At 37.0% G+C, this 124,924-nt stretch overlaps 1 protein-coding gene across 6 annotated transcripts; it reads left to right on the plus strand.

The window, feature by feature from the left end:
* Positions 1-718: 718 nt before the first annotated feature.
* On the plus strand, positions 719-120,434 carry MEIOB (meiosis specific with OB-fold). Of its 6 annotated transcripts, none has more exons than XM_072599597.1 (14): positions 719-872; positions 70,100-70,176; positions 72,656-72,713; positions 74,445-74,576; positions 82,246-82,318; positions 85,567-85,762; positions 102,137-102,237; positions 103,957-104,009; positions 104,106-104,201; positions 111,523-111,624; positions 113,535-113,688; positions 116,203-116,392; positions 117,154-117,240; positions 120,005-120,434. In XM_072599597.1, exons 1-14 carry the CDS (start codon positions 821-823, stop codon positions 120,134-120,136), a joined length of 1,503 nt encoding a protein of 500 aa, XP_072455698.1. In that variant the 5' UTR covers positions 719-820; the 3' UTR covers positions 120,137-120,434. The 6 variants fall into 6 exon arrangements, with proteins under 6 accessions (XP_072455698.1, XP_072455731.1, XP_072455706.1 ...); XM_072599605.1 differs by lacking the exon at positions 719-872 and adding an exon at positions 65,103-65,266; XM_072599615.1 differs by lacking the exon at positions 719-872 and adding an exon at positions 65,150-65,605.
* Positions 120,435-124,924: the final 4,490 nt, after the last annotated feature.

Raw genomic sequence — 124,924 nt, forward strand, 5'->3', positions numbered from 1 at the left:
ATAAGGTCCTTGAGGAAAGTGGACTTAATCAATCAATAAACATTTAAGTGCCTGCAATGATGTGCCAGGCACTGTGTTGTGTCAAGATTACAAAAAAAGACAAAAGACAGTCCCTGCCTTCAAAGACCTTATAATCTAATGGGGGGAGACAACATGCAAACAAATACATACAAAACACACTATATACGGGATAAGCAGAAAATAACTAATAGAGGGAAGGCGCTAGAGTTAAGAGGGATTAGGGAGAGCTTCCTGTAGAAGGTGGGATTTTAGTTGGGATTTAAGGGAAGCCAGGGAGTCAGCAGCCAGGATTAGGGAGAGTGTTGTTCCAGGTGCAGGGGACAGTCAGAGAGAATGCCTGAAATGAAGGGATGGAGTCCCTTGTTCTTGGACCAATCAAGTGGCCAGTGTCCTTTGCTCGTGAGGCAATATGCAGGCATAACATAAAACCAAGCAGCTTCTTCTTCCTCCTGACCCTAGAATCCTTTTCTCATTTTGCAGAGTCCCCACCAAGTTCACTTCAGCGTGTGGCATCACAATGGACAAATTGTTGTTTTGGTGGGATGGGCTGGTTCTGATGACAAGTCAATCCACTATGAGGCTGGATCAAGCAGATTGCTTATCTTTTGGTTTCTGTGACTGACCCCTGTTGTTTATGGGACCTCTGATGACTCTTCTGACCTGTCAAAGCTCACAAGCTCGTAACTCGGTAATTTCGAGCTCTGGATATCCATTCACCTGAGATCAGAGAAGAATAAACACAAAAGGAATGTGTCATATGTAACCAGAAAGGGAGAGAAAGGCTGTGGCCACACTTCCCATGTTTAGGGCTCGCAGCAATCTTCTTCAGTCAAAAACTACCAGGGAAAAAGGTAAGAATTATTCCACCCAAAACTTGGGTGTGCACTGTCAGTTTCAGCTCCTCAGTCAACCAGAAAATTCATCACCCCATAGCACTTTCCCTTCAGGCCCTCATGACTGGAAGAAGTCTCATCAAGTTTTCATGTATTGTATTAAAGCTAGACAGGGAATATTGCACATATTCAGTATAACCTACCAGAAGGGGAAAATCCCAAGCACCCTCTAAGGACTGGTTCCTTGTAAACCAATTCTTCTGATATATCAGATATCATTGTATCTTCCATATTTTAACAGTGGCCTTTGGGTAATTTAGGGAAATACCAGATGGGTGAGTACAATGAATGCTGGTAAGTCAGTAGAGCTGATGCTCCTGGATATTAAAGAGTTCAGAAGCTCTATTAACTGGGCCAAAGGAAGAAACTTCAACTATGTGAGATGATAACCTAATATTTCCTGTGGATCTAAACATTGGTCTGCCAAGAGGGATTTACCTTCCCCTTTGATTCAGGAATAAGTCAACCTGAGAAGTAGCTGTGTGGGAGAAGACTTGAAAAAAAATTCTAATAATTTATGTTTATGCACTTTCTTTACAACAACTCTGTGAGGTAAATTGTGCAAATATTATTATTCTCATTTAAAGGTGAAGAAACTGTGGTTCCTTGAGTTCCCTCTCCCTAGGATATGCTCCTCTTTCCCTTCCCTCTCTTATCCCACTCTTGCCTTCCCTCCTTTCCCTCTCCTTTGAATTTTTACAGAATTATTTTGGAATCCAGCTTCCTTATTTCTGAAGACACGGAGCAGGGCTCAGTGGCTTACTGTGACCACTTTGGAACTGAGTTCTGATAGCTCCCCTAGAGGCTGTGACAACACCCAACTAGTCCTTTCAAGAGTTGTAAGTGATTCATTTGCACTTGATCCAGTTCAGCCCTCACCCAAAGAGATACCTTTTTTGGGCAATACTATCCAGTCAGTTAAGTCACTAACTCCTAGTGGTAAGCCCTGACCAATCAGGCAGGGGGCAATGAGAATAGGGGATAGGGAGAGGCCCAGGTAGAATTCTTCTGTTGGCCAAGTTGAATGTAATACATGTTGATTAGTTTGCAAACCCATCATTTTATCTGCCCAATATATCTTCCTGTGAGGATGAGTCAAACATCCTAAAGTAACGTTTCTGGTTCTGAGTATCAAGAGGGACATTGGCAAGCTGAGGCAGGTCCAGAGCAGAGCAAAGAGGCAGATAAAGGGACTTGAAACTATACAATTATTGAATGAAGGAAATGAAGATGTTCAGGGAAGACTTTGTGGGTTTGGGGAGGAGAGGACAGTGTGTGATAGCTATATTCAAATATCCCAAGGACTGTCATATTGAAGAGATAGTAGATTTATTCTTCTTGGCTTTGGAGGGCAAAACTAGGACTAATGGGTGCAAGTTATAGGGAGAAGATTTTGGTTAAATATAAGTGAGATCCCAGTCCTGAGAAGCATTTGTTGAGTGTTTTCCCTACTGTGGTGCCCCACTGGAGGCTGGGTGAGTCTGCTTCCAGGTTTATACCATGGAAGGAGTCAGCTCTCTACTTGAGAGCATTTTCAGGTATTCTCCAATTGTTTTTGGTCCAGTTATTGGTAAAAGATGGGACTTTTGGTTGAAGTACATCAAAAAAACTCCAAAGAAGAAACTTTTTTTTTCTTTACTGTAAATCAATTCTGAGTGATGTAAGGATAACTCTCTGAATGCTAAGTTCTTCTCAAATCTTGAGATGATGTAATTCTACTAATTCTACTACTTCATTTTCCCTATGGCCAGTAGTAGTCTCGTTCTAGATATTTAGCAAGTGTTTATGTTTCTGTACCTCTATTTGCAAAATGGAAAAAATGATTCTGGTCACTAAGGGTCTTTGAAAAGACCTTCAGATGAAGGAGTGCTTTCAAAGTACAAAGCCTCACTCTACCTTGCTTTTTTACATGAGGTCATTGCCAGAAGCTAGGAGCCAAAAAAAAAAAAAAAAATGACGCAAGCATTTAAAAAGGGTGTTTCCAAGCCTCAACTTTTGAGGGTCTAGAAAATCCTTTGGTTTGAACTAAGATCAAAACAAACCCTTGGTGGCCAGTGGTTTGAAAGATTTGAAGGACAGTCATGTAAATAAAAGGAAATGGAAAGGTTTAAATGATGCCTTAGGCAGTTTTATGGAGCTGGAGTGGCATGAAGCATGCTTGAATGCCTGCAAGGATGTAACTACCTCCTCCACCTAGTTTTCAAAAGCTGTAGCAAAATGCCGCTTTTTAATCCATTCTTTTTTTTTTTTTTTTTTGGTATATCCTCAAACAACCAAAAAAACTATGTAATTAGATTGGAAACAGAGGATAGGGTTAGAGATGAGTGTCACTATAATTTAGCTTGAACGGATGCCTATCCGTTTAAACATTAAGTGGGGGAAATAGCAGGATCAAAAATATTTTCCTAGTAAGTACAAGGTTTCCTGTGAATCATCAAATCATTCCTCCCCAGTTGCCGCCCCCCCTCATTGAAACCAACTCTAGGATCAATCTTTGAGTTATTCCCTTGAAAGCAATAGAATCTGGGTATGTTCCAACTTTGTGCATTTTTTAACAGGTAACCCCCAAGTTCAAGAGAGTTCCCAAAAGATTGAGAGTTCGTGAGGTTTGAGTCTTCCCAGTTTGAGGCCAACATTTAGGCTTTCTTTAGTGTCAAAGGATCATTCCCTGAAAGTGTTTTTTTAGAGTCTATATTGCAGGATTTTAAAGGCATATTTTACTCATGAAGGCAGGTGCAGTCTGTTCCATTTTCATTCTTGCTGGATCATTTCCTCTTAGTACTCAGCAAAACTCTCTCCTGAATGTGTACCAGATGGAGTTCTGCTTTTACTAAGTTCTTAGGAAAAACATTGCATTAAGAAAGAACAACTGTATTTTCTTCCTTTTACCTGAGTTTCCTTGAATCTCCCTAGAGGAGCTTATCCCCTGACAAAGTAAAAACCATCTTGGATTTTTTTTTTTTTTAGAATTTTCTACTTTCAGATTCAGAGGGAGAAAAAGGAGAAGGAATTATAAAGGAAATTTGGAGAGTGTTAAAAATTGTGAGAAGGGTCAGAAGTTTGCAAGTTAGGGAGAAGAAATGTGTGAGAACTTGGAAAAAGTTGAAAGAAGAGAACTGGAGAAAGAGAGGAAAAAAAACTTGAGGTAAAGAAGCTAAAGGTAGACCCAAGCTAAAAGGAAGAAAAGGTGATGAACTGTAAGAGGAAGGGGACTTGAGGAGAAAGATCCAAGGAAAAGGAGGAGAAAGTGGGGAAGGAAATTGTTAGAACAAAGGACAAGTGAGGCATAAACTTGGTGAGCAGAGCAACAGCTCTGGAGCTGAAGATCCTAACAGGTCTTTTATCATAGTAGTGTCCCAGAGGACTACCTCAAGAACTAATGGGAAGAAGGATAAAAGATTGAGGATCTCACATTTAAGATATATGCAGAGGCAGAAACTTTTCAGTGACTTATAGTATAGTGGCAGCTAGGTGGCACAGTGGATAGACTACTGGGTCTGAAGTAAGGAAGACTATCTTCCTGAGTTCAAACCTAGCCTCAGACACTTACTAGCTGTGTGACCCTGGGCAAGTCATTTAACCCTGTTTCTCTCAGTTTTCTCATCTGTAACATGAACTGGAGAAGGAAATGGCAAACAGCTCTAGTATTTCTGCCAAGAAAACCCCAAATGAGGTCACGAAGAGTAGGACACAACTGAACAATAACAAACAGTAGGGTGAGTAATGCTTGTTTTTCTGACACAAGCAAGTGTTACCTATGGCCCCAGGCCCCCCCTCTCCCAGGACTCTGGGCTCACACATATTATATTCAATCTTGGGGGACCTGAATCAAAAGAGTCAGTGTCTCTCTTTGGCTCTTGCCCCCATACAGGAAACTCTGGGGAAATCTTTTGAATAAAGTTTAGGCACAGCTCATGTTTAGATTTCTCTGAGAGTGGGTAATGGGGTCCACAACTCTCACGTAGGTTCCCAGTATACAATATGGTTATTGTGCTTAGGAAAGCCTTTATTTTATCCACCATGGAAAAGTGTAAGATAAAAATGACTCATAGGAGCCTATGATCAAATACAGAAACATAAAGCACCTACAAATCCACTAAACTCATTAGATTCCTCCTGCAAGGTAAGGATACTTTGGTGATTTGATGAACAAACTATTCCCCCTCACATCAAAACTATACTAAACAATAGCCCAAATTAGTAAGATCCTTTGTGCCTCCCTGTCATGGCTTCAATTCTTCAGCTGTAGGATAATTGTCCCAGTGAGGATGCTCTTACTTTTCCAAGAATCAAGCTCTTAATGCAAAGTCTCTCTAAGAATTCAGTACTCAAATTTTCAAACTTAGTACAACCATAAAAACTTCAGTACTTCTTGGAGTGCTGCTGAGTCCATGGGAGCTAGGGAATTTAACCTCTCAGCTCTGGACCCACAAATGTGCAGACTAGGTTCAATCCTGGAGGTGCTTAGCCCTCTAAAGAGAGGAGTTAGACACTTTCTCTAACTCTCTGGCTATTCAAACCCACAACCTAAAGCCCCAGGGAAAATTATTTAAAGCTTAGGTTTGGATCATCTCTCCCCCGAAGAGGGAATTAGAAAGGTACTCAAGAGATAATGAAAATCAGATCTAGGACAGCTATTTATTTCCTCTACAAAAAAAGAAATGTGTAACATAAGAGATTCAGAAGCTCACAATGATAAAAGATTAAAAACAAGCATCAATTATAACACAAATGCCACTATACTTTCCAAAGAGGTAGAGATTTAAACATCAGAACATGAAGCAGTTTGTGAGATTGCTGAACGTATATCTTTTACATCTCACCTTCAGCCCAGCAAATAGCTCTGCTATATCTTCTGATAAGTCAGGTCAGGTGTTGCCAGAGGTCATTGTAAGAGTGTCAGTAGCCTCCCCACACTGTTAAACTCAAAATCCCTATGTCACCCTGTCAGAATAAGTCCAACAGTAATAGCCAAAAGCCCATTTCCTTCTGGGGGAAAGGTAAATATTAATCAGTTAACAATCCCCAGGAGTTTTCCTCTCTCCTCTTTCCACTAGCATGAATCAGAACCAGTGTCCAGGCTCAGGCTCCTACCTCTCTCCCCCTAATGCCTGGTCCTGCTCAACCTAGAGAACCCTTTAAAAATATTAGAGACTTTACTGGTAGACCTGACCTGTTTCCACTATCCCATCTGGCTGCCCTTTTTTATTATAAATATATGTCCTCAATAAAGTGGGTTTGTTCTACTGTCTTGTTGCATGTTCCATGTCTTCTTTTAATGAGCTACTGGTATCCTGAAGTTACCAAACTGGTATTGAGATAATCATCTTCCCTAAGAACACAGCTTCTGAACACTCCTGCCACCAGACAGCTCCACCTAAAGGAACTAGAAACTCTGGAGTCCAGGGCTAGAAATGTGCATCTCAAGGTTACTATACTATAGTCTACACTACTATACTACAAGATTACTATATTACAGTCACCTACACTCAAGAAAACAAACCAAAACAATCTGAGGCAGCCAAAAAACTCAGCTCAAGCTCACCTAGATACAGCTTTTTTTTTTTTTTTTGCTTGCAGGAACTCTGCTGCTAGGAAAGGAGAAGGTCACTGGCCTCTTTCTCTGTTCCTTCAGAGAAAGGGTCAAATATTCCTAATTCAGAGAGAGAAAGAAGGAGAGGGAAAGGGAGAGGGAAAGTAAAAGGGAAAGGGAGAAAGAAAGGAGAGAAAGAGAGGGGGGGAGAGGAAGAGGAAGAGAGAGACAGAGGGGGAGGGAGGAGAGACAGAGACAGACAGAGAGAATGAGAAACAGAGTGCAGGGTCATTCTCCTTTAAAGGTGGAGTCAGTGCCTTTTCCTGTGAGGTGACCAATAAGGGGATTGCTCGCAAAGTAGCAAACTTGTGATATTATCCCCAGAAGTTGTCAGGGAAACTCCAGAAAACACCCAAGGGATGAACCCCATACAGACTCATCCCCATGAATGTTCCATGGAGTATAACCCCTGTTACATTAGGAATTTAGGAATTAAAGAACTCTCAGTCTCTCAGGAATTCTAGAAATCAGGAAATTTCAATCTTTTGGGAGTTCTCTTGAGCTTGGGGCTATCTATAAAGTAAACTACAAAGTTGGAAATACCTATTTTCAGGATCACTAATTTATGTTCAGAAAAAGAAACTGAAAGGCAGAAGATAGGAACTCAAGATCTAGAACCTCACCTTTTCAGAAAACCTGGGTAAGCACAGGCAGCTTGCCATATTTTTCCTACAAGTCACCATTTTCTGTTTTTGGAGGGCAGAGGACAGGGAAAGGTGAAGTCCCTTTCCCTCTCCTTGTTGCACTTAGTTCTAGAAATCCAAGGGAGAGAAAGCAATCATGGGAAGAGAAAAGCAAAGTGGAGAGAGTGTAGTTTCTTCCACAAGAGTAGAAGGAAGGAAGGAAGGGAAGGAAATAAGCATCTGTTAAGGATCTACTATGGGCCAGGAACTGTACTAAACATTTTATAAATATCTCATTTGATCCTTACGACAACCCTGTGAGGTAGGTGCCATTATTATCCCCATTTTACAGTTGAGGAAACTGAAGCAAAGTGACTTGCATAGGGTCATACAGCTACTAAAACATGTCTGGGGTCAAATGTGAACTCAGGTCTTCCTGATTCCAGGACCAGCACTTTATCCACTGCACCACTTAGTTACCTCTAAAAGACAAATCTAAAAGACACATCCCAAATTTTGAAGTGTAGTATTCTGGCTATAACTTTAGAAAATAAGTGTGCATCTCACAATTGAATCTTTGACAACATGGATTACTAATCTAAAATCAACCTACATCAAAGCGCAGTCTCCTTCCAAGAAGATAAGTTTAAAAAGCTCAAAGAATGACTCTTCACTCTCTATCAGGTTATCAGGGAGGATGAAGTATTCCTTAAAAAAAATAGAAGAATAGAAGCACTATACATCCAAATTAATTTAGGGTAGTGTCATCATTTTTGAATTACATTGATGTGGTCCAACCATGAATAGCGAATACTCTTTTTTATTTTTCTTCCTTTATAAAAGAAAAGTATTATTTTAAAGACATAAAGTGTTTTATAATTATACTTATATCTTAAGTGTCTTGGAGGGTTGGTCCTCAAACATTTTATGTATTTTAGACATATGTAAAACAAATAATTTTAAACAGGATTTTTCTTACTATCATTTCCCCTGCTTTGTGTTATTTCTCTATAAAATGTGGATGATTTTTGTGGATATAATTTTGTATCCTGTTACTTTGCCAAAGCAATTAATCAACTTAATTAGTTTTTTCACTAATTCTCTTGGGTTTTCTAAGTAAACTATGATGCAAATAGGAATAATTTTGTATTTCTTTGCTGACACTAATGACTTTAATTACCTTTCCCTTGTCTTAATGAAAGTCTTTTCTGAAGAACTGAAAGCATCAACTAAAATATCTTTGCTTTATCCCCATATTTGTTGGGGAAAACTAATAGCATTTTTTCCATTGCAGATGCTAGCTTTTATAGCTTTAGAGATATATTTTTAAAGGTTTTATTGGCACCTTTTGTTTTTATATCATAGTCATTTCTGTTTGTACATCACCAGGAATAATCACCTGTCAGGTATGCTGTAGAGAGTCTTCTTATTCAGGTTTGAACCAGCCTAAAGGAACTCTGAGGTCTCTCCAGACCCTGAGAGCATGTGATTCCATAATGCTGGAGCAGTCAAATCCAGACCTCCAGTATAGCATGAGTTCAGGCAAGATCTTTCCTAGTTCATAAATCCCAGGTCTAGTCCTGGTCTTGTGACTCTGTATGGAGCTGCTTTCATTTAACCAGTGAGCAGGGGGTGATGATAGGTTTTGATTTCTAAAAGAAAAGCTTTCCCTTAAGACTTGTCCATCTACACATACAAGTTAAAGACAGGTTTTTAAAGCTTTCCATGGGGTACTCCATATTAAAAGCCTCTAAGTATAAAATAGTGAATACTATAAAATAGTGAATAATTGGTTACTATTATGTAATAGTTACGGTAATCATCAGTATACTTTATGTTCACTAAATAATTACACAATAGGATGTTATTGTCACTGCTAATGCCAGTGAGTATTTACACAGCAATTTATGCAGTGCTGCGAGAAATGTGCTTTGTAAAATCTTAAAGCACTATATAAATTGATGTTTTTATATTAGATTTTAATCAAGGAAGGGAAATGAGAAGTCATTTACTGAAGGGGTCAGGAGGACAAAACTGAGGTGGGTAAAAGAGAACAGAAAGCAAATTCAGTAGTGGAAGGCTGGAAAGGAGTTGCTGAAAAGAGGGAGAAGACGGCAGCACCCCAACTTGGTAGCCATTCATCTGGAAAACATGGTGTAGAGCCCTCAGTTACTGAGGAGCAGTTTGCTATAGGAAGTGTGGTGTAGTGGAAAGAGCACTGCTTTAGAATCAGCAGACATCTGATTCAGAAACAACTTATGTCACTTGTCTTGAGAAAGGCATTTGTCTTCTCCAAGCTTCCATTTCCTCATCTGTAAAATGGAGATAATGACACTTATAATACCTGTTGTGGTAGTCTATGTGTACTTTGCTCTCTTCTCTTCTCCCTCAATACTGTTCCACTTGGTGATCTCATTAGCTTCCTTGGTTTCAATGATCATTTCTGGAGATGACTCAGATCTACCTGCCCAACCTTAACCTCTCTCCCAACCTCTAGTCTCCTTTCCAACTACCTATTGTACATCTCCAACCAGATAGACATCTTTAACTTAGTATGTCCAAAATTGAACTCATTATCCCCTCTCTACAAAACCTCTCCCCTTCCAGACTTCCCTATTACTCTCAAGGTAGCCCCATCTTCCTGGTCACCTAGGATCAAAACCTAGGTGCCATCAACTCCTCAATCTGTTGCCAAGATCTGTTGATTTTATCTTCATAACACATCTTCCATATGCACCCTTTTCCCCTATGACATTGCCACCATCCTGCTGTAAGTCCTCACCATCTCACACCTGGATTATTACAATAGCTCTCTGGTTGGTCTCTCTGCCTCAAGTCTCTCCCTACTCCAATCTATTCTTTTCTCCATTGTCAAGTTGATCATCTTAAAACACAAGTTTGACCATATCAGCCCCTTATTCAGTGAAACTCCATTAGTTCCTGATTACCTCTGGGATCAAATTTAAAATCCTGTTTGACTTTTAAAGCTCCTTACAGCTTGATCCTTTTTGGTGTTTCTAGTCTTCTTACATTTTACTACCCTCCATATACTCTGTGATCCAGTGACACTGACCACCTTGCTGTTTCTTGAATAAGGCATTCTAGTTCCCCTCTCTAGGGATTACGTATATGAACACGTCTGTCTAAATGTGGCAGATGTGAAGAGATATTTCACTCCTCTCCAAGGTAGACATTAATTCCTAACAAGAGGGGAGCAACAGATCCTAACAGGATCATAATGCTGGCTGCTCTGCTCTCCTCAAAAAGAGGACATAAGACTAAAATTAAATCTATCCCCCCCCCATCCCCACATTTATTAGTTTAAGAGAAATTAGCTTTGGAGTTCACACTTTTCATGGTCACTATCCCTTAGGGAAGGGGTACCCCAATCTATATCCAAAAGCTTGACTTTTTTTCCACCAAAAACCTGTTAAGCAGGAACCATCACAACAGTGAATACCAAATAAACTCATTTATCCAAGCTGACAGCAAATAGAAAAGTTACACAGATTATCAGGTATTTGTGTATGTATGTGTATGTATCAGGTTACATACAGAATGAATGAGCCCTCCCCCTGGGTGAGATATCTCAGATCCACCAAGAGGAAATTCCCCCAAATACAACAAGCTTGAAATGAAGACATCCTTGTGTCTTCTACATGCCAACTTCTTCTCAGTCTTTCTCTCCCTCCAGGGACCTTTCCCTGAAGAGAGCCTAGAACTGAACATGCCTTCTCTTGAAGCCAGAATCCAGAAGAAGGTTCTCTAATGATACACTATGTATCATTCTTTCTACTATTTGTGTATTCAAATGCCCAGGCTTGAGCCCCAGATTATACTACCTAGAAGGGTTGTTGTGAGGAAAGCACTTCACTTCAGGAAAAAAGTACAGGATATTTCTATTCCCTGTCCTCTGTCTTAGCACCTGATCATTGGGAAAAGTCACCTAATCCCAGCAAGGAGAATAGGAGCTAAGCTATAAATTATTGCCTTTCTCTTCCTGTGGTGAGGATTTTGCCTTTGTGCCAGTCTCATTATTATGGTTTCCATAAAACATACTTCCTACTCAAACTAGATAATTTCCTTTAATTTGTTATTGTCCATATCAACTCAGCCTCCTTCCCCTAGAAATTCTTCCCAGATTCATATATCACGCTCTCAGCCTGGCCTGGGACTAAGCTGGGAGACTCTGGCTCCCCTAACACCAATAGGCTTCTCCTTTTTCTATACTATGAGGAATTTTCCAGAATTCCAACAAAGGCCTTCACATCTTGTACTTCAAAGTGGGGCCTCTGCTGTGTTTATATTCTCCATTTTCAAATATCTCCTCCAGCAATAGATTCCTTTGTACACGTGGCAAGAGAAATACATCTGTGCATAGTGACTAAAATAATGTAAATTAAAAGGAAGCCAAAGTCTGAGTAGTTATAATGATCAATCTTGGTCCAGGAGAACTGAAAATTAAATATTCCTCGCTTTTTTTGATAGAAAGGCAGGGAACCCTGGATACAGAATGTTGTATACACTGTTAGACATAGTCATAGTGACATTATAACTTAATTATTTTTCTTTATTGTGGGGGAATATTCTATGCAACATGGAGTGGTGTGGGGCAGCTAGATGGAGCAGTGAATAGAGCACTGACCCTGGGGTCAGGAGAACCTGAGTTCAAATCTAGCCTCAGACACTTGACACTTACTAGCTGTGTGACCTTGGGCAAGTCACTTAACTGTAATTGCCTCATCTCCCCCCTCCAAAAAAAAAGATGGAGTGGCATATCTGCAAAAGAGTATGGAATAAGACATCAACAAAACATATAGATAGATCTATGATGTATATGTATGTGTGTATATGTGTGTATGTATAGACATATTATATGCACATGTATATATGTATCATATATACATATATTTTGTACATACATATATCTATATACATAGTCTAGACATACCATGGCTCTTTCCATTATTCTTTGAGTCACTTGCAGTTATGATTCTTCTGCGATCATAGTGTTTTATGATTTGTCTAAAAATCACTAGACAGCATCACCAGGAGAAATTACTATTAATATTGGTGTTTGTGACCGAAAGAAATTTGGAATCATTGAAATTCTCTATGCAATTTCACCAAATATAATCCAGCTTATTCCCCCCTTCCTAGGCAATTCTGAGTCCAGCTCATTATTCATTTGCAGGGCCTGTCCAATATATATGTACTGAAGTACTTTTTAATATTACTTTTCATAAATGTGCATATTTTCAGTGCCCAAAATTCCATTCTTCATGACACATTTATTTAGTGATAAATCGAGTCCCATGTGTTGTAGCAAAGATTCAGAGCTTTGGGTGCATGAAATGCACAATTTTAAACCTGGCTTATGGCACACAAATGGTTTGACTTGACTTGGCTGTGACAATCCTAGAAATCGGAACTGGAAATCTGGGAGTCATCTTCCCACCATCCTATTCCACTTTTCCATTCTTAATATTTTTGTATATGTGGTTCTTCTCTGCCTAGAATGTACTTCCTCATCTCTATCTGTCAAAGCCTACTCATTCTTCAACACTATATCCTTCAAAAGTCTTCCAAGATCTTTCCCAGTCCTCAGCTAGAAGTAATGCTTTCCTCCTTACACCCTGAACTTTGTTTCTACCTTTCTCATGATCCTAATCATAGTCTCTTCTTTGTTAGATAGCAGGAACCTTAAAGACAGGGACTCATAAGCTTACCTCTCTTTGAGCAAATATATCAACAGAGATTCTTTCAAAAAGTAACTATTCAGTAAATGTTTGTTGAATAAACAAATAATGAAGGTCAGGGTGGCAGTCTGTGGCCACTAGATCAGACAGAATTTTTCTCTTTTGAAACTGAATTGAATTCACAGGCTTAGCCTCATCAGCACTGTACTTTATCCAAGTGACCCAACTGACCAGGCCAAGTACAGGTTATAGGGCCATTACCACTAACACACTTTCATTAATAAGATATACTGCCCAATTTGCTACTCCCCACACACATTTAAGCACTATTAATTTTAACAGGAGCACGTGTGTAAAGGGAAAGAAGAACCGGGCCAATCAGTACAAACTGAAAATCAGTTCATAATTTATCATTCAGAATTGTTCATTTCCACAAATGGCTTTAAGATTGATCTCCAGTGTTCGAGTTTCCTAAGAAATAAGACACGCTAGAAAAGCCCAAGTTGTAAACTGTTATCATTAATGTATCTAAAGAAATATGATCTTAGAATTGCTATTGTCTTGAGGCTATCAACAACCTTCTGGAAAAAATGCTCCAAATCGTTAAATAATTAGAGAAATGAAATGTAAAGCTACTCTCAGTTTCCATTTGAGACCCATTGGATTGGTAAAGATTACAAAAAAAGAAAATGACAGTTCTTGGAGGAGGTGTAGGAAGGAAAAGGAACATTAGTGCATTGTTGATATGGGAGTGAATTGGTCCAAACATTCTGGAAAACATTTTGGAACTACATCCCCAAAGTCATTAAACTTTGCATACCTTTTGATTCAGAGATACCACAACTTGCCCTATACCCCAAAGAGATCAAAGAAAGTGGGAAAAGACCTTCATCTGCAAAAGTATTCATGACTGTTCTTTCTGTAGTGACAAAGAACTGGAAATTAAGGGGTGCTCATTAAGAAGGGAATAACTGAGCAAATTATGGTATATAAATGTAATATTATACTATTGTGCCATAAGAAATAACAAAAGAAACAGTTTCTCAGATATCTGGAAAGACCTGTAGGAACTGATGCAAATGAAAAGGAGCAGAACCAGAATGATTTATACAAAAATAGCATTGTAAAGACAAACAACTTTGAAGGATTTCAGAACTCTGATCAATGCAATGAGCATCGATAATCCCAAAGTACTAAATATGAAGCATGTTACCCCATCTCCTGAAAAACTCAAAACGCAGAATAAGACATACATTTTTGGATACAGCCAAATAGCTGAATTTGTTTTGCTCAAGGATGTATGTGTTACAAGGGTCTTCTTTTTCTTTTTCAGTAGGGGTTAGGGAGGAGGTGGGAGGGAGAAAAAATAAAATAAAAAAGTTAAATTAAAAGTTGCATTTTAAAAATTCCTTTTGGCTTAGTAAATTTTTCTTGAGAGAAAGCACTGAATTCCAATCATGAAGCATTTTATTTTAAAAAGATGATTCTTGCTCATGGAGAACTAGCAACATTTAACAGAAATTGTCAAACTAAGAGCAGGGCAGGAATCACCTGCTGACATCTCCCAGAGATCGCATTATTCTCAACGATCAAGGGCCAAGTAAAGAAATAAACTTGGTCTTTCTTTAGGACAGTTCAACTCACCCTCTGTGAGAGATGCAGAACTATTCATAATGCTTTATTGTTTTTCCGTTCTGAGGACCGATTAAGAACAAGAGTCCAAAAATGTCCCTATTTCTACTTAATAGTCCCTTGCAAAAATATAAGGTCATGGAACAGACTATATTGAATTTCACCATGAATTTACATGAATCTTTCTATTCAAAAGAAAGGTAACTTTTCAGATTGCTTAAAATCTAATATTGCGATCTAATATTCAAATAATTGTTGCATTATTCAGTTGTTTTTCAGTCATGTCCAACTCTTCATGATCCTATTTGGGGTTTTCTTAGCAGAAATAGTGGAGTGGTTTGCCATTTCCTTCTCCAGTTCATTTGACAGATGAGGAAACTGAGGCAAACAGGGTTAAGTGACTTGCTCAGAGTCACACAGCTAGGAATTGTCTGAGGCCAGATTTGAACTCACCAAGTTGAATCTTCCTGACTCCAGGCCCAGCACTCTATCGACTATACGACCTAGCTTCCTCCAATATTCAAATAATAGCAGCAAAGCAAAATCCCTTTCCATTATTTGAATGATTTTCAAAGAAGACATAGTCTAAACTGTTCTAAGACACACCATAGTTATCTTAGTATTTGGACTATGAATGGGTGTATCTCATCCAAAGTGAGAATGTGATAAGACCTTAGCCTGAAAGTCCAGGGTCTCACATTCCATCCTAGGCCATTTCCAGTCGTCCTTATGAATATCAGGCCGCTGGACCCAGATGGCTCAGGAGAAGAAAGTGAGGATGGTGACTTGCCCAGCCCTCCCTCACTCAAATCAAAGTCAACTGCAAGTCATGTCATCATCTTGATGTCATGGCCCTCTTTGAGAATGAAGGACAAACACAACAATATACATTTATTCTTTTAAAATATTAATTGAGGGGGGCGGAGCCAAGATGGCGGAGTAGAAAGACGCACATACACATAGCTCCGAACCCACAACCCACAGAACAGCTAGAGGGGACCAACTCACGGTGAATTCTGCACCCAGAGGCCACGGAATATTGGAGCAAGGGAGATTTCTGTTCTGGAGAGACCTGCAAACCTGTCGCGGGGGGTCCTTCACGCTGCGGACTGGGCGCTGGGACTGGGAGCAGAGGGCAGCCCTGCAGCGGCCGCGACACCATGAGGAAAAGATCCGAGCAGGCTATGGGGACGGGATATCCAGCGGCGGCACAAGCCCCTCCACCCACAGGTGACGGGGGTTGGTGAGAGAGTCTCTTTGGCAGGTCGAGAGGGGAGTGGGGTGCCCCCATGGCTCGGGCCCCCCCAAGAGATAGAAGCTGAGAGGTGGCTGCAGACAGGGGCTCCCCAAGTGGGCTGGAGCCTGGATCCATTGTGGAAGGTCTGTGCATAAACCCCCTGAGGGAACTGAGCCTGAGAGCCAGCCCTGCCCCGACCTGACCATCTGAACTTAATTCTCACACTGAATAGCAGCCCTGCCCCCGCCAAAAGCCCTAAGGCGGGAAGCAGCATTTGAATCTCAGTCCCCAAACGCTGGCTGGGAGGACCAGGAGGCGAGGTGGGTGTGAGGAGAATATTCAGAGGTCAAGTCACTGGCTGGGGAGAATGCCCAGAAAAGGGAAAAGAAATAAAACTATTGAAGGGTACTTTCTCGGAGAAAAGACACTTCCTCCCTTCCTTTCTGATGAGGAAGAACAATGCTTACCATCAGGCAAAGACACAGAAATCAAGGATTCTGTGCCCCAGCCCACCCAATGGGCTCAGGCCATGGAAGAGCTCAAAAAGAATTTTGAAAATCAAGTTAGAGAGGTGGAGGAAAAACTGGGAAGAGAAATGAGAGGGATGAAAGAGAAGCATGAAAAGCAGATCAGCTCCCTGCTAAAGGAGAACCAAAAAAATGGTGAAGAAATTAACACCTTGAAAACTAGCCTAACTCAATTGGCAAAAGAGGTTCAAAAAGCCAATGAGGAGAAGAATGCTTTCAAAAGCAGAATTAGCCAAATGGAAAAGGAGATTCAAAAGCTCACTGAAGAAAATAGTTCTTTCAAAACTAGAATGGCACAGATGGACACTAAGGACTTTATGAGAAAGACAGATATCACAGAACATAGCGAGAAGATTCGAAAAATGGAAGATAATGTGAAATATCTTATTGGAAAAACAACTGACCTGGAAAATAGATTCAGGAGAGACAATGTAAAAATTCTGGGACTACCTGAAAACCATGATCAAAAGAAGAGCCTAGATATCATCTTCCATGAAATTATCAAGGAAAACTGCCCTGAGATTCTAGAACCAGAGGGCAAAATAAATATTCAAGGAATCCACAGAACACCGCATGAAAGAGATCCAAAAAGAGAAACTCCTAGGAATATTGTGGCCAAATTCCACAATTCCCAGGTGAAAGAGAAAATATTGCAAGCAGCTAGAAGGAAACAATTCAAATATTGTGGAAATACAATCAGGATAACACAAGATCTAGCACCCTCTACATTAAGGGATCGAAGGGAATGGAATAGGATATTCCAGAAGTCAAAGGAACTAGGACTAAAACCAAGAATCACCTACCCAGCAAAACTGAGTATAATACTTCAGGAGAAAAAATGGTCTTTCAATGAAATAGAGGATTTTCAAATTTTCTTGATGAAAAGACCAGAGCTGAAAAGAAAATTTGACTTTCAAACACAAGAATGAAGAGAACCATGAAAAGGTGAACAACAAAGAGAAGTCATAAGGGACTTACTAAAGTTGAACTGTTTACATTCCTACATGGAAAGACAATATTTGTAACTCTTGAAACATTTCAGTATCTGGGTACTGGGTGGGAGTACACACACACACATGCACACACGCACACATACATAGAGACAGAGTGCACAGAGTGAATTGAAGAGGATGGGATCATATCTTAAAAAAAAAAATGAAATCAAGCAGTGAGAGAGAAATATTGGGAGGAGAAAGGGAGAAATTGAATGGGGCAAATTATCTCTCATAAAAGAGGCAAGCAAAAGACTCATTAGTGGAGAGATAAAGAGGGGAGGTAAGAGAAAAACACGAGGTCTACTCTCATCACATTCCACTAAAGGAAAGAATAAAATGCACACTCATTTTGATAGGAAAACCTATCTCACAATACAGGAGAGTGGGGGACAAGGGCACAAGCAGGGTGGGGGGGAGGATAGAGGGGAGGGCATGGGGAGGAGAATGCAATCCGAGGTCGACACTCATGGGGAGGGAAAGGATCATAAGAGAATAGAAGTAATGGGGGACAGGATAGGATGGAGGGAAATATAGTTAGTCCTATACAACACAACTAGTATGGAAATCATTTGCAAAACCACACAGATTTGGCCTATATTGAATTGCTTGTCTTCCAAAGGGAAGGGGTGGAGAGGGAGGGAGCTAAAGAAGTTGGAACTCAAAGTGTTAGGATCAACTGTAATGTTCTTACCACTAGGAAATAAGAAATACAGGTTAAGGGGTAAAAAGCTATCTGGCCCTACAGAACAAAAGAGAAGACGGAGACAAGGGCAGAGAGGGAGGATAGAAGAGAGAGCAGATTGGTCACAGGGGCAATTAGAATGCTTGGGTTTGGGGGGGGAGGGGATAAAAGGGGAGAAAATTTGTAGCCCAAAATTTTGTGAAAATAAATGTTAAAAGTTAAATAAAAAAATATTAATTGATATACTTTTCATTTCACTGTTACTATGACTTCATAAAGACTTCTGATACACCATTAGAACATTCTGTTATTAATGATTTCCTAATGGCCAAATCTAATGACTTTTCCCTCAGTCCTAGTTCTTTTTGCCCTCTCTGCAGACTTTGGCATTCTCCTTGATGCTCTCTTTTCTCTTGGTTTTTGTTACACGGTTCTTCCCTGGTTCTCTTCCTACCTATCGGACCACTCTTCTTCAGTCTCCTTTGCTGGTGTTTCATCCAGACCATGCCCACCAACCGTAGCTGTCTCACAGAGTTCTGTCCTGTTTCCTCTTTTCATCTCCTAATGCACTATTTCACTTGGTGCTCTTATCAGTTCCCATAGTTTCAATTATCATCTCTGAGTTGATGATTCTCAAATCTACTTATCCAGCCCTAACCTTTCTGCTGAATTCCAGGATTGCATCTCCAAATGTGTACTGAACATTTCTAACTAGATGCTCCACGTACATTTTAAACTCAACATATCAAACACCAAACTAATTCTTTTCCCCTAAAACCTTCCATTTTCCAAAATTCCCTGTTACTGTTGAGGGTATCCACATCCTCCCAATCACCCAGTCTTGCAACCTAGGTTTCATTCTCAACTCTTCACACTCTCTCACCCCTCCATATCCAATTTGTTGCCAAGGCCTGTTGATTTAACCTTGATAATATATCTCCCATGCTCCCCCTTTTCTCTTATAACACTGCCACTATTCTGGTACAGACCCTCAACACTTCATGCTTGGGCTATAGCAATCATCAATTTATAGTCTGCTCTCTCTGCCATGAGTCTCTCCCCACTCCAGTGCATCCTCCACTTGGCCACCAAAATAATCTTCCTAAATTACAGTTATAACCATGTCACCCCTTTCCCTCTATTCAATAAACCCCAGTGGCTTCTTATCATCTCCAAGATCAAGAACTATAGTCTTTTTGGCATTCAAAGCCTTCATAAGCTGCTCCCCACCTACCTTTCCAGTCTTCCTACATCTTCCCCTCCCCCCGCCCCTTTATTCTTCAATTCCAGTGATGTTATGAGACCAGTGACCCTGGCCTTTTTTCTGTACCTCTAAGAAAACACTCCACCTCTCCCCTCTAGACATTTTTATTAACTGTCCCCCATGCCTGGAATGTTCTCCCTCCTCATCTCCATCTCCTGGCTTCCTTCAAGGTGGAGTTAAAATTCCACCTTCTACAGGAAGTCTCTTCTGATTGCCTTTAGTTCTAGCACTCTCATCTGAGACTACTCCCAATTTATACTGACCATTGCTTATTTATTATTTGTTTGTATGTTATTTCTCCCGTTAGACTGTGTGGTCTTCGAAAGCAGGGACTGTCTCTTACCTTTCATTGCATTCCCAGCACTTAACATAGTGCCTGACCCATAGTAGCCACTTACTAAATGTTTATTGACCGACTGATATAAAAAGTGTTATCCAATAAAACAAATCAACATATTTACCATGTCTGAAAATATATGCCATTTCACAACTAAACTCTACCACCGCTTAGCTAATGTTAGCATTGCCAAGTGAATAGCCACTGATTAGATAGAAATCATCCTGGCACAACAGCGAAATAGCCCCACCCATCTTAAGGGATTTTGGTGAAGGGAAGCATAGGAATCTTAAAAGGGGCAGGGTCTCCAGAAACCACAGTAGAGACAGAAAAACTACATCAGCCGTAGAAGTAAAACTCAGAAGCAATATCATGAGATCATCAGATCCAGACTCCAAGATGTAAGCCTTGTGCATGGATCATGAATGAAGCCTGCATGTGTAGAAGACCACCATTTTCCTTTCGGTTTTTTGCTATTGTCAATAGTGGTATTATAAATATTTTCAAATACATTCATTCTTTTGAAGATTGCTGGTATTTTTCATCTCAGGGTTTTTCCATCCATTTCATTGTCACCCCATTCTTGCGGCAGTAAGTCTACTTCCCCATAGGAAAACTTCCCTAACCTCTTGAAGCTTCTAGGCTATGACAGGCAGGAGGATGAGAACATATGTGAAAGAGATAGAGATGATTAGACTTTCCTCTCAGGACTCCATTGAATAAGTGATGTCTAGAAGAATTAACAAAGCTATATTGATACTTTCCTAGAACCCTATCAGCAAGAGGGCTAATGAAATAAGGAAGGAAACATTAAATGCTTACTTTATGCAAAGCATTGTGCTAAGCACTGATAACACAAATAGAAAAGGAACTCACATTCTAACCAGGGAGATAATATTTATGGAAGATTTCAGTTGCAAGTCAAATGGAAAAGTCCCATGGTCTTTAGTAAATGTTTATGCCTCTTCTTTAATGCCATTTTCCACTGATAAATTATCAGTTTCTGGTGTCAAGTCATTTGACAGTACCAAGAATTTCTTTTCTGGGTCTTCAGTAGCTGTGGGTGTAGGGTCTGCAGGGATTGCTTCCCTGGGCAAGAGCTATGGGCTGCAAACATCACTTTCCCAAGGCTTTTGGAGTCAGGGTCCCAGGCTATCTCCATTAGTATCTGAGGGAAGATAGTAGCCAAAGTGGTGGTGGTCTGATTAGCTTCTCCTGGCACATGCTGCCTCCTTTGTCTCCCTCAGGGTGTCTTGCTGCTTCAGTTAGACTGGCTTGCATGCCTTGTATGCGACAGTTGGTTGGTAATTGGTGGGGATGACTGGCCCTTTCTCCACAGGAGTTACTTCCCCAGATGATGTCTGTGAGGGTTGGATTAGAAGAAGAAACAATGGTCTGGGAGGTGCTGTCAATCCCTGGACTCTTGTGTCTATCTGACAGTTGGTGGTAGTTGGCCACCAGTTATGGCTGGTGGTGATGAGGAATGTGGGTCCCCTCTTCACAAGGATTTCTCCCCATGTTGTCTGTGGTGGCTAGGCTAGAAGCGAGTCTGGTGGTTTGAGGGCCGCTGCTATTCCCAAGGCTCTTGAGTTCAGGGTCCTGGACTGTCTCATCAAGATCTGAGAGGAAGTGGTGGTGACAGGAAGTATAATTTTCCCAGCTGGAAAAAGAGACTGAAGGAGCCCATGGAAGGAGAAGCCTCTTAGGACTGAGGAAACCTCAAGAACTTTGGAGCCTAGCATTGGACTCACACATGACCAGCATCCAGGGGTAGATTATAATAAAAATACACAGCTACCCCAAAGTGAATGTAATCACTAGCAGTTGGAGGCTTGTCTGACTCATTCCACTTAAAGAATGACCTCTCCGAACAGAATTTGCTACTACATTTAAACAAGGTTAATTTGTCCTATTCTATACTTCCTCTCTCCTGAGTCATTGCTACCCTGTGAACTGGCATCACTACTTTTAAATCTCGTTTATTAGCTGTCTTCTTTTATAAGAGTTTGTCTCCAGATAAAGATAAGCTAATCTTCATTACACTCTGAGCAAGTGTTTGCTATAAAAGAGTGGACCACGCTATGGTGGGAGAGGGCGAAGGGAAACCCCTGGATAAATAGCTCTAGACCAAGGGTGGGGAACCTGTGACCTCGAGGCCACATGTGGCCTTATAGGTCCTAAAGTGCAGCCCTTTGACTGAATCCAAACTTCATTTGAATGCTTATTAAAGCCCCTTCTTTCTCTCTGGAGACATTGAAATGGGCCTTATTGTTTTATGTCTGTTTATTATTCTCCAGAAATTAAGCCCTACCAGAATGCAGCTCTAATAAGAAAGATAATTGTAGTAAGATTCACTAGGATTTCTTTCAGGGGCTCAGGCATGTCCAGAGAGCATCGTTGTGCTTGGCTTATACAAATTCCCCAAGTGGAGAGGCTGAGGAGTCTGACCCCAGGATAATCATAATGATGTGCAATAGAAGTGCATTTAAGAGATCTGAGCCTGAACAGACGTTCTAAAACTGGTTTGAGTCTATTAATCATGTGGTCAGGAAGAACCTTTTTTGGCTGTGAAGCCAAATCTCAGGGCATCTTCAAAAATGACTGAGTCAGCCTCAGCCTAATCACCTGGCCTCATTCCCTTTAACTGTGCTCTTTGGGAAGCTGGTAACTCCTTCATTCATGGTCTTTGGGGAGAGGCACTCCAATCCCTCAGGATACCCAGGATCCAGGAGGGGCAGATGTAGCCTGCTTGGCTCTGGGAGAAAGGGGCAGAGCATAAACTTGCTGCAGTTAAATCCAAGCAAAGAGTAATCTAATTATCTGATTTCTGGTCCAGACCGTGAAGGCCATCCAAATAATTCAATAAATGTTTGTTGGATTGAATTGAAGGGAGAGTAAACAAATCCTTCCAGAACAATCAGAACTATTCTTCTCAACGAGCACACTCCAAACTGTGGCTTTGCAGCAGATTTGTACAATTTCTTCAAGGCAGATTATATAAACTCCCACATTGCCAGGCACTCAATAGTCATGTACTGCTGTTCCCTTGTAACTTGGGAAAAGGGCAAATTGGTACATAGCCTCACAGACCGATAAACACCTATTTGTATTGAGAGGGTGTGGAGATGATGTCCAGAGCTACGTGCCAATGTGTCCTTTGGCCTTCACCGTTGAACTTTACTCCTCCTCTTCCTCCTACTGTGTTCCTATCCCTGCTTTATGTTTCTGGTATTAGAAGGCTAGAGAATAAGAGCTGTTGAGAAATTAAAGGTAAACTCCCCACCCCACCCCTAAAAAGAAAACAACACCAAGATCTCCAAGAGTTCCAAAAAAAAGTTAGCTTGCCAACTGGGACTGGATTGCAATGTGTGAATTACAGATAAATTATATGCAAATACAATAGAGACTCTCTTGGTTCATACACCTGAATGCGGCCCTGGAGAATTTCATCTTGGAAACCAGTCTCGTCAATTATGAGTATATCAGATAATTAGGCCACTTTTCTCATTTTGGCTATTGAGACCAGTTTGGAGATACCCATCAATATGAGGAAGCATTTCTTAAAACAGAATCAGTTTTAGAAATGTATGCATCCTGCATAGTGATTTCTATGCTGTTTAAAGGTAGAATATTTTGGAAGTTTATTTTTAATTTAAGAAAGTTATTGACATTGTATCCTTTGTACAACAGGATATTGCCAATAATGTTTAGATATCTACCTTGTAATAATACATCTATGCCTGAAGGACTTTGGGTATCTAAGAAAAAGTAATTAGAATATAATTTAATTTTAAGAAGGCAATAGAACCTAATACATTCCAGAAATTGCCAACATAAATCGACTATCCTGTAAATAAAACTCACATTCCACATTATATGAATTGAGACGAGACTAAAATGTCTTGAGTTTAACTTTTGTGTTTGCCAACTATTTTATGTTTATTTTATATTTATCCTGTACATACTTCTACATGTATCAGGAATACCCTTTTCTTCCTTGCATATTTCTTATTCATTGAAAAGAGTAGGAAAATAGATATTCGTGTGAGAAACACTGAGAAAAGCAATCCCTCATTACGTGGGCAAGAACTCAGACTGCTTTGAGAGAATCTGAGAGAAAACAGTCAGGCAGATAAAAGAAATACTGAAGGCAAAGATGGCCAAAGTGTCTTATTTCCCAGCAGCACATTTACATACAACTCTATTGTGTAGTCTTTGGCGGTGAAAACTGAGAAACCCTGATATCCAGAATTTTTTGCAACTGTGGGATAATTATCTCTCATGGATATGACAAAAATGTGGATTTGAGGTTTTCACCCTAAGGTAGAAGGGAATCACTTCACATCAGTAAGTGCTGATTTTAAGCAGGAACCTATCAGGGACCAGAGTAGGTGAGTGGAATTTGCAACCAGAAATAGCAGAAGCAGAGACACAGAAGCTGAATACAAGAGAAACACAGAGGGAGAGTGGCTCAAAGCAAAGCAGAGAAGCAAGAAGAGAACAGCTGATTTGGGGTGATCACAGTCTGTACTGGCTGACTAGAAGAGGCTTATAGATAGATCATAAGGCAGCCTGCAGAACTCCCCAGTGCAGCCCAAACCAGATGTAATTGATAATATTTAAGAAAATAAGTAAAAAATACAATATAACACAGATAATGTTAATTTGTGGTTTTCTAAGTCAGTATGTAGCCTGCAAAATCTGTTTCTATTTGCATTTGACACTAAGCCTTTACAGATACCACTGGGAACAGATTTGATTAGCAAAATTTTTTACTGTAATATCCAGAGTTGACTAGAGAAAAAATCCTATATATTTGAAGAACCAGCCAATGAAAGGAACACTTAAGCAGCTTTGCCTTTTACAGCTATCTAGAACATGAAAGATGAAGACCTCTCCAAAGTGTCTACCTTGCTCTTTACTTCACTGACACTTATAGCTTGATAGGGGAAAACCTTTCAAAATCCAACGAACACAACTAAGTGACTCTTCCATAGCTAAGTAAACTATTTTCGTTGAAAGATCTCAAGCAAGAGAGTAAACTTGAATAGCTCTGCACAGCCCAGGCGTAGGGTCGCTGCTTTCACTAAGAGAACATTGCTTCAGTGGACCAAGAGTAGTCACTGAGAAGTGGCTCCACCCAGCAGATGACACATGGTATGGACAGGTCCTTTGAGAAGGTCAACACCAAGGTTCCCAGTCCAGAGTTTTGAGTTTCCCTACTCTTACGCTCCTGCTAGAATTCTGTAAGTTTGTGCCCACTGTCCCATATGGATATGGTGTAGATTGGTGGGAAAGTGTGACCCAAGTGAATGGGTTGACATGGTTAATATGGTTATTTGCCTTCTGGCTTGGTAACTATTTCATCACTGAGTCAGTGATGCCACCTTAACTGACTAATTTAAGTAGAAAGTACACTAGAGGGGACTCAAAGGCTAGAGTTGTGATTAGTAGACATCTCACTCACAATAGGATTACCTCTAGAATCCTGAGAGTGAGTTGCAACATTGTGTGACCACCATCTCTTGGGAACTACCTTGACCTATTGGAGTGGGTGCAGTTAGTGAATTAATTCTACCCCAAAGGGAAAGGAATTGGAGGGAGGAAGAAGGAGAAGTGTCAGTGCCAGGCCTCATATTATATATGCATGTCTTACTTACCCCCAGTAGAATGTAAGCTCAGTAACAGTAGTCAATGTTGATTTTTGTCTTTCTATCCCTTAATGCCCAGCACAGTGTTTATCACAAAGCTGGTACTTCATAAATGCTTGCTGATTGGGTAATCAAATCTCTGACAAGTAAAGTTATTATCAGGTTTATATTCAGGCATTCTGCATTAATAAGGTCCTAGAAATATTTCTGGGTCATAAAACAATGGTGAGACTGGTGAGAGGACCTTTCAGTTAGACCTCCAGATGTCCTGTCCTGGTATGATGTCAATCCAGATGCCATACTGTCACCAACTAATGCAAGAGAATTCCAGGGCCCTAGTGTTCAGGGGATTTTGTTTGTTTGTTTCTCTTTTGGCAGCAATGATGTTTAAAGGTCAACTGTTGAAGGAGAATATAGCTAGAAAAAACTTAGTCCAATGTTATGTAAAACCTCAAAATAAAACCTAGTGACTAAAGATGGTCTTGAAGGATATTCCTAACACATGACTTCACACAATATGTGAAGCCCTCATCTCTCAGAAAAATAAAAGGAGAATGCACAGGTATGCAAATGGATGAGGTGAAACTACTCCTTTTGAGCAGAAATATTTTTGGTCCCATTAGGCTAGCAGACATTTCAACAAGCATTTATAAAGATCTAACTGTATGTGAAGCACCATGCTACACATTAAGGGAAGTACCCCTATCTATAAGACACTGCCTCTGTCTTTGTGGACACTATGGTTTAGTAGAAGGTGATGTTTACACAGATAACTCTAGTGAGGAATATGCGCTAAGGAATAAAAAGTTCTGTGAGATCTGAGATCTGTTATCAACTGGCAGAGTTAGGAAAGACCTCCTGGAGGAGGTGATGGTTAAGGTAGACTTGGAGAACTGGGTAGGAGGAGTTCAGCAGGCAAAAGAAGGGAAGATGGGGCATGCCTGGCATAGGTACAGGTACAGAGGTAGGTAGGTACTTAGGTACCTATAGATACAGAGTAGGCCTAGGTCCAGACTGAAAAGCAGAGAGCAAATTTTAGTAAGAGGATGGAGAGGAAGTGTTGGAGAAAAGCAGTCAAAAAAGGCAATCCCAGAAACACTAACAGACTTTCCAAAGAGCTTGGAGTTGTTAAGTTAACTAAGAAAAAATATTTATACTACCCAGTGCAGGGAGTTCTATAGAAGCTCTATTCAGCCTCATTCACTCTCGTACCCAGGCAGAACAGCATCTGATGACAACTAGGAAAGTTACTTACATTAGCAACATCTTGAGATGTAACTTCAGGGACAAAACTGCAACTTCGGGCCAATTCTAGGAAGGTTTAGGGTAGTAGTGCAACAGTGGGGTCTACTCACTCACATTCCCTCTTCCCAGTTCATACAAACCTAAAAGCACAGCTGGGGTTTGGGAACCCCTGAATTTCAATACAGCTCAGCTGAACATTTATCAGGCGCCTACTAGATATTGTAGAAATTGCAAAGTTTAGATAAGACAAGTTCCTCCCTCCATGAGAGATAAAAACACATAGAAATAATTATAAAATTAAACATGACACCTACACTAGAGAGGTATAAACATACATGATGTCCAAGGTGGGAAAGGCCATTACTGACTGGCATTTATGTTCTACTTTAAAAGTTAGGTGGAGGAGGGGAAAGAGGATTCTAAACACAAAGATCTGAGCAAAGACTGGGGTATGTATGGGAAATACTAAGTAATCAGCCTGGCTAGAGAACAGAGTTCATAGAAGGGAGGGATATACCCAAAGGGCTATCAAACTGCACATACCTTTTGATCCAGCAATACCACTACTACATCTGCATCCCAAAGAGATTTTTAAAAAATATTGGGGAAGGGGATCAGAGGGCACCTATTTGTGCAAAAATATTTATAACAGCTCTCTTTGTGGTGGCCAAGAATTGGAAATTGCAGAGATGCCCATCAGTTGGGGAATGGCTGGATAAGTTGTGGTATATGATCGTAATGGAATATTACTGTGCTCTAAGAAATGACGAGCAGGATGATTTCAAAAAGACCTGGAAAGAGTTACATGAACTGATACAGACTGAAGTGAGCAGAAGCAAGAGAACATTGTCCATAGTAAAAGCAATATTGTATGATGAACAACTGTGAATAACTTAGCTGTTCTCAGCAGTACAATGATCTAAGACAATCCCAAAAGATTCATGATGAAAAATGCTGACTCAAGACAAGAGCTGATGGCATCTGAATTCAGACCAAAACATAATTATTTTTCACTTTCTTTTTTTTGGTTCGAGTCTTCTTACACAAAATGACTAATATGGAAATATTTTACATGATTCCATATGTATAACTTATATCAGATTGCTTACTGTCTCAGGGAGGAGAGAGAGGAGAAAGGAACAGAATTTGGAACTCAAAACTTTTCAAAAAAGAATGTTAAAAAAAACCACATGTAAATAAAATAAACTTCAAAAGCAAACAAAAAAATCAAATGAGGAGCATGAGATAGGGCTGAATAGAACGGCAAGTTGTGCAGGACCAGATTACTTCATGGACATTAGAAAGCTGTTGAAGAATTTTGATCAGAACAGTGAGCAGACCAGATCTATGCATAATAACAACATTTAATCTAGTGGTGTTGGATGAATTAGAGGTGTCATGTGATTGGGGAAAGTGGGCAGTCTAGAAAGGGGTGTTTTTCTTAGGATGGCTGAAAACATAGGGCCATTATTTTCTAAGATCCACTCAGACACATTTGTAAGGGTGGGCACAAAGCCTTAAAAGGCTTTGCTAGAGCATATACATAATAAAAGCAAGAATGTGGCTAGGGGAGGGAAGATAATGACCTTGTTTCCTGAGCCTAATTTTGTTTTAATGCCTTTCTCTCCGTCTCCCTCTCCCTCATCATTTTCATGGTACAGAAAAAAAAAAAAGTTTGGGAATTGAGAAACATGGAGTCTCCCAAACCCCAGAGCCCTTAGCAGTTTGCTGGAAGAATCCAGTATCCAATACCATAAATATTTATTAAGTGTATAACAAGCACTGTGGTAAGCACGGAAGATACAATAAATAAAAAGAAAGTCCTTGCTCTCAAGGAGTTTACAATCTAATGGGGAGGGGGGAGCAGGAGAGAAAGGAGAGACAACACACAAAATGGGGCAGGAAAGTGGCAGGGGGGATTAGGGAGTACCTGGAATGGGGGCATCTTGTTCCATGGAATTGAAACAAAGCAAGGCAACAGATGCAGAGTAAAAATCCAGCTTCTGCCCTCTATAAAGGAAGCCACTGGGATCTTCCTTCTGACCACCTTCTTTGGGATCACCTTTTGACTTTCCAGTTGGGGAGAGGATCATAAATGAGTGGACAGAGTACAGATTTGTAGGAAAGTGCAATACAGATTTCTGAGAGAAATGTTTTTGTTGCAACTTCTCTTACGATTTGACTTTATTGAAAAGGAAGCTTGGTATAGCAGATAGAAACATTGCTCTGAAGCCAGGAAGACTTTGGTTCAAGTCCTGCTTCTGTGTGACCTTGGACAAGTCATTTACATTTTCAGTGCTCCCAGGAATAGAAAAAGGGACAACTTATATCAATAGAAGTTTTCTTACCTGGGAGTTCAATGAATCAATGAAACCACAGTCTAATCCCTATTCCTATTTATTTCATTAAATACCCCGGTTTTGAACTAACTGCTCCTCTGTCTGACTAAGAAGTGTATATGTACTGATAAGCTGTGGTTTTGCTGTGGATAAGGATATGGAGAGTACCTTGAACTTGGGACAGCCTTGTCTCAGGGATCCACTCTATGAACTGGTGCCTTCTTCCCAGTGGTAAATATTTATTTGCTTTTCCAAAAGCTTTATATAGTTTTTTTGCTTTTTACTCACATTTCCTCCCATGTACCACCCTCCCATGCACACACAATGAATCTTCCCTTGTAACAAAACAAAACAATGAAACCAAACTGACCAAGTGACTCCATCTGGCAACGTTCCATGCCCTCCTTCTCCCATGTCTCTACCAAGAGAAGGGAAGTGTGGTTCATCATCTGTTTATAATCCATTCCTTTGAAAAAGTACCTTGAGTTTTGTTTAGGAAATTACCTTTGTCTTTCTTATCAACTTCTCTGATCATTCATTTGAATTGTCTCTTTGTGCTCAGTTATGATTGGACTCATCACAACTATAGTTTGCTGTACACATGACAAGTTTTCTGAAAATTTTTTGACCCTAAATAACTTTCTTTTTTTAAGTGATACTTGGGGTTTTGGTACCATGTGCCCCTGCGTGTCATACATAAATAATGCCTCTAATATAACCTTTCAAGTCTGTCTTTAATATAATCATAATCATACCTATTTTGAATGAAGTAAATCTATCTACCAACAAATAGCTCATCACATAATTCTCCCTCTTTCCAAAGTCTTTCCTTTAAATCCTTACCATTCACCTGTTCTCCATAGTAAATATTAGAGTCATATAGACTTTAGAAAGTATATTGCTGCTCAGGAAATGGTATTCAACTCTGTAAGTTCTCTGGGTCATTAACCAGACTTTATTTTCTTTACCAAGTATAAGTTTGAGTTTTTAAAATAAACATTTTGGCATTCCTGTAGTTGAGCTGCATGCACTCCATCAGAATGCTAAACCAGAAAGTTTGTGAAGTTTAACAATTACTGAAGCAATAGGGAGAAGATTTAGATTAAATATCGCCCAGTATACCAAGCATCTGTTTCATTGCATCAACACCTGTATCAATGCTATTTAAAATGCCATTATCATTCAATCAACACTTCTGATTCCCAACAAGAACAGGTATCAAATGAAGTCAAAGAACAATGAATACCTTTAAAATTTTCTATTTTTAATGCCTCAGCTGGCCAATTACATTAAATTACAGGTCTGTTCATTTCCCTTTATGTAGTATTCTACAATGGAAGTGTGTATAAATATTATATTATTCCATTCAATAACAGAGTACAGGATGAGATCTCCCCTCTCTGTAAAATTTAAATGTAAAAGTTAAATGCGAAATAAGAGGGTTGGATTAGATGATCTCTAAGATCTCTTCCAACTTTAAAGTGTATGATCCCATAATACCAAGATTTCACACTTGGGAAACTTGTTAAAATGATGGTCTCACTGGCAAAAAATTGGTAGGAATGATAATTGAGTTAAATGAACATGTTGTAGGGTTTTCCCTATTTTTAGTAATCTGGAATCAAGCGTTATAGCACATGGTGACCAGTCAAACTCAAAGTCTAAATTTTTGCCTAGCAGACTGGTGATATATTTTAGGATCACAACAGTTTTTATTAAGGTACAGAAAAATCTTATAAATAAATTAAATCTATAGCTAAATTGCTTATGGTAGAGATGAAAACCAGATGAACTCTCCTAAGAAAATTGTACTAATCTTTAACAAATTACTGTGTGATTAGGAGATGCTACTGGAAACCACTCACTATAGATGTAGCAGCAAAATTTGAATTGATTCCTAAAGACCTATTAGGTCCATTAACTACCATCAAATGCTTAGGGCAGAAGTATCAATAAAGTCTTTTTATTAATTAATGCAGGAAAAAGAAGTTAAATCCACTTTCTGCTCTGTCCTTTAAATAATTTTGTATTTACAAGCTCTGTTAACTTTGACTCTGTTAAAAATAACTTTGGAAAATCTGCTTAAATCCTTGTAATCCCAGTGAAGAGATGTTAGGGTTTGCCTTTTGTGAACACTTTCAAGGGCAGCTGCCACACTAGTTGAGTTGTTTTTTTGTTTTTTTAAATAATGCAACCAGGCTTGCAGAGGGAGGAGACCTGGGAGGGAGGGAGGGAGAGATTGCAGAGACTAAGCTCCTGGGTGGCTGATAATTAAGGTTTTCAGAAAGGAAGAGAAAAGCACAGTCTTAGAGGTAAGAGAAAGCTGAGCTAGAGCTCTGGATAGGCCAAAGAGAGGGTGAATGGATTAGTTGTCAGGAAGCAGCAGCTCTCCACTGAGACTGAGTGAGCCTTGGGGAGAAAGACAGCAATTAGGCTCTCCTTTGGGGGCAGAGAGAGTGCTGAGTCTGTCTTTAGGGAGATAGGCCATAAGGTCTTCCAGGAATGTTTTGGTGGGAGTGGGGCGCTGAGGAGATTGCTAAGAATAATATGATTAGAGCAAGCTGTAGAGCAGGTGATGGTGGTTGTTGGGGTATTGGGAGGTCAGATTGGTTATGAAAAGGGCATTAGTGACAGAGCATCACCATGAAGTGTTATCAATGGCTAGTTCTGAAATAATAGCTGAGTCAAATATAGTAAATGTGACCTCCAAAAGAACTCCACCAATGAGAATTCAATGGGTCACAGATGGGTATGTTCTTATTGCAATAATTATACTTGAGCCACAGAGTTCTTTATTCTAAACAATAGGGTCCCATGGAGAGGTTCTGAGCATAGAAATGACAAGTCTAGAGCTATGCATGAGGAAAGTAAACTTGGCAGTGGTCTAAAATATGAATTAGAGAGTGAAATACAAAGGAGGTTATTACAAGAGTTCAGATGAGTGGTAAGGTGGGCTGGTACTAGGGAGGTGGCAATGGAAATCTAAAGAAAAGCATGAATGTGAGAAATATTGTGGAGTGGAATCTACAGGACTACATCACCAACTGGATAAAAATGGTGAGAGAAAAGAAGAGTCAAAGTGGGATTGCTTGGAAAAAGTCTTGGATTTGGAGTTAGAAGGTGAGGGTTAAAGTCACTTGTTGGTTACGTGACTTTTAAACAAGTAGCTTTATCTCTCTGGACCTCAATCTTCTCAACTGCAAAATGAGAAAGTTGAACTAAATCAAAGGTTCTCACCTTTTTTTGATTCCTGTACCCCTTGGTTTTCAATAAAGTTTTTCGAATTTAATATAAAAGAAAATCAATTCTAGAGGTTACCATGTATATGCACAAAGGAAAAAATGAAGAGGCCAATTCATTTTTCATAAAGAAAACTACACTCGGTACATAACATTTTCTCACTAACACTACTACTGTTAGAATATTTCAATAGGATAATATAATTACTTACCAAATATTTCTAATATCCCCTTTTACAAACATATACTCCCCAGTAGAAACCTCTGGACTATATGATCTCTAAAGTCTCTTCTAGCTTTAAATTATATCTATTGCATTAAGATTTCTAACATGGGAAGCTAGCTTTAATAATAACACATGAGTTCAAAAACATGTTGGGAGACTTTCTTCTATTTCCAATAGTTTGGAAATAGTCAACTTTAAAGACATATTTAAAGAGTAATGTTAAATCATTTCCCTATATTTCCATTCTTTTTCATCAACATGCCTGCCATTGTGATTTAGAATCACTCATTCTTTTCCTAGAGTTCAGAAAATCCAAAAGTCACTCTTTGTGAAAGTTGAAATAATAGGAAAATAGCTCTAAGTGCTTTTAAAAACCAGATACTTTAGTTAGTCCAAACAGGAGAAGGAAGAGGAAAGGACACGAAAGCTAAGAATTGATGGTCTTGGTTACCAAGTTATTAAACATTCCAGTCCAGCTGCAGTGTCACAGATAAGTCCTACAACAGTTCCCTTGTTTTACTGGCCTTTTAACTAAACAATCACTTGTTGCCCTAAAGGTGTGGGAAGAAATGAAGTAAGGTTCAAGTTACACCTAACATTTAGGTCTGAGTGCAAACAGGCAATTAAAGCCAGAAAAGGGCCAAGAAGTGGGAACTTTTAGCAGATGTTCAGCACAGAGCCAGAAATCTGGCAGTTCTGAGCATTTGTTATAAGTTTTCCCCCCTTGTGAGAGAAAGATTACGGACAGTCCACTAAGCTTTTCCTATTGTCCTATTTCTGCTCTAGGCTGAAAATTTAGATCATGTGTGCTCGGGATGTGAGTCTTTGCTGTTGTAGCAGAGTTACCCCCAGCAGTCCCCATCTGTGCTTCTTATCCCACTGATATTTCTAATGCTTTCACCAGACTTCTTTAAGTCTTAGGGTAATGTATATGGTCTGGTCCCAGTTTCTTTTTCTGTTTTGAGGGGGAGATGGAGTAGTGGGAGAAATGATGGGAAATAGAAACTGGTTTTTTTCTAGCCCCCTCAAAAGAACTCAGTGGGAAGTGCTGAAGATGTTTCTGGGTGCTGACGAAGAGAAAAAAACTTATATAACCTGTGTACTAAAGACCTGGAGTAAAAACATGTCTTCAGAGTTGACCTTAGAGGATTTTGTGTACTCAATCAGCTATGGGTCCTAAGTGATAAGAAATGTGTTCAATGGCTCAGAGGGATGCCTGAAAAAACTAAAAATGAGTCAGGTAGCCCAATCCCATGTTGTCTCTCACTATCTAATACTCAAACAAATGTACTACTTTACTGAGAAATAGCAGGAAAGGGAGAGCAGTAAACATAGAAAGGTGGGGGGGCGGGGGAGAGAGAGAGAGAGAGAGAGAGAGAGAGAGAGAGAGAGAGAGAGAGAGGAGGTTCTGGTAACCATGGGACTGAGGACCAGATGAAAGGCCCAAGGAGTGATGAAACACAAAATTACAACGTGGAGGAGTGCATTCCCTCCATCCCCCCAGATTTTGCCTTTTGCTAGTACTGTTAGTTATATGGACTATATAAGCCTGGGTCTAATGGGACCAAATTTTTCCCTTGATTGGAAGATGAGGCAGTGTGCATCACCTTAAAGTAGCATCATAAGTCAGGAGCAACTGTGTAGGACCCTTGGACTGTTGAGAAAAGGAAGAGAGATTTCTTAACCACCTACAGACTCAGTTAAGAGTCTTTTCTGTAATATTTTTGTTGTGTTAGGGAAAGTATATTCCGTATTTGATATCTTATTAGATATCAAATGTTTTTTAATTATAAGCCTGTGATAACAGCAAAGCTACAGTTAAGATGCCCTCATGCTCAGATGGGCAGGAATGGATGGGTTAAAATCTATATTACAGGAGTGCATATTCCTCCATTTATTTAATATGCACACACACATATAGAAAATAATATATGTATATGTATTTTTCTTTTTTGCAGGGGAGTTGGAATAGAGGAAGAAATGATAGGAAATGGAAGGTTTTTCTACACACACATAAACATTTCATTATATTTTAAGTGAAGTAAATTTTGTTGATAGACAATGGTATAATTATTATTATATCAATACAGAATAGATTATGGGTTTTTGTGAGATTTCTAAATTTTAATATTTTTTTATCTTAACAAATTCAGCCTGGTCATTTAAGATGACCAAATAGTGATTCCTTAGTTTAAATTCTAAAAATAAATCTGTGCTTAATACTTTAAAAAAAAAAAAGGTATTCCTTTGCTCATGAAGGAGATCTGGGGCCCCTTTGTGGGTAGTAGAACAAGCTATATTTCCTAAATTAAGAATTCTGAAGTTCTTAGCGTGTCCCTGAGTGGGGGCAAAACCCAAGCCAAAAAGATTTTGTGAGATGCCTCCAAAATTATATCCTATATATCATACTTGTTTTAGGAGAGGTTCTCTGCTACCAAGGTTACATGCACATTTATAGAAAAGGGATGCCATGAAAATCTGGGAATTTATTACCTAAAAATATTTACCTTTTTTTCTCTATCTTAATGACTTCTCACCATGGGGTACTTGGTTAGAAAAAAAGTACCCTAAGTATTTTTGCAGAGCAAATTGCAATTGAGAAAAGTGTCTCTTCTTCCTAGAATTAAGATTTTTATGCCAAAATAAAAAATAAAACCCTGGCCTCTTTGTCAGATTTGGCTGGAGCACAAGAACATCCTTAACTATAGTTTTGCTAGCACCACAGGGTTATAATTAACAAGGAGAAGAAAACCAACTATCCCAGAATTTCACTTCTGTCAATGCCCTTCCCAAGTATGTTCCAGTCCTGCATGCTACTAATTTGTTTTTATAACAAGGTGCTCATACTGCCAGCTATATGTCACACTAATATAGATATCCCTCACCTTATATTATAGATAGGTACCACCAATATTGTAAAACAAATGTACTTTCTTCTCATTTCTGTTCTGAAATCAGAAATACGTTTCTGTATTCAGAGAAAGAACTGAGCTCTATGTTTTTGATGAAAGAATTTCATGGATTACTAGGTACAGTAATATTCTAATAACTATGCCTTTACAAGTAGTACAAAATATTAACTATTTTCTTTCCCACTTAGTTTGCACAAAAAAAATCCTACTTGGTTAATTTTCCTTTTCCCTGAATAGTATTTTTTTTCTAATTATATGTAAAAACAATTTTAACATTAATTTTTAAAAAATTTTTGAGTTCCAAAATCTCTCTCTCCCTCCTCCCCCTTCTTTTCCTTCCCTGAGATGGTAAGTAATTTGATACAGGTTTTGCATGTGCAGTTATGCTATTTGGTTAATTTCCAGGTCATCTTGTTACTTTACACAGAAGGTAAGATGATAGCAAGACTCCTATTGAATTGTAGATGCCACAAGATCACAAATCTTGCACTCTTGGAATTACATACATTTTAGTTTTATGCCACTATCAAGCCCAGTCAGCAGCACACTGAATCCAGAAAAAATGTAAAGACGCATCAGAATCTCCACATCAATTTTATCAATTTGACAAAGACTTCTGACATCATCAATAGATCAGAAACCTGCAAAATGCAGAGCAAGTTTGTATGTTCTGAGATGTTCATCTGCTCTCTGACTGGTTAATCAAGTTAGTGTTTGATAGTCCTTTCCAGAGGCACTCCCTATTTAAAATAAATTCACATCATAGGTCCAGTACTACTTCATCTTTTTTATGCTATGATCTGTAAGGCTGTAGGCTCTTGGAATGCAAATATAAATTTTTGCTCATCTGGGAAATTTTTCTACCTCAACATCTTTCCTATACTATATATTAACTAGGATGTGCTGATGACAGAGTCCTGGAAGCGTACACAGAATTTGAATTACTCTGTAGATTCAGCATGCTGTGTCAATCAAGCAGAAACCAGCAGAAACTAGGGTTGAGTGCCATCTCACATCAACTAACTCTGACATATGGGAAAGCAGACCCTGAATTCTGCTGCATTGGTGGTGTTTTCCTGATTGTTTAAGAGATTTCCTGATCCCAGAATTATAGAATTTCAGGATTAGAAAAGGACCTCAGCTGTCATCTAGTCCAAACCATACTTGCACATGAATCCCTTTTATAACATCTGCCACAAATGGTCATAAAGCAACTGTGTGAAGATCTCTGTTAATAGGGAATTCCCTAACTACTGAGGCAGGCCATTCACAGAATCTCAGATTTATAAGGGCATTCAGAGATTGTCTAATCCAACCTGTATTTGAACAAGAATCCTCTTTACAACACATCTAACAAAGCCTTCAAGCCTTTGCTTGAAGAACTCTAGTGAGACAGAATTCATTATCTCCTGAGCCAGATCATGTTTTGTTAATATTTAGTCCCATGATGCTTGCTCATAATGTTAATGGTTATTCAATGGTAGAACTGTTATTGTAACTGTAATCTCTTAATTCTGATTCCTTCAATTTAGTCCCAGCATAGACTTAAAGAATCTTAGAGTTGCAAGAGACATCAGGGGTCCAACCCCTATCTGAAGCACATGTGAATCCTCCTTAAACAATCTCCACAAATGTTCATTCAGCCCCATTGTGAAATTCTCCAGGAACTCCTGCTATAAAACAAACCTTTTTTGTTTCTAGTCAGTTCGAATTTTTAGGAATTTTTTCCCTGATTTTGAGTTAAATAAGTTGCTATTTGTAGCATCCCATTTGTACTCAAGAGTTTGGCCTGACAATCCACATAGGAAAAACCAAGTAGATAAGAATGTCCATTGTCCGGATTATAATCTGTAAGCGTTTCTTTATTTATAGGATGGATGACCCATAGAACTGGTCCATCATCATCTTTATTTTCAACAGATGCTGTAGATGACAATGAATTGGGACTAGAATTAAAAAGGAAGAGCAGGCTGTATTGCCTTTTGGAAATTTTTAGTGATCTCAGGCTTCTTTTTGAAACAAAAGCCCAGGTTTTTAACAACAGAATTCTTCTGGTGATGCTATATGACTGCAAGTTCTAGACCACAGTCTCTAAAGAATTAAAATTGAAGGTCTCATAAACAGTAATGGGGAGATACATAGTTATTATGAATAGGTTATAACACATTACCAGTGAATTGTTGCACAAGAAAAGTGGTATAAAGGATATCACTGGAAAGAAGTATGACAGGAAAAGAATATGGGTTGATCATGTAGCAAGAATAAGGAATAGCCAGTGAATAGTCTGGGGATATGCACAGATAACTACGTGATATCAAGAGGAAAGTCCTCAGCATATTGAGTAAGCTCCATGTAGAAGATAATAATAAAATAACGGAAGTAATAATAATAACTAATGTTTATACAGAGCTTTAAGGTTTGCAAATCACTATATATAGATGGTGTCCCCAAAGTATTAGTGCAGTTTTAAGAGCTCAAATCTGATTTTATCATTTGTTCCTCACAACAAATCTATTGCTGTTCAAACATGTTCAATTCTTCATGATCCCATGGATCATACATCCACAGGGTTTTCTTGGCATAGATACTAGAGTGGTTTGCCATTTCCTGTTCCAGTGGATTAAGGCAAACAGAGGTTAAGTGACTTGCCCAAGGTCACACAACTGGTAAGTGTGTGAGGTCAGATTTGAGCTTAGGTCTTCCTGACTCCAGACCTAGTGCTCTATCCACTGAGCCATCTAGCTGCCTCCAACAATGCTATTAGGTAGATACTATTACTGTCTCCATTTTACAGATGAGAAGACTGAAGCTGATGGTTTAAGTAACTTGCCAAAGATCATACAGCTAGTAAGTTTCTAAGGCACATTTCAAACTCAGGTCTTCCTGACAAGTCCACTTTATCCACTATACCACTTAACTGGATTTATGGAAAGACATGGACAAGGGTCTCACAGGGTGAAAAAGTACAGATAGGCTGTGTTCTTCATTGTTAGAGACTACCTATGCTGGTAAACTCTGACAAAGCACAGAAATAAGTATTGAGTCAAAATCTGTCTCTTCCTATAACTTTTAACCATTGGTACTAATTTTGCTCTATAAGGGTAATCAGACAAGCATGCTCCCTTTTTCCAGCTTTGTAAGCCCTTTAGAAATTTGAAAATAGTAATTGTGTTATCCCTAAGTCTCTGCTTTTCTAGGCTAGCTAACATCTGGGACAGCTAGGTGTTGAAGTAGATAGAGCAGATAGATAGAGTAGATAGGGCTGGAGTCAGAAAGGCCTGAGTTCATATGTGACCTCAGAGTTGTATCACCTTGGGCAAGTCACTTAACCTATATTTACCTCAGTAAAATGACGATAATAAAAGCACCTACCTCCCAGGGTTGTTTTGAGGATCAAATGAGGTAACTGTAAAATGCTTACCACAATGTCTGGCACATGGTAAGTGTTACATAAATGTTTGTTATTGTTATTATTATTGATATGTCCCATAGTCACCAGTCCCCTGACCATCAATACCATCCACATTTGGAATCATTCCAGTTTATCGATGTCTTTTCTAAAGCGTGACCTCTAGAATTAAACACAATATTCTAGATGTGACTTGATGGAAGCAAAAGATAACAGTATTCTTAAGCCCCTCATTCTAGATATTAGACTCCTCTTAATGAGGTCTAAGACCATGATATCTTCTTGGGCTACCACTGCACATTGTTGGCTCACAAAGGTCTTGCAGTCCACTGAGACCCCAAGAACCTTTTCACATCCATTGTTTCGTGGCTACATGTTCTCGCTTCTGGATTGTGCAGTTGAATTTCTGAAACTGAGTAAAAAACTTTACATTTATCCCTACTATACTTTTTTTTTTTTACCAGATTTTGCTTTCCAATGTTTTTGGATCCAAATTATGCTATCTGCCTTATGATATTAGCTACCCCTCCCAACTTCATATCATCTGAGCCTTCATCCTAGTCATTTGGAAAAATGTTGAAGAGAATAGTGCTATGGCACTGCAGTTGAAACATCCTTCCAGGTTGATAATAATTTATTAATCACTACTCTTTAGGTCTGGTCACTTAACCAATTTCCAATTCTAGCCGTGTGACCATGGTTGAGTCCCTCAAACTCTCTGAATCTCAGACTTTTTAATAAGTAGAATAATGGGGTTGGACTAGGTACCTCTATGTTCCCTTCTAGGTTTAAATCTATAGTTCCATGATGCTATACTAAATTATAGTATAGGCACCTAATCTATAGGTCTCAAGTTTTCTACTAAGATATTGTAAAAGACTCAAATATCTTGCTAAAACCTATTTGAATAATGTGTATAGTATTTTCCCCATCAGTCTAGTAACTGTCAAAAAGAGAAAAGATGTTTGTCTGACATAACATGTTCTTAATGAACATATTCAGACTCATAGTGATTGCCACTTCCTTTTCTAAATATTAATAAATTATCCTTATAATGGTAAGTTCACTAGACTGTTGCCAAAAGGGTCTATTTCTTCCCTTTTTGACATTACTATCTTTTTTTGATGGAAAAACAAGCCAAATTAAAATGTGTGTTAAAATATAGTAAATAGAAGACAGCATCTTACACTGTAACAGAATTCTTTCAAACCTCAGTCCCTATTTGTTTGTAAAGAATCACAATATTCTAACACTTTTCCTTTATAATTATGGCCCAAAGTATGTGAGTTTTCAAATTTTCTACACATTTTTCATACTTAGGTAAATAAAATGTCTTAAAACTATAAATATCTTTTGCTAATTGGACAGTGAGGCAAAATACTAATGCAAATGATAACCACATGCTAAATCTCTCCTTCTATTAATCAGAAACCCAAAGTCTTTGAAACAGACTTAGATTAGTGGTTTGTATTGTATAAAATGGTGACCTAAAAAAACGTACTGTCAGTTCCCAGGCATGCCATTTGTCACCAGCACAGTATAATGATAATGGACTTTATTGACATAATAAATATGAGAGCACAGGTGGTATTCATTTTCAGTTGTTTAATTGAAGAAATGAAAGATCCTGTAATGTGGAGTTGACACAGAGAATTTGTCAAGCCACACTAAAATTTTCAATAGCTGTGACCTTAGGGTCACAAAATTACTGATCAAGAGGAAAAATTTTTATGATATAGAAGTGAATATTATTGATTTCTTTTATTTTTAGCTGTAACACAAATGGAGAGAATGACCTGCTTTCTACTGATGCCTCATCTGAAACCCACCAATCCTATCTTCAAATCAATACAAATAATGTCTAAAATTGTAAGATATAATTCAGTTATGAAATGTGGTGGACATTTATTTCATGAGAGGACTATAGAATATAAAGAGTTATGGAATTTTACTCTATGACCAAGTTAATCTTAACATCCAGACAGTGAAAACTTACAGAAAAAAAGGACTGGGATTTAAAAAAACACAAAAGCAAAAAAACACAACTATATAGTACCATGCTGCAGACATAAGTTTTCTTTTTTTCAAAGGTCTGAAATGTGTCAGTATAACACTTTATTTAAACATAAACATGAAAGCAGCTGTACAAATTTCTATGACCTTTTAAAACATCATAACCTATGCTGGCACTTTAACTCAGACAGCTGAATAAGAACTCGATCATTTCTAGCCTGTCATTTTTCCTTTCCCTTTATTTAGCGGTAGCAACAATTAATGAAGTTCTCTGTAGCAAAGAAACCTTTTGTTGCTGTATTTCTTTCACGGTTACTCATGCTTGATAAACTCGCATTTAAACACAGCTAATTGGTTTCAAGAATACCTTGTGTTTCCTGCTCACCAAACCAGAGCTTTAAAGATGCCCTTTTTAACTATGGAAATTTCTAAATGTTCCCAGTAATATTTTGGATTTTCCTATTCTGGGAAGTTCAAAATTGTATTGATTAAGGTTTCTTACTAGAACTCTGAGAAAAATTGATTCTCTTTTAAATTTTAATTTATCCATTGCCTTTGGATTAAGTATTATTTTTTTTGTTTCCTTCTTTAGTTCTTCATAAAAAGGTAACAAAAAGGAGATTTAAATCAAAGGCAATGAGCAAATTTGAATAAATGTACTCCAGTTTTTCTCCTAAAGGGAAATGGAGAAGTGTATGGTATACGTGAGAAGGCTATGATATACTGTCAATGAAGAGCTATTTAAGAGAGGTGTAAAGAACATTACCTAATATGTACGATCAGAAGTAAAGGGAGGGCAATCATATGGAAGAGCAAAGGAAAAATGGGCATTCCATATGCTCCATTGATTTCTTGTAACGTCAAGAGGTCTAGAGGAAGGTTTACAGTATGCTAGGTGAACACCCTATTAAAGATTTATAGGATGTGGATGAGTTACACAGAAAGAAAAGGGTAAATAGGTTGTAATCTGCACCACTGGAGGGAGTTACCCATGTCAATGAGATTATAGAGCCATCAAAATATTAAGATATTCGTTTTTTTTTTTATTTGTAGAATTCGAACAATCGAGTGATAGAGTTGGAAAAAAACCTTTAGAGATCAAGCTCATCTCTCTCCTTTTACAAACGAGTAAATTGAGGCCCCGGAGCTCATGGTGTAAAGGAGGCAAGGGAAAGACAAGTACACAAACAACTACAGTACAAAGCAGAATAAGATAAGTCACCAAAGAGAAGAATAACATTTTGATGGTGGATCAAGTTAGGGAGAGATCGCATCTAATTTGGAGGTCAGAAAAAGCTTCATAAAGGAGGTGGCACCTTGAAGGACAGTTAGGATTTTGGCATGTGAAGCTGAGTAGGGTAAACATTCAAGTTTGAAGAAACAGAAAAAGCGAAATCAGGTAGAAAAGCTCTCGATTTTTTCAGAGAACAATAAATAGTCCATTTTAGCTGAAGCTTAAGTAAGGGAGGAGGAGTAAGAGATAAAATTGTAAAGTTAAGATAATACTATATCATAGAAGTCTTGTAAAGAGACTGAGGAGTTGATACTTAATTTTCTAGGGAAAGGGGAACTATTGAAGATTTGTGAGTAGATAAGTGACATTATCACTCATGCTACTTGTGTACTTTTCCCTGACTGGAACTCCAGTAAAGGAACCAATAGTAAAACACATGGCCTCAAGTACCTATACACAAATGCGCAAAGTTTAGGTAACAAACAAGAGGAACTTGAGATTTTAATTCAAGGGGGCATAACTACCACTAATACTTAGGAGAATTCAACCCCTGATTGAACTATGGCTCTGGATAGATAAAATGACAGGTTGCAAAGAGTTGGAGAGGGTTCTGAAAAACTAACACAGATACTACTTGGGATTAGAGCAAGAAATGACTTTATTAGACTCATTGGTTTGGGGATCATACAACTCCTGGCATCCTCAATGTCCCACTAGCAGTATATGAGGTCTCTAGGAATATGATCAGCATAGACTCTGAAGAAGAGCACTGAGTATCAGGCATGGGGACTCAAATGGGATTAAAGTTACTGAGGAGAGTATGTGGGTTCAGCAGTGAGCCCACCAATCAGAAAGTAAAAGGAACAAAGAACAGGTTTGAGGAATAAAGCATGGGGATGTGGTTTTGAAAAAGTATGCTTGAGAAACAGCAGTTTGGGAAACTTGGGAAAGGGTTTTGCATGATGCTTTTATACCAAACCTTGCAAACCTTGCACATGTTGCTCAGGGCACCCAGGAGTCAATGTTGCTCAGATGTGATTGCCCAAACCTACATATGGATAGGTACAAGGGTATGGGGAAGCAGAGTATATTAAGAAGTTATGTGAAAAAGTCTAGGAACTAGCAGAGGGAAGCATGATAGAGTGTTTTTGGGTGAAGGTTGAAAGAGGGAGAAACATGATTTTGTCGTTGACACCATTTGAGTTGAAAGAGGATTTTGGGAAACAGATCATGCTTGACACACAGACATGAAAAGGTAGTAACTGAATTGTCCAGATATTTTTTGGAGCTCTTCTTCTACCAGAAGTTGAGTAGCTGATAATTTCTAGCAATAATTTCATCTATCAAAAGGAAGATATTTCATTTTGTATTTCTTTCTCACTAACTGTTTGTTGGATAGAAAGGCAGAGCTGTTTGTTGGAATAGAAATACTGGGAATCTGAGCAATGAGAAGGGAGTGACCATTCTGTCCTAGAGTTTGACTGAGGAAAGGAAATCTGAGTATTGTGTGACAACCCCCCCTCCCGACTTTGGGTAAGCATATTTCAAAAACTAGAAAGGAAAGGCAGGTGGGATTCCATGGAGTAAAATACATCAAAGGAAGTTAGCCCTGTAGAGGTGGAAGATGATTAAGAATGAAATTCTGATGACACAAAGGGAAAATATTCCACTGGAGAAAAAACATATGATTTGTCTGAAGAGATAAATGTGGATGCACAAAGTCCTTATGAAAACAACTTAGGTCTTAAAAGAAATGTGCAGAAGACAAAAAACAAAGCCAGAAAATGAATGTGAGTGTGATACAATCCTGTAAAAATAGTATCAGTCAGGTATGCAAAAGCTGAGAAGAAGGCTGGTGAAGTAACTGAAAAACAACAAAAAAGTTATTTTTAGACTATACTGGGGGAAAAAAAGATCAAAGATAGAACCTTTGCTTGGGATGAATGGGATGATTTTAAATGATAAAAGAGATAAAGCAGACTTTCTTAATTCTTATTTGCCTCTGTTTTTTCTCCAAAGAAGAATAACTTTTACAACAGAAATGACAGAACAAAAATAACTAACAGGGAATTGATTCCCAAGATAAGTAAGAAGAGAGTAAGAGAATACTTAGTTGTCTTTGGTAAATTCAAATCACTTGTCTCATATGAGCTACATCCTTGGTTCCTAATAGAATTGGAAGATGAGATTGCTGAGCCACTGTTAATGATACTTAAAAGATCATGGAAAATGTACCACAAGATTGGAGAAGGGCAAATACCCCTATTTTCAAAAAATAAAATAAAAGGAAAGAGAATAGTCTTTAAACTATAGGCCTATAAGTTTGACTTTGACTCCTAGGAAAATGCTAGAAGAAATCATTAAAGAGATGATTGGTGAACATATAGAAAAAGAAGAGGTGATTACAGAAAGCAGCATGATTTCACAGCTCATGCCAAGTCAACCTTATATACCTTTTGGACAGGATTACTAAAATAGTAGATGAAAGAAATGCTATGGATAGAGTTTACTTAGATTTCAGCAAAGCTTTTGATAAAGAATATTTTCGATGGCAGATTAGGGGCAGCCACCTAGCTGAACTCTCCTAACATTCCCCTCAAAAATTTGAAAACAACACCTCAAATCAAATTTTGAAGTGGAAGAGTCAACAAAGATGGGGGTGAAGCATTTTTCTGGCCTAAGAAAACTTAAGAGGTCAGTAGGAAAAGTCTATGACACAGGGGTAGAGAGGCCTATCCAGAGTCTGCACATGTGGTTGTGGAAACAGCTGCTGCAGCTGCAACAGCAACAGCAGTTTTGGAAGCTTTCAGCCAAGGGATGGTGAGGGAGCTGGACAACTGGTCAGAAAGAAATTGCACTTTGCTGACACTGAATATGGTTGGTGCTGAGTGGCAACTCTATTGCCCATACGCAGTTCTGGCTTATAGGACTTCAGTTCCAGGATGGAGAAGTTTTCAGTCATAAGGAAACAGGGGATCTGGTCAAAGGGGGTTTCAGGGCAAAGAGGAACACTAGTGTGTGCAGCTGCAGGGGACCAGGGACTCTTCCTTGGTAAAGACTAGAGTGCAGACCAGGAAAGCAATGACCACACCTCTTCCAAGATCACATCACTTTAGAAGCATGGAAAACTTGCAGACCCCCAGAACTAGCTCTGACAACAGCAAAACAAAAAAGCCTGAAATTTAGAACACTGCCTTTTCATTCTCAGGTGAGCAGAGCCCAACTTTAACATAAAATTCAAGGTCAAGAAATGGGTTGAAAAAATGAGCAAACAACAAATAAAAAATTTTATCATAAAAAGCTACTCCATGTCATGGAAGACTAAGACATAAACTCAAAAGAACAAAACAATGTGAAACCAACTTCAAAAAAAGCCTCAAAGAAAAATGCTAATTGGACCCAACTCCAACAAGAATTCTTAGAAGAATTCAAGAAAGAGATAAGAATAGTAGAGAAAAAATTGGGGAAAGAAATGAGAAGGAGAATAGAGCATCAGTCCTGGAGTCAAAAAGAACAAGTTCAAATCTAGCCTCAGACACTTACTAGCTATGTGACCCTGGGCAAATCATTTAACCCCAGTTGCCTCAAAAAATAAAAATGAAATGAAATGAGAGTAAGACAAGAAAATTATGAAAAGAGAATTAACACCTTGGTAAAAGAGGCACAAAAAATATTCAAGAAAATAACACCTTAAAAAAAGAGTTGGCCTAATGGTAAAAGAGGTGCAAAAATTCACCGAAGAAAAGAACTTAAAAAGCAGAACTGGACAAATGGGAAAAAAATCTCACTGAGGAAAATGATTCCCTAAAAATTACAATTAAGCAAGCTAATTATTCCACGAGACATCAAGAAACAACAAAACAAAGTAAAAAAAATGAAAAAAACAGAAGACAATGTGAAATATCTCATCAGGAAAACAGCTGACATGGAAAATAGATTGAGGAGAGAAAACTGAAAAATTATTAGATTACCAAGATGAAAGCCATGATGAAAGAAAAAGCCTAGATATCATATTTTAAGAAATTATCAAGAAAATTTGCCCTGATATCTTAGATCCAGAAAGTAAAATAGAAATGAATAGAATCCATCAATCATCTCCTGAAAGAGATCCCAAAATGAAAACTCCTAAAAATATTGTAGCCAAATTCCAGACCTCCCAGGTCAAATAGAAAATATTTTAAGCATTAGAAAAAATTCTCCCAAAGGGCTACAAAAATGTGCATACCCTTTGACCCAGCAATATCGCTACTAGGACTGTATCCCCAAGAGATCATAAAAATGGGAAGGGTCCCACATGTACAAAAATATTTATAGCAGCACTCTTTGTAGTTGCCAAAAACTGGAAGTCAAGGGGATGTCCATCAATTGGGGAATGGCTGAATAAATTATGGTATATGAATGTCATGGAGTACTATTGTGCCATAAGAAATGATGAACAAGAAGACTTCAGAGAGGCCTGGAAGGACTTATATGACCTGATGCTGAGTGAAAGGAGCAGAACCAGGAGAACTTTGTGCACAGCAATGACCACAGTGTGCGAGAGTTTTTTTCTGGTAGACTTGGAATTTTGTAATAACGCAAGAACATCTTATAAAAAAAAAAAATCCCAATGGTGGTTCTCAAGGCAAAATGCCTTCCACACTCAGAGAAAGAAATATGGAAGTCATTCACAAAATGTAGCAGATCATGTTTGTGTATGTGTATGTGTTTGTGTATCATGTTTTGATTTGTTATATGATTTCTTTCATTTATTTTAGTCTGACTACATAGCATGACTACAGTGAAAATATACTTAATAGGAAAGTATATGTAGAACCTATACAGAATTGTATGCAGTCATGGGGAGGGAGGGGGGTAGTGGGGGGTAGGTGTGGGGGGGATAAAATCTCAATTGTATGGCAGTGATTGTTAAACATTAAAAAATAAAAAAAATAAAAAATAAAAAACAAAAACAAAAAAAAAAGAAAAAGAAAACAAAAAAAGAAAAAATTCTAATGTGGTAGAGCCACAGTCAGGATAACACAAGTTTCAGTAGTTTCCACATTAAGGGAATGGAGGGCTTGGACTATGACACTCCAGAAGACAAAGGAGCTAGGATTACCACCAAGAATAACCTACCTAGTAAAACTGAGTATATGCCTTCAGGGGAAAACAGATGGATATTTAATAAAATAAAGGATTTTCAAGAATTCCTGATGAAAAGATCAGAGGTGAATAGAAAATTTGACATTCAGACACAAGACTCAAGAGATACATAAAAAGGTCAACATGAAAGAAAAACCATAAGGGTCTCAATAAAGTTAAAATGTTTATATTCCTATATGGAAAGATAATACATGTAACTCCTAAAATCTGATCATTATTAAGAGCAGTTAAAAAAATGTTTACCTAAACAGAGGCTATGGGTGTGAGTCAATTATGTTGGAATGATCTCCAAAAAAAATGAAAGGGAAAGAAAAAGTGATAGACTGAGAGAAGAGGAAAGGGAGAGGTAGAATGGTATGTGTTCTCTTACAATGGAGGGGAACATGGTGGGGTGGGGTGGAGAGGATGGTGGGCAATAGTTGAACCTCACTCCTATCAGAATTAGTTCAAAGAGGGAAGGATACACACACACACACACACACACACACACACACACATACACACTCAGTTGTATATAGAAATGTATCTTAACCAATAAGAAAATAGGAAAGGAAAGGGATAAGAGATATGGGGAATGATAAAAAGGAAGGTGAGTTAAAGGAGGCAGTGGTCAAAAACAAAACAGACTTTTGAGGAGGGACAGGATAAAAAGAGAGAGAGGAGAAGAAAATGAAGAAAATAAGATAGAGGAAACCACACAGTAACCATAAATGTGAATGTGAAATGGGATGAGCTAACCTATAAAATGGAAGATAGCAGAATGACTTAAAAACCAGAATCCAACAATATGCTGCATATACTTGAAAGAGGAAAACATACACAGAGTTAAAATAAAGGGCTGGAGCAGAATCTAATATACTTTATCTGAAATAAAAAGAAAAAAAGGAAGTAGGGATGGCGATTATTATCTCAAAGTAAACGCAAAATTAGACCTAATTTAAAGAGATTATCTAGGTAAACTACATTTTGTCAAAAGGCACAATAGACAAAAAAGTAATATAAAATATTTTTACAGCAAGTGTCTCTGATAATGACCTCATTTCTCAAATAAGTAGAGAACTAAGGCAAATTTATAAAAATAAGCTATTCCCCAACTGATAAATGGTCAAAGGATATGAATAGGCAATTTTCAGATGAAGGAATCAAAGCTATCTATAGTCATATGAAAAATGCTCTAAATCACTATTGATTAGATAAATGCAAATTAAAACTACTCTGTTTTATCACCTTAAACCTATCAGAAATGACAAAAGCTGAAGGAAATGAGGGAAAAACAGGTACACTAACTAACTGCTAATGGAGTAGTGAACTGGTCCAATAATTCTGGAGAATAATTTGGAACTATGTCTAAAGGGTTATAAAATTGTGTATACTTATCCCAAAGAGATGAGAAAAAAGGAAAAAGGACCTATATGTACAATAATATTTATAGCAGCTCTTTTTCACTTAAATATTTTTTCTAATTACATTTTCAAATTTTTAACATCATCTTAAAAAATTTTTGAGTTCCAAATTTTTCTCCCTTCCTCCCCTTCCCACTCATTGAGAAGGCAAGCAATTTGATATAGGTTAAATATAAGGGAAGCTAGGTGACACAGAGGATAGAGTATAGGACCAGAGTTCAAATCTGGCCTCAGACTAACTGTGAAACCTGGGCAAGTCACTAACACTCTTTTCTTCTGTTTCTTCATCATAAAATGAGCTGGAGAAGGAAATGGCAAACTACTCCAGTATCTTTGCCAAGAAAACCCCAAATGGAGTCATGAAGAGTCAAATACGACTTAAATGACTAAACAATGCATATGCAGTCATGCAAAACATATTTCTATTAGTTATATTGTGAAGGAAACACATTTTTTAAAAACCAACAACAAACAAACAAAAAAATAAAGTTTTAAAAGTATGCTTTGTAAGGCATTCAGACTTCATCATTTCTTCCTCAGGGGATAACATTTTCCAACATGAGTCCTTCAATATTGCCTTAGATCACTGTATTGCTGAGAGTAGGTAAGTCCTATTCACAGTTCATCACTGCACAATATTGCTGTTGCTATGTACAATGTTCCCCTGGTCCTGCTCACTTTGTTTTTTTGTAATAATAGAATCAGATGGATTCAGAACTCATTGGATGACCAGACTCAAAGAGTAGTTGTCAGTGTTCAACGTCAACATGGCAAGATGGCTCTAGTAGAGTACCTAGGGATCTGTGCTTGGCCCTATGCTATTTAACATTTTTCTCAATGACTTGGATAAAGGCATAGATGGCAAACTCATCAAATTTGCATGTGATAGAAAGCTAACAGGGACAGAAAACACCCTGAGGATGACAGCATGAGACTCGAAAAGGATCTTGATAAACTGGAGTTCGGGGCCAAATTTGATAGGAAAAAATGAAAGAATTGCAGTTGGGTACAAAAAATAAACTTCATAAGTATAAGTTTGTGGTAAGGAGGACATCAACTAGGGAATGGCTGGATAAATTATGGTACAGCCTATGAATGTAATGGAATACTACTGCACTATAAGAACTGATGAAAGACAGTTTTAAAGATTTGTATGAACTGCAGAATGAATACAGCAGAACCAGGAAGAGGATTAATACTATAACAATGGTTGGTTGGTTGTTGTCCTTCATTATCGAAGAGGACCAAAATGACATCACCACGACCAAGTGAAGTTTCAATGTGTCTGACTGTGGATGATCAGACCAATATGAGCTTGGAACGCTCTACCACAGGTTGGGCACAGATAGTCTGTGTGAATGTTTGGGGTGGTTACTCGAAATTTGTGCATCCTATATTTCCTATGTGCTGTCTCAATTCTGCTTTGCTCATAGAGCAAATCACCTTTTCTGATGTGGGCACACCATGCTAAGCGGTCCTGTGCCAGTGTCTCCCATGTCCCACAATAAAATCCGAAGTTCTTGAGAGAGACCTTGAGAGTGTCCTTGTATGGCTTCTTCTGACCACCATGTGATCACCTGCCCCATGCCAGTTCTGCTTCTTCTGACCACCATAAAACATAAGAACTTAGATCAATGCAATGACATGATTCCAGAGTAGTCATGACAATGCACGCTACGCACCTTCTGACAGAGAGGTGATAGACTAAGTATTCTGAATTAGATAAACATTTTTGGCATTGCCAATGTTGGAATTTGCTTTGTTCATCAGGGCATATTTCTTACAAAAGTTGTGTTTTTAAATTTTCAGTGGAGTAGGTACATAGGAGATTCAGGGTGAGGGATAAGATTTCTCTCCTTCCCACATTAGAAGATAACAGAAGGTCAAAACCAATACAAGATAAGGAGGTCAGCTTTGAAAGTTACATATTCAATTTATTATATACTTTAAAAGAAAAACAAGCTTCTCATAATAGAGATTCACAGTTTCACATACAACCCTCTCCTTCTGTTGCATGCTATATATTAAAATATTCATTTATTTGGCATTATTAAGTACAAAGTAAAAATAAAATGAAACAAGGAAGTATAAAATTGGGCAGGCATAGATAGACAGCCGTTGTTCTGAAGAATCTGAAGATTTTAACAGACTACAAGCTCACTATGAGTTAGCAGTGTAATATTGCAACTAAAAAAGCTACTATGATCTTAGGTGATAAAAGAGGTATAACTTCCAGGAACAGGGAAATGATAGTCTCACTGTACTCTCTCACTGTTAGACTTCATTTGGAGTATTGTATTCAGTTCTGAGAGCCCCAGTTTTAAAAGAACATCGATAAGCTGGGGAATATCCAAAGAACCACACCAGGATAGTCAAGGACAGAGGTGGGCTTCATTACAGGAATCAGATTTAACTATAATTGGAAAATATTTAATAAAATAAATAGAATAGAGGTAATGTTAATATGTGGTTTACAAAATCAATATGTGGCCCAAGGGGTCCTTATATATGGTTAGGTTCCTTTTTTATTTCAGTTTGACACCACTGGTGAAAGGCCTTGAGTCCATTTCATATAAGGATTATTTGAAGAAGCTGAACATGTTAGCCTGGAGAAGAGAAGACTTAAAAGAGAAATGCTAGGATTTAAAGAGCAGTGATACAGAAGGATACAACTTGTTTTGTTTGGACCCAGAGGGCAGAATCAGGAGTGATGTGTGCAAGTTATAGAAAAATAAATTTAGTTTAGTTTTTTCCCCATTAAAAAAAAAAAACACCTTATTTTTAGTTCTAAATTCTCTCTATCCCTTCATTTTTTCCCTTCTCCATTGAGAAGGCAAGTCATACAATTCCCATCATACATGTGTGGTAATACAAAACTTATTTCCATATTAGCTCTGTGTGTGTGTGTATGTGTGTGAAAGAGAGAGAGAGAGAGAGAGAGAGAGAGAGAGAGAGAGAGACAGAGAGACAGAGAGACAGAGAGACTGAGAGAGACAGAGAGACAGAGAGAGAGAGACTGAGAGACAGAGAGACAGACAGAATAAAGAAAATGAAAAAAATAGACTGAAATCATCAGTTCTCTCTGTAGAGGCAAATAACATTTTTTATCATGAGTACTTTGGAATTGTCATGGATCATTATATTAATCAGAATAGCTAAGTCTTTCACAGCTGATTATCATTATAATATTGTTGTTACTGTGTACAATGTTCTAGTTCTACTTCACTTTGTATCAGTTCATATAGGTTTTACCATGCTTTTCTGAAACTATCCACTTCATTATTTGTTATAGCACAATATCACAATCAAATACTAGAATTTGTTCAGCCATTCTCTAACTGATGGGCATGCCCTCAATTTCTAATTTTTTGCCACCACACAAAGAGCTGCTGTAAATATTTTTGTACATATGGGTTCTTTTTCTTTTACCTCTTAGGGGGTACAGATCTAGTAGCAATATTGCTGGGTTAACGAGCATGTGAGTTCTATAGTCCTTTGGACATTGTCCAAATTGTTCTCTAGAATAGTTAGACTGATGAGGGCTGGAAGTGGGGGTGGTGAGACCCCCATAAAGACCAGGGTACCAGGGGCAGGCCACCTGGAAGAAATTCCTGGAATCAAACATTGTTGAGGTCAAGGTAAAGATTTATTACACTTTTCAGTGGGCAAGAGTTCTTAGGGAAACTGTAACCTTAGAAGGGTACAGGTAAAGTCTATATAGGATATTCTATAGTGAATCATGTGCCAAATATGCTAACTAGGTGTTTGGGGGTGGGATTAGGGAGTGATTAAGGAGTGGTTAGTTCTTAAAGGAACATGCACTTTTGGCATCTACTGCGCAGATATTTTGCCCAGAGTTCATTGGGAAATAGTCCAAGCCGGGGTGCTACCTGGAGGTGAGGATTTAGGACTGAAATGTCACTAAGTCAACTACTGATCAGGGCTGGCTCAGAAATACCAGGTTGCTCTCACCACTGTCTTGTTAGACAAGATAAATGTAAGGGAGTGTATGTATGGCTAAGTCTAGGATACATGTGATTGGTCAGTGAGTAGCAAATGTCATTATGACCCAGTGCACAGCCTGTTCAACCAGTACATAACTGGATCAGACTAATAAGTTCTGTAGGTGCAGCTGGCTACTATAGCAGGAAGGGAGATAATGGTTGCTGCCAAGGCAGGCTGTATCCTTGGCCTGGGGAGAAACTGCCTGGGATAATGTTTTGAGGCTAGAGAGAAAAGTGATTTTTAAAGAGAAATGTGATTTTAGAATTGAGGCCCAAGTACATGCACCCAAGCACCCCATCAGGAGGACCAGTTCACAACTCTTATCAATAAGGCATTAATGTACCTATTTTTCCACATCCCTTCCAGAATTTATTATTTGCCTTTCTTGTTGTGTAGGCAATCTGATGTGTGTGACAAGGTACCCCAGAGTTTTAAAATTTTCATTTCTTGAAAACATTCTAGGAAGATGGTGGAGTAGGTCAGAAAACTTTCAGCTCTCCCAAATTTCCTCCACAGAAAAAGACAGAACTTTGCCTCAGAGAATATGTAGAGCAGTAGAAATAAACAAAAGTTAGGGCAAAGCAGTCATTCTCCTAAGACAACCTAAGAAGACCCCTAGAAAGATCTGACCTCCACGGGTAGAGGTTATTTCTGAGTGAAGTGCAAACACCTCCAGGATAACTCTGTGGATTCAACAAACAACAAGCTCTGGGGGCAGCTGAGGTCAGAAGGCAGACTCAACCTTAGAAACTTTCATCTCCCAAATAGTATAGGGGTCTGACAGCTGAGGAGGAGAAGACTGAAAGACCTTCCACTGTCCACTAAAGGATCTTCCACCAAGCACACCAATGCTGATCAGATGTGTCCCAGGCTGTAGTTGCAAGGAAAAGGAGCTAGCTTACCCTGGTGGGTACAGTAGCAGGGCCAGGACCATATTGGCTGTGGGCACTTTCAGGAGAATAGAGTCCCTGGTTTCAGTTCCAAGAAAGAGAGGATAGTTGTAATTTGCACCAACTGGAGGGACCACAGGGAATATGATCCTTTGCGATACAGCATGACCAGGGGTTCTAGCCATGGAGAGGAGAGCCTGATGTTGAGCCCCAATCACAGACCTCAGAAAATAATAGTAAGAAGGACCTGAAACTTGGGACATTACTCTGTATAACTTGGGACTAGAAGTTAACCACACTAGTAACTGCAAAAAATAAAATAAAACAAATAAATAAATAAATATGAGCAAGTAAAGCAGAAAGAACCCAACCATAGATGGCTACTATCGGTATAGAGAAGATCTGGGTTCATATTCAAAAGAAGATAACTGAACTAAAAAAGCCACTCTTTTTTCAATGAGAAATATCAAATGATCCCAAGCACAAAAAGATTTCTTAGAAGAATTTAAAAAGAACTTTAAAAATCAAATAAGAGAGACCAAGGAAAACTTAGGGAAAAAAATAGGAGCAATCCAAGAAAATCAAGAAAATTATGACAAGAAAATCAACCAACTTGAAATAGAGAACCAAAAACTTAAGGAAGAAAACAATTTCTTGAAAACTAAAATTGGGCAAAGGAAAGCTAATGATGTTCTAAGACACAAAGAAATAATAAAACAAAATCAAAAGAATAAAAAATAGAAGAAAATATGAAACATCTCATCAGAAAAACAACTGATCTGGAGAAGAGATAGAAGAGAAATAAATAAGAATAGTTGAACTGACTGGAAATTATGAATAAAAAAAGACTCTTGATACAATATTACAAGAAATTATTAAGGAAAATTGCCTTGAAATTCTAGAACAAAAAGGCAAAATAGAATTAGAAAAAATTCACTGATTACCACTTGAAAGAGATCTCAGGAGGAAAACTTAAAGGAATATCATAGCTAAGTTTTAAAGTTCCCAGGTTAAGGAAAAAATATTGGAAGCAACAAGAAAAAAAATTTTAAATATCATGGAGCTACAGTATGGATTACACAAGACCTACTAGCTACTATATTGAAGGACCATAGATCTTGGAATACTATATTTGGTAGAGCAAAAGAGCTGGGGTTATGACCAAATGTAACTTACTCAGCAACGTTAAGTATAATCTTGAATAAAAAAAAAGAATATTTAATGAACTGAAAGACTTTCAGGTATTTGTGACAAAAACAGCAGAACTTAAGGGAACTTTTGACATATTACATCCAGGAGAAATATAAAGTAAATATTAAGGACCAATTACAAGAGACTCAATAAGGTCAAATCATTTACTTTTTATTTATGAAAATATTGGTTCTATTATGACTGTCATATTTGGGTAGTTTGAAAGAAAAGCTTAGGATGAGCTGAGTATGATGAGGTGATTCTTAAAAATAATAAAATTGTAGGGAGAGATAAAAAAGAGCAATTGTATCATACAAATGAGGCAAAAAAGGAAAAACTGATACAAAAGAAACTAGTGAGGGGAAAAGGGCAGGTAGTGCTGAAACCTTACTCTCATCAGGAATGGGTTGAAGAAGAAACAACTTGTAAATCTAGAAGGGTATAAAAGACTTCTGTGTTCAGAAAGAAATAAGAGAACAAGAAGATATGGTGGGGGAAGAGGATAAGGGAAGGATTCTTAGAGGGGTGGTTAAGTTATGCAACAGGAGGGCAAGGTAACGGGTAGAAGTACAGCAGAGCAGTGCGGAGGGACAGGAATAGAGTAAGGATAGTGAAGAAAAACAGGAAGGACGAAAATATACAACTCATTATAGTTTAGAATGTGAATGGGATGAATTTACCCATAAAATAGAAAACTGACAGCTGATCAAAAATTTGAATTCAATAATATGTTGCTTTCAGGAAATACTAAAAAAAAAAAAATAGAGAGAGATACATGCAAACATAAAATAAAGGTAGAATTTATTACATAAAAAAGCAGGAGTAGTAATTATGATTTCAGACAAAGTTAAAGCTAAAATAAATTTAATCAAAAGAGAAAAATAGGGAAACTACAGTATGTGTTAGCCATATTATTCAATATTGTTTTAGATCATTTAAAATAACTAGACAGCACAAAATATCTGAGAGTATACTTGCCAAAACAGACACAGGAATTATACAGATATAAACATAATGTACTTTTTATACAAATAAAGTTAGAGCTAAATAATTTAAGTAGTATTTATTGTTTATAGGTAGGTAAAGCCAATATAACTTTTTAAAAAGACACCTTTACCTAACTCATCTATTTATGTAATGCCATCTCAATTAAATTACTAAAAAATTATCATACTGAGTAATAAAAAATAATAATAATGTTCATTTAGAAGAACAAAAGGTCAGGAACTTCAAAGAAACCAGGGGGAAAAGATGTAATGGAAACAAATCCATTGCAATAGTAACAAACCTTAAACCATATTACAAAGTGATAGTATTATTGAAGTGTAAAATGGATCTCTTTGATTATTTTGAATTAAAATTTTCTTGTATAAATAAAGCTTATTTATACAACCAAGAACAGAAAGAATGCAGAAAATTGGGGGAATAAACTTTCATAGATAATCTCCCAGATAGAATGGGATTGGGTTGGAATATTGCTGTGGTGTAGGAAATGATGAATGGGTTAATTTAGAAAAACATGGAAAGACTTGGATTTATGTCCTCAAAAAACCCTAAAATCCAAATTTGACAATTTGAAGAATTGGACTCCTTCAAATCTCTCATCATCCACTTTCCCTAAGCTTTCCTGATTTAGTCAAACTTGATTCAGAACTATTACTGTCCTATATCTGGGCATTGAGCTGTTGTTTTCTTACATAACATAATTGTTAAGTTTCAAGTACAATGGAAAGGGTACACATCTATTTAGTGGCTTCCCACAGTATGCAGCATAACGATGCATAATCATAATACATTGACCTTTTCTTTACTTCATGAATGGTTTCTGGACTGACGACATGCTAAAATCTTACTTGTAAATCTAAACCGTTACAAGTTCATTGACCTTACTTTTCCAGTCAATATGGCAGAATGAGATGTAGGAAGAGTGTGAAGTTCCTTGCATACCCCCTAAAAAAACAATGAGAAACATTGAAGAGAAGAAAAACAGCTAGAAAACCATACAAGAAAGTTAAAATAAACCAACAAAAAAAAGAAGCAAAATAAAATAAAATAAAATGCTATGGGGCAAATGAATCACTAAAGTACCAGATGCTACACAGATGGAAAAAGATGATATCTCATCAAATGGGCAACTAATACATTCAAAGTAATTAGATAAAAATTAGTGCCAGTAAGAAAAATCACAAAACTAAACAAAAAAGAAGAGACTGAAGTGAAAAATGTGATAAATTCAAACTAGAATGAAAAGATACTTTAAAAGATCAGGAACAAATAATGAAGAAAATGACTGATGTAGTTATGATAATAAAAAACAACAGACTTCATAGAGTAGAATATGGAATCATAACCATTGCAGATTAACGGAGGAAATGGTCACAGAAAATCATTGAATTGTCCGAAGATTTGGAAAATATTCTGAATCAAATGATCCTAGATCATAATTCAAAACTACTAAGATAGCTGATACCCAGAAAATTTGTAAAATAGAAGCATCTAAATATAATATCCCAGGAAACTGTTAGAGAAAGTTTCCCCAAATTAGCAAAAACAAATAGCCATTGAGAGAGACAGCACAATTTAGTGATAAGTATGCTGGATTTGCAGTTAGAGGACCAGAGTTTGAATATCATCTCTTCCATCAACTCTGTGTAGCTGTGGACAAGTCCTTTTGCTTCTTTGGACCTTAGTTTTCTCATCTATAAGATTAGGGGACTGGACTAGATGGCCTCTAGGATTACTTCCAAGTCTAAACCAGGATCCTTTGAAATAAAAAGTATGCCAGATTCAAAATTTCTAGATACATTATAGTTCAATTAAAACTGTAATATAATGAAAGAATATTTTAAGATGCCAAGAGACAGAAATCCTTTACCAAGGAAATTAATCAGGATCACATTAGATGGTTCCCAAGGAAGGCAAAGGATGATCAGATAATTTTGAATATAACATATACAAAAGTAAGAAGCATAGGTCATGAATCCAGAATTATCTAGCCAGCAAAAGTCAGCATACTGTTTCAAGCCCAGAGATAGATATTTGAAAAAGAGTCTGAAAAGTCTGCAGAAAAAGGTATTCACTTTAAGGAAGTCCAACAGCCAAGCCTCCCAGCCAAAAAATACAAGAGCTTAAAACAGTTCACACTTCTCTGATCAAGATAAACCCAGTTACTAGCAATGTGAGAGCCTTTCAAGTATCATATTAGCTAAACCACAAACTTTTCAGAAGAATATTTTAGAGAAACAAAGGGGTGGAAAAAGGAACTCTAAATAAGATAATCCCAAAGCAAGGCTCTTATATTTGATAAAAGGAAAGTCCAAATTAAAAAAGTACATCTTGGTTATTAATATAAAACAGAGGAACTGAATAACATATAAAACCCTAGTCAACAAAACTCTAAGTGAATAGATCTCCAGACTTCGAATCTGGAGACCTGAGTCCAAATCTCACCTCAGATGCTTATTTTCTAGCTTTGTGATCATGAGCTAGTCACAACTTCTCAGAACCTTCATTTGCTCAACTATAAAACAGGGATAATAAAATTTGCACTACTTGCTTTACAGGGTCGTTGTGAGGAAAGGGCTTTGCAAACCTCAAAACACTATATAAATGTGAACTTTTATTGATAAAGTATGTAACCCTTCCAAAAGGTGGGAGGGGAGGAAAAAGGGAAGAACAGGAAATATCTGTCATAAAGGGGGGAGGGAGGGAGGGAGAGAGAGAGAGAGAGAGAGAGAGAGAGAGAGAGAGAGAGAGAGAGAGAGAGAGAGAGAGAGAGAGAGAGAGGCAGGCATGTTGGAGAAGTAGTGAGGAGACCTAATACTCATGGCCTCTGCAAAGGAAAGATCCAAGCCAAGACAATCCCCTTATTGCCTATTTAGTAACTGGCTCTTCTCAAGGGCCAATAAGAGGATTGTTTTGTCATTCCCTGAACACCTAGGTCTTTCATCCCTGCATCATATACAGCCAGCCAAAAACAACTAGAAGCCTTATCACCCCCAGAACGCCCAAGTGTTAAGCTAAAAATAAATGACCAAATGTATGCAAGCAGGGAAGCTCTGAGCATATTTGTGCTCCCCAGCTACACAAATAAATACGCCAAAAACCATATTAAGTAATGGAAAGTGAAATCAGAAGAACCAATAATGTATACACATTAACAACTAAAAAAATTTTTTTTTAAGAAAACAAAGTCAAAGGTAGTATAATCCCAGGCAGGCTTGAACTAGATACAGGTAACACACCTTTCTTGTTTCTTTTCTTTCTTAATTTGTTTGGTTCTACCCCGTTATATACAAAAGATTTTGTGTAAAATTTTGCTCCTTGTTTTATATCTTTATTTGTTTTTGTCTTTATTGATGGTTATTAAGTTTATAATAAAAACATTTTAAAGATTATTGACCTTCCATTCTGCTCTTTTGATGTGGCTTAGCACCTGGATTTGAGAAGTGAGAAGACAGTTGCATAACCAGAGCTTGATGTTCCAGATGCAAATTAGTAAATGATTACAATTTGCAATGATGATTCATAGTTTTGACAAATTCAGAATATTTGCCTAGTGTGGCAGACACCATACAGTCTTCAAGAATGACAAATTTTCTCACATGAGATAAAGAATATGAAAAACACAGAGGATAGCAGCTTCAATTATAATACAAAGACTCACTGATATCTTTGTTTTTATAAAGGTTTGTCACCCAACTTGTCCATTTGAATGCCACCATTTGTTAAAAGAAATATCTTTTGTACAGCTGAAAATAAGTTAAAGGATGTTATACTTGTCTGTTATACTTATCTGAGGCATAAGATAAATTTCTACTTAATTACCACTCCAGGATAAAGTTTGTCTCTTCATACAGATTTGTGGGGTTTTTTTTGTTAGATAATTAATAATAGTTAGTTAGCCAGTCAATAAGCATTTGTTAAATACCTACTCTATCATAGGCACTATGCTAAGCACTAGGCATAGAAAGGCAAAAGCCCATCTCCACCTTCAAGGAGCACACTATTTAATAGGAGAGATAAGATGCAAACAAATATATATAAATAAGGAAATAATCAACAAAGGGAAGACATTAGAATTAAGGAGAGTCAAAAAAGGCTTTCTGTAAAAGGTGGGATTTTAGCTTGGAACTGAAGGAAGCCAAATGAGATGAGAAAGAGCATTCCAGGCATGAAGTACAGAATTTGTTTGACTTGTCACTTGCTGTTCAAAGAACAGAAAGGAGGCCAGTGTCACCGGATCTAGAAGAGTACGTGGGGGGGAGGGGGAGCGGGTGAAGGGAAGGTATAACGTGGAAAGGTGAAGTATGTATATAGGGCATAGATCATGAAGGAAGGGCCTTGAACACCAGAGGACTCTTTACGACCTCATGGACCATAGCATGCCAGGATCTAGAGTATGGAAGGGTCTGGCATACTATGATCCATGGGGTCCCAAAGAATTATACAAGACTGAACAACTGAACAAGAACTGAGTTTATTGAGGGGAGAGGGCAGGGATGGTGTGTGTGTGTGTGATATGATCAGGAGCTTTCACTTTTGGAAAATCTCTTTGGATTGGAGTGATGAGAGATTTATTGGCAGGCAGACTAACCAGCAGGCTATTGTAATAGTACAGGAGTGGGGTGATGAGGGCCTGTACCAGAGTGGTAACAGTATCAGAGGAAAGAGGGAGATATATTCAAGGGATGTTGCAAATCAACAGATTGGTTGGGGGCACAACAGATGAGTTGATGATACCTAGGTTGCAAGCCTGGGTTACTGAGATGGTAGTGGTACCTTTGACAGTAATAGGGTAGTTTACAAGTAGGGAAAGTTTAAGAGGAAAGATAATTAGTTCCATTTTGGAAACACTGAATTTAAAATATCTACTGGACATCCAATTTGAGATGTCTGAAAGGCAGCTGGAGATACAAGTGTGGAGGTCAAGAGATGTGTGTATTCATCCTTCGTTGCTGAAGAAGATCATACCATCAGAGATATCATGACATGACTTGCACTTGATTTTGTTTTTTTGAGGGAGGACTGTACAGGTCACCAGCCTTACTTCTCCTCCAGAGCCATCTGAATCCAGTGACCAGATATTCATCAGGATGACTGGAGATGACCCAGGATGAGGCAATTGGGGTTAAGTGACTTGCCCAAGGTCACGCAGCTAGTGATTGTCACGTGTATGAGGTGAAATTGGAACTCAGGTCCTCCTGACTCCTGCTCTGGTGCTCTATCCACTTCACCATCTAGCTGGCCCTGGAGGTCAAGAGATAACTTTAGGGCTGGATAAATAGGTCTGAGAACAATGCAGAGTTAAATTGGTTCACCAAAGGGTCAAGAAAGGGAAAGGAGGAGAGAGTGACTAGTACAGGGCTGATGGCCTGGCTATGCATTTTTAAAGTGTCTATTTACATATTTCTATGCTATTTGATATTAAAAATGAATTACATGATCATTAACAGTGGGTTTCTGTTCTTATGAATTTAGGGGTTCAAGAAATCTGAGCCAAAGACAGAATTTTTCACTTTTTGGTGAAGTGATAGAGATGATAGAAGGGATAATCTGCTGAAGGATTTAAAATGAAATGTGCAGGTAGAGGAGTATAATTCAGAACATACCTTTTAGATTACCTTTGAATACTTTGAAAAAGTTAACAAAGAGATAAGCCAATAGAGATACATTTGAAAATATGCTCCAAATCACTAATAGTGGGATAAATTAAAACAACTCTGAGGTTTTACTTCATACCCTACAAATTAGCAAAGAAAAAAATGGGAACAGTCAATGTTGGAAACATTGTGGAAACACAAGTATACTAATATGTTTTTGGGGAAGCTGTGAATTAGTCTAACCAATGGTGATAATATTGATTTCTCCAAAAGGGAGGGGAAGATGAGGGCATCCAGAGGATACTCACTACATCTTTAGGGCAGCTAGGTGCTGCAGTGGATAGAGCACCAGTGCAGGAGTCAGGAGGCCCTGAGTTCAAATCTTACCTCAGACACTTGACACTCACTAGCTGTGCGACCTTGGGCAAGTCACTTAATCCCAATTGCCTCATCCTGGGTCATCTCCAGTCATCCTGATGAATATCTGGTCACTGGATTCAGATGGCTCTGGAGGAGAAGTGAGGCTGGTGACCTGCACAGCCCTCACGCACTCAAAACAAAGTCAAGTGCAAGTCATGTCATTTCTCTGATGGCAGGGTCTTCTTCGGCAGTGAAGGATGGATGGACACAGATGGGGACACACACACACACACACTACATCTTTAACAGAAGTTATGATGAATGCTATCTAGGACAGTACTTAAACAGATGGATTCTCCTACCCAGTTTTACTGCCACCATTCAAGAAAATAAGAGGAAAAGTTCCCTTGGGTTCACAAACTTTCCTCTTATTTCTAAAGTTCCATTCTGCCACAGTATCTTTTTTTTAGTATATGTGTATAGCCAGATATTTTTAACATAAAAATTATTTTATTTCATTACAAATTCATACAGGTAAGAAATTTCAAGTATGGTCTCATTATACACTTTAGCTCATTATACACAGGTAAACATATAAAGAAACTTCTGTTGTCTTCCCTATCAAGGAAGAAAGGAAAACAAGCATTTATCAAGCATGTACTATGTGTCAGGCACCGTGGTAAGCATTTTACAAATATTGCCTCATTTAATCCTCATAACAACCCTGGGAGGTAAGTGCTCCATTTTACAATTGAAAAACTAAGGCAAATAAATAGGGGTTAAGTGATTTGCCTAAAGTCACACAGCTATTGTCTAAGACTGAATCTGAACTCAGATCTTCATGAGTCCAGGTCTAGAGCTCTATCCATTGTGTCACTTTGCTGCCCCTCAGCCACACATTCCCAGTCCAATGCCAATTAATTTCCTCTGCTTCCTTAGTCACTAAGGAAGCAAAGCCTTCACTCTCTAGGCAACTGAACCACCCCTCTGCTCTACATTCAACATGTTTTCCTTGTAGTTACCCAAACCCTGACTCTTCAGTTTCCCTAGATTTTGTCCCCAAAATTCATCCTTTTTGGAGTCCACATGTTCCTGTTTGGCACCTAAAGCTGCTCCCATTTTCAGCCTTTCCTAGTTATGTTTTAAGCCATTTATTTTCTGTTCTAAGCTTTCTCGTGTTTTCTGAAAAGAGCCTCTTTTTTTCTTTATAGCTGTTTCTTTTTTCTAAATTGTTTCACCTCACTCACTTGAATAGACCTTTCAACTTCCCATCTTGGGTCCTCACACTCCACTCAGCAAGTTACTTCTACCACATACATTTCATTTACACTGTCTTTTCTTAATATGAATTTCTGCATAAACATTAGCTACAACCCAGTTGAATTTATATTGTTTTTATCAAATGATATAGCTCTTAATATGCTTGTGTTGTAGGGAGCTGGAGTTATACAGTAGGAATTGATCTAAAATATCTTGACATTTGAGATCCAGAGGGGAACAGACATTGTAACTGTAAAATTAACTTATAGAAAAAAACATGTTTATAATTATAATTTTAACATAGAAAAGGTTGTCATAATTCATTATAAATAACTGCCTCAAATTTAATGTATATATCCATTATTACCAGTACATGCAGTGTATTTCCATAGATTTTTCCATATTGCCTTTATGACTGGATATGCACATGCTCTTGTGTTGATTATTTGGCAGCTGGCATGTTTCAAAGAAGTGACAGATATAGCCTGATACCATTTCTTTAGCCATACATTTCAGCCCTGACCTTTGTTCAGTCATCCTTGACTTCTTTATCAAGTCGAAAGAGCTAGACATTTCTCCTCCTTATTTCTGTTCATGTACAAGCAAACTATATTGACAAGTCAATTCTACTGCTAAGAACAAAAACAATTTCATAGCATTGTTACAAAAAAAAGAAATGAGTTCTTTACACATCAAGGGGTCCTAATTCATTATTAAAATAAAACAATTTTACTCTTTTAAGCTATTCTAAGAATCAAACAATGTTCAATGAAGCATAATGATTTTTCTAAAAAGCCTGTTATGAGCTGGTAAGAACGATTGTGCCTATTTAATTACAGAAGTAGTTTTCAGCAAAAATTAATTTACCTCAATGAGTATGAAAAAATAATAAAACATTTAACTGTTATTCCTTCTTAAAATATGCTTTCCATGAATTTAAATATAAATTAAGAAAAAAAATTTAATCCCTCAAAATGCCATTTTGAACAATAAATTTATCCCATTGTAAAAGATTAAAAACTTATTTTAAAGCCTATATTCTGATAATAACATTAGACAAAACTTCTCTGGCAAATCTTTTGTAATACTGTATTAAGTCTGGTTTTATAATATCTGGGCTGATTTTTTAGAGGCATTGTCAATAACTCTAAACTAGTTTCACATGTATTCAGTTGTTTCAGCTGTGTCCACCTCTTCATAACACCATTTGGTGTTTTCTTGGCAAAGAAAGTAGAGTGGTTTGCCATTTCCTTCTCTAGCTCATTTTACAGATGAGAAACTGAGGCAAACAAGATTAGGTGACTCACCCAAGGTCACACAGTTCCTATCTGAGGGATATTTGAACTCAGGAAAATGAATCCTCCTGACTCCAAGCCTGGCACTCTATCCACTGTGCCACCCAGATGCCCTCATGTATTCAGTAGCGTTGGTGACAAATTTATAGAGCTGGCTCATTAAAGAAGCGAAAAACTTCTCTGCCCCCTGATTATTAATATAGTATTAAAACGTTTTAATACAGTAAATATGACTAAAATGTTGAGACAAATATTGTCAGAGTATTAGAGACCCAGAATGGCCATTTTTTTTCAATTTCACATGATTTAAAGTCAGATATTAAATACATTAAAATATACACACATTAAATTTCTTCTTGATGGAAGGTAAATTCTGATAGCAAGAACTGCTGGGGTTGTTTGGGGCTTTTTGGTAGGATCTCCAGGGCCTAAAAGACACACATGGCACATCGATAAATGTTTATTGATAAATAAAGACAAGCTAAAAGACGCCGCTGCTGAAGCACACAGCAGTTATGTAAACGGTCACACGAACAGTACAGACAGCATTTCTTCGAACCCGACACCCAGCAGAAGACCCTTTGTGGCACCCCCCGACATCCACCCCGGGTCCCAAACCTGCGGACAGGTTCAGATTTGCCACCGCCCGTCCAGGCTCCTTTAGTCCTTCCTTTTTTTAATTTCTCAAAAGTGGCTTCCACTCGGAAGTTTTAACTACCTCAAGAATCCATTCGAAATCCTCGCCGCATTCTCCCAATGTCACTCGAGGTCTGAAGCTAAGTCACCCCCGTCGGGAATTAGGGGAGCCGGCATTCCTCTCCTCTCCCCTCCTACGGCCTCTCACGTCCTTTTGGGGGAGCCCTTTGGGGGGGAGGGGTTCCCCCGGGGCGACGCCGAGGCTGGATTCCCCTGAGGTGAATCAGGGGCCGCGGGTGGAGGCCTTTGGTCGTGACTCCCCCCGTTTGCCCTGATTTCTTGGGGCTTCCTCCTCACAGAAATGAATTAAACGGGTGGCCCCACGCTCCGGAGCTACCCAGCCCGACCCCTCAAAAGTCCGGAGGAAGGGCTGCCAGCCAGCGCGCCGCCGACGGCTCGGAGACCTCCCTGACGCGCGGCGCGAGGCGCCAAAAGCGCTCACGCCTAAGGCGCAGGCGCGCGGGCGCGGGGAGGGGGAGGGATCAAAGTCTCGCGAGGCTGACGACGCGGGAAGCGGCACGCGGCGTCCGCTGGGCGCGAGCCTCGGAGAAGGCGGGAAGCGCTTGCAGCTGCTGCTGGCGCCGCTCCACGCTGAACTCCCCTTGCCCAGCTGTCCGGGCCGGAACTGGAGGCCGAAACTTGGCAGGGGTGGGTGCGACCTCACCTCGTAGGAGGCGAAGTTACGGGGGAGGGGACGAGCGAGGGCGGGCTTCTCAGTTTAAGGCCGTCCTCCTGAAAGAAGGCCTTTTTTCAGTCAGGAGGCGGAGAGGAGCAGCCCCTGAATCTTTTCCCTCAGCGTCTCAACGGGCCGACGATAACCTGACGGGTTTTTTGTTTTTGTTTTTGTTTTTCAACAGCAGGAATCTATTCATTTAAATTTATCAAATAGCTATGACTCCCGGGGAAGGTTTTGTAGGGATCCATGGGACTATTTGTTAAGTGTTACTTATACCGTGCGCCCTGTTAGCTCCTCCGTGAGAGAGAAAGGTAAATAGGCTTCGGTCCCTGCCCCTCCGCACTGAACGCGAATCACCGCCTGAAGGCAGCCAAGTTTAAAGGGAAGGGAAGGAGGCGCGTGCGAGGGTGGGGGAGGGGAGCGGCGCTCCCGGGGCCTCGTGGCGGGGGGAGGGGAGCGGCGCTCCCGGGGCCTCGTGGCCGGGGGAGGGGAGCGGCGCTCCCGGGGCCTCGTGGCCGGGGGAGGGGAGCGGCGCTCCCGGGGCCTCGTGGCCGGGGGAGGGGAGCGGCGCTCCCGGGGCCTCGTGGCCGGGGGAGGGGAGCGGCGCTCCCGGGGCCTCGTGGCCGGGGGAGGGGAGCGGCGCTCCCGGGGCCTCGTGGCCGGGGGAGGGGAGCGGCGCTCCCGGGGCCTCGTGGCCGGGGGAGGGGAGCGGCGCTCCCGGGGCCTCGTGGCCGGGGGAGGGGAGCGGCGCTCCCGGGGCCTCGTGGCCGGGGGAGGGGAGCGGTTCGAAGTCTGAGGACCTGGGTTAGCGGATCCCCTCCCGAGGCCACGCCTCTCTCAGCGTCTTCGGCTCTCTCTCAGTTTGTGACAAGCTAAAGGAAGTCTCTGAGAAGGTGAAGACCTCCGGCCTGGGTGCCCCCTGCCCCTCTTTACCCCTCTGCTGATAAGGAGGGGTCTTCATAAAGGAGGGCTATTAGGCTGGATCCCTCTTGACTAATTAGGGTTAGCTGTGTGCTTTAGTCAGATCCTTTAAACTTTCTGACTCTGAGTTTGATCATTTTGATTTATGGTCCCAAGATTCTTCCGTTCTCTCCCGGGGTCCAGATATCAGGAGATCCCTGATCTTGTATAGGAAAAAAAGGTTTGTTTTTTTAAAAATGCGATTGGTTTTTTATGCATTTTATTCTGAGGAGTCCAAAGTCTTCACCATATTGCTAAAGGAGACTATGACGCAAAAAGAGGTTGAGAATTTCTTGTGAAATTTCTCATTTTGTTATTTATCAAGCAAATAAAAATATGTTCAATGGGGGAGAGTTATTATTATGGGCAGCAATGTTAAATTTTTTATATCTTTATATTGAACAACTCTTCTGTCCAGAGTAAGATACCCAGTCCGATTCAAAGAATTCTTCATATACATTTTAAACAAGTCAAATAAATTCCTTCCAAGATGTGTTTTTTATCATTAAAATATTTAAATGAATACATAAGAAATAGTGTACTTTATTACAGAATTCAGAATGATCCTATCTTATACTGCTTAAATGCTCTAAGCAAGTTAGAATCTTAATTGTTTATAAGTCACAAATTTTGATTCAGAATTAGTGGATGGTCAGACCCAAAGAGTAGTTATTAATGATTTGATGCCATCTTGCAAGTCCATCTCTAATGTAAAGCAGCAGGGAGCTGTGCTTGGTGCTGTGCTGTTTTACATTTTTATTAATGACTTGGAGAAGAAAGTCATGATTATTAAATATGTAAGCAAAACTGGAGGGCTGCTAACAGTGAATATCTAAAAAGATTTTGATAGACTAGAACACTGGATTGATTTTCATAGGACCACAGATTTAGAGCAAGAAAGGGCATGAGAGGTCACTGAGGAAACCAAAGCTCATGAAGGCTAAGTGATTTGCCCAACTTCACACAGGAAGTAAGATTCAGGGGTGAGGTTTGGACCCAGGGCTTTTTACTCCAGAACAGATAACCTTTCCATGGTAGTATACTACTTCCTAAAAAGATGAAACTTAATAGAATAAGCATAAATCTTACATATTAAAAATTCAGCTTTACAACTACCAGCTAGAGAAGCTATGACTAGACTACAGCTCCTCTGAAAAAGATCTGGAGTTTTTTGTTCTTTTGTTTTTATGGATTGTAAATTCAGTATGAGTCAATAGTGTGATATGGCAGATAAAGAAAAAAAAGCTAATATCTTAGGCTGCATGTTAAAAGATATTGTAAGATTCAGGAGGTGATAGTACCACTATAGTCTACCCCTGGTGAAACCAAATCTGGAGTAGTTAGTTGTGGGAGTCACATTTTAGAAAGTACATTGATAAGCTGGAGGACAACTAGAGCAAAGGTTCTTAACCTGGGGAGAATGAACTTTTAAAAAAGGATATTTTGATAATTGTCAATATAATTGGCTTCCTTTGTAAACTCTTATGTATTTTATTCTATACTGTCAAAAACATTCTAAGATGTTCTTAGACTTCACCAGACGTTTGAAACAAAAACAGTTAAGAACCTCTGATCCACAGAAAGGAAGCCAGCATGGTGAAGTGCCTCTCATGTAATAAGAGGATTGGCTGAAAGAAGTCAGGATGTTTATCCTGGAGAAGAAACTATTTGGGGAAAAGGATAACAATCTTCAGATTTTTAAAGGACTATCTTGTAGGAAAGGAATTACACTTTTTCTGCTTGCCCCAAAAGGCAGAACCAGAATGGGTGGGAGGCAGATTTAGATTTGCTATCAGGAAAAACATATCAGCTCTAATAATTAGAGCTCTAACAATTAGAGCTATCTAAAAGTATATCCAAAAGCTACTGGGCTCCCCCCAATTTAAACAAAAACTAGATGACCACTTGTAGTGGGGATTCTTGTTCAGTTATGGGTTGGACTAAATGGTCTCCAAGGTTCCTTTCAATTCTTAGATTCTGTGATTTTGTGAGAAAAGCACCAAAAGTAAATTTTACAAAGACATATTTGAACATGAATCTTGGAAATTTCTGATTGCTTTACAAACTAAGTGACAGAGCTGGGATTTGTACTGAGGATCTCTGGCTTCAAACCCAGCACTCATTTCCTCTCCATCACATTGCATTCCTTCAGTTATGGAGGGTCCTTGTGAAAGAGAAGTCCTCCACCAGACTTGGGCCTGGTACTTCATTGAAAAATGAAGGGGAAAAGATTAGTATCCATCGAGTTATTTGGGAACTAAACATGCTATCCACCTCCGTAGGAGATGCAAGTTGTTCAAATAATACAAATACAAAGTAAAATTAGTTGTATGCTTTAAAATTATTTAGCTAAGTAGTTGATGCCATCAATCTTGTGTTAATCTCAAATTGTAAATAAAATTTACTTTAGAAACATTTCAAATATTTCATAGTCATACATTATAGAACTGTCAGTATTTTTTTGTATTTTTTGTCAGTATTCTTTGGTTAACCTATTTCTAAAATGTCTACAAGTAATACAAACCTCTAATTTTTGTGGCTATCAGATATATATGAGCATATAAGTATATACTTTATGTTCACTAAATTAGAAATCTGAAGGGACTTTGTAAGTTCTAACCCCCACCTTCAAGAAGGTGAACTACTAAGGCCCACAAGACTGATGGTCAGCTAGATTTTTTAAAAAAAATATGTATAGAATACATATGCATCTAATCTGTACTTCAGAAAATTCAGCAATAGATTCACAAATCTACATCCAGTTCTATGACCTTATGAAATGATAGGTTTGGAAGGTGCCAGGGATTTCATGGAGTGAAAATGTACAATTCAGTCATTATCAGACCAAGCCTGACCTTCCTCCCAGAAAGATTTCACGCAGGGCAAGAAACTTAGAAATACTACATTTTTCTCTGGCATCAGAAAGCCTGTACTGAAGACTGTGACACCATTTAAGTGATACTCATGCCATAGGGAATTCTCTGGTAAAGAAACCTACAATGATAGGGTTCTCAGAGGGCTTATTCATATAGATTTGACAATAAATATATGATCCTCCCTGAAAAATCTGTGGTTTAGAAAGTGAAAAAGTAACCATACATGTTAGTTTGGTAAAGCTAATATTTTCACTACAAATGAACCACAGTTTAATGACTGTATAAAATATAATGAGTATAAAGGGTAACCAAAAACATCCTTTATTTTATTCTTTACCAAAAAAAATACTTAATGAATATAAGTATATGCAAGGTACTATGTGGGTGATACAAAGACATGTATAAGGTATAATTATTATCTTAATGTAGCTTATAGTCTAGTAAAAGATATATATAAATTCTTTTAAAATGTCCATATATCTGTGTACTATCCCTCTCCATGCATGTCTGAGATATAATTTGGCCCTTGGTGTAACTGGACGCAAAGAATGAGTGTGTTATGAATGTGGTTTTGTTGTATTAAAAAAAATGATTTTATGTCATTTAAATTGTAATATTTTTATATTGCTTTAAGTTTCACGAAACATTTTTTTCTTCACCCACTGAATTGTTCTTTCCCTGAAACTGAATACTCCCAAATTGCTAAATTATTGTTTTTGGATAGTGAAAGATCAATTTTAAAATGTAATGATGTTATATAAAAATACAAAGAGATCTTTTCATTGTTTTTTTGATTATATTTGTGTTTGAATGAAACTTCCTAGAGAATAGGTTACATAATTAATAATATAAATCACATTATTAATATTAAAATATTTTCTTAAGGAAAATACTTTTTAAACATAAATTTTCTTGATATATTTAGGTTATATAATTTATATGTCCAAATGATGTTTTCTAAAATTACAGATAAAAGAATGGCAAACTCCTTTTTAGCACAGAACTTCATTGCGCTTTCAGATCTGCGTCCAAATCTGGCTCATCCAGTAAGTTTTATTGACGTACTTCTTGTTTTATTTACTAATGAATTTTATATGATAAGATTATGTTACTTCAAAATCATGTAACTGACATGTATATAGATACCCATTGCATTAGTATAATTGTTGGACATAAAGTTCCCCTGTTTCTTTGTATATATTCTAGGAAAATGAAAACTAATGCTTATAATGTGACCAATATGACTGGTAATTCATTATTTGAAATTATTAGAAACTTCCTTATATCATTTTAATTGAATTATGAATTGAAATTTAGTCAAACTCAACATTATGAAGCCAAAATGTTTTTGTACTGTATGTTCTCCAGGTGACTGCACTTAGAGACTTAGATTATATTATTATGATGGATTTAAGGAAAAATCTCAAGTATTCTGTCACCAGAAGCATGTTGAATTGAATTTTTGGATTGAAACATAAATTAATTTCACACTACAGGAATTCTCAATTTTCACAGAGGATATAAATGGTGGAAGAGAAAGAAGGGGGCAAGAGGAGAAAGCTGTCTAGCTTGTTAGGCTGAGCTCACGGCATGTCTGCATTGTGATCCCAGGGTCTGGTCCTTAGCTTTCCAGGGTCCGAATCTTGATTTTATTAGTTCACCCAGTGGTGACAAAGCTCTGAGGAATCAATTCATGCTGACTAAACTCACTAGAGAAGGATTTATAAACCAGAATGCCAGTTTATTAATTTATAATGGATGACATATCAGGCAGGATTACTAGTACTGGTCATTTGCACACAGCATTCCCTGCTAGTGGGTAGATCCACGCAGGAGACTAAAGTTATAGATCTAAAGGCTAATTGGTGACAATAGAATTAGAGCAAAGGCAGTTATTCTTAAGTGATATTTCTGTCAAGCTTGATGAATTGCCTTTCTCTACTCTAGGGATATTTCTGTCTAGATAATTGTTACTAGTGGTCATTACCATCAGATAACTTTCTCTCCTGGACAGTGCTCAAGAAATATAGAAATCTAACCCTTTAGTTCTTTTTTTTTTTCTACACTCCATGCAAATCTCTACCCTTCTGTTGTGATGACATTAACTCAAATATTTTACAGTTAATTAGATCACAACTTTTCATACATTAAATACAACTTCATTTACTTTATGAGATTTAAGAGGCATCATAGTTACTTGCTAAGACTTGGGAATTCCCACAGTCTTATCAATAACATATTTACAAATAACTTCTTAGAGTCAATTTCTTCACATAACTAATCTTGTTGATTTAATTTTGATTTGTATTAATGCTAATTTTTATTCTCCCCTCAAATTCTTGAGATGTATTTAATTTAGAACTTGTACTCAAATATACATGCATTTACACATACACACACACACAGAGTAGATAAATTAGATGGATTCATGGTTTCCTGAAATGTTATATGTCAATTAAATGTGTGTGTATGTAAATTGAAGAATCTTAAATGTACAAAGGGATCTAACAAAAAAATCTGGAATGAATACATTTGTAAAGTGAAGAATCTCTTTATAAAGCAAATAATGATACCTACACCCCTATTTGTCTGATTTCTAATTTTGGTTGTCTAGTTTTCTGTTTCAAAGTTTCATCTTGGGGATGAATTGCCTGATTCAGAAGTCAAAAATATTTTTTCCAATATTTCAGCAAGTTGAGTTTCCCCAGTAAAATTCAGAGGGGTTCCCTATATTCATATAGAGTTAAAGAAATAGTAACATTAGTCATAAACGCAAAGGGATAGCCAGAAGTTCGGTTAGGATGTGGAATTCTTTAAAGTTTGAGTGCAACAAATTATTGCCACATGAACAACAGCTGCTAGAACTATTAATATAAGCATGGGTTTATCCTTTGTAAGAAAAAGCTAGTAATCTTGGCTTTTTAAAAGTGTTTTAATTTTTTTATTCTTCTTGGTAGACACTAAAATAAACAATAAAGTTTTAAAGAAGAAGATATTTAATGACTTACCTAGATTTTAAGAACTAGAACTTATAACTTTGATTTATCAGCTACAATATATAGGTTTTGTTACAATCTAATTTATGTTACTGTCCAGCACGTTTGGATTAAGGAATGAAGCAATTTTATGTGAATTGTCAAAAAAAAAAATCCCATATAAAAGAAAGCTTTGAAGGCCTTAGGAAATTAAATTGCATTATACATGTGCTTTAAATGAATTCAGTTAGATATCTAAAGCATAGGACAGTTACTGTGCTCCACCTAGTGATTAAAAATAAAGTAGAAACATGGTTAGTGCTCTAATATATTTGTAAGGCAGTTAGCTGTCCAACTACTTCATATTAGTCCTTATGCTGTTTAATGTTTATATTGTTCATTTACATGCCACCCTAGAATAAATGCTTTTAAATGATTACTAGTCAAAAATATGTTTGTTATAACCAGTAAAATATAACAAGTCCATGAAATCAAATTTATCATGTACATCTGTGTTTAATATTGGTTCTATAACCTTTTTGTTTTTCAGAGTATAATCGGTATGGTTATTGGGAAAACAGATGTCAAAGGCTTTCCAGACAGAAAAAGTAGAGTTACATTTAACTCTTTACTTTTCATAAGCTATAACTTAAGTTTATATGATTAAAGTCAAGGATATTTAAATGATTTAATTTGTCATGCATGTTGAACTCCTAAAGGGCAAGAACCATGTTTCTCTGTTTGATAAAGTGCCTAATTAAGAGTCATGTGTGTGAAAATACTCAAGGAATATTATTTGATGATAAATTATTTGATGTTTCTAGAGAATAATTATTCAAGGCTATGCCTGTAATATAATACCAGAACCACTAGCTGACTTGGTCAGTTCAATCAATGAGCTAGTTAATTAAGTAAAAAAAAGGAGGAAAATTATTATTTAGGATTAAGTAAGGAAAAATTTCATTTGACTACATTTTTCTCCCTTTAAATTATTTCTACTATACCCTGAATCTCCTAATCACTATTTTTAACTTTGATAGTTATTCTCGTGATATACATGAATATGTAATAACTTCTAAATATATTATACGAATTTCAAGTACTTCAATCTATTTTCTCATGTATCTTGCAACCTTAGTATAAATTCTATATAACTATGTCTATATGGTTTCAAATACTACTTTAAATGGAGCTGTCAGATAGTCATTTGTTTTGTTTTTGCATACTAAATCAGACGTCAAAATTACACTAAAAACAATGTTTTGTTTTATGTTATGCTTTGTTTTGACTTTTTTCATCATTATGACTAAACCAAATTAGTGTCTTGCTTTTATGTAAACATCCTTAAACTGGAATTAGACTTTTGAATAAATGCATTGTCAAAGTTTTGTGGGTGATAGAAAAAGTGGCATACACAAAATTTTAAATATGTTCATTTCAGCTTTTTTCTACAATTTTTATTTAAATTCTACAGCGTAAGAAAGAGTAAGTCGAGCTAAAGGCTGTTAAATTTGTCAAGAATTTTGGCAGAAAAGTTTCACTTTTATTTTAATCAGTTGGGTAATTGTGACATATGTTAACCTAATTTGTATAATCTCTGTTATACCTTAATTTTTATTTTCAATTTTTTCTCCTATTCATTTTAAAAGATCTGTAATGAATTTTAAAAAATCAACAACACTAATTCATCTGCACTCAAAAAATGTACATTCTTTATGCCGTAAATCAGACCCCCAAATTTCACTAATAAGGTTAAAGACAAAAGAATATTTAGAACAGCATAAGGAACCCAGACAGAATCCTAAGTGTTTCAAGGCATTCCTACTACTACAGGAACCAGAAGTCATTAAAATATTTACTGACCCCTTGTGGTATTCATCAGGCCATCATTCAGAAGCACAAACCCGTTGTTCTAATTCAATACTTTGGAATTATGACTACACAAAGTGGAAGAGAAACTTGAAATAACTCTCTGAATCATTCAAGTTAAAAAAAAAAGACAACTTCCCCCCCCCCCCCCCACACACACACGGACAGAAAATTGAGGAAAAGAGGGAAGAGAAGGATGTTTGCCACAAATTCGATTCTCCACTTTGCTTTACAAGTCAATAAATTACAACATATAATTTCAAAGGATGAGAACTTATGCATAGATTGAGATGTGCACCAGTGGAGGGAACTCACACAAATGAAATCCATCAGAGTATAAAAAATTTGTAATTGGTATACATTAATTGGGTGCTGTGTATTTGTGTCTGGATAAGTTCGCATAATAATAAGAACTAATGAAACCAACTTTTTACATTTGAAAACTAAAAGCCTCATCTTTTTTTCTTTAGATATTGGATCAGAAAGGTACACTTTCAGCTTCACCATTCGAGATTCACCAACTTATTTTATAAATGTAACATCCTGGGGAAAGGAAGATTATATTCAATCACTTTCCAAAAGCTTTAGAGTTGGTGAGTGTGGTAAGTTATTTATTTTTCACCTATTCCTATTATAATTCTTTCCCATGACATTAATGTTTGAGGTTTAAATAAACCAGTTTTTCCTCTAAAGACATAAATTGAACTAGTTTGATTGTAAACAAATGATCTAGGTTTATTACGCATCAAGTCAAATATTACATAAGTCAAATAATTAACCTAAAACATGTAAACTGAGAATTAGCAGTTCCTTATCATAGGACCTCAGAATTTTAAGAGATTTCAGAAATTATCCAAGTTTGACCCTTACCTGAAATATGTATCCACTCTACCACATCCCTAACTGCCTAGCAGGTGGTCTTCTAGTGCCTGAGTAAACAACTCCTAGGACAGGAAACTCACTACCTATAAAAGATAGCCCATTGTACTTTAAAGTGACTCTAAGTTATTTAATTTAAAAACCCTCTCAGCTTCAGTTTCCTTCTCTGCAAATGGGAATAATAATACCTACCTCTTGTTTCAAGGATCAAATGAGATAAGGCTTGAGCACTGCGTAAATGCTAGCTATTATTATTATGAGGAAGTTTTTCTCTATATTGAGACAAAATTTACTTCCTTGTAGTTTCCATCCATTGGTATCATCTTCTTTAGACATGCACTACAATTCTAACCCCACTTCCACACAAGTCTTGCTTCTCAACTATTCCCTCCTTAGCCCCACCTGCATATCACACCTAAGTATCATCTTTACAGAAACCTCCATCGTGGCCATAATGAGTCTTCAGTACTACAGGGGAACTGATGCTAGCATCCAAGTAGTCTTTTTTTTTTTTTACTGAAATACAGAATGTTATGAATATTCACAAAGGCTTCCCCCTCTAGCCACAACTGCCCCCTCTTAAAAAGCTTTACACATGGTAGGAAAGCTTTTAACTTGTCTTCTTTTATGACATGATTTGCTTTAGACCAATGGCTAGGATGTTGTTTAAGGTTGAGCTAGGGAAATGTAAGGTAAAGCTGTAGGAAAATAACCACCAGATCTCTAGATCATAGCAGAAAGAAAATTTGGAAAGCTAGGAAGTAGAACTTATGGAAAACTAGAATCCTTAGATCCTCCTAGAAACGAAATACAGCCTGCAAGATTCTGGAAATTGTAGTTTGATATCTCTAGCTGTGGCAGTGTAGTGTGTAGAGTTAAGAATGTGAATGCATATAGCCCTCCAGGTGCCATTGGGAGATAGCTATTTTTTTTCCAGGCTCTTCGTGCCTATCATTCATCTAATCTGGACAACTCATACCCAGGATTCCTTGCTGGGGCTGTAGCCTAAGCCTGAAAAGGTCCGGACTGCCCCCCCACTCAGTGAACATACATGTAACAAGAGTGAATCTCATATGGGTAGTAATGTCCACCTATGGTGAGGGCTTATCATAGTGTGTGTGAAAGGGAGATAAGATAGATATTGCTAGCCTCTTCTCCTCCCATCCTTCTGCAAGGGAGAAATTCATCTCTGCCAGGAGAGGAAGCAGAAAGTTTGGGGCCAGAGGCTGCTCTGCTGTCCTCAGGAGAGAGTGGGCATGGGAGAAAGCTAAAATTATATCTCTCTAGTCCCTTAAATATGGTTCATCTAGGAAGTATGATCAGGTTTCATCTAAGTTCTGATCACTTAGACATTATTATTCTTATTGGAGGAAGGAGACCCCTAAGTTCTATATCCAAGGTGTGACCCCTTTCCCACCAAATACCAGTTCTACAATATACACACATGGAAAATAGCAAGGAAACCCATTCATCCAAATCTTAGTAAAACAGAAATCAGAGAACATGTACATAGAAGAATATATACCAGACAATATAGAATGAAAGAGTTCTTCCATTGGGAGCAAGACAAATGAGCTCAACCATTAGAGAGTGTCCTTAATCTCTTTTAAAGGGAAATCCCCCAAAGTCTGTAGAGGAGCAAGTTGGATAAAGATACGATGGAGACTTCTACCTCCTCATATGTCTTCCCAGAGTCTTCTTCCTTCAGCAGTCTGAAATAGTGTTAGTCAGTTCTATCTTCTTTCTTGTAGCTGGAAGCCAGAAAAGCCTGGAGCAATTTGCCACTTAAAAACTCTTGAAGTTTGAAGAGTTTAGAAGAGTATTGACCTTCAGAGAGTACCACAGGGGTACTGGTGAAGGCTTAGCTGTCTTGCTTATCGCTAACTCTACCCAGTCCCTCACCCTCACATGGAGCAGGGATTTCACCTCCACAAATAAGGAGGGTTCCATACCAATGGGCTCCCCATCTAGAAAAATAATGTCTCAAAGCTAGAGGGTAGGTCTCTTTGATGTACCCAATTCCATATAAATTAAGCAGGATCAGAGAGTGAATCCACAGAGAAAACAAAGTCATCCTAAGAAGGACATCTGACCTCAAGGTCTCTTATCAGAGCTTCAGATTGTTTTAGTGTCCAGAAATGAATGGACCAAGGGAGATTAAGAGCTGGTTCCAGGAGCTCTGTATTCAAGTGACTAAGACTCGAGATTCATACAAAGGAACACGTTGACCATTTTGTCCAAGATGGTTAAGATTTGGGTGAAGTTCCAGCATCCAAAGAACAGTGAGAAAGCAGTAGTCCTGATAGACAATTTGTCCCAAATGCTTGAGAATGTTGCTTTCCAAACTCAGCACAACACCTTTTCCTAAGATGAGAGCTTAAAAGGACGATGCAATGAGATCTGTGTTCCTGAGAGCCAAGCATCAGAAACAGTATCATTCAAGAATGTGAGCATGAACTTTACCTAGAAGGGGTGGAGAGAAGTGGACCTAAGTCAGAGTGACTCATATGGGGATGTGCTCTTGGAAAATTATAGGTACCTACTTTTTCTTTGTTGATTTCTAAATCAAAGATTATTTCCCATCTAGAGAAAGAAGAAATGCCAATGGATCCAAGAGAGAGAAGCTCCAGGAAACACAAGTTCAAATGGGAAAACTGTACCTGAAACCAAGATTTCAGCTCCACAGTTGAGCATTTCTGTGGAAAAATCATTCCTAGAAAGATTCATTTGATTTTGGCCCCACTACTCCAAATTGAGAGAAACCTAGGACAAAGCAGGGCAACCAGAAAAGATATTTTAGGCAAATAAAAGTTGCTCAAAAAACCCCCAAAACAACCACCTCCTAATAAAAACAAAGACTGTGTGCTTAATATTTATAACAAACTTTAGTCCAGAAGCATTACTTACATACACAAAAGAGTTCATATAAGAAATTTTTGCTGTAACTGTGATACACTTGAAAAGCATTATACAATATTTAGATATAATTAAAAATAAAATCTCCTCAGGGAAATCCTTTAAATATAATGAATCTGGAAAAGTCTTTAGTTACCATTCAGATTTCATTCAATATCAGAGAACACAATGGAGAAAAACCTCTATGTATGTAATGAATATGAGAAAATCTTCAATGACATCACACTTCTCACTCTTCATTAGAGAATTCACACAGGAGAGAATCTTTATGAGTACAATGAATGTGAGAAGCCTTTCAGTAGGGGTGTACAACTTACAGCATCAAAGAATTCATACTACAGAGAAGCCATATAAATGTAATGAATGTAGGAAAATTTTCAATAATGGCTAATACCTTGTGCAACATCAGAGAATCCATCCTGGGGGAAAACCTTGTAAATGTAAATGTGGGAAAGTTTTCAGACAAGGTAGACTCCATTCCCAACATCAGATAATTCATACTGCAGGGAAACTCGTATAAATATAGTGAATATAAAATAAAAAAACTTTCAACTCTAGCTCTTACCTTACTAAATATCACAGGATCCATACTGGAGAGAAACTCTGAGTGTGATAAATCTGGAAAAGATTTCTGTAATAGTTCATCACATAGCAGCAGAAAACTTTAACTATAAACCCTATATACATATTGAATGTGGAAGAGTCTCCAACAGGAGTGTATATTTTATTGAATATCTACAAATTCATACTGAAGAGAAAACCCATAATAAAATGAATGTGGGAAATCATTCAACCAGAGCTCATCCTTTAGTAATCATAGATGAATTCTTATAGGGACAAGACCCTATAAATGTAATGAATGTGGGAAAGTCTTTGGATGTAAGTCAACCTTCATCAGACATCAAAGACTTCATGTTGGAAAGTAACTGGAGCCTATCAGGAAAGCTCTGTCTTATGCTTAACTAACAGTTAATAATCAGGTTTAACATGGGTTACAAGGATAAAGGCATCTTTTTTCTTGTCTCTTCTTTAATGTTTCACCCCTAATCCTATCACTATACCTCATAATAATCTATTAAATAACCACTTTACCCTAAAGCTTATATATATATGCACACACACACATATGTAATATGTGAGTAAACACATATGTATGGGCAGTTAGGTGGTGCAGAGGATAGAGCACCAGACATGGAATCAGGAAGACCCGAGTTTAAATCTGGCCTGAGACACTAAATACCTGTGCAACTCTGGGCAAGTCACTTCACCTGCCTGCCTCAGTTTCCTCATCTGTAAAGGTGGTTAGAGTTTACCCCCAGGAGCTGGGAAAAACCTTTGTTACTTTTGTTCTTCCTATAACTTCTCAGTTAGTATCCCTGTGTAAAAGTTAAAAGGGAGAGAGGCCTGGAAGGACTTATATGACCTGATGGTGAGTGAAAGGAGCAGAACCAGGAGAACTTTGTGCACAGCAACGACCACAGTGTGCGAGAGTTTTTTCTGGTAGACTTGGAATTTCGTAATAACGCAAGAACTTCTTAAAAAAAAAAAAATCCCAATGGTGGTTCTCAAGGCAAAATGCCTTCCACACTCAGAGAAAGAAATATGGAAGTCATTCGCAAAATGTAGCAGATTATGTTTGTGTATGTGTAAGTTTTTGTGTATCATGTTTTGATTTGTTATATGATTTCTTTCATTTATTTTAGTCTGACTACATAGCATGACTATAGTGAAAATACACTCAATAGGAAAATATATGTAGAACCTATACAGAATTGTATGCAGTCATGGGGAGGGAGGGGGGTAGTGAGGGGTAGGTATGGAGGGGATAAAATCTCAATTGTATGGCAGTGATTGTTAAACATTAAAAAATAAAAAAATAAAAATAAAAAAGGGGCAGCTAGGTGGTAGAGTGAATAGAGTGCTGGGTCTTGAGTCAGCAAGAATCATCTTCCTAAATTCAAATCTGGTCTCAGACACTTACTAGGTGTGTGACCCTGGACAAATCACTTAACCCTGTTTATCTCAGTTTCATCATCTGTAAAATGAACTGGAGAAGGAAATGGCAAATCACTGTCTCTGCCAAGAAAACCCCAAATAGAGCCATAAAGAGTCAGACATGACTGAAACAACTGAACGGAAACAAATATATATATACACTAATAATACACAAAAATAAGGGGTGGGAAACAGCAAAATTTACAGGAATGGTAATTTTCTTGTGGAAAAGTGGAAAGAAATTGAAGGAATGAGAGGTAGTTTTGTAGCCCTTTGGAGAAAGGCAGAGTTTGGTGGGATGATATAGGAAGAAAGCTTTGGATCATCCTTAGCCACTCCCTCTTTTGGAGGAAGGACTTGTCACTGCACTCTTTCTCCTCCATCAGGTTATTTATTGCCTTCTCTTGGCTTTCAGAAAGTCAGTAGAAGTATGTATATACATCCGTTACCTGGGAGCTCTTGGTTCCAAAGAAAAGCATAGGATTATAGATTTAGAGCTAGAAGTAACTTTAGACATCAAGTCTAATCTTTCTATTTTATTGATGTAAGTCCAAAGAATTTAAATGACTTGCTTAGGTCACATAGATAAAAAACATCTGAGAAAGGTTTTCCTGACCCTAAGTCTAGCATTCTATCTACTGTACTACCTAGCCACTCCAGAAATGTTCTTACCATTTCTTGCTGTTCTATTTCTTGCTCAAGGCCATGCCTTGATAGTTATTGAATTGTGACTAATTTAAGTAGTCTTGACCCTAGAACTCACAGGCTCATGGATTTGGTACAACTTTCTCATTTAACAGATGAGGTTAAGTGATTTTGTCCAAAGTGACATAGGTCTGCTTCCTCCAGGCTACTAACTGAAGTGAAAAACAAATGGCAAAACTGACTAGTTCCAGAGAGAAGCCCATCTCTACTCTAGCCCAACCTCTATGAATCCTACTGGAACCCCGTACAATCTGACCTTTAACTCCTAGGGCAAGATCAATGGAGTTGGATTATCAAGGGTACCAGGTCTCGGAAGCTCTGTGTTTAATCTCTTGATGGTTAAATGGAGAACTCATAGGAGATAACTGCAGTGATTGCTACTCTTGGATGCTATCTTTGTGTTCTTGGAGGATTATTTTCTCTTCTAGTCTGTACACTCCATGAACCTAGGGACTGTGTCTTATCCAAATTTTGTACATCATTTAGCACTTAGCACAGTTTTCTGTATGTAATAGGAATTAAATAAATTTTTGTTGAATGAATGTTTGTTGAATATAGAACTTAGTTAAGGCTCGGTTCAGCTTTCCTCATTCTTTCCCATTATACTATAAAGAAAATACACTTGTTATGTATGCCTGCTAATTGAATGATAACCAAAGAAAGTATTTAAAGTTGTACAGGATTATTGTAGGGAATTTAATGTTCAGTCCTTGAAGTAGTATTTCTCTTGGTTCTTAATTTGGGTATGGACATAAAAAAAATGCTACTGGGTGAGGCCATTGATCCCAACAGCCTACTGCTCTGTCTCTGACAGTGACTCCAAGTAATTTTTTATAAGAGCACATAGCTGTCAGCTATTATGTTATCTTCAGAAGATTTGAAATAGTTTTTACATAGTCCCATTTCTAGTCCCACTTCCAATCATGTGGCTTTAATTTTTGTTAGCCTCAATGTTCTGATCTGTGAAATCAGAATAGTAATTTCTACTCTGCCAACAATAACAACAATGATAGTATCTTATGGTTTACAAAGCCCTTTACATATTGTCTTATTTAATCTTTACAACAGCCCCATGAGCTAGATAGTGCAGGTGTTACCTCTACTGTACTGATGGGGAAACTGGGGTTGAAAGTTAAGTAATTAGTGATAGGTAGAACCAGAACACAGGTCTTCCCTCACAAAGTTGTTATGATCAGATAAGTTAATGTAGGGATAACTACTCTGTAAATAGTGAAGCGCTATGAACATATAAAGTACTTTTTTGTTGTTTCTCTTCTTTATATGTGATTTAATCAGTATGGAAAACTCCTGCCACTGTAGGTCATCAACTGTATGGGACACTGAGACGTTGTAACTAGCGCCTAGTTATACAACTAATATGTATGAGAGGTCAGGGCTTGAATCCAGGTCTTCCTGACTCCAAGTCCAGCCAGTCATTCACTCTAGCACACTGCGTCTCAGAGTATTAGTTTTATTATCATAGAGACCCCCACACTTTTTAATGGTATTTGCTATAAGATTAAATCTGTGCTGTAAATTTTGATTGCATAATCATATAAAACAGTTTTGTAAAAAAAAAAAAACCAATGCTTATGAAGTACTTAATTACAAAAATTGTAAGTATAAAGGTTCATATTTGTGCAATTTGAGGAAAATGGTATTTCAAACTCACTACGCTATATATATCCATACTTTTTCATTATAAATCACTTGACTTTTACCTTGTTAGAATTATTATTATTTTGAAATTATATCATACTTTTCTCTGTGTTTTAGTGATAATTGAAAATCCATTAGTGCAGACAAAGGAAATAGAAAAAGAAGAAAAATTCAATCCTACAACTCCAAGGTAAATTCATGACAGAGAACTATGACTTTTTTGGTACAATTAGTAGGACTAATATTGTCTGAGTGTCGAATTAGATTGCCACAAAATGGTACACTTCATTTTGAAAACTATAACGTATACAACATAACTACAACATATAACTCCTCATTGCTTACATAAGTATTCAATGACTGGTATTGCATTATAAAGAGAAAATATAGCATTTATCCTAGGAGAAATGAGTCTGATTCTTAGCTTTTCATATTTTGGAAATGATAGTAACATGGAGGAAAAATAAATCTTAAAAAAATTCCTCTTCTCAAAGCTTCAGTATGAAGTTCAGTTCTCCATCTTTTTTTGAGAAGTTAGTATTAAGGAAGGATTTTGAAGAAAGAAGGGAACAATCTTGTTTTAAGAATAGTGGGTTGCAATAATCAATTGCAAGGCATGGCATATGGATCCCCATTAATGCTAACAACCATTATGCTTTAGTTAGGACAATCGTGTTGTAACATTTTGTCTTTAAATTGCTTGGATCTCAAAGAGAATAGATATTAAATGTCCTGTTTCTACAGTCTCAAATATTTATCTATATTCATTATTTCTCTTTATAAATATTGCCTTTATATTATCAATTCAAAATGAAATAAACATTTATTAAGCAGCTATTGTGTGCAGAGCACTTTGCCAAGCGCTAAGTTGGGGGTAGGGAGGGACAAAGTTAGTTATGATATGGTTTTTGCCTTCAGGGAACTTATTATGGTACAGTATAGAATAGTATTATAGTACAGTATAGAATAAGACCACACTAGGTAACTAGGGGCAGATAGGTAGTACAGTGGATAAAGTGTGGGGCCTAGAATCATCAAGATATCTTCCTAAGTTCAAATCTAACCTCAGACACTTACTAGCTGTGTGACCCTGGGCAAGTCACTGTTTGCCTCAGTTTTCTCATCTATAGTATGAGCCAGAGAGGGAAATGGCAAAACTGCTCTGCTGTCTTTGCCAAAAAAAAAAAACAAAACCAAATGGGGTCACAAAGAGTCTGACACAACTAAACAACAACAACATAGGTAACTATATCGCACAATATTACAGGACCAGTATGTTAGATAGCTAACAAAAGTATGAGGTCCAAAAGATCTGAATTGTCAAAGTAATCTTCCTAAAGCACAAGTTTGACCATGTCACACACACACTCTGCTTCCCCTTAACTAATAAATTCTAGTGCTCCCTATCCATATTCTTTCAGTGAGCCATGCTGCCTCTTAGTTAAAATGTATAACTTATATTTTCATTAGGTATTTTTTGAATCCTGAAATTATTAATATATTAAAGAAATTTAAATTACATGATAAGAACAAACCAAGTTGCTCCATTATGATTTAATTCATTGGTCAATTTAGCTAATAATTCATTGAAAAAATCACTCAAACCAATTTTTTTTCATTGGTGAAGCAAAACAGATTGGTTAACTAAGTTTTCATTTTGAATTCTTTTATGTTGGCGTTGTGTAGGCATAACCTATAAGTAATAATATGAAAAATTTCTTTAAAAGCATACCCACAATACAGATTGAGACATATATCTTTTGGATGTGGCCAATGTGGAAATTTGTTGTACTTGACTTATTACAAGGGTTGTGTTTTTCTTTCTTTTTTCACTGAGGATGGGTAAGAGGTAGATGAGAGATTTTTGTTCACTAAAAATATTAAATTAATTTTTTAAAGTATATCCACAAACTCAGAGTTTTAAAAACGAATGTTAGAGGTATCGGCAATGGAGTATAGAAATCTGTCTTACCCTACAGGAAAATAGAAGGGAAAGGGATGGGGGTGGAGGGCAGTGATAGAAGGGAGGGCAGATTGGAGGAAAGGGCAATCAGAATACAAACTGTCCTGGGGTAGAAGTAGGAGGGAGACAAGGAGAAAATTTGAAATTCAAAATTTTGTGGGAATGAATGTTGAAAACTGAAAATAAATAAATTTACTTTTAAAAAGACAAAAAATATAAAAGTATGTCCACATATTAACCTTTGTCATGGGACATCTAACACTACAACTATCTCTAAGCTGGCCTCCTTAGTCCCAGTTTCTCCCATCCTTCACTCCCATCCTTCACATCCTGTACTCTATCCTTCAAACCTTATGCCAGAACTAATCCTCCTAAAAAACTATTTTCATCACTTGATTGTCTCAGAACTTTCATCAATTTTCAGTAAGGTATTAGACTACGTGATTTCTAAAGCCCTTTTTTAGCATTCTTTGCTAAACATTCTTTGATTAATTGACTGATAAATGTGCATAAAACTTTTTGTGACTAGAGGACTCACAACCTTTTATAATCTTCCTTCCAGCCTTCCTTTTCAACTTTGTCTCCAACAATCTAATCCAAAGAGTTTGTTTATTGAATTGAACTGCAAATGTCTAAACAAATTTCCGTTGCTTCTTTTCTCGCATCATTTCCCTTAGATGGAATTCCTTATTCCTGTTTTATCTATCTACCTTCAAGGTAAAATTCAATTTCTACTTCCTTCATTAAGGACCCATAGGGATCTCCCCCTCCTCTAAATTCCTATATCATTTATTTTTTGTACCATTTATTTGACATTTAATTATATGCTGCCTTAAGACATACTGTCATGTGTCAGTGTTTTAACTTTTTACTTGCATATCTCCTGAAATGAATTTCTTAGAACTTGTATTATACTTTTTATTTTTAAAAAAGGTAGTAGTATTTTATTTTTCTGGTTACATATAAATACAATTTTCAACATTCATTTTTTGAAAAATTTTGAGTTTCAAACTTTTCTTCATCCTTGCTTCTCCTCCCCCCTTCCCAAGACAGCAAGATTATACATGTGCAATCATGTAATAAAAGTAAGTGAAAATAGTATGCTTTGATCTGCATTTAAACTCCATCAATTCTTTCTCTGAGTGTATGTAGCATTTTCTATCATGTGTCTTTTGATATTGTCTTGGTGTATTATACTTTAAAAAAAAAATTCCTGATAATGCCTAGCAGTGGGCTGGGCAGATAATATATATTCAATGAATATTTTGTTTGGATGTTTAGTCAAAAATTAGCACTATTGTTCAGTGTTTTCAATTTTCTTTAAAAGTCAAGTATTTATTAACATGTCATAAATTTAAATGCCCAAAAGTTAACTAAATTATGAAATGTTAAACTAACTTCAAAATCTTTCTATGCAAAATAACTTGCTAATAACTCATTTGATATGTGTGTGTATGTGTATTTTTGCAATCCAGCTCCTATAAACTATTGCTCAGTGAGAATCATTCTCTGGTCAGAGTTTGCTCCAGCTATCAAGTGGACATTAAATTACTTTCCTTGTTGCATTTACCCATAAAAGATTCTCAGGATTACTATTCACTAGGTGATATTGTTGCAAATGGTCAGACTCTTGATGGAAGAATTATTAATGTGCTTGCAATAGTAAGGTCGGTAAGTTCAAAAGACTCCATAGCAGGTAAAGTCAATTTAATCTGGAATTTCAATGATTTGATTTGTTTTTTTCTAATATGTGTCATTTCTGTCCTCAGTCTTATTTCATACTTTCATCAGTAGTCACTTGAATCAATTTAGGTAAAAGGTAAAAATTCCCAGTTATGGAAAAAATTTTATATTTTATTTGTAAACAAATAACAAAATAAATTACACATGAATACCAAGTATAATATAGTAATACATATAATTGTTATGTGCTTATATATATGAGATTTTTATAAATTTCATTTGAACATGGATCCAAAATAGTCACTGACAGTTAATAGATAAGGAAATTGGTTACACATCATGGCACACATTTCCAGAGTCACTCTGAGATACATGATAGTGGTAATAACATTGCTTATTGGCTTGCAGTGGGCTAACAACTCAGTGTTAGTTCACTTTGGCCAACATTTTATTGTAAAGTATTGAAACATTAGAGAAATCTGTGATCCTTTAGATGTGATCCTCTTCTACAGTATATCAGAATCAGTCAACCTTTTACTAAAAATTGTTGTATTAAGTTCTGATAACCACAACTTAAGGAGATCGTGAAATTTAAAACTATTTAGAGAAAGCCACAAAAATGGAAAAAATCTGCAAAACAAAACCCATGAAGAAGAGTTAAAGGAACAAGAATAAGAATAACTTAATAATAATTTTTAAGTGTAGGGTAATTATTATCATCTCTTTTTTACAGATAAGGAAATTGAGGCTCAGAGACATTAAGAGTTGCCCAAAGTCACATTGCTAATAAGGCAGTACTAGATCCCAAGTCTCCTGTTTTCTAGTCCCAGGCTCTTTCAAAATTCACTGAATGACTCCAAATCTAGGAAGCTCTATCTACTGACTTGTATTTGTAGGAACTTTACTCTACCTGTTGAACATAGATATTTTGTTCTTGTTGAAAATGACAGTCTAAAAATTATAAAGTAGTTTCTGCTATCAGTTGCTCTACATAAAGTTGGAATTGCTTATTTGCTGGAAGCAGTATAAATCAACAAACATTAAGCAGTTTATTATATTATGGTTAGGCTGCTACAGAATCCCACCTTTTAAAGATCTTGTTGTTTGACAGTCAGGAAACAATGAAAGTAAATAATTCCAATGAGTAATTAAAAAAAGATTCCTTTTAAGAGACTACTTTGGATGCATAGGGAACACACTGACCAACTTAGATTTTTAAGACATTTACAGATATAGAGGAAGAATGCAAATGAGTGGCAGAATAGTGTCAAAAGCTCTAAATCTTAGAATGAGCTGAGACTGGCAAGACAAATAGGACAACAGAAAGGGATTTTTTTTTAAAACTATGTTGTCACTCAAGGAGGATCAAGGAAGAAAGCAGACTATTCCTTGGTATGGTAAACAGATGGCAGTGAGAAGGAAGAAATGTCCAGCTTATTTTGTTTCTATTTTCTTTCCTAATAATGATCTTGGAACTTGGATAGAGAGATCAAAAGTGGTTAGTAGGGGGTTGAAACTCAAAACAAATGAGAAGATAATAAATAGCACCTACTCGCCATCTATTAATAAATCAACAAATACTCTTTTAAGCACCTACAGTGCTAGGTGCTGTGGATGTAAATGTAAAAATGTGAGTCCCTATATTCAAGGAACTTACATTTTACTGAAAGATAAAATTTCCACAAGTAAGTATATACAGGACATATATAAAATAAATATACAGTCATTCAGATGGGGGATAGAGGGAATACCATCAATTGTGAGAATCAGGAAAGGCCTTTTAAAGAAGTTGGCACTTGAACTGATCCTTGAAGGGAGCTAGCAGTTCTAAGAGAAGGAGGTGAGGAGTCTTCTAAGCCTGTGGAAAGGCATGGAGACCTGAGAATGGAATGTTATATATAAGGAACAGCAAGTAGAGTGGTTGGAGTGTAAAGCAGGTAAGGAAGAACAATATAGAATCAGTCTGAAAAATTAGGCTGGAGCCAGATACTGAAGGAATTTGACTGGTACAGAGAGGAATTTGTGTTTTTCCTAAAAACAAAGGGGAGTCATTAAGGCTTCTTGATCAGAAGGGTGATAAGATCAGGCCAGTGCTAATCAGTTTGGTAGCTGGATGGAAGACTGATTGTAAACTGGAGAGATTTTATGCAGAGATACCATTTGGAGCCTATTACAATAATCAACCTCATTGACTTAAGCTCAGTAAATTAAAAATCAACAACTCTGGATAAACTATAACTGAAAGTAATGAACTAGCTAGTAAATATTTCTGCTGATCCAATATCAGTTATATCTGAATGATAGTGGAAAAGGGAGGAGATACAACAGGACTCAAGATGTTTGTCTATCATCCCGATTTTCTTTTTAAAATAGTCTTTACTATTATTAATTTGATAAATATTAGTAAGTATGAGTATATCTAAATACTAAGAACAGAAAAAAACATCACACTACAAGGCCATAAATTTTCACCATGTACAGCTTGACTTTTTAAAAAGTAAATAACAAATTCAACATGGTGGTCCCTAGTCTTGCTTGTCTGTGTCTCCCTCTGAATTTTATGCTCTGTTCTTTGTATTTTTAAATAATCTTTTTCTTTCTTTTCTTTTTTTCTAACATCACTGTGACTAACTCCTTATTTCTTCTCTATAACTCTTCCACCCATGATCAAAAAAGCTTTCTCTTGTAACAAATAAAGATAGGCAAGCAAAGCAAATCTACATATTGACCATTCTTGAAGATGTATGTTTAATTCTGCACCTCTAAAACATGATTTATCATTGGTCTTTTGGAGTTGTAGCTGGTCATTGCATTGATCAAAGTTCTTGTCTTTCAGAATTGTTTTTCTTTAAAATGACATCATTATACAAATTGTTCTCCTCAGTTCATCAGTTCATAGAGGTCTTCTCTTTTCTCTGAATCTCTCTTTTGCCATTTCTTATAGGCAATAGTATTCTATTTCATTGCTGTATCGTCATTTGTTCAGCCATTCCCTAATTGATAGGCATTCCCCTTCTTTGATCTCTTTGGGATTCAATGTTTTAAAAATGAATGATAAAAATTGTTTTTACATGTAACTGGGGAAAAATAAAATGCCAAATAAGGAAAAAAAATATCGAATTGCTTGCCTTCTGAATGAAGGGCTGTAAGGAAGAAGGAAGAGAATTTGGAACTCAGAGTTTTAAAAATAAATGTTAAAATTTGTTTTTACATGTAACTGGGGAAAAGTAAAATACTAAGTAAAATCTCTTTGGGACATAAACCTAGTAGAGGTATCACTGGCAGCTAGGTGGCGCTGGGCTTCCAAGCACGGATCTTGGAATTAAAAAGACTCATTTTCTTCAGTTCAAATCTGGCCTCAGAACATTTATCAGCTGTGTAAGGCTGAGCAAGTCACTTAACCCTCCTTGCTTCGGTTCCTCATTTGTAAAATGAGCTGGAGAAGGAAATGGCAAGCTACTCCACTATCTCTGCCAAGATAACCCCCAATGGGATCATGAAGAATTGGACATGACTGAAACAACCCACAACAAATGGTATAACTGGATCAAAGGATTTACACAGTTTAATGGGGGTATAGTTCCAAATTTGTTTCCCAGAATGATCGGACCAATTCATAACTACAGCAACAGTGTTTTCTACCTCTTCTCCAGCAACTGCCATTTTCCTTTTTTTTTTTTTTCAACTTTCCAATTTGCTAACGTGAGGTACAACTTCAGAGTTGTTTTAATTTGTACTTCTCTTACTAGTGACTTGAGCCATTTTTCATATGGCTGTTGATATGTATGTTTAATTCTGCGTCAGCTCTAAAACATGATTTATCGTTGGTCTTTTGGAGTTGTGGTTGGTATTTTTTCTTTTGAGGACTTCTTATTCATATCTTTTGACTACTTATCTATTGGGAAATAGCTTTTGTTCTCATTCTATATTTGGACCAATTTCTTTTATGTCTTGTATGTCAGTCTTTGTCAGTGAAGTTTGCTACAAGATTTTTGAGTTAGCTTTCCCTCTTAGTTTTAACTGCATTGATTTTGCTCATACAAATTTTAGTTATATGTACTTAAAATTGGCTGTTTTTTCTTCTTTTATGATATAGTAATGCTTTGACTTATCTAGTCAAAAACTCTTCCCCTATCCAAACTGTGAAAAGTATCTCCTTTACAATTCCTCCAATTTGTTTGTTTTTAATGAGGTGAAATTTGATAGGGCTAAATATAAAATCCTATACTTAGCAATTATGGGTTTTTTTTCATTTAAAATCTTAATTTTTTTGTAATTCTGAACTTGACAATCATAAACAAACATGAGTTTTCCAGATACAAAGAGGAATGTACCTGAAACTGAATTATGTACAACAATTTTAAAAATAATATAGTAAATTCAACATGTTAGTTTCAAAGCTTGATACCACTAACTGATGGAGAGATGGATTACTCATAGGGCAGACTGAGATCTATATTTTCAAACACAGCCAGTGTACAGGTTCGTTTTCCTGAATTATCTTGTTTGTTACAAGGGATACTTGTTTTTAATTTGGTGGGGAGGGGCCAAAATGGCAGAGTAACAGCATGTACTTTCTAGAGTGCTGCCCCCAAGCCCAGCCAAATACCTGTAAAAAATGGCTCTAAACAAATTCTGGAGCTGCAGAACCCATAGAATGACTAAGTGAAGCAAATCTCCAGGCCAAGACAGTCTGGAAGGTCGCTGGGAAGTGTCTATCGCACCACTTTAGGGGCAGTGAGCAATCCAGTGTAGGCCACAAGTGCACAGAGGGGACCTCAATAAGCCTTGGGGAGACTGAATCTCTCACACCTGTGGTGGTTTCCAGACTTCATGACCCCAAAATGCTGAGGATAAATTGGAAGGTCAGTGGAAAAAGCCTGTAGGACTAGTGTGGGAGAGTAGAGTGGTCCAGCCCCAGTCCCAGTGTCCAGTCCCAGGGCAGCAGAGGAGGGAGGGGGCGGAGGAACCTGTAGCAACCACAGCAGCAGGAGAGGCAGCTGTAGCCACTGTTTCTGGAGCTCTAGGCCCACAGATTTTGGGGGGATCAAGTGGCTGACAGTACACTGCCCATCCCCACTGGAAGCAGAGAACTAACTACCTTGACAAAGAGCTCAAAAGTTAAGTAAATGACTGGGGAAATGAGCAAAAACTGGAAAAAGAATCAGACTACAGAATCTTCTTTGGTGACAAGGAAGACCAAAGCAGGCAAACAGAAGAAAATAAAGTCAAAGCTCCTCCATCCAAAGCTTCCAAGAAAAATATGAATTGGTCTCAGGCCATGGAAGAGCTCAAAAAGGATTTCAAAAATCAAGTAAGAGAAGTAGAGCAAAAATTGGGAAGAGAAATGAGAGTGATACAAGAAAATCATGAAAAATGAGTCAACTGCTTGCTAAAGGAGACCCCCAAAAATGCTGAAGAAAGTAGCACTTTAAAAAATAGAATAACCCAAATGGCAAAAGAGATCCAAAAGGCCAATGAGGGAAAGCATGCCCTAAAATGTAGAATTGGCCTGATGGAAAAGGAGATCCAAAATCTCACTGAAGAAAATAATTCCTTAAAGATTAGAATGGAGCATATGGAAGTTAATGACTTTGTGAAAAATAAAAAAATTATAAAACAAAACCAAAGGAATGAAAAATAGCAGATAATGTAAAATATCTCATTGGAAAAATAACTGAACTGGAAAATAGATCCAGGAGAGATAATTTAAAAATTATGGAACTATCTGAAAGCCATGATCAAAAAAAGAGCCTCAACATCATCTTTCATGAAATTATCAAGGAAAACTGCCCTGATATTCTAGAACCAGAGGGTAAAATAAATATTGAAAGAATCCACCGATCACCTCCTGAAAGAGATCTGAAAAGAAAAACTACTAGGAATATTGTAGCCAAATTCCAGAGTTCCCAGGTCAAGGAGAAAATATTGCAAGCAATCAGAAACAATTTGAGTATCAGAATAACGCAAGACCTGGCAGCTTCTACATTAAGAGGTTGCAGGACTTGGAATATGATATTCCAGAAGTCAAATGGGAGGAGAGGGTAATTAGAAGTAAATACTTTTGGTGAGGGACAAGGTCAAAAGAGAGAATAGAACAAATGGGGAGCAGGATAGAATGGAGGGAAATATAGTTAGTCTTTCACAACATGACTTTTATGGAAGTCTTTTGCATAACTACACATGTATAACCTATATGGAATTGCTTGCCTCCTCAGTGGGGATGTGTGGGGAGGGAGGGAGAGAAGTGGGAACTCAAAGTTTTAAAAACGAATGTTAAAAATTGTTTTTACATGCAACTGGAAAATAAGAAATACGGTAATGGGGTATAGAAATCTACCTTGTCCTACAAGAAAATAGAGGAGATGGGGATAAGAGAAGGGAGGGGTGTGATAGAAGAGAGGGCAGATTGGGGGAAGGGGTAATCAGAATGCATGGTGTCTTGGGGTGGGAGGATGGGAGAGACAGGGAGAAATTTTGGAACACAAAATCTTATGGAAATGAATGTTGAAAACTACAAATAAGTAAACAAACAAAATAATAATTTGGTGGGGAGGGACTTGTGAGGAAGAGGGGGACTGATGATAGTGGTGCCAAAAAAAAAAAAGGAGAATTGTAGCATTTTTTTTTTAAAGCACAAAAGAGAACAGGATGTTCAGGGGACAAACAAGCAATACAACTTTGAAACTAACGTTAAATTTTGGGGACATAAAGATGAAAGACTTTTGTACACACAAAATCAATGAAGTTATAATTAGATGGGAAACAGTTAAATATGAAAAAAAATCTCAACTTTAAAAGACTTGAGAACTTTAACCAATGCAATCAATGATCAAACATAGAACTCTGAGGGGATTTTCATCTTTTCTTACCTAGTGTCAGTTCATTCCCCCTTGATATGAGATCTGAGCACAGTTTTGTGGTAAAATGCTTGTGACATGTTTGGCCCTGGTTCACCAAAAGTCCTTGGATACCCTGAACTGATGCCTTAAGACTGCTGCAAGACAACAGTCACTGTATTAGTTATATGGCAAGAGGGTACGATACCTTTGTTGTCCACTAGATAGTGTTCTAGTCAACCACCATTACAGTGGCATCCTCAGTTTCTCTCTGGTTCATGAAAGGGTTTCCCTAAAAAGTTGTCCTACTGGCCACCAGATGGCAGTCAACCTGCAAATGCTTCTCCTAACCCCCAGCGCAAGCCCAAATTTTGGTTGTGGCTCTGAATCATTTGGAAAAAATTCCAGCTATCCAAGTCTGAAATAAGTATAAGGCTGTAACAGAATGTTAAGCTACTAAATCCACGGATCATAAGTAATTCATGAACTTCCCCATCTCATCTGGACTCTTCTGTGGTTGTAGTCACCTGCATACACAGGATTCAGATACTTGAAAGTTATGATCTTGTAGTTTATTGTGGTTAGAATGGAGTGGAAAGAAACTCAGTCAAGTGCTCCTATGGAAACATCTGCATCTAGCCATCTTCCAAACCATTTTTAGTTACCCTCCCAGATATACGGTTATGTCTGAGGGGACTCTTGACCGTACACTAATGGAAAAGGAATTAAGAAAGAGGACATCTGTACCTCATTGGACCATGGAGTGGAAACAGGGGAAAACGGAATACTGTAAAAGAAATCATACTCCTCCTTTGGTGCACCAGTGCAAGAGGATCCACAATAGCTGATGGTCTCAGCAATCTAGATATTCATTGCTTGTGATTCCTAGTATCCATCTTTGGAAGCTGTATCTTCAGGGAAAAATATTAGCTGTAGTTTCTACACCTCCCCATGTGGTCCTGGTCACTGGTCCCTAGACCCATAAGTCATATGACAGCCTGAAAATCTGCATCTAGAGAGGAAGCTGGACCAGGATGCCACAGGATATCCTTTTCTCCTACTGTTGGACTTTTTCTTGTAACAATTAGGAATTCACTGGGATCTTGGTTAAGAGGTTAGAGGTAGTTACTTACTCTCACTTATGCCAAGAATATTCTCTGCCAGTATCTCTCAGTCATCACCTTGTTTCCCAGATAAACAATTCAAAGAGTTAAGAGAGTAAACAGGGGTATGCTGGTAAATGTTTAAAAACCGGCTTCCTCCCTCCCCAAAAAAAGTATGTAGAACACACTTTTAAGTTTAATCTGTATTTTCAACATTTTCTCCATCACTTTAAGTTTAGATCAGCAAAACAATAAATCAAGGCCTACAGCATTTGCCAATTTCCAGATATAGATGCTCATGCTGCAAATTTAACAATTAACTCTCATAAGTTAGTTTGAACTGGTTCCAGCACATACTTGGGCACAATTTACATACAGTAGAGTCTCTCACAATTTTTCTGGTTCATACTGCCAGTGAAGTGAACTCTAGGAATGTCAATATCTGACTCATGATTCTTTTTTTTCTTTTTATACTAACCTTAATAGAAATAAATAAAATTAGTTTTTCCGTAAGCATTATAGAACAGGAGAAGATCATGAAAAACAAAACTGCAAATCTCTATTTTGTAGAGCTTACTCTACTTTGAAAATATGTAATAAATTCAATATGGAATTTTCAATGCTGTGCTACTTGTCAATGATTCTTTCTGATCTTTCTGCTATTCTCTTCCTTTTTTGGGGGGAGGGGGGAGTAAATGGGTAGGAAGAAATCCTATCTCAAACTTCTCCCTCCTACTCCACCAACCTCCTAGATTGAAAAAAAAGAAAAACAAAACTCTTATAATAATGTATAGTCAAGCAAAAACAAATTCCCACATTACTCATATCCAAAAGCACCTATTACTCTGCATCTCAAGTCTAACACTTCTCTGTCAGAATGTGGATATCATTCTCTGTCATCAGTCCTCTGCAACTGTGGTCAGTCAATTCACTGATCAGATTTTCTTAATTTTTTCAAAGTTATTTGTCTTTATAATGTTGTTGTTATTGCATAAATTATTGTCCTGGTTAAGCTTATTTCCCTTTGCTTCAGTTCCTACAAGTATCTCTGGGTTTCCCTGAAACTGTCCCTTTCATCATTTCTTTTGCCACGATAGTCATATACTATAACATATTCAACCATTTTCCAGTTTATGGGCACTCCCTTAATTTCCAGTTCTTTGCTGCTTCAAATATAGTTTTGTATTTCTATGTCCTTTTCCTCTTTCTTTGATATCTTTAGAGTATAGGCCTAGTAAGAGTATGACTGACTCAGAGTATGCACAATTTGGTGATTTTAGGGGCATAATTCCAAATTCTTTTCCAGAATGGAAACTAGATCATTTAACTGGATCAATCCACAGCTCCACCAGCAGTGCATGAATGTGCCTATTTTCCCATGGCTTCTTCAACATTTATCATCATTTTTATCATCTTTGTCAACTAGATGTTGTTGACAACCTTAGAGTTGCTTTACTTAGTGTCTTTCTAATTATTAGTAATTTGGTGCATTTTAATATGGTTGTATATATCTTAGTTTTGTCTTTTGAAAAATTCCCTGTTCATTCAGAGGATGAAATTAAAACATGCATAGTCCTATGAAAAAATGCTCTAAATCACTATTGATTAGAGAGATGCAAATCAAAACAACTCTGAGATACCACATCACACTTATCAAATTGGCTAACATGACAAAACAGGAAGATGATAAATGTTGGAGAGGATTTGGGAGAGTTGGAACACTAATTCATTGTTGGTGGAGCTGTGAGCTGATCCAGCCATTCTGGAAAGTAGTTTGGAACTATGCCCAAAGGGCTACAAAAATGTGCATAAGTTTTGACCCAGCAATATCACTTCTGGGATTGTATTCCAAAGAGATCAGAAAAATGGAAGAGTCCCACATGTACCGAAATATTTATAGCAGCTCTCTTTGTAGTGGCCAAAAACTAGAAATCAAGGGGTTGCCCATAAATTGGGGAATGGCTGAACAAGTTGTGGTATATGAATGTAATGGAATACTATTGTGCTATAACAAATGATGAACAGGAAGACTTCAGAGAAGCCTGAAAGGACTTATATGAACTGATGTTGAGTGAAAGGAGCAGAACCAGGAGAACTTTGTACACAGCAACAGCCACACTGTGTAAGGAATTTTCTGGTAGACTTAGTCCTTCATAGCAAAACAAGGACCTAAAAAATTCCCAATGGACTTTTGAAGCAACCTTTCACATCCAGAGAAAGAACTATGGAATTGGATCACAGAATGAAGCAGACTGTTTACTTTTGTAGCATGTTTTGTTTTGTTTTGTGGTTTCTCCCATTCATTTTAATTCTTCTATTCAACATGACTAAGGTGAAAATGTAATAAAAAAAGAAAAAAAATTGCCTGTTCATAACATTTGACCATTTATCTATTGGAAATGTCTCTTATTCTTGCAAATTTAAATCCGTTTCTTTTACATCTCAGATATGAGACCTTTATCAGAGAAGTTTGCTGCAAAAATTTTTCCCTGAGTTGATGATTTCTTCATTTTAACTACATTATTTTTGTTTGTGCAAAAACTTTTAAAATTTGTTAAGTCAAAATTATCTTTTTTCCTTCTGTGATCCTCTCTATCCCTTTTTTTCATGAAATTTTCTCCATCCATAGTTTTCATAAGTATTTTCTTCTTTGCTCCTCTAATTTGTTTATCATGTGATTTTTTTATATCTATGTAATATGTCCCTCTGTCCCTCCTTTAAAATTAGGTGAGTTATATCTCCTATCAGGGCTTTAGGGGGTAACTGTGAACTGTTGAAGGTGTTTCTCTTCTCTGTTACCATCACCTTGAGACCCTGATGAATGTGATTTTGGTAATGTTAAAAACCATGTGGCTATGATTTTATTAGGGGTCAGTCACTAGCTCCCCAGTTCCATTTAACTACTTAATATAAATAGGATTTTATAAGGGGATATTTACTTCAGAGGTACAACAAGAACCTTGTAACAATTTTCCCTAAACACCTTGGGGTCACACTCTCCCCTACACCACTCTAGTCTCTGATGGAGAAGGGAGAGAAAGAAGGCTCACCTATGTAGTAACCTTCAGTTACTACATAGAACTGCTTCCACTGAGTTAGTGTCCAGATGTGGTATGACATTTTCATTATATTACCTAGGCCTATCCATAAGCAATTAGTACAGGACTTTTCAAAAATCCAAGACTGTTCTTGATGTTTTTTGTGTTTCTCTAAATATGTAGGTCTGTCTTTATTTCCATAAAGAATGGTTTGTAGTAGTGTTTGTATAGTTCCTGTGCTGGAATACCAGATATTTTATATTTAGTTCCTGGGTAGAATACCAGATATTTTATACATTCTGCAGATATTTTGAATGGAATTTATATCTTTCTGTTGGATTTTGTTGGTAATGTACAGAAATGATGAAAGTTTACCTGGATTTATTTTAATCCTGCAATTTGCTAAAATTATTGTTTCGCTTAATTTTTGTAAAGCTGTCATGCAGTGCAGAGAAATATGTATACCCTTTTCATTTCCCACTCAGTAATTGCCAAAGAGCTAGATCTCATTTTCTAAAGTTCTGTTCAGCTCATTTTCTTTCTTCCTTTCTTCCTTCTTTCCTTCCTTCTTTCCTTCCTTTCTTCCTTCCTTCTTCTTCATCTTCTTTTTTCTTCTGTTAAATGTAGGCTTGAAGGTACATTGGGTCCCCAGCAACTATAATTTTACAGCCTATTTTTCTTTGTAACTCATTTAACTTTTCCTTAAGTATTTAGGTACTCTCATTTGGTACAAGTATGTCAAGTATTGGTACTCACTGTCCATAGTGCCTTTAAGGATAATGTAGTTTTCCTAGTCATCTTTTAAAATCAAATTTTTTTGCTTCCTTATCTGTAAAATGGGAGTAATAATAGCACCTACCTCCTAGAGTTGTTGTGAGAATCAAAGGAGATAACAATTGTAAAGCACGCAGAGCAGTGCCTGGCCGTAGAAAGCACTATATAAATGCGAACTGTTATTGTTTTTATCTTTGTTTAGTCCCTTCTGATTGCTCAGTTTATCTTTTTATGTCTCTTGATTCTTATGTTTATATTTTAAAGTTTCTATTCAGCTCTGTTCTCTTCACCAGGAATATTTGGAAGTCTTCTATTTCATTAAAAGTACAATTTTATTCCCTTAAAGATACTCAGTTTTGCTGAGTAATTTATTTTTCATTGTAAGACTATATATTTTGCCTTTTGGCATATTGTATTATAAGCTGTCCCCTTCTTGATTGTTGTAGATTCCAAATCTTGTTATACTGACTGTGGACCTTCAGAACTTGAATCCTTTTTTCTGCATACTTGCAGTATTTTTTATTTTACCTACACACTGGATTTTGGCTATGGAATTCCGGGGAGTTTTCACTTTAGAATTTTGTTGAGGGAGTGACTATTGGATTCTTTCTATTTTTTACTTTTCCCTCTAATTCTAATAGGTCTGGGCAGTTTTTACTTATGATTTGTTGAAATGTGGTGTCCAGATTCTTTTCTGATAATACCTTTCAGATAATCCAATCATATATATATACATATACATACATACACACAAATGTATATATATGAGTGTATGTATGTATACACGCATACATATGTAGGTGTATATATAATGCATGTATGTATGCATTTTACCCTTGGTCTGTTTTCCAGGTCAGTTTTTTTTTGTACAAAATGCCTTTTTTCTTTTTTTTTTCCAGTCCTTTGATTTTGTTCTAATATTTCTTGTCTGATGAATTCATTTTCTTCTGGTTTGTCTATTCTAATTTTCAGGAAACATGTTACTTGGATACAGTTTTCTGCTTCTTGTACTGAGTTATTTATTCTCCTTCAAATCCTTTCCTCTAAAGCTCTTATTATGTTTTATTTTTGCTCTCATTCATTTTTCATATCATTTAAAAACTTTTCCTTCATCTCTTCCAGGAATTCTGATTGACCTTTTTACCAAACTGTGTTTTTGTTTGAGGTTTTGCTTGCAAATGTTGTGGAGTTATTCTCTTCTAAGTTTGCATCTTGGGTATTCCTAGCTCTTTATCGTTGGTGTCTTTTTGTTGACACTTTCTTATAGCCTTATTCCCTGAATTGATGCTTTGTGTTTGAGTCATGCTCTGTGCACTTCTACAGGGAATGTTGAGGCCGTGTCTGGTCCTGATCTATGTTATCTGGGGCTTGTAATGCTACTTTCTCTGAATGTTAAATGCTATGTTCTTCAAGGATCTTAGGGTCGACTAAAGCTAGGGAGCTGCAAAGTTGGATGCCCTAAGCAATATGATCTAAGGAATGGTCTAATGAATGTCTTTCTAATCTAATTTTTGCAGACTTCTGATGCAGGTTTGAATCTGACAGTACCACTGTAGGCTTGTGCTTTATTGGAGCTCCAGTAGACAGTTGCTGGAACTGTCTGCAGCCTCTTATCAGTTAACTGAAAAGCTCTTCAGGTTCAGAGTGACAGAACTGCAGATTTCATCCCTGATGCATACCTCCTGCCCCTTACATGGCTGCCTCTCTTCTTCTTTGACCCTGCTCTGGGATCAGAGAGACAAAGTTGCAGACTCACTCTTGCACTGCACTTCTGTAAAGTTAATAGAATAGGAAGATCTTCCCCATCCATTAATAGATCTAGCACATGGAGCCTATGATCACATGGAGCCTGGGTCACAAATGAGTTCAGACTGGGAGGAGCTTGTCCAAAGTGGGGGTTGGGGGGTAGAGAAAGAGAGAGAGAAGAAAAGAGAAGAGAAAGACAGCAGGCAGAGCAGAGAGAGAGAAGCAAGCTGTGAGTGGGCAGAGGGAAGAATTTGTCTAGGGGAACTTATTTTTGTGGGGAAACCTGACAGAAAGAAGGTTTAAGAGTGCTCCCTGGGTTAGTGATAAGTAAGTACCCTGTTAAATCTTACCTCCTGGTATTCTAATGATGTCCCAAATAAATATTTTGGGTTTGCTTTTGAGGAAGAGAGTTATTTATATTTTGCAAATTTACCCTGGAAATACACATGCATATTCATTGTGGCTGCCATGAGTATCCCATTGGTGTTACAACTTCCTGCCCAGGTGCATAGCTGTAGATTGCAGGCTTCATCCCTGATCTGTGATGAAAGGCTTGAAAACCTGCTACTGGGTTAGAGCAACATAGCTGAAGATTCTCCCCTGTTCCTGCTTCTTGATTTGGTATATAGCAACAAATCCCAGTCTCCATCCATACTAGATCTAGGACCTTACTCCTTGGTCAGAATAACAAAGCTGCCAGGGTCCCCCTTTTCCATATTCCATGCTCCAGTACATAGCCATAGACCCTAGCCTCCATCTATGTTCTAGTAGGTCTGTATGGACCTTTCTGGTTAGAACCACTCCCCTGTGCCCACAGGCCTTTAGCTGTCTCCTGGTGCTGACCTGGGCTGCAAAAACAACTCACTGTGATTTCTCTTTGATTTTCTTAATTACTCTCTGGTTTGGTGTTTTTCTTTGATCCTTACTGGGGCAGTTGTGGGAGAGAGGTGGGCTTTATACTGCTTCTTACTCTGTCATCTTGTACCAGTCTCCTGGCTCATGTTTCCCACAAACTCTCCCTAGCTAGTGTATTCCACAAAATCTCTGTGACTCATACTCACATGCTAGTAAAGCCTGGGAATATTAGTATATTACTTATTTTCTCTCCCAAGTGGTGCCTTGAGTTCTACTGCAAGAATGCAAGCTAATAAGACATCAACTCTATTAAAGCTTTCATTTAACCCATGAATTCATAAAATATAGACCCCTGGGGATCCTTTCAGGGGATCTGAAAGGTCAAAACTATTTTCACTCTAAGACATTTAAATTTGTTATGGTAAATATCAATAGATACAGCCTATGTAAATAGAAAATCTTTTGGGCCTTCATTTATTTTTGAGAGTATAAAGGAGTCCCAATGTTAAAAGAAATCCTGGTTTGGGTCTCACCTTAATTAATAAGGCAAACTCAGATAAATTTTAAAGGATTGAAATAAAATGCATGCCAAGGCAGCAAGCATTTGGTGAGATAGCCTTGATTCAAGTTGTGCCCTGCTCTTTATAGACAGCAGTAAGCAACTTCCATATAAGGGCAAGAGTATTGATTGGTTCATGTAATTATGAGAAGATAGATTAGTGCCATTCAGCTCCTCCCTCATTACAGTATCATAGGAGATGGGATTAGTGAGCATGTCCCCCTACCATTATAAACAAGGTTTTAAAATGGAGTCACCCAGACTGACAGCACAAATAGCTAACTTTTCACACCAAAAGGTTTGAGTTGATTTAATGCGATAAAAAGAGTGAACTCCGACAAAATCCTCTTACCTGTAAGGAAAATTCTCCTCCTTTTTTCAAAGGGCATCAAGCATTCTTACCCACAGTTGTATCTACCATCCCTCCTGAACCTACACAGTCCACTTGATCCATAGTACTTTGAAGAGACAGATTCAGGTTATTCCTTGATGCTTTTGGTTCCCTGCTATTCTGTCTAACAGCAGCAAGGAGAAAGTCTGTGAATTTGTGTCCATGTTGAAGCCCTAAGTCAAATTTCTTGCTGACATATATTTCTTTGCTGTATTTCTTTCTTTCTACTCTTACTCCCCAATGTATAGGTCTCTTTAAGGCCTTGTTTCCCTTGTGTTCTACTCTTATTGAGACTCTCTTCAGAGACTGAATGATGCAGTAGTCTGTAGATATCCTTTACTTCATCTAGTTCTATCACTGCTTTAGCATCTCTCTCTGATGCTAGCCCCTCAATACATATACATCTTTCTATAGCAATATGTATGTGCAAAATGGGAACCAGGTTAAGTTTTAGTGGGTAGATGATGAGTTCAGTTGAACAAGTTGAGTTGGAGATGCCAGCAAGCCATCCAGTTGGAAATGTCTAGGAATGAGCTGATGTGAAACAAGGGCTTTGGGGAGAGGTTGAAGCTACCTGTATACATTTGGAAGGCATCTACATAGAGATGATGAATGAAGGCAAAGAAGTAGATGTAATCACTAAGGGATAGAAAAAAGAAAGAATTAAAGAGTCCCAAAACAGAAACTCATGGATAATATAGTAGAAAGAGCATTGGACTTGGAATTAGAAAGTCTGTCTTTGAGTTCCTGGGCAAGTCAGCGTCTCTGATCCTTAATTTCTTCATCTGCCTAATGAAGACAATAATGCCTGCTTACATCACAGGCTTGTTGTGAGAATCAAATATGATAATATCTGTGCAAGTACTTTAAAAAATGGTTAGCATGACAAAATATTTTTAATCAAAAGTTTATCATTGCAAATTGCTATTTATTAGTTCTAATGTTTCCACTTTAGTACTTTAGTGGGTAACCCTTTTATATTTCAATTAATCAACAAGTATTTAAGTATCTACTGTGATTGTGGATGAAATGAAATGGTTTTCTTTATTTTATTAAGATTGGAGAACCAAAATACTTTACAACTTCAGACAGAAGAAAGGGTCAGAGATGTGAAGTAAAGCTATATGATGAAACAGAGTCTTCTTTTGCAATGCTATGGTAAACTGCCTTTCCTTTGAACCATGGATGAAAACATAAAATAAGAAAATAAGATCTATTTAGTTGTTTTATTGCTTTATATTACTAAGAACTACTTAAACTCATCAAGAGAAAAGGTTTCCTTTCATTAAAAAAATTTCATCTTTTTGTTGTAAGGAAGTGAAATAATGCCTTAAAACTTGAAAACATTCACATGTTCATATATTTATTGTTACTCTGGATATATACTATAATGCTATTCCTTTTTCTCTTTTTTTGTTAATAATTAACTTACTTGTTTTGAGTTTTCAACTATAACACTATTCATAAAGTTCAAGACTATCTTGTACTTATAGAGTTATATAGGTTATAGAGTCAAGAGGTAGAAGGAAGCTTAGAGGTCATTTAGGCCAAATTCCTTATTTTATACATGAGGAAACTGAAGCGCAAAGAGGTCAAAGACCATACAAGTAGGAAGTAACAAAGTCAGAATTTGAACCCAGACTCCCTGTCTCTAAATCTAACATTCTTTCTACTGAAACACACCAAAATAATAAATTATTTGGATCTAGTTTTAAACAGACAATCATTTATAGTGAATTACAATACTGTTTACACTATTGTGTAGAGTGAATGACAAATAGGGTTTAGTAAAGTGTTTTAACAATAAGGGTATCCAATTTTCCCTAGAACCTATCAATCTCTGGTAGTAAGTTGTGTTAAATTCATAGACGGATGATGCTGTCAGAAATTTGATTCCAAAGATGGATAAAGTAATATTTAGAGCTAAAAGGTTCTGAAGAAAAAAATCCTGAGTAGACTCCAGTCAATGATATGTAGAGAAGAGGTATATTAACTCTTACCAGGCTCTATGGTATCACTTAATCCACAGTGTCAATTGGGTCTTAATGGCCTGAGAAAGTTAATAATTGCACATCATTACCTCTCAGGGAATGACAAGGCAGAGAGAAGAATGATAATTAATTAAAACAAAATGCCAAGAGGAAACACAAAGTTTTAGAATAAAAAATAAATTTCTAATTTATGAGTTAAATATTCTATGACATAGATAAATGAATTGCCCAAAATACAGGAGAAAATTATAAGATACTAGGCTAGGTATAACTTGAACATTCAGTGGCTTCCATTGGAAAGAAGGTGTGAATGTAGTTTACTACAAAAAATCAGTTGGAATGGGAATCAGTATAGTGTGGAGCTATTTCCTTTACACGTGTTCTTTGTGGAAGTGTGGGGATGGGGGTTTTTTTTAGCTTCGGTACAGTCTAGAATAAATATTAATGTGATGTAGTAGATAGGGTGCCAGCCCTAGTGTCAGGAGGACCTAAGTTCAAATCTGACCTCAGACACTTGCCAGCTGTGTGACCCTGGGCTAGTGACCTAACCCTATGTGCCTCAGTTTCCTCATCTATAAAATTAGCTAGAGAAGGAAATGGCAAATCACTCTAGTATCTTTAACAAGAAAACCCCAAAAGGAGTCATGAAGAGTCAGACGTGACTAAAACAACTGAATAACAACAAAATATTAAGGAATATTAATATAAGGAATAATTCTGCCAATATTAGTGTCAGCAAAACTGTATTAGCTTCCAACAATTATACAAAGACAATGTAATAATATGAGCAGTTCAGTAGGATTGACCTCCTCTAAAGCTGTAAACAGTATTCTTTTATTAGTTTTTCCTAATATATTTGTCCTTTCATTAATTTCCTTTTATTTAGCTGGGATAATGAATCTATTCTACTTGCACAGAGCTGGATACCACGTGAAACAGGTATCATACTCATAGCTGTACTCAGTATTTTCATGTTGTTCTGACCCATAAGTATAAGACAAATACTAAAATAGTAGACTTTTCTCCCCCGCACAGTAATATTTGCTGCAGATATAAGAATAAGTTTTGATAAATTTCGAAGCTGTATGACTGCAACTGTCATCTCGAAAACCATTATTACAGCTAATCCAGGTAAAAATCTTCAAAATGCATTTTGGAAATTCACTTATTGTGGAGTCTAGTAATATAAATGAAGTTTGTATTTAAAATCAGTCAAAGAAGTGAGTGTGGTAAATTTGATTATTTTAACATTTCCATAAGGTCTAATACTAAAATGCTAGGGGCAGTTAGATGGCACAGTGGATAGAATGCCAGACCTGAAGTCAGGAAAATTCATGTTCTGGAGTTCAATTCTGTCCTCAGACACTTACTAGCATGTAACTCTGGGAGAGTCACTTTTCCTTTTTTCTCTCATTTCCTCTTCTATAAAATGAGCAGAAGAAGGAAATGGCAAACCACTCCAGGATCTTTGCCAAGAAAATCCCAAACTCATGAAGAGTTGGACACAACTGAAATTACTTAACAACAACACTAGAATACTTTAAATTAATCAGTCCACAAGCAGTTCTTAAGGACTTACTATGGTCTAGGCTCTGTGCTAAGCACTGGGGATAAAAAGACAAATGAAACCAATCCCAACTCACAAGGAGCTACTGGGGAAAAGCAAACATACACACACACACACACACACACACACACACATACATACACACATACACACATATGTGTATACCCACACATATACGTATATATTTGCTAAAGGGAAAACTAGATTAATAATGTAAATCACATTAATCTGGGCTATTTGTAAATGGTAAAGGATCATTGGGATCTATTTAAATGAACATATAAAACTATTTGAGAAAGGAAGCCAATCTGAATTATTTTAAAAATCTAAATTATATTATTTAAACCAATGGTGTCAAAGTGAAATAGAAATTATCATTGTGGAGAGTGAACCTTATTCTCATCAGATTTGGCTTAAGGAGGGAATAACATGAATACTCAATTTGGTATGAAAATCTAACTTACACTACTGGAAAGTAGGGGGAAAGGGATAAGCAAAGTGGGGATGGAGGGATGATAAAGAGAGGGCAGTTGAGAGGAGAAGGTAATTAGAAGTAAATACTTTTGAGGAGGGACAGGGTCAAAAGAGAGAATAGAATAAATGGGGGGCAGCATAGGATGGAGAAAAATATAGTTAGTCTTTTACATCATGGCTATTATGGAAGTGTTTTGCATGACTACACATGTACAACCTATATCGAATTGTGTGCTATCTTAGTGGGGATAAGTGGGGAGGGAGGAAGGGAGAGACGTTGCAACTCAAAGTTTTAAAAACAAATGTTAAAAATTGTTTTTACAAGCAATTAAGAAATAAGACATACAAGCAATGGAGTATAGAAATCTATCTTGCCCTACAAGAAAATAGAGGGGAAGGGGATGAGAGAAGGGAGAGGTGTGATAGAATGGAGGGCAGATTGGGGGAAAGGGTAATCTGAATGCATGATTTTTAGGGTGGGAGGAAGGGAGAGATGGGGAGAAAATTTGCAACTCAAAATTTTGTGGAAGTGAATGTTGAAAACTAAAAATATTTTTTTTTAAAAAAGAAATTATCTTTGTGTGGCTACATATTGGCTTAGAGAACCATGAATTACATTATATGCATTGTATTGTATTTTGTTAAAACATTTCCCAATTACATTTTAATTTCATTCCAGAAACACTTCAGAGTTTTGCTGACTAGAAGAGTTTGACATCTTTGACTTTAAATCAATTCAGTTCCTTTGCATTAAAGTGAATGTAGCATTAAGATTGGCCTTTTCCTCCAAATAGTACAAACTAGTGTGGTTGTTGTTGAATCATTTCAGTCATGTTTGACTCTTTATGACCCTGTTTGGGGTTATCTTGGCAGAGATACTAGAGTGATTTGCCATTTCCTTCTCCAACTCATTTTATAGATGAGGAACTAGGGCAGAGTTAAGTGACTTGCTCAGAGTCACACAGCTGATAAGTGTCTGAGGCCACATTTGAACTCATGAAGATGAGTCTTTCTGATTCTAAGCCCAGTGCTCTTATCCACTGTGTCACCTAGCTGCCTCATGCAAGAGACTGCTCCTTTCATAGATGGCCATCTAATTATTGAAAGGGGAAAATAAAGGACATGTATGTAAGAAAAGCATCTTGAGACAGTTCTGAGGACTTGAGAGAAGATTGCCCCTCAGTTAAATATACTGAGAGGAGGATCTGTTTGAAAGGAGTGTATAAGCTTACTGACTGAAGATGGAGGTACGGCTGCAAAGCATTGTTGTCCATCAGTTCATTTGTTTTCATAAATTTTTTCATGACTGTTTTCAGAGTTTTGTAGAATAGAGCTGAGAAATTATAAATCATAAAACTTTTGGGGAACTTTGGGGAAATTATATGCAGAAATGTGTAGGTAGATTTGTTCTGTTTTGCCCACGTAAGTTATTTGTGTCTGCATGGATATGTCTAAATGTGGCTGGCTCCTAGGTAGGGAAGAATAGATATCTGTAGAGTCACCTCCCCCAACCCTTCTCCAAGGGAGACTTTAATTCCTGCCAGGAGGGGAAGTAGGAGGTTGGGGCCAGAAACTGGTCACTCTGTTCTCCTCAGAGAGAGGGAGTAACAGACTATAATAATATCTGTCTGCTCTCTTAAATATTGTGAATCTAGGTGGAATAATTTTTAGATTCAAGTTGTGATCAATCTTCTTTAAAAGAGACAGAGTGCCCCTAGTTTTATATCCAAAGGCTTGACTCCTTTCCCACCAAATACCAGTTCTACAGTGAACCCATGTAGTAAATAGTGAATAAACCCATTTATTCAACTCACTAGCAAAACAAAAATCAGAGAAAATACATGTTGAAGAATATATAGCCAACAATATACAGAGAGTAAATAAGATAACAACTCAACCAAAAGTCTCAGCTCTCACTAAAAGGCAAATTCCCTAAAGTCTTTCCTGTAGCTGGAAATAGGGATCTCATGGAAGTGTTGGCTCCTCTACATTTTGGTGTCTTCCTAGGGTCTTTCTTTCCCTTTTGGAACCTGAAAAGAATCCAGAAGAGCATGTCTTCTCTCTTGAAGTTGGAAGCCAGAACAGGATCTCTCTAAAGATCACCAGCTTCACATCTCATAAAGTTCGGCCAAAGGCACCTCAATCTCCATCAGTAAGGAGAGCCTTATGCTAATGGGTTTTGAACCACCAGTATCATCTGTATATGCTCACTGGTGTTAAATCTGATTGAACAAGGATTTAGGGTAAATTTCAATCCAAGTTAGAGATGTATCGTTAATGCACTAAGAGGCCCTGATTTAAATATTAGATTAGAAAATATAAGTAATGGGAGGTGAAAAAATGAGAAGCAAGAGATAAGAATAAGACAAACCAGCTACCAGGAAAGAAAAAGCGATAGTGGAGACTGGGCCCTGAGGTTTCAAAGATTCAGAACAGAGAAGATTCAGATGATAAGAACAACTGCTTCAGGCTAAATCAGCAGAGAGAACTGACTGAAATCTGGTAGGTTTGAAGGAAGGCTCTGTAACTACTAGAAGCAAATTGTCCCTGTCCAAAGAGCGGACTGAGCTTGGTGTTCTTTAACCTAGTTTAGACCTCAGAACATGGTCATAGTCATAGTCTTGAAACAAAGGCAAAGTGCTTTACAAATTTTATCTCCTTTGGTCTTCACTATAACCTTGAGAGGTAGATTATCTCCTTTTACCCTAGGGGAAACATGAGTAGATCGAGATTAAGTATCTATTCCAGGGTCACAGTGCTAATAAATTTCTGAGATAGGATTTGAACTAAGATCTTATTGACTCTTTGTCCAGCTCCCTGATCTTCTGCACCACCTAATTGAAAGCCCTATAGATGCTCTGTGAGCTGATTGAAAGAAAACTGAATTCTACTTCTATGGGATGGTGATGTGAGCAATCCACCCCTGGGCCAAAGAGTGGGGGTCTATGACACTTATAGGACTCTTGTATTTCCTTTTAATAAAAACTTTCAAAGCTATAGTCTATTATTCTAGTATTACTTTTTACTAAAATATATTAAAAACGATCAAATTTGCCATACTTTCATGTCTGACTCATCTCTTAGACAAATTCCTTGACCTTTTGTGATGTCTGGCATGGTGCAAAATCATGTTGCAACAGCCAGTTTCCTTTTGGGAATTTTTGAGTTTTTTTTTCTTTTTATTCTTAATTATAAGAGATTGGTCCCTGGGAAGAAGATGAGAGAGATACATTGGGAAATGCAAATGATATGAAAACAAAACGGATCAATTAAAATTTATTATTAAAAATAGCTACTATACCAGTCTAAATGCACATTACCCTCAAATATATGTTCTATCCCTAAAGAATCTCTTTGAAAGGAAAATATATTTATATAATTACACATTCAAAAATAACTTTAATTATAGATCACACTGAAGTTTTATACAAGCCTGATTTTGAATGGAAAGTATGGCCTACGTTCAAACCAATTCAATCATTTCAATAAGTAAATGTGTAACCTTTTGACCCAGCAATAGCAATTCTAGGCCTATACCCAAATAAGAAAAAAGAAAGAGGAAAAGGACCCAGACAAAATATTTATAGCAGCTCTCTTCATAATAGCTAAAAACTTGAAAAAGGGCCATCTATTAGGGAATGGCTAAACAAACTGTGGCATATGAATATAGTGGAATAGCATTATGCTATAAGAAATAACAAAATGGACAGTTTTAAAGGAAACTGGGAAGGCCTCAATGAACTGATTTGGAGTGTAATGAGAACTAGGAGAAAAAATTATACAATGACATTATAAAGAAAAACAACTTTGAAAGATTCTAGGACTCTGATGAATGCAATGATAAAACAGAGTACGAAAGATAAAACATTACTCATCTCCTTCCAGAGAGATGATAGACTTAGAATACACACATTTTTTGATACAGCCAGAATAGAATTTTATGTTACTGAACTATGAGGTTTTTCTTTTTGTATTGTTCAATGGGGTAAGGGTTCAGGGAAATTAGAGAGGCAGAGATAAATGCTTGTACAGAAATAAAATTTTAAAATGTATAGTCCATTCATCAGTACAACGATCCAAGACAATTCCAAAAGGACTCACAATGAAAAATGCTATCTACAACCAGAAAGAGAACTGAAGAACTCTGAGTGTAGGCTAATATGGGAATATATTTTGCATGATTTTACATGTATAATTGATATATCACTTGCTTTCTCAGTGCGTGGTAGAAGGCCTGGAGGGAGAGAGAATTTGGAGCTCAAAATTTTTTTAAATAAATGTTAAATAAAGTGCAATTATAAAAAAAAAGTACTGTCCTGATTACTATTGAGAATGACCTCTGTACTAAATTTGGCATTGTTAATCACCCTTTCCTTCTGGCCACTCATTTCTCATATTTTGATTTTCAGGACACTTCTAGCTCCTGGTTCCCCTCCTACTTGTCTGACTAATGCTTCTCAGAATCCTTTGCTGATTTTGCTGATGTATGACATGTCTATTAATTGTAGATATAACCCGAAGATCTGTCCTGACTTTTGTCTTCTCTCTCTACACTCTCTCTCTCTGTGTGACCTCATCAATTCACATGGGTTCAACTATCAATCAGTTCTATGTATTTAGTCCTAGTTTCTGTTCTGAGTGTCAGTTCCATGTCACTCACTGCCTGCTGGACATTTCAAACTGTCTGTCTCATAGACATCTCAAATTCCACATCCAAAACAGACCTCATTATCTTTTCCCCAAAGCATAGGTCTAATCATGCCATCGCCTCCTCAACAAACTCCAATGGTTCCCTGTTGCCTGAAGGATCAAGTATAAATTCCTTTGTTTCACATTTAATGCTTTTGAAACTTTGTCCTCTTCCTACCTTAATAGTCTTTTTCCACTTTACTCCGTTCTTCAAATTCTGCAATTCAGCCATATCGACCTACTTGCTGTTCTGCCCACATAACTATCCCATTTTCATGGCTTTTCACTAGAGGTTTTCCATACCTGGAATGCATCCCCTTCTCACCTTCACCCTTTAGAATCCCTTATTTCCTTAAAGACTCAGCTCAAGTGCCACTTTTCTAGTTCTTTTCCTCTACTCCCTAATCCCCCACCAGTTTCCTTTCTGATACTACCTTGTATTCATCTTATATATATTCTGTATATAATTGTCTGCATGTTGTCTCTCTCCCCATTAGAATGTAACCTTCTAGAGTTCTTGGACTGTTTAGCTTTTGTCTTTCTATCCTCAGAACTTAAAAATAATCCTTGGCACATAGTAAGCCCTTAAAAATGATTATTCATTGATTTTATTTCATTTATTTTGAGAGTAGTTCTCCTTATCCTATCCAGTCAGGAAACTGTAACAGCCATTCACAGCCAGGATCCCGTTAATGATGTGCTAGAGAGCTTTGACCTGTCCCGTTTCTGAGCCAACTTGCCCCTCTTTAGTCATCCCCTCCCAAGGTTCCCCATATTGGTGCCAAACTTAACATGACAATGAGATCATCTTAGCACACTGTAGCTCAGATCTCCTGAGATCCAATATTTCAGCCTCTTGAGCAGCAAACATTACAGGTGTTAGCCATCACACCTGGATGTTAATTGGTTTGTGAAAATCCTGTCATAGTAATCTTTCTTTCTATATTGAATAATGCTTATTTCAAATAAAACCCAGTTGTAATATAAATAATTATGTTTTGTGAAAGACCATTCTATACTAGTAACTTTTTATAACGTAGATCACTATCACAGAATTTGATTTTCTGTAAATTATAAATAACAAGTGCCTGCATAGAAAACAAGTGATAATTTTATTAAGGACTTAAAATATATCCTACAAATTTAATTTCATAATAAAAATTTTTCTAGCTACAATTTCTAAAAGTTTATCATTGCTTTCTTTTCTGAGTAAACATTTTAGGAGCTCTTGAAGCATTTTATCCTCATTCTAATTTCTGTAGTTAACTAGCTATATGATATTTTGGATTAGAGGAAAACTATATGGGAAAGGTAAGGTCCTTGATATCCTAGACAAGTTTTCTAGTTGACTCTTGTTAATTTGGCTTATATTTTTTCATGTCTTTATGTTTTTACTATCCAGGATGATCCAAGAAGCAAAAAGTCTAGGCAGGTAGATGGTACAATGAATAGATTGGTGGACATGGAATTAGTAAATTCAGATCCAGCCTCAGAAACTTACTAGCTGTGTGCTTCTGGGCAAAATCACTTAATCTCTACCTGCTTTAGATTCCTAATCTATAGAGTAAGGATAATAATGGTACCTACTTTGTAGGGTTGTTGTGAGGATAAGATGAGATTGTATTTGTAAAATGATTTGCAAACCTTAAAGTGATATATAGACACTAACTATTATTTTTATTTAGTAGGCAGCATTTATCTATGTTATTTTTATTTGTTAAGACACACCAGAAGCTAATGTCCTATCAAACTTTGCAAGAGAAAATGCAGAAGCAACAGCTCTAGATGATGAAATCGAGGCTCAATTAAAAGAATCCATGAATTGTAAGTGATTTTTCAAATGTTGCTTGCACTTTTTGACAGACCAAAATCTTAGTCTTTGAAGTTTGGTTTGACATAATGAGACTTTTAATTACAGCAAAGAGAATCATATTTATATTTTATAATTATATTATCTTCCCTAAATGAGTTGATATCACCAGAATTTTCTGTTTATTATTATCTGTAATGTTATTTAAGTACTCTATTTAATCTTATGTTTGGTTTATGTGAAGCTGACTGGTGTAACAGAATAGAGACACATTTCACTTTGCTTCCAAATGAAACTTCCTAACAGAATTTAATAGATCTAATAGATCAAAAGTCTCATCATTACAGGGTACACTAATTGACGCATCTTGTTGTCTCAGAAAACTAACAATTGAATTGACCTAGAAATGAAACTAATAGTTCATATAGCTGTGACCACCTCGAGCTATGCCAAAAACAAACTTCATTATCACTTTTTCTTTGTATACTGTAGCACATTCCAAGCCAATTCTTTTTGCTGGTGAACCCTACAATTACCAGTTGATTAATATTTAGCAGCCATCTAGCTTCTACAAGGAATGACTGGCCCAGCATAGTTGTGTTTGAGTGTGAAAAAGTAATTTAAAAGATGTCATATCATTTTGACATAGTTCAATAGCTACATCAAGACTTCTCCATGAGATCCAAATACGTACTTTGGAAGTGAGGTGGACTCTCTGTTGACTTTGGTTTCTATACTTGATTCTTTAAGGGCAGCCAAAATCATCCAACCCAACATCCTGTTGCATGGAAACATTTTTTTACATGATCAATGTGCCATACCAAAATTATTCCAAAACATTACAAAAAGAAAGCTTGACTGGTATATTTTCCATGTTAAATTTTCCTTTTTTTCTTTTGTCAATTTCTGTTTCAGTTTGATTCTATGTGCACTGTTACATGACTTTTATAGCAGGTTGTTCTTGCTCATCTCTGTCACTATCCCTGTTATTCTAACTTCTTATCCTATAATCTTCTTTCCCAAACCCAAGATCCCATTTCCTATTCTTCTGCCAAGCTTTCCTCAATAATGCTTATTCCCACAGTCGACAAGCAAATTACATTCATAGCATTGGTATCTATTCTTATAAAAACTTTTGTTTCTGTCTAGTGTCATTTCTAATTTCTTTTTAGCAAGAAAGAGGAAGACAAGTGGAAAAAATGGACTTTAGAGACTTTTTAAATTAATTTGTTTTCAGTTTTCTACAATCACTTCTATAAATCTTAGATTTTCTCTTCCTCCCTTTCCCCTCCTTCCTCCCTGAGATAGCATGCAAACTTATATAGGTTCTACACATACATTCTTACTAAATACATTTTCACCTTAGTCATGTTGCATGGAAGAATTAAAACGAATGGGAGAAACCGTGAGAAAAAACAAAACAAAACACAAGAGAAAATAGTCTACTTCATTCTGTGATCCAATTCCATAGTTCTTTTTTTAGACATTTTTTAAAGCAATATTACCATGTGCTTGAAAGCAATCATATGCAGTCTTAGGACCGCACATTCAAATCAATATTCAAATACATTAAATAAATGATCATTTGTCATACCACCATATAGGTTAAGTAGTACATAAAATTTCATATACTGAAAGTAACAACAACAATATGAATGTTTTAGGGTGTCAGTAATTTATAAAAGAGTACTCTGGAGAGAAGATAGAGTTAATGTCCATCTGAAAGTATTTTATTGTGTTAATGAGCAGCATATGCAAAAATATAGTGAAATATTTTGAAATAAAAATATGATCAATTTCAATACAATTAATAAATATTAACATTAGCTAGCTTTTTCATCTTACATATGCTATATTAAAATTTATTTTGTTTTTAATTTTGTTGTTTGAAATGATGAAGTGACATATATCTTTTTACTTTTAGTACAGACAATTGTTGATGTGTATACAGTAGAACAATTAAAGGCAGTACCCTTGAAGAATGAGGGAAAATCTTATCCCTTCTATGGCATCCTTTATGCTTACATTTCTACGTTGAATATTGATAACGAAACTGTGAAAATAGCACGAAACAGATGGTAAGCAGCCAGGTTATTTTTAGTAAATGTATTTTTGTCTGAAAAAGAAAGATATATTATTAAAATATAATAAGAATTATAGGAAAGACAAATTCTTTGACACTGAAGTAAATGAGTGAATGAATGAATAAAAAAGCATTAATAAAATAAGTATCTACTATGTGCAAAGCCCTGCTAAGCTGTGAAAACAACAACGGGGTCAATACATGTTTCAAATGATCATTCAGAAAATACTATATTTGTAATGGCTAACTGGTTAAATTCAAACATTGTCATATATTTTTGAAGACCTGTGATCTTAAGAAATAAAAGAATAAAGAAGTACGGGGTGATGTGCTATTTGAAAACTTAGTATAAGATCACTTTGTTTTCCATATCTTGTGGCATATTTTTTTAAAAATGGAAAATAATTATAATTTCTCAACCTTTATTTCATAAATTATGTTCACAAAGCTTAAGCTCTAAGATATTTTATATCTTGTTGTCAAAGCATATGCCAAGAAACGCTAGGCTTTAGAAGAAAAAGTGTTATTTAACAATTTGGCTATTAAAATTAAATTAAAATCATGATGAATTTCAAATCTGTGCAAAAACATTTTCTGAATTTGTATTGAAATTAAAGATGGAAAAGCAGAGGTCGCTGTCCAGAGATAGGAGTGTGTGTGTGTGTGTGTGTGTGTGTGTGTGTGTGTGTGCGCACGCCTGTGCATGCACATGTGTACTTTAAAGTCTGCCAAGCTCTTTACATACATCAACTCATTTGAACCATATACCAACCTGTGGGATTGGTACTTTAGGTATTACAGTTATCCCTTCTGCATCTCAGGGGTTGGGGGCCCAGTGCTCCCGTGCCCCATCTGGAAAAATCTGTGTAAAATTTTTTGGCCCTCTCTTCCTACTAAAGAAGTGTGTCAGTAACATCTTTGAGTTTTAATGCCTGTAATGGAATGTCTGGGTCAAAAACAGGTTTAGGAACTAGACCTGTAATTTCATTTATGTAGGGATTTCCTGGATAAAGAACGTTCCTCTACTAATATGGGTTGGCACCTTCTCTTCAGTTTATAATCTTTGAGAGTTGCCTAGAACACAAAGAGGTTAAGTGACTTGTCCTTGGTGACATAAGTAGGTATAAGGCAGGTTTTCCTAATTTTTTGACTAGTTCTCTATCCCTAGTGCTAAAAGGTATGAACAATTTAGTAATTTTTCTTACATGATTCTAAATTATTTTTAAAAACAGTTGATAAAAATAATTCATAGCTTCATCCATAGTAAATTTGTGTGCCTAATTTTTTTAAAGCTCATCAAATAAATTTTTTTCAACTTTTAGCATCTTTGCTAACTTGATGAGTATGAGGTAATTCTTAAGTATTATTTTAATTTTCATTTCTCTAGTCGTTAGTGATTATCAAATGAAAATATGAATGCAAAAAACACCTTAAAATTATAAAATCCTATGGAAATGTAAGAATAATAACTAATGTGCATCATGATTTATAGTTTACAAAGCACTTTCCTACGATTATGGTTATTTTGGACCTCTGATTTCATTGGGGTAGGAAATTTCCTGGTAAGGAAATGCTCTTCACTTACGCAGTTCAGCAGCTTATAGGGTTAGAGAGTTGTGTGGGCCGTTGAGAGATAAAATGAATTCCCCATGGCCATCCATCCAGTTTGTGTCAGAGATGGGGTCAGATCTTTCTGATTTCTGAGGACCATTGTTACCATATCCCACTACTTCCCATTATTGTTTTCTTTTGCTTTCATGCCTATGACACTTAAGGGCAGGAACGGGAGGAATAGAAAAATCGACTAAAGCTGCTTTTATTTGTTTTTTATTTGCTTTTTATTTTATTTAAACCCTTCTTTTTGACCTAAAGTAGAAAAAAAAACCTTAATGCCAAAGGATATTGCCCTTAGTTGTCCTAGACTCTCTCCATTAGCTCCTAGGGGCATACTAGGGACATATACTGTGTCTCCTGAATATGAGGTGAATAAAAGGCCTTTTTCTCTTAGTGCAGCTGAGATGAAGCTGGACTTTTTCAATACAAATGTTTAGTTAGCTTAGTAAGCTAAGGAAAGGAGAAACAAATACAAAAGAACCAACATTAGTGATTTCTTAAACTTATTCCACCAAACATAGATTGGCTTATCTAATAAAGTTTCCCTTAACACCTCTTAAATTAGAATGGTAAAAAGAAGGGATTTGTCCACATCTTGGCTAATATAGGTAAGGAGGAGCTCAAATTTATATGATACTTTATAATTTGTAAATGGTTAGTAGGCTCCTAAAAGCTAGAGATAGCAGATTCCATCTCTATTTGACCTCCTTTTTTCTTTCTTTATTCCTCTTCTTCTCATTTCCACGCAGTGTTTTTTCCTAAAAGACCATATTGGAGAAATGTTCAGAGTTAAAAACACTGTCAACAATCAGATATTCTAGTCAGCTTTGATCGTCAGGGGTTTGCAGCATTGTAATACGTATTTCATTATTTCCATTTTTCTATCTTTTTACAGTTCGGGCTGTGGTTATTTTGTAAGTGAAGCATCTAGCACTTGTACCTCTCCATTCTGCAACAAAGATTCTTCAGGACATAAATCTGTATTTCTCAGCTTTGATTTGCTGATTGATCTCACTGATCACACAGGCACTCTTCATTCCTGTAGCCTTACAGGAACAGTTGCTGAGGAAACTCTGGGCGTCACGGTAAATATAAAAAGAATTTATAAATATTTCCACAGTGACCCATTGTCTTTAATTTTAAGAACAGCTGTTCTCCATGTTCTTCCAACATGGCTAAAGATATCAATCAGGTTATTTTAACACGTAAGACACATGCATTCATGCATAAGATGGCCTATTTTAAACAAATTCTTTTTAAAGTCACACTGGGCCAACAATATACATATATTATGATCACATTGAACACAGTGACTGAAGCCCTTGGTCAAAGAAGAAAATTATGCTTGAAAATAATTCTCAAATAACAATGGGTAAATTATGAACATGGGTGGATTCCACTAATCATAAGGTAGTTTGAAGTATTGATATTAAGTTTCTTGAAAAAGATAACTATAAGTTTCCTGTGTTCAGTCTTATATAACATAACTAGCAAATATTTGGGCATAATTAACTACTGCACTTGGGCAATGGTATTAGTTTCTTAATGTAAAAATTCCTCATGATATTTTTCAACACCTCTTTGTTCCAAATGTTGTTTCTTCTGTATTAAGGAGGAACATTTCCATATTGAGCATCCTAATTGTCTGCTAGTGAGTCACTCTGTATTCAAGTTCATTACCTTCTTTACCTCCCTTTACTTAGCACCCTTATCAGAAGAACTGGTCAAAGATTAGTGCAAATAAAATTCCATTTCCAGTTAATAATCTTAAGTTTCATGTTATCCTCATGTTACAGTTTCTGCCTCTGTGTATTTAATATGTGTTTGATCTTTTTTTTTTAAATAGGTTCATGAATTTCTTGCACTAACAGAAGAACAGAAAACAACAATAAAATGGAAATTTCTCTTGGAAAGAAGCAAAATTTATTTAAAAGTTGGTGAATTTTGTGGCGATTTTTTATGTTATAAATCCAAACAAGTTCTAGTAAGACATAAGTGCATCCCTCTTGAAGGAATTGACTTTATGTAGTTGTTACATATGGAAACAATAAATCAGGCAATTGATTATTTTAATGATGCCTAATACTCGGATGTAGAGAACTATGCATGTGCTGGAACACAAATGGAAGGATGAGTATTTTCCACTAACCTAAGAAAATGAATAGATCAACAACAATAAAACCACCTCCCCAAGTATCATAACCCTTAGTAAAGTAAATAATTAACAGCCGCATATTGGAGTCAGTCCTTAATCTCTAGCTCTTATAATAACGCTTTTCTAGCAACTAGCTGTCATTTAAGGAATCTGTCATCAGACACCACAGCCAGCTGTCCTGGGGAACACAGCCAGGTCCTAGTCCCTCCCTTGGGTCGCTGGTGTGTATTGTTAATGATTTCTTAGTCATCTCATGTTGCCCTTGAGCCCAGGGTCCCCTATCAAGCCAACCAAGTGACCATCTAGTAAGTTCACACTATAAACTGCATCTTTCTCTGATGTGTTTATAGTGTGCTTCCCATAAGTATCACTTTTGTTTTAAATGTCGCACAGCAGTATGACATGAAGTGATTTTAAGCAACTGCCTTTACATTAAAAGTATTAGACAGTTCAATTCCCAGCCTTGCATTTTCTGTCATAGTCTGATTCATAGTAGAAAACCCATGCTGTTTCAAATATCTGTTACATACAAACAGAGAAAGAACTGATGAATGCAAGATAAGCCCATTTTAAAACAACAGTCAGTATATTTTATCTTGCTATCATAGCCTTTTAAAAAAAAAGAATACTGGTAGAAGTTCTTTTAACAACAAGAAAACTGATAGAAATTCTTTGAGACAGGGACTGTTTCATTTTTGTTTTTGTATTTCCAACACAGAGTTCTGCGTATAAAGCTTAATAAATGTTGAATTCAACTAAATAGTCCTTATTTCAAAGCAAGCGCTCTTCCCCCAAAAAAATTTTGGATAGAGCATTTTCAGCTTGGCTGACTATAGGGCTTGTCCCCTTGATAAATATTCTCTCTCTCTCTCTCTCTCTCTCTCTCTCTCTCTCTCTCTCTCTCTCTCTCTCTCTCTCTCTCTCTCTCTCTCTCATACACACACACACACACACACACACACACACACACACCACACACACACACACACACACACACACACACACACATTTTCAATGTTTCCCAACTCCTTCCCTGCTACCCTTTTTTGGCTATTTCCTGTCCTTAAACAGCCTTCACTTCTGTACTAGACTTTCTCTTGAGCTTCTATACCATATCACCACCTGCCTAGTTAACATTTCCACCTGGATATCCCAAAAGCATCTCAAACTCAAAATGTTTAAAATGTAACTTATCTTCCTGCCTAAACCCTTCCCTCCTCCAAATTTCCCAATTTCTGTTGAGAGAACCACCATCCAGTTCTAGAGTCATCTTCAACTCTTCACATTTTTTCATTACCATATTCAATCAGTTGCCAAGTCTATCAATTCTCTCTATGAAGTCTTCTACATCCATTCCCTTTTCTCCCCTCATGAAACCAGCAGTCTAGTTCAGGCCCTCATCATCTCTTAACTGGACCTTCGAAACAGCCTTCTAATTTGTCTCCCTGCTTCCTTCTCTCTCTTTTACAATCCATCCTCCACAAAGCCATCAAAATCATCTTAACAAAGCACAGGTCTGAACCTGTCACTACCCTGCTTAAAAAGCTTCAGCAACTTCCTATTGCTTCTAGGACAAGGTACAAACCCTCAGTTTGGCATTGAAAGCCTTTCATAGTATGACTTCAGCCTATCTTTCTAGAATTATTTCATATTGCTCCTCTCACCAAACTGGGCTAACTTACTGTTTTCTGCATTTTTCATTCTATCTCTAAAGCTTCGAGTCCTTGCATGGAACTGGAAGGCAATCTTCTCATTTCCACCTCTTAGAATTCTTAGCTTCCTCCTGCCTCTTCTCAGACACCACACCCTTCAGTAAAGCTTTCCTGATCTCCCTAGTTCTTAGAGGTCTTTCCCATCTAAATTCATTGTATTACTTTTTTTATGTAAACGTCGTATCTCACCAGTGAAATGTAAACTCCTTTTTGGAAAGGATGATTTTTAATTTTGTCTTTGTAAATCCAGAATCTAGCACAGTGCTTGGTAAATTGAATGGTTGCACTCAGGTACTTTGAAAGGGATATGAATTTAAATAATTTCAAAACACATGCTGGTAATAGGTATATCCTTTGGATAAAGTAAATATTGATCTGATTCATATTTTTATTAATAAATGTAGATTCATTTCATTTTATTTTTTAAAGTTTTATTGATGCTTTTTGTTTTTATATCATTCTTTTCTACTCTACCCTATCCCCCACTCATTGAGACTACTCTTGTAAGGAAAGAAAAGAAATAATTTAATGGAACCCACACATCAACCCATGTGACAATATATACAACATTCCACATAAAGTTCCCCAAATCTTCAGCTACATTTCCTATTCTCTTTTCCGGGGTCAAAATTGGTCATTATAATTATAGGTGTTTATTTTATAAGTGACTATGCATAATTGTGTTGTTTTAAATGTAGTAATGGGATCCTGATGTCTATTGGGTTTATGTTTGCATTGTGGTGAGAATGTATGTTAGTGTTTACAAAGTTTACCATACAGTTCTTCAAATATAATGGAATAAAGTGTTTGTTTGTTTTTCTCTCATACAGTTTATGGTATCACCCAAGGCAAGAGGTGGACTCAGAACTGATGTGCTTTCATGTAAGCTTGCTGATCCTGTTGAAGCCAGTAGGATACTGTCAGGAAAAAGTAATAAATTTGAAAACCTGAAAAGCTACTAGAAGTTTCAACTACTTTGAAAAATTAATATGTTCTTTAAAAAGTGAAAATATTTAAATTGTATTTTGTTCAAATATTGTATCTTATTGTTGTGGTAGAGTCTTATAATGTTTCCTTCCTATAGGTTAAACTATTTAAGGCCAGTCTTTACAGAGAATTGTGGGAAAATGGTCACTGAACTCACATTCTCAAGAATTCTGTCTACTGGGTTAGGTACCATATTTCTTCCAAAGGGCATATTCACTAAGTTGGAACACGTTCATCAAGATTAATAAACCTTACTGATCTTTCCTACAGAAATGTGAGTTCTTTTTCCTAACCACTTTGTGCTTCCCATATCCCTCCTCCAATTCTCAATCCTTTACCTTTCCAGAAGAAAAACTTTAAAGCTTAAAATCTTACTTCACTCCAAAATGAGTGTGGTTTCTTAAAGTAGAAAAATAATATCTGTGACATGGAAAGAAAATTGTCAGTGTCAGAATGAAAGTTGAAATCATCCATGGACAGTATGGTACAACTGGTTTGTCAGTACCTTCAGGAGGAGGGGAGGAATCTAGCTTCAGTGATGACAAAATAGCATTATCCACATTTTGCTGAAGGCTTGATGACTTGCATATTTATATTTAAGAGTCTGAGTCACCTGGGAGGAGATTTGCTTCAAAAGTTTTACTAGTTTAGAGTAGTTCAGTAGTCCCAGGAACTTTAAAGGTTTTGGAAATTCCCAAGGATATTAAATTATGAGCCTCTCTTAACTCAGTTTTTCTCATACCTACACCAAAGATGTTGATCAATTATAGACAGTAATACATAGCTCATATTCCACTGTATAGAACTCAAATTTGGAAGTTCAACTGCTATAATCAACATTGTCCTACAGTCTGTAAGAATTACGTCAACATTTGGGGACCAGTAATTCAAAAGTTATCACTTCATCATCAAGACTGAATGTGTAAAGTAAGTGAAAACTTTTTATAATCCTAGTGTTGGCAGATAGAATTTGTACTCAATTTATCAGTAAGAGCATGCTTTATCATATTTTTATACTATGTCATATTTTGGGGTATATGATTCAATCTAAATTCAAGTAATAATAAGCCATGTTAGAAAATTATCTTTTCAATATGGCACAATGAAAAGGACACTGGATTTGGAGTCAAAAGATATGGATTCAAGTCTCAGCTCTGCCACTTACTTACTTGTGTGACCATAGTCAAGTTCTTAAATGGTGATGGTTTCTTCAGCTTTAAAGTTAATATAGTAATACCTGTATTGACTATCCCAAAGGGTTGTTATAAGGAAATGGTTTATAAATCTAAAAGTTCTATATAAAATATGAGTAATTATTGTTGCTAAAATAAGCTTATATTGGAAGTGGAAGTACATATACTGTTCTACTAATACACTAAAGAACTGCTTCCCTTTTGCTAGAGTGTCTTAGTCCCTAGGAATGCATAAAACCATAGATTTAGAGCTAGAAGGACCTTAGAGGTCGTCTAGTCCAATCCCCTCATTGAAGAAGAGGAAACTGAGACCCTGAATGATTGACTTACCCAAGGTTACATAGATATTGTAGGTCCCCTTACACTGTGACTGTGGCGATTCATTTCATAGTGTATGTTGTGGTTTCTATAATCCTTCTTACTGTATTTAAAGGGATATGTTTGCTGCTTAGAATTTTGAAACTGCAAGTCTTAGTCTTTCTCACTCTGGAGAACATAAATTAATTTAGTATTGTTGTGAGAAAATATACCCATGTATAGCTATATTTATACATAGCCATATTAATAATTAAAAGATTGTGGATATTAGAATTTTATTCTCCCTTTCCTATAGAATCTGAGTTAGTTTTCCTATCCTTATGGGAAAAAGCCATAAGTATCTTCCTATAGCCTTTGATCTTCACTTGAGAAATCCAGTGCCATTCTTCTGACACAAGATTGGCAATTTAAGAAGTAGAATTCATTGAAAAGACCCACCTGGGCCTAAATAGTCCCAAAACAACTGAGATCCTATGTAATGGGGACTAATAAGACAATAGGTTTGCCATCCCAAAGCAGAAATCCTTCAGCACTGAGTTATGTGCTTTCACCAGAAGCAGCCATGGGAGCTCAGCTTCACTCATGCTCCATGGGATTCTTCCCTCTCCAGTTTAGATAAGATCTTCCATATCCCCCTTGTTTTTTTTAAAAAAAATTATTTGATATTTTATTTTTACCAATTACATGTAAAAACAATTTTTAGCATTCATTTTTAAAATTTTCAGTTCGAAATTCTCTCCCTTCCTCCCTCCCCACTCCCCTTATTAAGAAAGCAAGCAGTTTGATATAGAATATACATGTGTAGTCATGCAAAACATATTTCCATATTATTCATATTATAAAAGAAAACATAGGCAAAAAACTAAAAAAAAAATAAAGTTAAAAAAAGTATACTTCACTCTGTATTCAGATACCATCAATTCTTTCTCTGGGGATGGATAGCATTTTTCACCATAAGTCCTCCAGAGTTGTCTTGGATCATGGCATAGCTGAGAATAGTTGTCATTCACAGCTGATCCTCATACCATATTGCTGTTACTGTATACACCGTTCTGGTTTGACTCATATCACTTTCCATCAGTTTATGTAAGTCTTTTCAGGTTTTTCTGAGACCACTCTGCTCATCATTCATTGCTCATAGCACAATAGTATTGCATTACATACATATACCATAACTTGTTCAGCTATTCCACAATTGATGGGCATCCCTTCAATTTCCAATATTTTTGCCACCAGAAAAGAGCTGCTATAAATATTTTTGTATATATAGGTCCTTTTTTTGTGTTTTATCTTTTTGGGGATACAGACCTATTGCTAGGTCCAAACATATGCTTGTTTTGTAGCCTTTTGGAAATAGTTCCAAATTACTCTACAGAATTGTTGAATCAGTTCACAGCTCTACCAGCACTACATTAATGTCCCAGTTTTCCCACAACCCCTCCAACATTTGTCATTTTCCATTTCTGTCCTATTAGCCATCTAATAGGTGTGAGGTAGTACTTCAGAACTGTTTTAATTTGAATTTCTTCAATCAGTACTGATTTAAAGGATTTTTTCATATGGCTATAGATAGCTTTGATTATTTCATCTGAAAACTGACATCTTTTGATCATTGATCAGCTGGAGAATGACTTCACAATCCCCCTTGTTAACCAAATTTGAGTAAATGGGAAATGTTTCAGTCTCAAATTTTCATCCCTTTGAACCATTTATCCCAATTATCAACCAAAGATTCCGAAGTATAGATCTGGAAGCAGAGGTAAGAGATAGCACCTTTCTCCTCCTCCTCATTTGCTATCCTGGAAACCATGAAGCATTTCTAACACATGGCAAAGAAGGAACTTTTTTCATAAAAAAACAAAAACAACCCACTGAGACTCCATTTTTGTACCTGCCATATACCATCACCTCAATCTTGACACAGATTTGCAGGACTGTAGTATTTTGTTCTTATCTCCAGTCTGCCTTAAATTTCAGGTTGGTTGTACAGAATATCTTTAATAAATCTCTTTTGAAGAAATCTTACATGTGGATTTCCTCCTTTGCCTTTTCCTTGGTTTGTACATTGAGTTACCACATAATCATTCATTAGGAAAAGCCTTTTCTGCCAAATGTAGGAATTCAGAGAGCCACATTATGAATGACCCTAATTTAACAGGTTCCAAGTGGTAGATCCAGAATTCAAAGCCAGATCATCTTACTACATATCCAGCACTCTTTCCTCTGCTGTGTGCAAGAGATTTGCATTTAAGATTGAAAACTTTATAACCTTTTCATTAAAGGGTCAAGGATCTTTCTATTTGAAGCTGTGATATATGACTCCACAGGACTGAGAATCTGTGCTACAAAGTCTAGACGATTTCAAAATGAATTTACTGGTACATGGTAGTTGTCTTGTACAATACTGCTGTTCTGTGAACAAATTAAGGATGGCAAATGAATGGATCCTTAAAACTCAGATATAAATTCATTCATTGAACTGAAAGTACAATTCTTTTCAGCCCCATCTGTTACTGTCTAAAAGAAAAATAAATTTCCCTTATCTTTAGGACTACCATTTCTCCTGCTAGGATTTCTATATTGCTGCCCCAGTCTCTTATCATATATTATTCTACTACCTTTTATACTTCTTGAGATAAAACAGGTTTTATTTTATGTCTGAACTTTGCCTAACCTTCTAATGGTACTTTTCCATTAACCAAATTTTCCGTGAAGATAGTCTTCCTTAAATTGTTTTACTAAGTATTCCAGTTTGATGTTTTATAGCCATATTAAGTTCAATAAATATTTTAATATACTTTTATCTAGCCTTGATATATGATTAACAACATTGGAAATTATTAACAACAATGGAAATGACATTTTAAAATATTCCATTTCAATCTTGGCTTTACTTATTGAACTTAATCTGGAGTTTAATCACCCAATATCAAAACCTTTGGGTTATTTCTTCCTAATTTCTTTTCTCTGATAGTAAATCAATTACCTGATTTTTCCATTTCAGTGTTAGAATCTGCTTCCTTTTCTACCACTGCTGTGACATGGAAGCCTTCACTGCCATCTTCCTGGACTATGATTACAATTGTTTCTTAACAGGTCTTTCCTCTCCCAACTCTTGCTCTTCTGCAATCCATTCTTTGTATCACAGTCTTTTTTTAATGTGTAGATATGATCATATATAATTATTATTTCTCAGATCAGAAATCTTTAATGAGTGATAGGTTCCTAACACTTACTACATAAGGTCAGATT

This window comes from Notamacropus eugenii, chromosome 1 (assembly GCF_028372415.1).
Source record: "Notamacropus eugenii isolate mMacEug1 chromosome 1, mMacEug1.pri_v2, whole genome shotgun sequence".
NCBI lineage: Eukaryota > Metazoa > Chordata > Mammalia > Diprotodontia > Macropodidae > Notamacropus > Notamacropus eugenii.

What these genes read in the sequence shown, in the direction of transcription:
- MEIOB (XM_072599597.1), top strand. Translation starts at nt 821, where the DNA reads ATGTTTAGGGCTCGCAGCAATCTTCTTCAGTCAAAAACTACCAGGGAA. An exon ending in AAAATAGCACGAAACAGATG is followed by an intron (nt 113,689 to 116,202) that starts GTAAGCAGCCAG and finishes ATCTTTTTACAG; the next exon opens with TTCGGGCTGTGGTTATTTTG. An exon ending in GAAGCAAAATTTATTTAAAA is followed by an intron (nt 117,241 to 120,004) that starts GTTGGTGAATTT and finishes TCTCTCATACAG; the next exon opens with TTTATGGTATCACCCAAGGC.